The 109,270-nt window shown below is 45.2% G+C and overlaps 3 protein-coding genes across 4 annotated transcripts; 2 read left to right on the top strand and 1 right to left on the bottom strand.

Moving 5' to 3' along the window:
* Positions 1-7,955: 7,955 nt before the first annotated feature.
* Positions 7,956-18,744, top strand: PLEKHG4 (pleckstrin homology and RhoGEF domain containing G4). Of its 2 annotated transcripts, none has more exons than XM_074401932.1 (22): positions 7,956-8,078; positions 9,143-9,805; positions 9,971-10,066; positions 10,142-10,265; positions 10,351-10,444; positions 10,806-10,883; positions 10,964-11,080; positions 11,252-11,350; positions 11,444-11,592; positions 11,747-11,885; positions 11,990-12,106; positions 13,502-13,684; positions 13,941-14,443; positions 14,517-14,763; positions 15,495-15,584; positions 15,666-15,887; positions 15,977-16,147; positions 16,229-16,406; positions 17,188-17,304; positions 17,449-17,685; positions 17,772-17,887; positions 18,086-18,744. In XM_074401932.1, the coding sequence occupies exons 2-22, from the start codon at positions 9,304-9,306 to the stop codon at positions 18,089-18,091; spliced, it is 3,585 nt and encodes a 1,194-aa protein (XP_074258033.1). In that variant the 5' UTR covers positions 7,956-8,078; positions 9,143-9,303; the 3' UTR covers positions 18,092-18,744. The 2 variants fall into 2 exon arrangements, with proteins under 2 accessions (XP_074258033.1, XP_010345080.2); XM_010346778.3 differs by lacking the exon at positions 7,956-8,078 and adding an exon at positions 8,815-8,909.
* Positions 18,698-52,981, bottom strand: KCTD19 (potassium channel tetramerization domain containing 19). The gene is made up of 16 exons (XM_003936295.4): positions 52,949-52,981; positions 47,024-47,320; positions 33,515-33,665; positions 32,224-32,415; positions 30,872-31,003; positions 28,418-28,628; positions 27,137-27,297; positions 25,821-25,921; positions 24,579-24,721; positions 24,294-24,377; positions 23,901-24,015; positions 22,867-23,494; positions 20,604-20,795; positions 20,271-20,425; positions 19,843-19,944; positions 18,698-18,949 (listed from the first exon to the last, which is right to left on the bottom strand). Exons 1-16 carry the CDS (start codon positions 52,949-52,951, stop codon positions 18,836-18,838), a joined length of 2,781 nt encoding a protein of 926 aa, XP_003936344.1. The 5' UTR covers positions 52,952-52,981; the 3' UTR covers positions 18,698-18,835.
* Positions 52,982-53,077: 96 nt separating this feature from the next.
* On the top strand, positions 53,078-108,575 carry LRRC36 (leucine rich repeat containing 36). The gene is made up of 14 exons (XM_010346780.3): positions 53,078-53,147; positions 63,480-63,607; positions 68,775-68,967; positions 70,246-70,342; positions 73,685-73,773; positions 85,977-86,101; positions 87,683-87,734; positions 89,420-89,860; positions 94,874-95,172; positions 98,946-99,111; positions 101,072-101,217; positions 102,648-102,771; positions 105,950-106,064; positions 108,243-108,575. Exons 1-14 carry the CDS (start codon positions 53,078-53,080, stop codon positions 108,466-108,468), a joined length of 2,271 nt encoding a protein of 756 aa, XP_010345082.2. The 3' UTR covers positions 108,469-108,575.
* The last annotated feature ends 695 nt before the right edge of the window (positions 108,576-109,270 follow it).

Here is a 109,270-nt window from a genome sequence, read left to right as displayed (position 1 = left end):
CTTGGTCTCCCAAAGTGCTTGGATTACACGTGTGAGCCACTGCGCCTGGCCAACTTTCCTTATTTTCATTTGTTCGATAGGTATTTCTTGAGCAACTACTGTGTGCCCGGCCCTGTGCTAGGTGCTGGGGATACAGTGGAGAGCAAAACCAGCTATGGTACTTCCCCTCAGTAAGACATTCATCAGATAATCACACAAATGGATAGCATATGGAAACTGTCACATGAATTTATGAAAATGTGCTTATACTTGAGTTTTCCACTGTATTGGTAATGCGTTCATGTACACTCTTTGTCCCCAGGAAGCCTTGAGGTGTGCCCGAGCCCACGAATCATTCCCCCCTCCCCAACCTGTGCAGAGAAGGAGCTCCCCTGGAAGAGTGGGCAAGGGGACCTGGCAGTGTATGTGTCCTCGGAAACCACCAAGATTGTGCCTGTGGACATGCAGACAGGCTGGAACCAGAGCATGTCATCCCTGGAGAGCCTAGCATCTCCTCCCTGTAACCAGGCCCCAACTCTGACCTGCCTGCCTCTCCATCCACGGGGCGCTGAAGAGCCCCAGGCCCCTCTCTATCCGCCTTCTGATCCACGCCCTAGCTTTGCCTTCCCCCCAAGCCTGGCCAAGGCTGGCCGCTCCCACAGTGAGAGCAGTGCTGACCTCCCCCAGCAGCAGGAGCTGCAGCCTCTTATGGGCCACAAGGACCACACCCATCTCAGCCCAGGCACCGCTAACTCCCACTGGTGTATCCAGTTCAACAGAGGCAGCCGGCTGTAGCCCAGGGTCTTGGGGAGGAGCAGGTGGTAGAATCCCTGTGGGAAATGCTCCCTGGGCGATGGGTAGAATCCTTGCAACCTGACATGAGGCCAGAGGGGTCTGGGCTGAAGTAGCAATTGGGCTTCCTTGGGGCTGGTCACAGGGGTCACCTGAGCTGGTCCTCACAGGGGCCTTTCTCGCCACCTCCCTGCTCCTAATCCCTGCCACCTTCCATTTCAGTAAGGCCTCTACTCTGGCTCTGGATTCAGTCCAGGCCTTCTAGGGGCTAGGCCCAGAGACGTGGGTTGCTGGTCCCCCTTCCCTAGTGGGTTTTCCTGGAGACTCTATAGGCAGCTGCTCCTGCTCCGAAAGCTAGGACGTCATTCCTCAGTGAATGCCAGCCTTCCCTGTCCCCATTCCCTCCCCAGCACTGGGTCAGTGGTACCCTGGCAGTGAGGCTCCGTGAGGGGCTGGCCCTCAGAGGAACTGGAGTGGGAGGTGGGGCAGGCCTTAACCTTGGGCTTTGCTGCCCTGCTGGGTCAGCTACCCATAGTCCATTTTTTTTAGGGCAGTGGGAACCTCTGCTTCCAATTCTTGCTTTAACCTCTTCCCTTTGCTGTCAGGTATTGGGGTAATGGTTCCTCCTTTTCTAAGACCAAGGCTGGGGTGACTGGGCTACGCTTCAGTTCAAGACTGCTGCTGAGCTGGGGTCATTCTGGGATCTGCTGCTCTAGGTCCAAGTCTGGACCTTTCCGATCCTTGGGTCTGGGTTTTTTGAGAAGGGGACATAGTGGCCTCTGGGCTGTCATGTCACCACCTGAACATTCCCCAGAAAAGGAACCCAGTGTCTCAGGGCCACTGCTCCATTGCTCTGGGGGCTGGGACGTCTGGCTAAGCAGGGGCTGATTGGGTGGCAGGTGATTTTCCAGGGGTTAGCACCTGCCTTGTGTTTTGTACCTTGAACCTAAGATATATTAAACATCTCTCAGATGGATGAGTGTCTTGTGTCCATGTATCAGGCGGTTCTTAGGGTGGGGGCAACAGGGGCATCTGGTGAAGGAGATGAAAACCCAACTTCCTGCCCCAAGGATTGAGAATGGAGGGGAATCCTAGGCAGAACTGTTCATCCTCTGGTCCCCTGTCATGCATCCCCCATACCTTTCCAATATTGTCCTCTTAGCAGGGGGCCTGCAGTGGTGGTCAAGAGGATCACTATTTTGGCACGGAATCACAGAACTAGAAGTCTACAAAATAAGAAAGGCTAGCAGGGAAAGACCCCAGAGGTCCGGTGCCAAGCTGCCCTGATGCAGCCATCACACACCTAGGACCAGATGAGCATTTCTTGAAAACCTGGACTCAGGTATAGGACACATGAACAGAAGTGGCCTTTTGCACATGACAGGTGGGAGGGCAATCTCAAGGGCTCAAGGGATTTGGTTACCTGGAGTGTTTAATTATTTTTGGAGACAAGATTTTGTTCTATCACCCAGGCTGGAGTGCAGTGGCACAATCATAGATCACTGCATCCCTGGGCTCAAAGAATATTCTTAATGCAGTCTCCCAAGTAGCTAGGACTACAGGTGTGTACCACCATGCCCGGCTAATTTTTAAACTTTTGTTTTTACTTTATTTATTTATTTATTTATTTATTTATTTATTTTTATTTATTTATTTTTTTGAGACGGAGTTTTGCTCCTGTTACCCAGGCTGGAGTGCAATGGCGCGATCTCGGCTCACCGCAACCTCCGCCTCCTGGGTTCAGGCAATTCTCCTGCCTCAGCCTCCCGAGTAGCTGGGATTACAGGCACGTGCCACCATGCCCAGCTAATTTTTTTGTATTTTTAGTAGAGACGGGGTTTCACCATGTTGACCAGGATGGTCTCGATCTCTTGACCTCGTGATCCACCCGCCTCGGCCTCCCAAAGTGCTGGGATTACAGGCTTGAGCCACCGCGCCCGGCCCTTATATTTATTTATTTTTAGAAACAGGATCTCATTCTGTCACCCAGGCTAGAGCGCAGTGGCATGATCTCAGCTCACTGCAACCTCTGTCTCCTGGGTTCAAGCAATTGTCATGCCTCAGTCTCCTGAGTAGCTGGGACTACAGGCACATGCCACCATGCCTGGCTAATTTTTTGTATTTTCAGTAGAGATGGGATTTCACCATGTTGGCCAGGCTGGTCTCAAACTCCTGACCTCAAGTGATCTGCCTGCCTCAGCTTCCCAAAGTGCTGGGATTATAGGTGTGAGCCACCACACCTGGTATATATATTTTTTTTTTCTAGAGATAGGGTCTCACTATGTTGCCCAGGCTGTTTTTGAACTCCTGACCTCAAACAATCCTCATTCTTTGGCCACCTCAAGTGTTGGAATTACAGGTGTGAGCCACCTCACCTGGCCATGAGTGTTTATTATGTAAATCAGATAGTATGGGGTCCAGAAACAAGAATTGAAATCCCTAGATAACAGTAGTCCCCAAATCCAATTCCCCTGGTATCTGAAGGACTTAAAAAAAAAAACTGGGCTGGGCACAGGGGCTCTCACCTATAATCCCAGCACTTTGGGAGGCTGGAGGCGGGCAGATCATGAAATCAGAAGATTGAGACCATCCTGGCCAACATGGTGAAACCCCATCTCTACTAAAAATACAAAAAAAAAAAAAAAAAAAAATTAGCTCAGCATGGTGGCGCGCACTGGTAATCCCAGCTACTTGGGAGGCTGAGGCAGAAGAATCACTTGAACCTAGGAGTTGGAGGTTGCAGTGAGCTGAGATCACACCATTGCAGTCCAGCTGGGCAACAAGAGTAAAATTCTGTCTGAAAAAAAAAAAAAAAGAAATTTGGCCCAGGGATGTGGCTCATGCCTATAATCCCAGCACTATGGGCGGCCAAGGTGGGCAGATCACTTAAGGTCAGGAGTACAAAACCAGCCTTGCCAACATGGTGAAACCCCATCTCTACTAAAAATAACAAAAATTAGCTGGGCATGGTGGCACTCGCCTGTAATCCCAGTTACTCTGGTGGCTGAGGCAGGAGAATGGCTGGACCTGGGAGGTGGAGGTTGTAGTGAGCTGAGATCATGCCACTGCACTCCAGCCTGGGAAGCAGAGAGAGAGAGATTCCAACCCTCCACCAAAAAAAAAAAAAAAAAGATTTGAGAGCTGAGCACAATGGCTCATACCTGTAATCCCAGCAGTTTTAGAGGCCAAGGCAGGTGGTTCGATTGAGGCCAGGGGTTCAAGATTAGCCTGGGCAATATAGCAAGACCCTGTCTCTATCAAAAATCAAAAAAATTAGCTGGGTGTGGTAATGCACGGCTTTAGTCCCAGCTACTCAGGAGGCTGAGGCCTAAGAATCGCTTGAACCCGGGAGGCAGAGGCTGCAGTGAGCCGAGATCGCACCACTGCACTCTAGCCTGGGCGACAGAACAAGACTCCATCTCAAAATTAAAAAAAAAATTAAATTAAAAAATATTTATATATCTGAGATATAAGTCACATACCATAAAAATTCACCCATTGAAAGTGTACAGTTCAGTGTTTTTAATATAATTAGAGGATTGTGCAGCCCTTACCGCAATCTAAGTTTAGAACATTTTTATTATCTCCCCCAAAAACCCTGTACTCATTAGCAGTCAGTTCTCATCCCCGGCCCTCCTCAGCCCTAGGTAATAACTAACCTACTTTCTAGCTCTTTGGATCTGAAGGACTTTTGACACACTTGGAAGGTTATATGTTTAGCTAACTTACCTTTACTTTTTCCGCGTTATGGGCAGGTAAGGTGCGATGAGAAGGAAGAACGACTTGGGCTTTGCCCTCAGGTTGTTGATGGTCTACAGTGATAAGGCCTAGTAGTTAACCAGTAGTGAACAGCTTATTTATTTATTTATTTATTTTGAGACAGAGTCTCATTCTGTCACTCAGGCTGGAGTGCAATGGCATGATCTTAGCTCACTGTAACCTCTGCCTCCCAGGTTCAAGCAATTCACCTGCTTCAGCCTCCCAAGTAGCTGGGATTACAGGTGCCCGCCACCATGCCTGGATAATTTTTTTATTTTTTTTGAGACAGAGTTTTGCTCTTGTTACCCAGGCTGGAGTGCAATGGCACGATCTCGGCTTACTGAAACCTCCACCTCCTGGGTTCAAGCAATTCTCCTGCCTCAGCCTCCCGAGTAGCTAGGACTACAGGCGTACACCACCATGCCCAGCTAATTTTTTTGTATTTTCAGTAGAGACGGGGTTTCACCATGTTGACATGGACGGTCTCAATCTCTTGACCTAGTGATCCACCTGCCTGGGCCTCCCAAAGTGCTGGGATTATAGGTGTGAGCCACTGTGCCTGGCCGAAACTTTTTTATTTTTTATAGACAGGGTTTCACCATGTTGGTCAGGCTAGTCTTGAACTCCTGACTTTAGGTGATCCACCTGCCGTGGCCTCCAAAGTGCTTGGATTACAGGTGTGAGCCACCACGCCTGGACTCAATTTTTTATATTTTTAACTAGAGATGGAGGTTTTGCCATGTTGGCCAGGCTGGTCTCGAACTTCTGACCTCAGGCGATCTACCTCTTGGCCTCCCAAAGCACTGGGATTACAGGCATGAGCCACCATGCCCGGCCGTAGTCAACAGTTTAGAGTCAACAGCCCCAGCTGTCACTTACCAGTGTCATGCCGGGTGTGTTACATGCTCTCTCTGAGCCTCAGTGTCCTCATCTTTCAAATGAGATAATCATATTCACTTCGTAAGGCTGCTGTCAAGATTAAATGATAAAATTTAATGGGAAGAATCTACACAGGGCCTGGCTCAAGGTAAGGGATCATAAATGTCATCTGTCAGGCTGGTCACAGTGGCTCATGCCTGTAATACCAGCACTTTGGGAGGCTGAGGCAGATGGATCCCTTGAGGTCAGGAGCTTGAGATCAGCCTGGCCAACATGCTGAAACACCATCTCTACTAAAAATACAAAAATTAGCTAGGCATGATGGTGCACGCCTATAATCCCCGGTGCTTGGGAGACTGAGGCAGGAGAATCACTTGAACCTGGGAGGTGGAGGTTGCAGTGTGGGGATAGATGAACATGGTGGGTTTGACAGGGAGGCAGGCAGGTGTCTTGGACACAGGAGAGGAAGTGCATCAAGCATTCATCCATGGGTCCTTGCCATGTGACTGGGCAGGATGGCCTGAGCTGAGAGAATTTGGCTGGGGAAGGCTTCATGAAGGAGGTGCTGCGCCCAGGCCTCAAAGGAGGAAGGATTTTGATTAGGGAAGTTGGACATAGGCCTTCAGGAAGAGAAGCCTGTGTGAGACTAGAGTAGTAATCAGATTTGTTTTCCAGGCCAGTTTGGGAGGTAGATGGGAAGGCTGTGATGCCTCTAAATGGCCTTGAATGCCATACCAAGGAGTTTGGAGTTTATTTAGGCCAAAGGCAAGAGAGGTCTGGAAGTTCTGAGGTATTTGTTGCCCTGAGTATTTGGGGTCACACTGAAGAGGGATGTGTAAGGCGAATGACTGTGGGTCTGTTGTCACTAGGCCCACTGAGGCCCAGAACCCTCCCCCCATTTTTATTTATTTATTTATTTATTTATGAGACAGAGTCTCATTCTGTAGCTCAGGCTGGAGTGCAGTGGCATGATCTCAGCTCACTGCAACCTCCACCTCCTGGGTTCATGTAATTTTCTTGCTTCAGCCTCCTGAGTAGCTGGGATTACAGGTGTGTGCCACCATATCTGGCTAATTTTTGTATTTTTAGTAGAAATGGTGTTTTGCCATGTTGGCCAAGCTAGTCTGGAACTCCCAACCTCAGGTAATCTGCCCTCCTTGGCCTTCCAAAATGCTGGGATTTTGTGGCATGACCCACTGTGCCTGGCCCATTTTATTTTTGATTGAGTCATGTTGGCAAGAAATGGGAGGCTGAGGGAGAGTTGGGGAAGGGTCAGGGGAGGGAGGCCCATTCTCATTTTATGATCTCAGTGGAAAAGGCTGCTGTGAGTTAATTCTGCTGCCAGGAGAGCCACAGAGACGGGCCCCATGAATCACTGCTCAGTCCTGCAAGCTCAGCCCACAAAGCCTTCTGTGGTCAGCCACCCCAGGCTGGCTGCAGGCCCAGCTTCCCAATATTCCCCACTAGTCCTCAGTGTGTCCCCATTTCTATCTGTACCTTTGCCATCCTGGGCCATGCATCCTGTAGCTCTCTGCCTCTTCTGTCTCCTTTCAGGCTGAGTCTCTGAATCTGTCTCCATATGTGACTCTGGTTTCCATCTGATACACAGATGTGGAGCCTCAGGAAGGCAGGGGTAGTGTGACCAGTGTCAGATACCCCAAAGCATTTATTCTGTGCCAGGCCCTGTGCTGGATGCTGGAAGTACAGAAGTGGATAACACACAGTCTCTGTTTCCATGAAGCTTACAATGCACATTCTCTGCGGAGTGGAGAAACCAGGGCCTAGCCCTGCCTCTATCTCAGTGTGGCTATACCTCCCCTGAATCTGCCAGCTGTGCTCAGGGTGTCAGGGTCAGCTGTAGCCTGTAGCTTGAGGTTCTTGTTTGCCTCTGGCTTTCACAAGGGTATGTGTGCCTGCCAGCAGGCCCTCTCCCCGGGGCTCTTAGGGGGCCTGGCTGGTGGGTGCCAGTGGGCAGAAGGGGAGGGAAGGAGCAGAAGGCAGTGACTCAGTGGGGGTGGCCCTGGGACAGAGCTGGGGAGGGAGCCAAGGTTAGATGATGCTTCCTGAAGCCAGGAGGGTGGGAAGAGAGGTCTGGCTGGGAGTTAGGGATGGAGCAGGACAACTCCAAGCCTCTCCTCTGGCAGCCTGACCTGCTCATCAAGAAGGCTCCTTGGTAGCTGCCTGAAAGTCTAGACTCTGTGGGGTGGGCTGGGCTGGGGGAGATTGCTGTTGGTCCCAATTTGCCTGCTGTAATGCCCAGGTTCAAGAAAGAGGGCTTAGAACCAGGGAAGCCGTTACACCCAGTACCCCTTCTCCTCAGGGGCCATGGCCTGGGCACACTCTGGGTTTCAGGGCCTTCTGGTCACAGAGCTGACCTTCCCACAATCTTCCCACAAATTCTGGGGAGTGTCAGGCCAAGCCCACATGCCCCAAAGGGACCTCAAATCGCACAGCTACCCAAGTGACTTACATCAGTTCAGGATCCCCTGACTGGGGGTGAAATGGGGGGCAGGGCACCAACACAGCCTGAAAGCTGGCAGTGGGTGGACGTATAACACAGGGGGCCTTCCCTAGTCCGCATGGCAACCCCAGGAGAAAAATGACCTTTCGTTTTTACAGGTGAGGAGGGTGAGGCTCAACGAGCAGAGTTCCTGGAGTGCCCCCAGCAGGTAAGTGGAGAATCCAGGCCTGGGCTGGGGGCTCTGGCTCCAGGACCCCACCTCAGCACCGGTCTCCTGGACTGGTCTTTGTGGAGAAGGTGGTAAGGCGGTGCCAGGGATGACAAAGCGGGGGAGGGTCTGGTGGGCTCTCGCAGGCCTGGGTCAGCTCCACCCATTGGTCTCACTCCCACCCCGACGGCAGCCCCATCCTGCGTGGGATCAAGCGACCTGTCTCTGGGTGCCCAAGCTGAGGCAGCGCCCCGCTTCCCCACACAGAAGGCGTTCCCCTCTCCTGGGCTCTTTCAGCCGGCGGAAGCCTCTGGGAGCCCCCGCCCCGGCTCGCCCCACGGCGACCCCCGCGCACTCACCCGCACGCACCCCCGCGGCCTTCCCGGTGGGACAGCGCTTCCAGCGTCCTCGCCAGGCCGGGGGAGTGGGCACCGTGGAGCTGCCGGCCGTTGGTCGCTGCCCGGACCCGCGCACAGCGACGCCGTGGGTGGGGCGCGCGGTCTGCGGGGCCCAGGGGTGCGCCGGGGCGGGGCTGGAGGCCGTCCTGGCCCGTGGGGAAGACCGCGGCGGGCGGGGGTTGCTGCGGGGCCCGCACCTCGGCTTCGCGGCTCAGCGGGCTGTGCCCCGTCGGGACCTGCGCGGGCTGTGGCTCCGTCCTCCGGCCCCCAGGGGGCGGTGCGGCGTTGATTCCCGGCGGCCCTGCTTTCCCACCCCAGCGGCCGGGAGGCGGTGTCACGTGACGCCGCGCGGCAGTGCTGTACCCGCCGTCGAAGCCGCGGTCGGTTCGAAGTCTCCCCGGCTTCGCGGTGCCTCGCGGCGCGGCCCGGGGGCGTGAGTGTCGCCAGTGGGCGAGGGGGGGCGCGCGCCAGGGCCTCTTCGCGAGGCCAGCGGGAGCGCGAACGCGAGGCAGCGTGGTGCTGTGGTGGGGCCGCCCCGACGGGCGTGGGCCTGCATAGCGTGGCCGTGAGGACGCTGAGCGTGGGAACACACGGGGCAGAGACTCATGGGCGTGCGACGGAGGACCTGCTGAGAGGGACACCTCTAACGTTCTTCCCTCTCCTCAGGCCTGAACTGCAGTTTCTGTGCTCTGGCACCAAGACTGGCACCTCCTGCGGCCCAGTGCCTTTTGCCTGCAGAGTCCCACTCGACTGTCTTCAGCCCGGTTCACACCGAGGCCGACGCCTTTCCCACTTGCCCCCAGCAGGCCCACCTTTAGGAGGGCGTAATGCAAAGGTCCCTGGAGGATGGGGATGAGTCCCCAGACTCCCAGGGCCATGCCACCGACTGGAGGTTTGCTGTGTGCAGTTTGAGGGATGCCTGGGAAGAGGAGGAATCTGCTTCCCAGATGCACATTAAGGACCCAGGTCCTCCAAGACCATCAGCGGGGGCAGCCCAGGATGAGGGGCTACAGGGCAGCCGCTTGTCCAGGGAGCTTCAATTACCCCCGGCTGCAGATGGATCAGGGGATGCCCAGAGGGGCATAGTAGAAAGCTCCTCAGTCCTCTCAGAAGGGCCAGGCCCCTCTGGAGTGGAGAGCCTCCTATGCCCCATGTCCTCCCACCTCAGCTTGGCACAGGGTGAGAGTGACAGCCCAGGGGTAGGGTTGGTAGGGGACCCAGATCCAAGCAGGGCGATGCCATCTGGCTTGAGCCCTGGGGGATTGGACAGTGATCCTGTGGGTCTTGGAGACCCTTTATCAGAGACATCGTCAAAGCTGCTGGAGGCAGGTAAGGGAGGCTGGGCTAGGGAAGTCTGGGAAAGGAATGGGGATGCCTGGAGATGAGTGTCAAGACCTTGGAGGTCTCTGACTCTACTGAGGCTGAAGCCCAGGTCCAAGGAGGGGTCTTTAGATAGATGGCCCAAGGCAGAACCAAGTCATTTCCCTTCCCAAGCCCCTAGTGGATCCAGCCTCCCTAAGCCTGCTGACTGCCTCCTGGTCCAAGACCTCTGCTGGGAGCTGCTGGCCAGTGGCATGGCCACCTTGCCAGGTAGCCGGGAGGCCCTAGAGGCGGTGGAGGTGAGGTGGCCCAACAGCGCGGGAGTTCACTGCCTCCTCCCCACAGGGACTCGGGATGTGAAAGGTCGAGCAGTGCTGCTTCTGTGTGCCCACAGTCCAGCCTGGCTTCAGCCCGAGTGCAGCAGCCAGGAACTCATCCGTCTCCTACTCTACCTGCGAAGCATCCCCAGGTTTGAGGGAGGGGATTGGGAGACTGAGCCTGAGTCAGCTGTGAGGCCTGGGAGTCAGGTACTGAACTGAAGCTCACCCCTTTAGGCCTGAAGTCCAGGCCCTGGGACTGACGGTGCTAATAGATGCTCGAATTTGTTCCCCAAGTTCTTCCCTCTTCTTTGGGCTCAGCCAGCTGCAAGTGAGTACTGGATTATAGCTCCTCTCATTCCTTTTCTTTTCTTTTGTGACAGAATTTTGCTCTGTCGCCCAGGCTGGAGTGCAATGGCACAATCTCAGCTCACTGGAACCTCCACCTCCCAGGTTCAAGTGATCTTCCTGCCTCCCAAGTAGCTGGGATTACAGGCGCCCACCACCACACCTGGCTAATTTTTGTATTTTTGGTAGAGAAGGGGTTTCACCATGTTGGCCAGGCTGGTCTTGAACTCCTGAACTCAGGTGATCTGCCCACCTTGCCTCCCAAAGTGCTGGAATTACAGGCATGAGCCACCGCACCCTTTTCTGTAGAGGTGGGGATAGGGCTGAGCTCAGGTTCCTTGCAGGAAGCAGCCCCAGGGGCTGTGCACCAGGTGCTGCTAGTGGGAAGCATGCTGCTGGAGGAGGTGCCTTCTGGGCTGCAGGTACTGAGCCCAGTTGACTAGGGGTGGAGGTGGGGGTGCCTCCCCATAGGCCTGGGTCACAACACCTTCATCTTCAATAGCTGGAGCAGCTGCCTTGTCATCAGAGCCTGCTGACCCACATCCCAATGGCGGGGCTGCCCACTTGGCTAGGAGGAGACCTGCCTTACTGCCATCAGGCCTGGCTGGATTTCCGGAGGGTCAGTGCACTGGGCAGGGTGTGGGGGCAGTTATATTGGCAAATTGGGATTGTGGAGGAACCTCTCTGGGGTTAGCTTGAACAGGACAAAGCCGGTTGCAGTGACCTGGAACCCAGGAAGTCTGGGATCAACACTGCATGCTGCTCTGGTCATGCCTGCCCCTGCTTACAGCGGCTGGAAGCCCTACTGCAGAACTGTCAGGCAGCTTGTGTCCTGCTCCAGGGGGCCATTGAAAGTATGAAGGCTGTGCCCAAGCCCGTGGAACCTGGGGTGAGTGTCCCCTCCCAGTCCTTCCGTGAATGCTTTCTGTCTCCCTCATTCTCTCCCATGGCCACCTCCACTGCTTATTGCCCTCAATCACAGGAGGTCAGTCAGCTGCTACAGCAGACAGAGGTCCTGATGCAGCAGGTGCTAGACTCGCCACAGCTGGCATGGCTACAATGCCAGGGGGGCCGGGAGCTGACATGGCTGAAGCAGGAGGTCCCAGAGGTGACCCTGAGCCCAGACTACAGGTGTGTGCAAGCCCAGCCCCCAGATCCTGCCCCAGCCTACCATATTCTAGGCCAGGACTCATCTGGCTAGCTCGGAACCAGGCAGGACTGTGGTTGCCAGGACAGGGTGAAGCGGTGGAAGGTAGGGGGTCTAAGACAGTGTACCCTACTCCAGGATGGCAGTGGACAAGGCTGATGAGCTATATGACCATGTGGATGGATTGCTGCACCAACTGACCCTGCAGAGCAACCAGCGAATACAGGCCCTGGAGTTGGTCCAAACACTGGCGACCCAGGAGGGTGGACTGCACCAGGTTGGAACTACTTGCCCAGAGTGGGCCCTGTCCCTGATCTTAGATGTGTGCCACCCCACCCATAGCAGCTGTCTTCACCTTTCCCTGTTTGTGCCCCTCCACAGATTGAAGTGTGGCTTCAGCAGGTGGGCTGGCCAGCACTGGAGGAGCCTGGGGAACCCTCACTGGACATGATGCTCCAGGCCCAAGGCCCTTTTCGGGAGCTGTACCAGGTTGCCCAGGTATGTGTGGTCACTTGTTTATGCCACAGGTATTGGGACACAATGGCAGGAACTAGGAATGCAGAAATGCATGAAGGCAATTCAATCCCTTACTCTCTTGGACCTTATAGTCCCACAGAGGTTATCAGTTGGAATTAATCACAGTCATATATGTGACTGCAAACCCAGGCAAGATCTCTGGAGAGAATCAGTGCAAGTGATTCTGCCTGAGGTTATAACCAAGACTTTACCCGTAAAGGCTGTCAGGATAACTTTTTTGGGGGTGACTTTTGAGCTAGGAGTTGAAAGATAAGTTGGGGTCAACTAGGGAGAAGAGGGTTGAGGATTGGGACACATTCCAGACTGGGAGGACAGCATGTGCAAATGTCCTGTGGCAGGAGGGAAGGTGGTATGCCTGAGGAACCATAAGGCCAGTGAGGTTGAAATGCAGAGCAGAGAGGGAGGGAGAGTGGGTGGGGGAAGATGCAGTGCGACAAGCCTGGCCAGTGGTCACATCACTTGGCCCTGTAGCTGTCAGTGTAAAGTTTAGTCAGGAGGGCCACATAATCAGATCTGTATTCTAAGAAGATTGCCTTAGTTTCCGAGTAGACAGGGGGCATGGGGAGTGCAGTGAAGAGGCAATTGCAGTAGTCCAGGTGGGCAACAGTGCCTTCTTCAGCCAGGATAGTGGCAGGGAAGATGGGTTGGAGAAGTTGGTGGGATTTTCTGTGGACCCATATGGGAGGGTAAGGGACAGGGATGTTGCAAGGATGAATGGGTGTTGTTCCTGACAGACTAGGAGATGAGATCATTGGGGGAGGAGCATTCATGAGTCCAGTCTTGGGTGTGCTCCTGAGATGGCTGTGAGGGATGAGAGAAGGGCTCTTGGGTCTTGGGCCTGGAGCTCAGAGGAGAGGTCTGGATGGGGAGGATCACTTGGTATGGGGGTGTTTGGATGACGTTTGAAGTTGGTCACACAAGAGTGCCTGGGAGAGTGAGTGCACTGTCCCCAGGATCCCCAGTGTTTAGTGGCCTAGATGAGGGAAAAGGGGAGCAGGAGGAGCCACTGGAAAAGAGTGAGGAGAATCAGGAGCAACAGGAGTCTAGCAGAGAGAGGCTGAATAGCGCCAAGAGGTGGAGTCAGTGAGGCCAGGGAAGCACTGGGGATGGCAAAGTGGAGCTGGAGAGGGCTGGCATGGAGGGCAAGACGGGATGGTGAGGATAGACAATTTCTCTAGGGACTTTGGCTGTAGAGAAGGGGAGTGGATGTGGGTGGGGAGTGGGGAGATAAGGAGAGATCTTCCACCACAGGACAGACTTGATGGGGACATGTGGATATGTCAGCAGGAAGGATCTGGGTGGACTTGGCTGGACTGCCAGGCCTGAGCTGGCTGAGCCTAGTCTCTGTCTTTGCAGGAGCAGGTCAGGCAAGGAGAGAAGTTTCTGCAGCCACTGGCTGGCTGGGAGGCAGCTGAACTGGCCCCCCCTGGGGCACGCTTTCTGGCCCTGCGAGCCCAGCTGACTGAATTCTCTAGGGCTTTGGCCAGGCGGTGCCAGCGGCTGGCAGATGCTGAGAGGCTGTTTCAGCTCTTCAGGGAGGTGGGTGAGAGTCTCCCCGGCTCCAAGTGATACCTGTAGCTGGAGGGGTGGTAGCCCCAGCCTTAGCACAGCCTGAGTGTCTCCTGAGTATAGTGAGCAATCTCTTCCTTTGCCTTCAGTCTGACCCTAAAATCCAACTGCTGGGGCTGGGTCCTGGTCAGCATCCTGTGGGGATTGGGAGTGGGTAGAGGAGCAGAGTGCCCAGCTTGCTTGGCGGGAATCCCCCTCTAATGCTTGTCTGGCCCCGGTGTTGCAGGCCTTGACGTGGGCTGAGGAGGGGCAGCAGGTGTTGGCAGAGCTGGAGCAGGAGCGCCCAGGGGTAGTGTTGCAGCGGCTGCAGCTGCATTGGACCAGGCACCCTGACTTGCCTCCCTCCCATTTCCGAAAGATGTGGGCTCTGGCCACAGGGCTAGGCTCAGAGACCATCCGCCAGGAGTGCCGCTGGGCCTGGGCACGGTGCCAGGACACCTGGCTGGCCCTGGACCAAAAGCTCGAGGCTGCACTGAAGCTACCACTGGTGGGCAGCACCGCTAGCCTGGGTGTCAGCCAGGTCCCCAGTGCACCTGCCCACTCTCCCCTGAGGAAGGCCTACAGCTTTGATCGAAATCTGGGGCAGAGTCTCAGTGAACCTGCCCGCCACCGCCACCACGCAGCCGCTATTGGTGCCTGCCACAGACCAGAGGCTGGAGAAGGTGCCCAGTCCCAGGCATCCCCTACTGTGCCTCCACCAGGCAACTCTGACCCCAGGAACCCCAACAGGTGCGGGTAGTGGGCAGGGCAGGAGGGCAGTGGAGGGGAGATGTCTCGAGTCCTGACTCCCCATACCTGGTAGGCTGCAGTTGGTGCTGGCAGAGATGGTGGCCACAGAGCGAGAGTATGTCCGGGCCCTAGAGTACACAATGGAGCACTATTTCCCTGAGCTGGATCGCCCCGATGTGCCCCAGGGCCTCCGCGGCCAGCGTACCCACCTCTTTGGCAACCTGGAGAAGCTGCGGGACTTCCACTGCCACTTCTTCCTGCGTGAGCTGGAGGCTTGCACCCGGCACCCACCACGAGTGGCCTATGCCTTCCTGCGCCATGTAAGCCCGACAGGCCACGTGGTCCCAGCTTGTTTTGCCACACTCCCTAAGTTGTTTCTGGGCACATGCTTGGTGCCAGTCGCCATGCTGGGTACAGCTATGAGCAAGACTGGCAAGATCTTGCACCTGAGGGTGCCCTTGGTTCAGTAGAGGAGACATGGAAGTGAAAAAGACATTTGTAGATTATGGTTGGGGCTAAGAGGAAAATAAGCAGGATAGATGCTTACTGGCGGGGCAGGGGCTCCACTTTAGAGGGCCTGAGTACAATGCCAGGATACTTGGCACTAGAGGAAGCCTTTGAGGGGCTGATGTTTAAGCTGAGGAATCAGGGAGGAGCTGGAGTGAGTGTCCTACCCAAAGGAAAGAGCACAAATGCAAGGTTGTTTGGAGGAAGGGGGCTTGCCAAGGAAATGTCTGAGTGTAATAAGCAGGATGGTCCCAGGTGAAGTGAGCTCTTAGAGCCATGGGAGGAGCAGAGCTGAAGGCAGGGGCTCAGTCTGAGGGTGAGGGGCTTCTTCCTCGGGGGCCTGTGGGCACATCTCCTCTGCACAGTACTGTTCTTGCCAGATCACCCCTTTGTTCAAAGCAGGGCAGATCGGATCTGTAGGGAGAGGCCTCCCCAGGAGCCATCTACTGGCATCTTGGTCCTCTCAGGCTGAGGGTGGTGTAGCCTGTGCCAGCCTTAGGGAGCTGGCCCCTTTGCACTGGGGCTGAGCCACGTGTCCTTGTAGAGGGTGCAGTTTGGGATGTATGCGCTCTACAGCAAGAATAAGCCTCGCTCTGATGCCCTGATGTCCAGCTATGGGCACACCTTCTTCAAGGTAGGTGAGCCTGAGACTAGGAGGAGGAAGGGATGTGGGGAATGCTCCCAAACCACTCAGTGGCCTCCCACCTGGCCACAGGACAAGCAGCAAGCACTGGGGGACCACCTGGACCTGGCCTCCTACTTGCTAAAGCCCATCCAACGCATGGGCAAGTACGCCCTGCTGCTGCAGGAACTGGCACGGGCCTGTGGGGGTCCCACGCGGGAGCTCAGCGCACTGCAGGAGGCCCAGAGCCTCGTGCATTTCCAGCTGCGACACGGCAATGACCTGCTAGCCATGGACGCCATCCAGGGCTGTGATGTGAGTCATCCCAGGCCTTGGTGGGCAAGGTGGTGGGTGTGGAAAAAGAGCAAAAGAGGCCCGGCACCCACTGGCCCCCAACTCTGCAGGTTAACCTCAAGGAACAGGGTCAGTTGGTGCGACAGGATGAGTTTGTGGTGCGCACTGGGCGCCACAAGTCTGTTCGCCGCATCTTCCTCTTCGAGGAGCTGCTGCTCTTTAGCAAGCCTCGCCACGGGCCCACAGGCGTAGACACATTTGCCTACAAGTGCTCCTTCAAGGTAGGTCTGCCCACCCTGGGCCCCAGCACTTGTTTTCCTACCCCATGCCTTACCAAGCCCCTCTCTCCCTGCTGGCCACAGATGGCAGACCTTGGTCTCACTGAGTGCTGTGGGGACAGCAACCTGCGCTTCGAGATCTGGTTCCGCCGCCAGAAGGCCAGGGACACCTTTGTCCTACAGGCCTCCAGCTTGGCCATCAAGCAAGCCTGGACGGCTGACATCTCCTCCTTGCTCTGGAGGCAGGCTGTCCACAACAAGGGTGGGTCCCTGCCTTTCCTTCACCCCACACTCCCCTCGCTGGAGAGCTTACATTGACCCACAGGAGCCCAGGGACCTGGTAAAGCTTGGAAAGCTGGGAGGAGGCCCAGTTGCAGCCACCAGTGCAGGAGAAAGGAATTCAAAGCCAGGCAGCTTTGCTGTTACTGCCTCTGACTTTGGACACAACATGAACTTCTCTGAGTATCAGGGCTTTATGGCTCTCTCTCTGTCTCTCTGTCTCTGTCTCTGTCTCTGTCTCTCTCTCTCTCTCTCTCTGTCTTTTTTTATTTTTGGAGATGGTCTTGCTGTGTCACCCAGGCTGGAGTGCAGTGGCATAATCTCTCCTCATTGCAGCCTCTGCCTCCTGAGCACAAGCAATTCTCCCACCTAAGCCCCTCGAGTAGCTGAGACTGCAAGCATGCATCACTATGCCTAGCTAATTAAAAAAACATTTTCGTAGAGATGAGGTCTCACTCTATTGCTCAGACTGATCTCAAACTCCTGGGCTCAAACAGTCCTCCCATCTTGACCTCCCAAAGTGCCATGATTATAGGTGTGAGTCACTGTGCCCGGCCAGGGGCCTCATCTCTGAAAGGGGAATATGGCACCTGCCCCACAGGATTGTTGGGAGGAGCACCTGACATTAGAAAGGCTCAACTCACAGGACAGTTAATGTGTTGGATGTGGGTGTATAGGAAAGACCTATTTGGGAGGTGGTAGATAGAGGCCCAAGGACAGGCTTATGTCCAGAAGTGTCCCACTTATGCCCACTCTCCACCCAGAGGTGCGCATGGCTGAGATGGTGTCCATGGGTGTGGGGAACAAGGCCTTCCGAGACATTGCCCCCAGTGAGGAAGCTATCAATGACCGCACCATCAACTATGTCCTGAAGTGCCGAGGTAGCAGGCAGGCTACAGGGGGTGGGGGTGGGAGTGGGGATTGGAAAGCTGTGGCCCTCAAACAGTGCTGGCCCCTGCTTTCCTCAGGATCTGGGGCCAGGCTGGGCTCTGGCCTGTCCCAGCCTGACCCTCTCTCTTACTCAGAAGTTCGCTCTCGGGCCTCCATTGCTGTGGCCCCGTTTGACTCTGACAGCCTCTACCTGGGGGCCTCAAACTCCCTTCCTGGAGACCCTGCCTCTTGCTCTGTTCTGGGGTCCCTCAACCTGCACCTGCACAGAGACCCAGCTCTTCTGGGTCTCCGATGTCCTCTGTATCCCCCCAACTTCCCGGAGGAAGCACCACTGGAGGCCGAGGTGGAGCTGGGCAGCCTGCCCTCTTTGAGTATGTCTGGGCTTAGCCAGAGGCAGGAGGGCATGGCTTGGGATTTGGGGCCTCGTGCTGACAGCTCACCTAGTCTCTCTTCCTAGCTCCTGAGGACTCAGAGGTCTCATCCCAATGCCTGTCAGCCAGTGGCTCCAGTGGCTCTGACAGCAGCTGTGTGTCAGGGCAGGCCCTGGGTAGGGGCATCGAGGACTTATCCTATGTGAGTGCCATTTGCCCTATACCCACCAGCCCTCCCCTAGCCCAGGCAGGGCCTGTGACTGTGACCAGCTGCTCCCCAGCCCAGGCTAGGCCTTTACTTTGGGTAGAGCTGGGGGTGGGTGGGCCAGAGCCATTCCCCAGAGAGCCCCTGGGCTCAGAGCTAGGGAAGCAGGCATTCATGCCTGACCTGGTTTTGCAGGTCTGAGCCCAGGACTGGACAAGCAGTGGATCGAGCAGCCTGCAGCTCCAAGGAACATTACCTCTCTGGATCTGCTGTGACCAAGGTGTGGCTGACACCTGGGCTACCTCCAGCCTGTGTGCAGCCCTATTGACTACCCTTTCTGATGTCTGTGGCCATTGGACAAACTGGCATGAGGTCTCTCTAGGGTAGTCTGGTTGTAGAGCCTGAAGAGCTGGGGACAGATCCCTTCTGTCCCCAGCTTCCATCCCAGTTGTGGGTTAAGAATAGGTTAGAATAAGGTGTTTCCATGCTGCAGGCTGGTGGGGGACCATGTGCCTCTGGGCAGTAACTAGGCTACCCCCATCCCTCAGGAGGAACACAGGTGGGCTCCTAGCAGCTGCTCCCCAATCCCTGGCCTTCAGAACGAGCTCACCTCCCATAGGGGAAGATCCACCTCTACTGTGCCCTGATGCTTGTCCCTCTTGGCCGTCAGGCCCAGCCCTTTTTCCTGGGGCAGTTTCATTATTTTGACTTGATGCCTTTTGAATAACTTTGAATAGAGTTGTCTAAAATTATCTCACTGGTTGTTAGGCTTTTGGTGTCTCAGAGAATGAGTCTAGTTCTTTGACATGTGATTTACTCTTTTATTTCTTTATAATAAAAAGTAGACTGATATGCACCCTTTGGTGGGCACATGCATTCTGGGGCAATGTCCATTTAAAATGAGCCTTGGCGGGTGGGGCATGAGGACCTGCATCTCTGGGCACCCTAGTCCTCTTGTAGGTACTTTCCCAGGATGGAGTACGATACAGACCTAGAAAGGCCCCTCTGGATGAGCAGGTCCATGCAGCGGCTGTATTTCCTGGCGAAGGGCAGTGTAAGCTGGAAGGAAAAGCCAGTTTTACCTCTGATTTCCTGGCCAGTTGCTTACTCTAGCTCCATGTGGGTAGGTTCTCCTATGGGGCAGGGACAGGGCAAGCCTGGCTGTTGGGGACTTTTGTTGCTTTAGGGCTCAGCTCTGCCCAAGGGCATGTCACAGTGTAGAGGCAGAAATGGTTATCAGAGAACTGAGCGAATGACTGGGGGGTTGAAAACATGTTTCCTGCTACTGGTTTTCCACATTCTAGCCCTACATGCTGACCTCACCTTTACAAACCACATAAAAGCCGGATGCCTAATGGTAACTGGATACTAGTGTGCTTATGGTGAAAGGTGTTACAGTAATGCCCTTGATTATAGAAGTGTCAGATCAGTGAGAATCTGCCTAAATTGTTTCCACCTCAGTGTTAAAATTGGATTAAGGAATCAGAAAAGGGAAAAAAGAACCTTGATCATTGCTTTCCCTTACTAAACATTTTCTTTTTCTTGTAAAGAATGCTTAAAAGTAGTTTAAATATGGAAGTAATGTACACAAATGGTGACATCATGGCCAGATAGGTGAAGTTGGTATCACTGGTTGAAAACGTCTCACTCCCATATGAGTTAAGGCTTGGGCTCATATGATATGTGTCCCTAAGTGTGACCAGGGTTGTTAGTGATGAAGGCACAGTTGGTATCACTGGAGGAAAACTATAAAAACCAGTGGCCTGAATACTGGTTTTTGACTACTCTGGATTGGTTAATTTCATCCAGTTTCTCCCTCCCTTGGAGCAGTGGCCTAAGCTGCCTGTCTAGCCTTCTGAGAAGTGCTGGCCCAGCCCTGGTGCAGCAAGACACGCACATCTGAGGCATCCACAGGGTTGGTTGATTCTGTGGGGATTGCAAGTGGCCCTCACCTCCACCCAGCTGTACAGACGCTCCTGGGTGTGCCGGTCGTCCTTGAAGCCAGTGATGGCCAGCAAATCCACCACAAACTGCTTGGGGCTGATGTGCAGGGTCTGCCAGGAGAGCCCACAGTGAGGCAGGGCTGGGGCAGCTCCTAGCCTCTCAGAAGAGCAGAGCAGGGACTTCCTTGGGCCTACAGAGCCACAGGGGTGTGGGGCAAGCACTGTCACTGCAAATCTGCCTTTTGGCCAAGGCTTGGTCCAGGTGCAGCTGCTCTGCTTGCCCATCCCTGCCTGTCCCACCACTCTTCTGCCCCTGGCCTCTTCTCCTTACCCCCATCTTGGCTTACTTCCTCTTGCCTTGCATCACTTATTGTGGGGCAGGGGAAGAGGTGGAGAAGGTACAGGGTGCCCCAGGGGCTGGGGCCTATCACACATACCCACAGCCGGTTGGCCAGGGAGACCACCTTGGCTGTGATGGCTTTGGGGTCCTTTTGCCTGATGGAATCCAGGATGATGTCAGCCAGGAAGCAGTGACATTTCTGTGCATAAAACATCTCTTCCCAGGACAGAGAGAAACTCAGGAAAGTGACTTCTGTGGGGGAAGGAAAGTGGTTGTGGCTACATCTGTCAACCGCTAGGGCCTTAGAGACAGCATGAGGAGGGGAGAAGGGTAGGGCTTCCAGGGGACACTCTCTGCCTCAAGTACCCTGGGAGGGGCTCAGGCATCCTCATGAGGAGGCTCAGGGCTGGGCCTGGCTCCAGAGCCTTACCTTGGGGCTGGGGGCTGGCTGTGGGTGGTGTGTGTCTGAGGTTGTCCACCTGCGTGGTGTAGATGATGCTGTCCTCAAAGAACATGCAGAAGCCATCGCTGCCCACCACTGGGGGGTGAGTCACTTTGAGGATGACCCCTGGGCTGTCTCTCTCACTAGCATCAGTCAGAGGATGCTCAGGGGCAGGGCTTTCTGTGAAAACAATGTAGGGAGGGAGCTCTCCTTTTTTTTAAAAAAGTTTTTTTTTTTTTTTTTTTTTTTTTTTTGAGATGGAGTTTTGCTCTTATTGCCCAGGCTGGAGTGCAGTGGTATGATCTTGGCTCACTGCAACCTCTGCCTTCCAGGTTCAAGTGATTTACCTGCCTCAGCCTCCCAAGTAGCTGGGATTACAGGTGCTCGCCACCACACTCAGCTAACTTTTTGTGTTTTTAGTAGAGACGGGGTCTCTCCATGTTGGTCAGGCTGGTCACGAACTCCTGACCTCAGGTGATCTGCCTGCGTTGGCCTCAAGTGCTGGGATTACAGGTGTGAGTCACCACATCTAGGCTTTTTAAATTACTTTCTTCAATTACCATGAAATCTACATAAGCAGGGGCTCTCCTTAAGCCACCTCAGAGCCCAAGCAGGGAGGGGACCTCTGGTGACAGGCCAGTACAATTAGTCACCCCAGCCTTGCAACAACTGCCATCTCCAGTTTTTCAGAAGCGACACCCTGGGCTGGCAGGGACCTGTCCTGGCCTTTCCTCTCTTCATTGCCCTGGCATCACTGCAAGCCAAATCCTGAAAATTTTGGGACTCCAAAAAACTCCAAATTCCTCTGTTGAATGAAGTCTGGTATCAAATGGGGCTGACAGTAACCCAGCTGAGGGCTGGAAATGTTTATAAAAGTGTAAGTTCAGAGCTTTTGGGACCAGCCTTTGATGCATTTCCAAAGAGTGGACATTTTTCACCCCAAGCTTGACAGACCAACTTAGAGCTCACAGAGTCCAAGAAGGACCCTCCATGCAGGATTGTAGCCACTAATAGGGAAGGTGACAGAATACCACAGGCAGGGCTTTGAGGGAGCAGAGGCAACAGCCTGGTACAGCGGTTCTCAGCACCCTTCCCTGGCTACCTCTCCTTTGCTGGCCACACATGCTCTCTCTCCAGCTCAGTCCCTGTAGCCCCTGCTGTCTCCTGGGCTTCACGTGGATGTTCCTTGGCATTTCATGCTCAGTATGTGCCCTTCCCCAAGCTCTGCTCTTTCTCTTACCCCCACCTAAGTAAGGACCCACCAACCCCTTGCAGTCACACAAGCTAGAAACCTGGCTCCTCCTTGGCCCATCCCTCCTTCCCTCCCCTAGGTGCCTAACCTGCTTCCTCAGCCTAAAAAGAACTCCAGGTGGCTTCCAAACCTAGCTCCTGCTGCCTTTCTTTCTTTCTTTCTTTCTTTCTTTCTTTTTTTTTTTTTTGAGATGGAGTCTCACACTGTCACGCAAGCTGTAGTGCAGTGGCGTGATCTCAGCTCACTGCAATCTCCACCTCAGGGGTTCAAGCAATTCCCCTGCCTCAGCCACCCGAGTAGCTAGGACTACAGGTGTGCGTCACCATGCCCAGCTGATTTTTTTTTTTGCATTTTTAGTAGAGACAGGGTTTCACCATGTTGGCAAGGATGGTCTTGATCTCTTGATCTTGTGATCCGCCCACCTCGGCCTCCCAAAGTGCTGGGATTACAGGCTTAAGCCACCATGCCCGGCCTCCTGCTGCATTTCCTCTGCTCCTGGAGCAAACTTTCTGATTGGCACACCTGACCCTGTGCTCTTGTTTAAAATCTTTCAGAGGCTGCTCACTCCCATCCTGGGCAGAATGAAGTACCATGTCCTGAATCTGCCCACAAGGCCAGCCCTGAAGACTTCTGTCTTCAGCCTCATCTTTTATCATGTCTGCATGGGAAGCCCTGTCCTCCAGCTAGACCCATGCCCTGTGCTTCCAAACACCCTGGACTTCTTCCTTCCCCTGCTGACTCCCCAGCCCTCAGCCTTTTTTGTGCTTCTACTTCATAGGTGCCCCCTTCCCACAGCATTCATCCCTTCACCATATGTATTCTCCTGGCCCCTCCAACCATGCCAGTGTGCCAGTCATTTCTGTGCTGCCTGGCACAGAGATAGCATTGGTGAGTGGGGGGCTCTAGTCCTCCTTTGTCACTAACTTGCTCTGCCATCTTGGCCAACGAGTTTGCCTTCTCTTATGAATAAGACTTAGGTCAAGGTGGGACAGGACTCACCTCTCTCCTTGGGCCTCTGCTTGCTCCAGTCCTTCAGGGTACCAGCTCTTTTTGGGGGGAAGTATGACTTAAAGGTTGGCTCTGGCCTCTTGTCTTTCGTTCCAGCTCCAGCCCCTGCCTGTGGTCCTGGATCCCTCTCTGAGGCTGTGGAATGGGCTTTCCAGGCAGCTGAGGTGCTGGGCTGGGAAGTAGCCTTGCTTCCCAAGGGGAGCTGCAGGGTGGCCTCCTCCAAGGGGCTGCTCTGGGAGGCTGTCAGTGGCTGGAATTCCCACTGTTTGCAATTGACCATGTCCCATTCTCTCACCAGGGAGATGAGTTTTTGCATGGGAGTAGCGGGAGTGTCTTTGGTTTCAGATTTCTGTGTGAGGTTGATTGTGGTGCATTTCTTCTTGGTAGGGCTCTCAGGGTGTCTCCCCCAGTGTCCAGGATTGGTATACAAGCCAGGACAGTGTGAGTATGTGCTGGGGTTGCCTGCCCTCTTGGCATTTCGGCATAGGGACACCTGGATGGGCCGGGTGTACTGCTCAGCCTCCTCCATCTGGTTGGACCCAGCCAAGTTTTCCTTAGCCTTTTTCCATGGAGTCCTATCACTGCAGTCTTGGAAGTCCCCAGGCATGTAGGCTGTGGTCTGGGGAGGGAGGGGCACAGTAACTCTCGATATGTTGGGCATGGATATCAATGCCTTACCCAAGATCAAATAAGCTGGGCCTCTAAGACTCCACTTGCTCTCTCCGAATAATCTCATCCCCAACAGGGGTCACCCATTTGAACTTTGCTCAGGCTGAGTGGGGGTGGTGCCAGCTCAGTGGCCTGTCACTCCAACAAGAGATACAATTAGCATCCCAGGCCACAAGTGGCCAGTAAGTTCCTGTGCCTCCTTCAAGGTTCAGAAGCCACGTCCTGTCCTAAGAACCCATGTAGGCCCTGCTCTTGTTTTGCTGTACCCCTCAGTAGCTGAGCCTGCCCTGCTCCACCCTGAGCCCGGTGGTAGTGGTTTTTCAGGAAAACACCAACCAGAGGAGGCTGGGGCTTACTTCTTTAGTGTCTCTACTGAACTCCACCAGTGACCCTGGCCCTTCTGTCACCACGTGCAGCCTCCTGATGGGAAAAGCTTCTTCATTTTCAGATTCTTTCTCCTGAGTCCATGACCTGTAGAAACCCAGAGGGTTTGGTTAGTGAGCAGAGGCTTCCATCAGGCCATCAGCCAGTTGGTCAGGTCTGCCCTTTAGCTGGGAGTTAATGCTAGACAGCCGGGAAGGAGGTGATCTTAAAGGGTTTTGCTTAGGTCACTGGCCAATCATGGGCCTGCTTCACTCCCTCAACCTCAGGGAGAACAGAATCCTTTAGAAAGTGGGCTTAGGACAGGATTTTGAGAGGAATGTAAAGACCCAAATTCTAAACATGGAGTCGTGATAAAGTTTCCTTACTTGTATGCTTCACATTGTGCAAGGGCTTCTGAGAGGGATGGAATGTGGTATTCTTCCACCTCCTGGCAAAAGAGGGGCCATTCCCTGCAAACGACAAGGAGATATCCGGCTGGACAGCTAGAGTGAGAGTGCGGGAGCGGGCATGAGCTCCTGGAGCTGCCACCGCCAACAGCTCCCACGATGGAAATAATATAACCTCCTCCCTGAAGGCTGCGACTCAGGTCTCCTTTGTTGCTAAGGGAGAGCCTTCATGATTTCATCCTACCGTGTTCTTGCTTCACTTACTTAAATTCAGATGGTAAAAATAGTTTGCCAAGTCTCAGGAAGTTGAGAATGTGTCGGAACATCTGGCCGTCCCCGTGGATGAGCAGGGTTTGTCCATATGTGATCCAGTACACCCTCTGAGGGTTGGACAGCAGTTCTGGATACTGGAGGGGGTTGGACACCAGACTCAGTCTCAGAGGCTAGGTCTTTAGTAAGAGGCAGGTCAGTCTTCTCTCACTCCCTTTCCCAATTACACTAGACCAGAGGCTTTGGGATTTCCATCTCCCTGTCAGTCAGTCATAGGGAACCATGGTGGGGAGCAGAGCATCCAGGGAGAAGCACATCATCCCTGCTTCAACTTTTTATGGCCCCTAGACCATCCTCTCAATGTACCTCATTCTCAGTTCAGGCCTCTCAGAGCTGGCCCCCTCCCTACTCAGACTCCAGAGGGCCTTCCCAAACTCCGGAGGGGCTTCCCAGCAGGCTACTCGGTCCACTTGTGTTCTGTTTTTTTTTTTTTTTTTTTTTTTTTTTTTTTTTTTTTGAGACAGAGTTTCGCTCTTGTTACCCAGGCTGGAGTGCAATGGCGCGATCTCGGCTCACCGCAACCTCCGCCTCCTGGGTTCAGGCAATTCTCCTGCCTCAGCCTCCTGAGTAGCTGGGATTACAGGCATGTGCCACCATGCCCAGCTAATTTTTTTTTTTTATATTTTTAGTAGAGACGGGGTTTCACCATGTTGACCAGGATGGTCTCGATCTCTTGACCTTGTGATCCACCCGCCTCGGCCTCCCAAAGTGCTGGGATTACAGGCTTGAGCCACCGCGCCCGGCCGTCACACTCTGTCACCTAGGCTGGAGTGTAGTGGCGCGATCTCGGCTTTCTGCAACCTCCATCTCCTGGGTTCAACTACAGTAGAGTCTCAGTCTTCCATGTAGCTGGGATTACAGTCATGTGCCACCACACCCAGCTAATTTATGTATTTTTAGTAGAGACGGGGTTTCACCATGTTGACCAGGCTGGTCTTGAACTCCTGACCTCAAGTGATCCACCTGCCTCAGCCTCCCAAAGTGTTGGGATTACAGGCATGAGCTACCACACCTGGCTCACTTCTGCTCTGTTAAGAGCACTTTGGGCAATGGAGTCAGGAGAAAGCCCTTGTTCTAAGCAGGTGCTGGAAGCTGTGTAAGGGCCAGGTGATGGCCCCCAGAGCAGCTCAGGTGGTGAAGCCAGAGGGGGATCAGGGTGGCCGGGGCTAGCAATACCTTCAGCAGTGTCTGCAGGGTGGTTGCATACCAGTGGCTTCCAACATATACTTTGATGATCTGTTTTGGGGAATACACAGTGATCTCTGCTGTCGACTCATCTATGGGAATCAAGGAAATAGAACACACTGTCATGTGGCCAGAAGGGAAAGCAGGTAGGGCCCTTTGGTCAGTAGTGTATTTCAAGTTAACTCTCAATATCTTCCTTAGTTATATTGTGTTGCCTACTCTGAGAAGCATCAGAAATCCCTGACATTGACCTTGCCTGCTGCTCACCATATCGTTTTTTGGGTGGTGAGGCAGGCAAGGGCACTGCCCCTCTTTACCTAACCCTCCTCTCTCAGGAAAGCTGGGCTGATGACCCTGTCAATCTACAATGCCAACTGCCTCTGGTTTCGGCTGGGTGTGTGGCTTTTCATGGGGCCACTCAGACTGAAGCTAGGAGTCTCCCTTTGTATATTTGTGTTCATGGATTGGCAAATGTCCTGGAGCCAACTCTCATCAAACCCCTGTCATTTTTATGAGACCAAGCCTCTAGGCATGTGTGGAGAATGGGGGCTGTATGCTGGGAGGATGAAAACCATGACCCTTTTCCTGGGGATGACTGTATGTAGGCCTTGTTCTGATGTTTAGGAAGCAGTTCCTAATGAGCTCTAGAATGAATGAAGGGTATATAACTAGATTATACAACCAAGAGATAAGATGTATAGAACTAGACCGTGAACTCCAGGAAGACAGGGACTAAGTCTGTGTTGCTTACTTCTACACCACTAATGTCTACTCCTGTCCTGGTATATGGCCAGTACTCAATAAATGTTGAATGTTGCTAAGTGATAGTAATACAGCTTAAACTTTGCCCCCTAAATTTTTGCTAGTAAGAAATTACAGGCAGCTGGTGAAAACAACATTAGCTTGACCACTGTGTAACTTGAACGAGTTTTCTTTTCTGAAACTCTTCTTCGGATGTTAAATGGACCCAGGGACAGCTCCGTTTATCAGAAGAGCCTCCTCCCTGTGTGGTTGTGAGAAGCATAGCATGTCAACTCCCAGAGTCAAGGCAGGCCTGCCCTGAGGGTCCTGCATCGCCCCAGGCTGGGTAACAGCTCTGTCTGCGGCTCGAGATCAATTGTGGCCTTCGAGGTGAGGAGGGAGCACTTAACATGAAATTTTCCCTTTCGTACAAACTCAAAATATTGGCCTGGCTTTCCCCTCCTCTTCCATCTACACTTCTTCCTCTTGGCCACTTCATCTATTCCTTCCAACCCCCCTGACACTCCCCTGATGCTACATTCAAACCCAGAAGCTTTCTCATTTACTGAGCACATCCATGGGTGCCAAAGTCCTTGGCTCCAGATGAGTTTTCAAAGCCACTTTCATTGGCTCATAGGTGATGTCCCTCTTGTCCAGGAAGGCACAAAGCTCGTACACTTCAGAAATGGTCTCAGTCAGGGGCAGCCGGCAAGTCCCCAGCCAATTCCTGCCCAGAGGAAAGACCTGTTATGAAGAACATCAGCACTGCACCCAAAGAGAGTTAAGCCTGTAAACTTTCCATGCCTAGGATACCTTGCCACAACACTGGCTCAAACCAGGCATCATTAACATTGTTTCCTAGTTTTAACCGGAAATCTGGTTAACCTTGTAGGAAAGTAAGCCTGGTCACATTTTTGGAGCTGAGCTTGACTTATTTCAGCAACGCCCTCTAAATTGACTAATTTCATGTCTCCAGGTCCTGTTTCAGGTTCCAGGGTCAGGCCAGGGAAACAATCCCTTCTTGCCCCCATACACATCTGCCCAAGACATCTCAGTCACCATGCTGCAGCCTGCCATAGTCTTGGAAAAAGGCTGGGGTCTGAACATCAACCCCCTTCTTCAAACCCTCCCTCCCAAGGCACCTGTATTTGCCCTCTGTGACATCAGGGTGGACATCTCTGAGAGAAATGGACTTTATGGGCTAAAAGAGCCCAAAAACAATATGGGAAAAGACAGCATTAAGGGTCAGCGGACCCTCTCCCAGGGGCTCCAGAAATCCCACTTCTACCTTCGTTCTGCACCTCAGTTTGCCCTTCTACAAAACAGGATTGGATTCTTGCCCCTGCACTAATGAGGACACTTGAGCTCATCCCACAAAGCAAGGGCCAGGGATCACACCTCTGGGAAGCCTGCCCTGCCCTGCTTCTAAGGGGCTCACCCCTGGCTCTGGCCTTTCTGTGTGTCAAGTAAGCCTCCCAAGAGTGGAGGGAGGAGCTTTGCAGAGGGTCTACATGGGGAGGTACCCAGCTCCCTGAGGGTTTGACTGTGGCCTGGTCACCTCAGACCTAGCACAGGGCTAGAACCAGGGAAATGGACTGCAAAGGACAGAAATATGAAATGGTCTGAAGCCTTTGAACTTTAGCGACCCTTGTACCTTAGCACCAGCCCTCTCCTTTGAGGCCCTAACCTGGTGGTAGTGTGGTGGTGCTGGTGTGGGAGTGGCTAAAATGATGGGCTGGCCCCAAGGACACACTTGCCCTCTGGCTGGTGGGAAGGGCCCAGGTTATTCCTAGGGAAGGGCAGAGCTGAGTGTGATGGGACTCAGCATGTCCTGAGGAGGGCCTCACTTGACGTGCTGAAAGAGGACACCGTTTCCTGTGATGTACAGCCGGCTTCCATCCAGTGTGCTCTCGATGCGGAGCTGGCCCAGCGCGGAGTCTGGGTACTTGACCAGCAGACCCAGGGCCATTGTGTAGAGCGGCTTCACAGACTCCAAGCTGGCTGTGTGGGCCCCCTTCCCAGGGCTCAGGGGAGGACAGATGGTCCGGGAACAGCCACCTGTACCAGGGAGAAAGGGGTGACTTCTAGGCCCCCCATGGTCATAACTGGATTGGAGGCTGTGGGGCTCAGTTCCTACTGCTGCCTCCATTATACTGAGGAAGCTCAGAGGGATGATATTTCCTTGCACAGTCCAAATTGAGATCTTCTCAAAATCAGTACAATATTTTTTTGTATACTCAGGCTTAGAAGTCATAACTGTTTGGAGGTGAGTTGGGAATGGGGGGATTCATCTGCTGTATCACTAGCATCTGAATTTCAAAAGTTTCAGGAAAGCAGCCATCTGGCCCCAGCCTCTGCAGGAGTCTCCATTAGTTCCAAGCTCGGCTATAACCGTCCAAGGATAAAGAATGGCAACCATAGCCTGGAAACTCAATGAGTGCTACAGGCTTTCTGGATTCACAGCCACTATTACTGGCTCTCCTGGGCAGAATTTCCCCCAGAGACATACTGTGTGGTATTACTTTCAGGGTGGGTATTTGGGTTGCTGGCTTATGGGTGGGACCTTTTTGTCCTACAGTGGGCCCAGGGTACAGTCCAGAGAACACAGTTATCACAGCCTTCAGGACTCTCCTCCAGTGGCAACAGTGTGCCAATGGGCACACTGCTGGGGGATGTTCGTAGATCATCTCCAATCCTCAGAGCAACCCTATAAGAGGGGGTAGTGCTATCATCTTTTCACATTGAAGAAACTGCTGAGAGGCTAATGAAGTATCTTGCCCTAAACTGCAAAGCTAGGCAGGGGAAGGGCTAGGATTTGAGGCCAGCTCTGTTCATCTCCAAGGTTACCGCAGCTGTTTACCTTAGTTGTGATGCTTTGTAGAAGGCTAAAGCCACTCTTTGTGTTTGAGGAGTGCTGCCAGCTTCCAGGGCCTGGCTGTCAACACACTTTCTCAATCTTTGCATTGCTCTGTGGAGCAAGCACTGCGCTACCATTTCACAATGATCTATGTTCTCTGAGGCACAGAAGGCTTTGAGGGAAGGGACTGAACTCATACTGCCTTAAGTGGATTATAAGGCCCTGGGACAGGGTCTTGAGACCTGCTGCAGCATGCCACTCCCTACAAAGAGGATAGGTTTCTTTTTTCTTTTTTTTTTTTTGTTTTTTTGAGATGGACTCTTGCTCTGTTGCCCAGGCAGGAGTGCAGTGGCACGATCTAGGCTCACTGCAACCTCCGCCTCCTGGGTTCAAGCAATTCTCCTGCCTCCGCCTCCCAAGTAGCTGGGATTACAGGTGCATGCCACCACACCTGGCTAATTTTTGTATTTTAGTAGAGATGGGGTTTCACCATGTCAGCCAGGCTAGTCTCAAACTCCTGACCTCAAGTGATCCATTTGCCTTGGCCTCCCAAAGTCCTGGGATTACAGGCGTGAGCCACCATGCCCAGCAAAGAGGACAGGTTTCTATTTGTCTGGGAGAAGGCTGGGAAATCTATGCCTGAAGATAAGGAAAGGCCTGATTGCCATGGGAGAAATGTCTGGTGATGCCCAGGCGAAGCTTCCCATGTACAACAGAGTTCTACACATTCTCAAGATGCCGGCTGAAGCCACGCTCAGGTAGCTGGTACCCTACAATATGCACAGTAGCTTCCATGGTGGTGGAGTTGGGAAATGGAATGATGAACGGCCCCAGTGAAAACTCTGCAGGGAAGAACAAGCTGGAATGAGGTAGGGCTGGGAGCACGAACGAAGGCCTGGGCTAGATAGGGGTTAGCAAGTGTCAGGAATAAGCAGAAGCAAGCACAGCAGCCGGGGGTTTCGAGGTGAGGTGATGAGGGAATTTGGGGGAGGGTGAGATGACTGAAGCACTGAGCATTTCCCATACCTCCCACAGTGCCTGGAAGAGGAAGGATGGGCGTGGCTAGTGGGTGCTCCTAGTCTCCACCACTCTCACAAGCAGGGCAGACCTCCCCTACCCCTGGGAAGCCTGCTCTCAGGCCCAGGACATTCCAGCCTAGCTTCCCACCTGGGCTGGGCTCCTCCTGCTCCAGGATAGTCTGGGGTCTCTATACCCCTGGCTGGTTGCCAACTCCCCATCCTCAGTGGGAAGGCTGAGCCTGCAGAGCAGCACATAGGATTTCAGGTTGTGAATCCTCTTCTTGGATTCAAAGTCAGCCAGAAGAGACCCACTTCTATCACTAACCCCTAAAGCCCGAAGTGGTTGTGGAAGGGGAGATTGCGCTTGACATTTCCAGGTCAAACCAAAACTGTCAAGGGGAGGCCAAGGTTTCCTGGCAACATACCCATGTTCATCCGGTACAACCTTACAGCTTCTGTGAGTGCAGGGATTTCCAGAATTTCCACTTCTGCTTCTAATACATCAATATTAGAGAAATTATCTGGCAGTAACATCTTCTGTGAGCGAAGAAAATTCACTTGAAAAACAAAGGGGTACACTGAGTTAATGAGGCTATTTCTGGTTTAACTGGATGTCCTGGTTGTGACAGGTTTCTCGTGCTGTAACTTACCCTAGGCTCTCCTTGTTCTAAAATAACTTCTCAACATACCTGATTAGATTAGCTTTGAGTGTGTGGTTTTCAAGATGAAAGACCCCACATAACTTTGCTTTCCTGTGTCTGAGGCCATGGATATGGCCTCCTGTGGCTTGGCCTGGGGTCCCAAGCCAGGCCCTCCTGGTGAGCATGCTGGCCCTGAGACTTACCCTGCAAGTCTTGACCCAAGAGCAGGTCATTCCAAAAGAGGGAGTTGTCTTGCTGCTTAGAGAGGAGGGGCCCAGCTGAGCCTGGGCTGGCGGGTGGCACTTGCAGTTTGTCCCTGCCTGGACTGCAGTATGGGAGGCAGAGATGGAGCCAACGCTAATGTCCTGTATGAATCAACTTGGAGATATAGAAGCACATCACAGACAACTTTCTAGGTGACTATGAATCTATGAATATGAATGACTAGGGTTCCAGACATTTGGGTCCCTAGTGTGACTTGAGTGTTTACTGCCTTATCTATCTATACAGCAGTAGCATCTTGGAGTCAAAGAAGTCATTCAGTTCACATCCCAAACAGAGCTCATCCTGGGGCAGTAAGGGGAGAGAGGCTCTCTCTGCCCAAGATGGAAAATCTCACCCCTCCTTAGGCCATTAGCTCAAGTGGACAATTCTATGATTCTGGGAGAACCTGTCACCATCTACCCTCCTTCCCTCTTATTCTGAGTTTGGTGGTATTGAGAGCAGGTAGCACCATCCTTTGAAATAATCTGGATTCCTCATTTTATGGTAAGAGAACTGAGGCCTGGAGGCCAGTTGGATACATAAGGGCAGAGTAAGAAGAGAAACTGACTTTGGCGACCAGCTCAGCACCCTGCCCATCTCACCAACTCCTGTGGCCCCTGACACCTTCCTGTGCCCTTTTACAACCAGGCCATCCCAAAACAAATAGGGAATAAAATAGCCCTGAGTCTAGAGATTCTAATGCTGGAATCTGCTTGCCTCCTAGAAGGCTCTGTCATGCTTCCACCACCTCTGCCTAGGGCAGCTCCTGAGGCTCTGAGCACCAAGATAGGTCTCTGTGCGACATGGGATTGGGAGGGGTGGATGGGCCCTATCAACCCATCCCCTACCCCAGCCCTGGACAGAGCAATCACCGATGAAGCGGAACTCGCTGCACTCGCACTCGATGAGGGCCACCGTCTCAGCCAGCCACAGCAGGTTGTCTTCAGTCACTAGGCTGGGATACTTGGCCACCAGGTCTAGTGGCAGGAAGCAGTAGTGGACTTCCTCTTCTGTGTCTAACAGGGGTGTGTCCATGAGCCCCAGAGGCGCCTTATCATGTAGGCCTGGAAGAGAATATGCAGGCAGTGTTGCCACCTCCCAGAAGCCAGGGATCTTATTCCAGCAGAGTTTTCCCTGACCCAGTGGCCCCAGAGGATGCTAGAGAGACCACCTAGGAGATGGTCCTTGCCACTTGCCAGACACATCTTCCTTCTTTCTCTTTTCAGATGTACCCTAAGGCTCAGAAGTAGTGTGGTAGGGAGTGGGGCATGGAAGTCTATTTTTTTCTTTCCTTTTCTTTCTTTCTTATTTTTTAATTTTTTGAGATGGAGTCTCACTCTGTCACCCAAGCTGGAGTACAGTGGCACCAGCTTGGCTCACTGCAACCTCTGTCTCTCAGGTTCAAGTGGTTTCTTCTGCCTCAGCCTCCCAAGTAGCTGGGACTACAGGCACATGGCACCATGCTCAGCTAATTTTTCTATTTTTAGTAGAGACAGGGTTTCACCATGTTGCCAGGCTGGTCTTGAACTCCTGGCCTCAGATGATCCATTTGCCTCAGCTTCCCAAAGTGCTGGGATTATAGGCATGAGCCACCGTGCCTGGCTGGAAATCTTTTTTTTTTTCCATAAAGAGTAAAGGGCAGTGGCACATGTGACATTTTGACTTATGTACCCAAAGTCATTGAATTCATTTACCCATTTGATTCTTTCTAATTGATCAAACCAAACACAGTGATTTACAGACAAAATAGATGCTTTTGACACTCCTGGAAACTAAAACCCATCAGTAATCATAAATGCCCTGTACTCATGTGCTGTGAGGCACCAATCAGACAGTGATCATTTGGGGACATTGTGTGTGGTGGTTGGAGGAAACTTGAAAGAATGGTGGAGTTCCCTGACAAATAGGAGGGAGTGGAATGAAGCCTCGCCTTGCCCACATGAAACCAGAATGCAGAGGAGTGAGTGTGATGGAGGATGTTGGTTCCAGCAGGCAAGCAGTCATGGAGAGGGCCTGTGGCAGGGCAGAAGATCAAAGAGATGACAGAGACTGCCTTAGAAATCAGGTACTCTCTGCTCTCTGGATGGAACCCACTTCTGTTAGGGTGAAGGAAAGGGAAAGTTGGTGTGGGCTTCAGGGAGGGCCAGCCTATCCCAATTATACCTGTGAAGGCTGGGCTTTTGATTGGAAATTCTGAGGGTTTGCTAATACACTTCCATGTTCGCCAGTAGTTCAGAGATGCTCTCTCTGCAACAGGTATGTCTGCAGGCCGCACGCGTAGATGGTGTTTCCCTTCCTTCAGGTTATCTAGAGTCTGTTAGATAAAGAAGAGTACTATCTTGAGAATCTAAACCAAGTAACTACCAATTCTAGTGTGAAGATCAGGAGAAACAGTATGTGACTGTGACTTTATTTTGTTTTGTTTTTGAGAGGGTCTTGCTTTGTCGCCCAGGCTGGAGTGCAGTGGCACGATCTTGGCTCACTGCAACCTCCACCTCCCGGGTTTGAGCAATTCTCCTGCCTCATCCTCCCAAGTAGCTGGGATTACAGGTGTCTGCCACCATGCCCAGCTAATTTATTTTTATTTTTATTTTTAGTAGAGACAGGGTTTCACCATGTTGGCCAGGCAGGTCTTGAACTCCTTTCCTCAGGTCATCTGCCTGCTTCGGCCTCTGAAAGTGTTGGGATTACAGGTGTGAACCACCACATCCAGCGACTTAAGTGTTTTGAAATAAATTAGGCAATCACACAAAAATGTAAAAATGTAGGGCTATAGGATGACATGCTGATATTCAAAGTCCCAATGACTATTTCTCTTCTGATTTTTGAAACAGGTTTTATTAGAATTTTGTGTTGAATAATAGTAATTTATCTTACACAATCTAAAGAGAAATTTCTATTTAATCATTAAAAACTTGTTATTTTCTGCTGTCATTTTCCTTCAAGTGCTCAAAACCACTTTTGACCTGTTATGATTGTATTTGCTATTGTTTGTGTTCATCCTAACCCTGGATAGTGATCTAAGTGGTAAGATTGAGATAAACATGTCTTATATTTCCACAGGGCTCCACATTTTTTTTAACACTTTCACATACGTTTGCTCATTTACCATGATATGACTCTGAGACAGATGTGGTTGGTGAGTGTCTTACTGATGAGGCAGCTGAAGTCAAAGACTTTGCGGCTTGCTCAAGCAGTCTTCCAAGTCCAGAGCTTCTCAGCTTGAAGGATCAGGTTACCAGGGGTAGGCTGAGGCTGTATTGGAGCACCCCAACTAGGCAAGCCTGAAGCCCAGGGTGGTCTTTGTGCCACCTTTACCCAGGTACCTTTTCTCCCTCAAAAGTCCTTCCGGGGGCAGATTCTTGTAACATCAGCCTTTCCACTCCCACCATCCCCCTTCTTTACTCTAGAAGAAAATACATAGCATTTCCCAATAAATTTCCCACTATAGCAGGGCAAGTGGTATTTTAAAGGCGACATATGATCAGATCCTCATAATGGACAGGCGCCCAGATTCAGTCTGAAACTAACAAAAGAATCTGCCTCCAAATGCTGGCTATGTCAATGAAGCCTTGTGAAGTTGCTCTTGAAAATCCTGAGCATTGAGAATAGCCCTCTGGTGGCCAAGCTATAAACTGTGCCTGCATAATCACTTAAGGTCGATGCAAAAGAAGGCGGACCAGAGTAGGAGAATCTTCCCCACTTTGGATGGCTGGAGGGCTTGCAGAAGCACTGGGCAATGGCGGGATCGTGGGGAGTGCTTTCCTGCAGCAGTGAGCAATGAGGGAGACAGTGTGTGCATGGAACGCTGGGAGACAGTCTGTCATTCATTTGGAAAATGCTCATTGTGCATCACCAGGGCCACAGTCAGACTGTGCCTGCACTCAAGAAGCTCTCAGCTTGGGAGAGAAGAAAGATATGAAAGACCACAGTTTATGTATACTGAGATTAGAATCAGTGTCAGTTATGAAGTTTCTGGACCTCCAGGAACCCTGGGATTTCTTTCCATAACATTAGAAGGAAGCATTAGAGTCTTGCTCTGTTGCCCAGGCTGGAGTGCAGTGGTGCAATCTAGGCTCACTGCAACCTCTACCTCCTGGGTTCAAGCAATCAGTCCTGAGTAACTGGGATTATAGGTGCCCACCATCACGCCCAGCTAATTTTTGGATTTCTAGTAGAGACGAGGTTTCACCATGTTGGCCAGGCTGGTCCCGAACTTTTGGCCTCACATGATCCACCAGCCTCGGTCTCCCAGAGTGCTGGGATTATAGGCATAAGCTACTGCGCCCGGCCTGCCTCTCCATTTCTCTCCTTTCCTTTCACGGAGTCCTGGTCTCCTAGACCCCTCTCCACACAGTGATCTTGCAAATATATGCGGTGAGTCCAAGTTCTTAAAGAACTTTAGTGCTTCCTGTTTCTATGGGATAGATCCAGACTCTCCTTTGCATTGCGCATAAGGTCCTTCATAATCAATGGAAGCAGTAGGGTGTACATGAAGAGCACAAGGACTTTGAACTCAGGCATATCTGTGGTAAATCCTGACTCTGTCGCTTAAGAGCTAACATTTGGCTGGGCGTGGTGGCTCATGCCTGTAATCCCAGCACTTTGGGAGGATAAGGCAGGTAAATCATGAGGTAAAAATTTTGAGACCAACCTGGCCAATATGATGAAACCCTGTCTCTACTAAAACTACAAAAATTAGCTGGGTGTGGTGGTGCATGCTTGTATTCCCAGCTACTCTGAAGGCTGAGGCAGAATTGCTTGAACCCGGGAGGTGGAGGTTGCAGTGAGCCGAGATCCTCCCACTGCACTCCGACAGAGCAAGACTCCATCTCAAAAAAGAAAGAAAAGAGCTAACATTTATTACCCATGGACTTTTATTTTTATGTTTTTATTTTTTTCTCCTTTTCAAGGTAAGTTATCAAGATGCTTTGCATACCCATGGACTTTTAAAGTGAATCTTTCTAATCTTCCCCTAACAACAAATTAGGCTCTGGTATCATCACTCCCTTTTAGCAAACAGGAAACTAGGTCCAGGAAGAGATAGGGGACTAAGTGTACCAAGTAAGTAGAGATGCTGGGAATGAAACCCAGGACTCTGGAGCCCAAGCCCTTAGTGAGTGTTTTTATTTATATGTACTAGTTGTACATATTTTGGGGGTGCATGTGATATTTTGATACTTGGATACAATGTATAATAATTAATTTAGGGTAATGAAACTGTCCACCGTATCATTTTTAATTTTTTTTTTTTTTGAGACAGAATCTCACTCTGTCACCTCGGCTAGAGTGCAGTGGTGTGATCACAGCTCACTGCAGCATCGACCTACTGGGCTCAACTGATCCTCCCACCTCAGCCTCACAAGTAGCTGGGACCACAGTTGCATATCACCACACTCTGCTAATTTTTTTTTAGACAAGGTCTCACTCTGTTGCCCAGGTTGCAGTGTAGTGACACCATCTTGGCTCACTGCAGCCTCTGCCTCCCAGGCTCAGGTGATCCTCCTACCTCAGCTCCTGAATAGCTGGGACCACAGGCGTACACCACCACACCCGGCTAATTTTTTTGTATTTTTTGTAGAGATGGGGTTTTGCCACATTGCCCTGACCGGTCTCAAACTCCTGAACTCAAGTGATCTGCCTGCCTCAGCCTCCCAAAGTACTGGGATTATAGGCATGAGCCACTGTGCCCGGCCCACAGCTGACTGATTTTTAAGTTTTTTGTAAAGAGGCTTTGCCATGTTGCCTAAGCTGATCTTGAACTCCTGGACTCAAGCAATCCTCCCACATTGGCTTCCTGTGATTACAGGCATGAACCACTGGGCCAGGCCCACCACCTCAAACATTTATCTTTTCTTTGTTATGGAAACATTCCAATTATATTCTTCTAGCTAGTTTGAAATATACAATATATTATTGTGTGTGTGTGTGTGTGTGTGTGTGTGTGTGTGTGTGTGTTTTGAGACAGCGTCTTGCTCTGTCGCCAGGCTGGAGTGCAGTGGCACAATCTCAGCTCACTGCAACCTCCACCTCCTGGGTTCAAGCGATTCTTCCACCTCAGCCTCCCGAGTAGCTGGGACCACAGGCACGTGCCACCATGCCTGGCTATTTTTTTTTTTTTTTGTATTTTTAGTAGAGACAGGGTTTCACCATGTTGGCCAGGATGGTCTCAATCTCTTGACCTCATGATCCACCCGCCTTGGCCTCCCAAAGTGCTGGGATTACGTGTGAGCCACCGTGCCTGGCTATTATTGTTAAATATAGTCTTCCTAGCATACTACCAAGTTCAAGAACTTACTCCTTTTATCTGACTGTATTGTTGTACCCATTATCCAAAATCTCTTCATCCCTTTCCCTCCCCCTACTCTTCCCAGCCTCTGCTTCCTTCTACTTGTCATGTAACTTCTCCAGGCCTCAGGTTCCTCACAGGCAAAGCGGAGGCAGTAAAATCTGGAAAGTGTTGTAAGGATTAAATAAAATCATGTTAATTTCCTTCTTCTTGGAGGTCATATCCTAAATTGCCTTTCTCTTTCTCTCTTTCTCTCTCTCTCTCTCTCTCTCTCTCTCTCTCTCTTTTCTTTCTTTCTTTCCGGCCTTGCTGTGTCGCCCAGGCTGGAGTGCAGTGGTGCAATCATCATGGCTCATTGCAGCCTCAACCTCTTGGGCTTAAGCAATCCTCCTGCCTCAACCTCCCGAATAGCTGGACCAGAGGTGTGTGCTGCAACACCTGACTTTTTGATTCATTTTTATGTGGCCCAGGCTGGTCTCAAACTCCTTAGCTCAAATGATCCTTCCACCTCAGTTCCCAAAGTGTTGGGATTACAGGCATGAGCCACTGCGCCCAGCCTAAATTACCTTTCCAGCATCATCTCCCATCATTCTTTCTGTTTACATTCCATCATCAGTGACACTAAACTCCACAAAACTCCAAAAACACATCATGTTCTTTGACACCTCCTCCTCTGCGTAAACTATTCCATCTGCCCAGAATACTTCTCCCTATTCTCTTCCTGAAGAGCCCGGAGCCTCTCTGAGTCAGAATGGGTCATCCTTTCATTTTGTTCTCACAAATATTCAACACTTTCACCTCTCTCTGCAGGCCTCTGGCTCAGTTTCAGGCCAGTTCTTCCCTCTATACCAAGCCTCCTGGGGAGGGGCTGGTTTGATGCATACCCATTTTATATTACAGAACCTAGCATGCATATGAAAGAATGCATCAAAATGGAGGGCTAGCCCAGTGCAGTGGCTCACGCCTGTAATCCCAGCACTTTGGGAGGCTGAGGTGGAAGGATCACCTGAGGTCAGGAGTTTGACACCAGTCTGGCCAACACAGCAAAACCCCATCTCTACTTAATATACAAAAAATTAGCCAGGCTTGGTGGTGCATGCCTGTAGTCCCAGCTACCAGGAAGCTGAGGCAATCACTTTAACCCAGGAGGCAGAGGTTGCAGTTAGCCTCTGAGATTGTGCCACTGCACTCTAGCCCAAGACAGAGCAAGACTACATATCCAAAAAAGAAACAGAGAAAAAGAAAAAGGAGGGATGACTCTCTGGAAAGAAAAGTAAAGGAAACATGGGAGGTCTCCAAAGGAGTGAATAGAGAAGTAGACTGCACTCATAAAACTGAGAAAGATGGAAAGATGTTGAGTATCCAAAACCACAGGAAAAGCCAGCACAAGATTACAATGGGCAGAGCCCATGGAGTTCATAGGACAATGAAGACAGAGATTCCACCTTGGGATCTGGAGGGAAGACCTAAGTAGGAGAGACACAGGGATGAAGGAGGTGAGGGAGGGAGGATGGCAAGAAGAAAAGGGCTCAGCTTGGGCCTGATTGGTGATAGACTTTCTGTCCATCAGTAGGTGAAGTAGCAAGAAAAGAGTGAAACTACAGAGAGTCAGCTAGGGGAGCCCAGCACTCCAAGCCCATGCTCAGTGGACTGTATCACAGAAACTTGAACCTGCCACTTATTTCATGGGCAGACTCAAACCCTAAGATTCTGTTTCAGTGGAGAAAATAGTAGTGCCCTTGAACAATTCTAAATTGGCCATATGAGAGGAGGCCTGTGGTGGGAGAGGGAGAGAGAAATCCCTGCCCAGGATAACACCCCTATTTGGAGGTGTTTGATACCGGATGTGTCCTCTGGAATGGGTCAGTAGTGACAGTCTGCCTAGTTTGAGAGGAGATGTGTTAGTTAAAGAGAGAATGATCTATTTTGCAGAAATGAAATCTCCATTTCCTGCTATTTCTAAGCATGTGAAGTGTTAGCAACACCATTTTCCCCAAGAAAGGTATGCCTGAGAAATCTTAAAAAAGAGAAAAACTAAAATAAACAAGTCCGCAAAGATTGCCATCCTTGCCAGACAGGTCATGCTGCATGCCGGGCCCAGGCTTTGGCCTTGACCTAGACTTAGGAGCCTCAGCAAGGCTGTTTCCTGAACTCTCTCAACCAATCCTTGCTCTGGCTTCTAGAAATACAAGTCCTCTTTCCAAACGGAAAGCCATTCAGGTGATGTAAGAAACCACAGAAAGCATTCCCCAGCTCCTCACTTATTTATTTTTGGTCTGCCAGTTTTCCCTAATAGATATAACCTCCCCAAGACCTCAAGGACCTTGCCTGTTTTGTTCTCTGCTGTATTTGCAGCACCAAGAACAAGGCCTGTGGGGTCTCAATACCTTTTTTGTTCAATGAATGGCTAAATGAAGAACACTCTAGAGAGCCTGGGCTTCCAGCTGCTCTCTGGCTTTGCTGACTGAAGTTGCCACAGAGTGTGTGGCTGGTCTTCTATGGGCTGACTCCAGATCTGCTTTCATCTGCCTGAATATGACTTCTAGGAATTTTACACTTCACATGTTATGACCTGGAAAAAGTTATTGGAGAGAGGATTTCTGTAGGGAAATACAGACCTTAAATGAATTCAGATGTCTAATTTCTAGCACAAGGATAGCTGATGTTGCTTTTGGCCTAGATAGTGGTGAAAAAGATGTGTCCCACAGAAGCAACGCTAAACTGATGGTGTGGGGGTGTATGTGTATGTATGTGTGTGGTTGCCAAAAGATGGCTGACAAATGCACCCTGCTGGCAGAGCTTTGGGACTTATTGGAGGTTTTCCAAAGCAGCAGCAGTTCTCAGAGATGCCTTATGCTCTGATGTAGGCTGTTGGAAAGAATGTAATGGTAAAGAAGCTTAGGGGAACTTGCAAATCCCTGACTGCCTTGTAAAGACAAAGAGGGCCAGCACTGCTTTAAGGCTCAAGGAAAACAAGGCTGCTAGAACAAAAGGATGTGCAGAACAGCTGGTGTCAGTCCCCAAAGCCAAACAAGACCCAGCTCTCAGCATTTCAAACCTGCTCCTTCACTGCTGGCCCCAGTCCCCTCACTCTGCAGAAGTCATCTTAGGCATAGCATTGAATGTTCTCTCAGCAGGTATGTTAAACACATGCAAATGCCGGGTACTGTGAGAGGTGCTAGGTGTTTGTTTCATGAAAACACGAAAAGAGTACAGTCCAGTGAGGGAGAAAGACATATGAATACATGATCGCAACAGAATTAAGTCTGTTATGAGAGCAGAGAGACAAAAACTCAGGAAATGTAAGGATAGTTTTCCAGTGGGCCATATTTAGGCCAAATCCTTTTTTTTTTTTTTTTTTTTTTTTTTTTTCAGAGATGGAGCCTTGGTCTGTTCGCCAAGCTGGAGTGCAGTATGCAATCTCGGCTCACTGCAACCTCCGTCTCCCAGGTTCAAACAACCTCAGCCTCCCAAGTAGCTGGGACTAGAGGCACATGCTACCATACCTGGCTAATTTTTGTATTTTTAGTAGGTGGAGTTTCACCATGTTGGCCAGGTTGGTCTCAAACTTCTGACCTCAAGTGATCCACCTGCCTTAGCCTCTCAAAGTGCTGGGATTATAGGTGTGAGCCACCACACCTGGCCTAGGTCAAATCTTAAAAGGGGAGAAATCTAGGAAGAGGAAATAGCAAGTGAAAAGGTATAGAGAGAAAGCATGTGGGGTGCTTGGGACATGGCTGAACTTCAAAGTGTGTATGTGCCTCTGTGTGTGTGTGTGTGTGTGTGTGTGTGTGGCCTTGCCTGCATGTAGGTGTGTGTCTTTGTTGGGATATGAGCCAGCACAAGCAGATGGGCCAGTCCGTGAAGAGCCCTGATGCCATGTCAAGGGGTTTGCATTTGAGTCATCCACTTATCCACACCATAGACAAGCTACACAGTTGGGATGAATATCTGCTGTTTATGTCATCCCCTTCCTTTCCCAGATCACAGTCATAATCTCACATCATGAGTAATGGGAAATGTGAGACTGCAACTGGTCTATTTTCTTAAAAGTGTCATTTGTGTGATCAACATAAAAACTTCCTGGCTCTCTTGAGCACAAGGAATGAAGGTGTGTTTGGGTTGCTTGCTGGTAGCAGAATGCTCACAAGCGGAACAATTTAAAGTTCCAAACTGAGAAGTTCCTGGAATATGTGAAAAAGAAAACACAAGTAGCATGTCCTGTCAACATACTGTCCTCAGTGTGTACTTAAGGGGGAAAGTAAAAGAGAATCGATAATTTGCCATGAACCTTAAACCCTGGTGAATGACCCTGAAGGGAAATGCCACACCCTGCAGCTATGACTCCCTCTCAGGCTGATGGATGTGAAGGGCTCAGATCAGTTTACATGTAGGTAAAGTGGCCTTCCCAAATTATGCAGGAAGTTCTTGGAGGCCCTGTGATATTAATGTTTGGACCTATAATGACTACTTTGTATTTCCCCTATAAACAATATGCAGTATTCCAAAACATCCAGGTTTATAGATTTATGTATCAGCTTTGATGACTCCCAAATTTTTATCTCTATGCCTGTTTCCATGAATTCCAGACCTGTACATCCAGTGCTTCCCAACTACCTTCACTTGAATGGTTTTATTGCCATTTCATTGTCTCTCAAAATCAGCATGTTCAGATCCTAATTCCTGATTTTTCTCCCTAAACCTGTGTACACATCCTTCAAAATCCACCGTTCATCTAGTTGCTCAGGAGAGAAACAAGAGAGTTGTCCATTCTCTCTCACCCTACATTCGATTCGTCAGCAAACACTGTCAGTTCTAACAGCAAGACATATTCAGAGTTTGAACACCTCTAACACCACTATTACCACCATAGACCAAAACACCATTATCTTTCATCTGAATGCTGCAGGAGCCTCTTAACTGGTCTGTCTGCTTCCTCCCTTGCTCTGCTATAGTCCAGGCCAGGGGTCAGCAAGTTTTTTTCTATAAAAGGCCTGGCAGTAAATATTTTAGGCTTTGCTAGCCACATGGTCTCTGTCGACCCAACTGCTCAGCTCTGTAGCTTGAGAGCTACAGAGCTCTGTAGCTCTGTAGCTTGTAGCTTGAGAGCAGCCATAGACAACACATAAACAAATGAGCATAGCTGTGTTCCAATAAAACTTTATTAATGGCACTGAAATTTGATTTTTTTTTTTTTTTTTTGAGATGGAGTCTCACTCAGCCACTCAGGCTGGAGTGCAGTAGTGTGATCTCAGCTCACTGCAATCACGATCTCCCAGGTTCAAGTGATTCTCCCGTCTCAGCTTCCTGAGTAGCTGGAATTACAGGCACCTGCCATTATGCCCAGCTAATTTTTGTATTTTAGTAGAGGCAGGGTTTTACCATGTTGGCTAGGTTGGTCTTGAACTCCTGACCTCAGGCTATCCACCTGCCTTGGCCTCCCAAAGTGTTAGGATTACAGGTGTGAGCCATGGTGCTTGGTCTGAAATTTGAATTTCATATAATTTTTACATAGCACAAAATAATTTTGATGTTTCTTCAACCATCGAGCTTTACAAAAAAGATAGTGGCTGAATGTCATCCATGGACTGTAATTTGCAGATTCTTGATCTAAGGCAGGTATCCCCAAACTACGGTCCGCGGGCCGCATGCGGCCCCCTGAGGCCATTTATCCAGCCCCCCGCCACACTTTAGGAAGGGGCACCTCTTTCATTTCTCAATTTCTAAATATTGATTATGTGTGAAATAACATTGTGAATATATTGAATACTTTGAATATATAGTTAACATTTTGAATATAATAATATATTATTAAACTGATGTCACCTGTTTCTTTTTACTGTTTTAGATGCAGCTGAGAAAATTTAAAATTACATATGTGTCTCTGAATGGTTTACAGGAATGTTCAGGCAAAAAAAAATTACATATGTGGCTCACATACATGGCTCATATTATACTTTTATTGGATCATCCTATGTTTTCCCTTTCCAAAGCCCACAGGAATAATGTCTGGAACCCAGAATGATCTTTGTAAATACTGGGTGAATGCATTATGTTGGGCCACCTGAGTAGGGTCTAGAGACTAAGAATTGGCAAACTCCAGTTTCTCCAAGCAAAGCATTTGGTCATTTAGTCAAAAATCAGAGTATCTGATAGGCCTTAGCAGTGGAAAAGTGGTGGAAATGTGTGAAGCTGTTGATCAGCTTGAGGCAGCTGTTGATTCCCAGCTGTATTTACACTCTGCTTCAAGAAATAAACACCATTTCAGCTGGGCCAACTCAAATATTTATTTCTTTGAAAACACCATTCCCAGAGTGTAAGCATTTGTTTTACAGTCTTTTTTAGGGAGGCAGATTCACATGATTGTTCAAATACTTCTGCTTACACAACGCAGAACTTTGGAACTGGACCAACTCATTGGCTTCTGAAGTGCAGCCTCCCATTTAGAAGCTGCTTCTGGCTGGGTGCGGTGGCTCACGCCTGTAATCCCAGCACTTTGGGAGGCCAAGGTGGGCAGATCACGAGGTCAGAAGTTCAAGACCAGCCTGGCCAACATGGTGAAACACTGTCTCTACTAAAAATACAAAATTAGCCGGGTGTGGTGGTGCAAGCCTGTAATGCCAGTTACTTGGAAGGCGGAGGTAGGAGAATCACTTGAACCTAGGAGGTGGAGGTTGCAGTGAGCTGAGATCGTGCCACTGTACTCTAGCCTGGGACAGGGCTAGACTCCTTCTCAAAAAAAAAAAAAAGAAGCTGCTTCCTCAATATATTGGGAAGTGAAGACAGCAAAGGGGGTTAAAGGGCCTAATACACTGTATGATAGGCTTGTATTCCTTAAAATGGTTCTTTAAAAAATTGCCTTGATCTCTGATTTTCTGCAACATGCAAGTTATTCCCTCCCTTCTACCACAAAATGATGCCTTGGCATAGAGTCATCAGCAATCTTGTCATGCCAGGCCATTTAAGTGGTTTTGAAGCCACTTGTAAACAATTCTAATACTCCATTCCTGGGGCAGTAGAAAAAAAAGTTAAATTCAAGAGGGTAGCTTTGAAAAAGAAAAAGAAAAAAATACAACAATTTGCCTGAGAAAATATTAAGAGTTTTTAGGCCAGGCACAGTGACTCACGCCTGTAATCCCAGCACTTTGGGAGGCTGAGGCAGGTGGATCACCTGAGGTCAGGAGTTCGAGGCCAGCTTGGCCAACACAGTGAAACCCCATCTCTACTAAAAATACAAAAATTAGCTAGGTGTGATGGCAGGTGCCTGTAATCCCAGCTACTCAGGAGGCTAAGGCAGGAGAATCGCTTGAACCTGGGAGGCAGAGGTTGCAGTGAATGGAGATCACACCACTGCACTCCAGCCTGAGAAATAAGAGTAAAACTCAATCTCAAAAAAAAAAAAAAGAAGTTTTGATTTCTAAACATAGAATGACTTTTAAGAGAAAACACTGAATTATTTAGTAAGAAGCATCCATAAAAACATGCACTATGAAATGTTCTCATGGCCCAGATAAAATGGTTTATCTCAATTTTCTTCTACAATGTGTTAAATACAGTTGGTGGTACGCTGAGCTGCATTGCAGCTTGTTGGGTTAGTGCTGATACAGATGGAATAAACACCTTGTTCAGACAGTGAGATTAATATGGAGGATGGTCAATGGTCCTTCCCAGTCGTAATATTTAGTTTTTCCAGGTTAAAAAGAATTGTTAAAAAACTACAGAATAAACTACTTAAGATCAGCCACAGAAATCATTTCTGTGGCTTGGAGAAAAATTAGGAAAGAAAGGTAATATTTTTCGGTAGTACTTTAATGGTTTATAAGAAAAGGTATTTAGAGTTCTTATAATAATAATAAAAAAGTTTCTTGGAAAACAAAGAAGTGATGGCAAAGGAAAGATTCTGCAGAACTTTTTTTTTTTTTTTTTTTTTTTGAGACAGAAGTCTTACTGTGTCACTCAGGCTGGAGTGCAGTGGCGCAATCTCTGCTCACCGTGACCTCCGCTTCCTGAGTCCAAGCTATTCTCCTACCTCAGCCTCCTGAGTAGCTAGGACCACAGGTGTGTGTCACCATGCTCAGCTAATGTTTTGTATTTTTAGTAGAGGCAGGGTTTCACGGTGTTAGCCAGGATGGTCTCAATCTCCTGACCTCGTGATCTACCCGCCTCGGCCTCCCAAAGTGCTGAGATTACAGGCGTGAGCCACCACATCTGGCCCCCAAAACTTTTTTTCTCTCTCTCAACTTGTGGCCCAAGATGAGAACTTTTTGCTTTGCTGTAAATGCATGTTATGTACCTAATAGCCACAATGAGAGGTGATTTTTTTTTTTTTTTTTTTTTTTTTTTTTTGAGACAGAGTTTCGCTCTTGTTGCTCAGGCTGGAGTGCAATGGCGCGATCTCGGCTCACCACAACCTCTGCCTCCTGGGTTCAGGCAATTCTCCTGCCTCAGCCTCCTGAGTAGCTGGGATTACAGGCACACGCCACCATGCCCAGCTAATTTTTAGTATTTTTAGTAGAGACGGGGTTTCACCATGTTGACCAGGATGGTCTCGATCTCTTGACCTCGTGATCCACCCGCCTCGGCCTCCCAAAGTGCTGGGATTACAGGCTTGAGCCACCGCGCCCGGCGAGAGGTGATATTTTTGATAAATCTTTTAGATTTTAAATCTCAGACATGTACATAGCAATCCTAAAATGTCTAAAGTGTTCTCCTTTTAAGATTAAAAAAAAAAAACAAAAACAAAAACAAGAAGCAGCTTAATATAGGATTTTCAAGAGCCAAGGGCACCCTCTCAGTGGATAATAAATCCCATCCTGGATCCATGGTGGCTGCTAGTATAACTAAAGCACAGTTGGGATGAAATCCTTTATTAAGAACACGTAGGCTGGGTGTGGTGGCTCATGCCTGAATCTCAGCTCTTAGGGAGGCCAAGGGAGCACTTAGGGAGGCCAGTTAGAGAGGATCACTTGAGCCCAGGAGTTCAGTACCAATCTGGGCAACATAGGGAGACCCCTTCTCTACAAAAAATGGAAAGGATTGGCCAGGCCTGGTGGCATGCACCTGTGTTCCCAGCTCCTCAGAGGGACTGAGGTGAGAGGTGGGAGGATCATCGGGCTTGGGGGTGGAGGTTTCCGTGAGCTGTGATTGCAACAGACACCCTGTCTCAAAAAGACAAAAACAGGTAATTTCAGTGCATTGTTTATATTACTATTTTTCCTTCATACCCCTATACTAATGAGGAAATTATTTATTACTTTAACACACTTATTACATTTGCCTGTTAAGAGGGTCATCTCAGCAACCAATATATAAAAGGAAACAACATTTAGTAATGTAAAGTCATGTTACTGATCCACCACTCCCGGAAAACAAGAGCATCTTACCTGCAGCAAAGGCATCAGCTGCAAACCCAATGCTTGTTCATACAGCAAGTTCAGTTCTGCACAACTGGAGAAGGAGAGTTTGGAGGTATAGAGGTAATAATGCACGTGCCTAAATGTGGAACCATCTCTGTCGATAAATAGCCTCTGGCTTTCTGAAGAGGTCAAGGCTGAAGCCTCTTTCCACAGCAGGGAGTCTGGAAACTGAGAGAGTTTGCTTCTGGGAACTGAGAAATGCCAGCCCCCGACGTTAAAATGAAATAAATCCTCTGCTGATTCATGAGACATGCCAGACTCCTCCTAAAGGGGAATGAAAAAGAGATCTATGCAAGGAAAAGAAATTAAAAAGCATCCAGATTGATAAGGTAGAAATAAACTCTCTCTGTTTGCTGATGACATGATCTTATATATAAAAAAAATCCTAAGGAATTCACCAGAAAACTATTAGATATGAGTCCAGGCCAGGAATGGTGGTTCACGCCTGTAATCCAAGCACTTTAGGAGCCTGAGGTGGGAAGATGGCTTGAGACCAGGAGTTCAAGGCTGCAGTGAGCTATGATTGTGCCACTGTCCTCTGGCCTGACAGAGCAAGACCCTGTTTCAAAAGAAAAACAAAAACACCAAAGAAATGAGCCCAAGAAGGTTGCAAGATGCAGAGCAATATTTTAAAATGTATTTTTACATTTTAGCAGTGAACAATCTGAAAGTGAAATTAAGAACACAAGTCAATTCCACTTACAATAGCATCAAAAATAACATACTTGGTCAGGCACGGTGGCTCAGGCCTGTAATCCCAGCACTTTGGGAGGCCGAGGCGGGTGGATCACGAGGTCAAGAGATCGAGACCATCCCGGTCAACATAGTGAAACCCCGTCTCTACTAAAAATACAAAAAATTAGCTGGGCATGGTGTTGCGTGCCTGTAATCCCAGCTACTCAGGAGGCTGAGGCAGGAGAATTGCCTGAACCCAGGAGGCGGAGGTTGCGGTGAGCCGAGATCACGCCATTGCACTCCAACCTGGGTAACAAGAGCGAAACTCTGTCTCAAAAAAAAAAAAAAAAAAAAAAAGGAAAAAAAAAACATACTTAGGTATAAATTTAACAAAAGAATGAAATAATGTACACTGAAAACTTTGAAACATTGTTGCAAAGTTAAAAGACCTAAATAAATGAAAAAAATATCCATCCTCATGGACTGGAAGATTTAATATCATTAAGACGGCAATAGTCTCCCAATTGATTTACAAATTTGACACAATCTCTGTGAAAATCCTGACTTTTTGCAAAAATTGAAAAGCTGATGCTAAAATTCATATGAAAATACAAGGGACTCACAATAGCTAAAACAGTCTTGAAAAAAGGAGAACAATGTTTAAGAAGTCACATTTCCCACTTTTTTTTTTAAAGGCAGATTGCCACATGCAGCGCCTCATTTGCATGTGTCTGAAATCTTGGAAGTTTGACTACTCTACATTCTCCTACAATGGGCCTTGAGAGTTTGTTTGGAGATTCTAGCTAGAAAGAGCAGCTATTCATATACCCTTGACTGAAGACTGGTCCTGCTTTATCAGGATGGTTGTCCTCTTTGACTAGCTTCAGGAAGGATGCATGTGGAGCAGTGTGGGAAGAAGGGGATACCTGCCTAGCCAGCCAGATCAGCCAAATCAATGCTGGCAATCAATGGAGTGACAGATGTCACAGCCAGATTGCCCTCACATCACCCATTTTTAAAACTTATTGTAAAGCTAGAACAATCAAGACAGTATGCTACTGGCATAAGGATAAATATAAAGATAAGTGGAATAGAATTGAGAGTACAGAATAAAACCCTTACATTTATGATCAATTGAATTTTGATAGGGGATCCAAGATTATTCAATGGATAAAGAATAGTCCTTATAAAAAATGGTGCTGGGATAACTGCTCATCCATATATATAAAAGATAATAATAACAATAATAATTAAGTTGGACCCCTACCTCACCCCATACACAAAAATTTCTTCAAGCGAATCACAGACCTAAAATTATAAAATCGTTAGAAGAAACTAGAAAATCTTTATGACCTTGGAGTAGGCAAAACTTTCTTAGATGTGACACTAAAAGCAAAAGTGACCGAAAAACTAGATACATGGAACTTCATCAAAATTTAAAAACCTCTGCGCTTTAGAGGGCATCATCAAGAAGGTGAAAAGATAACTCACAGAATGGAACAAAATATTTGCAAATCATTTTTCTGATAAAGAACTTATTTCTAGAATATATAAAGAACTCTGAATTTATACAAATGACCAATAGCACAAAAAAGGATGCTCAACATCCTTAGTCATCAGAGAAATGCAAATCAAAACCCACAATGAAATACTACTTCACACCCATTAGTATGGCTAGAATGAAAACAATAGATAGTAACAAGTGTCGACAAAGAAACTGGAACACCCATGCACTACTGATGGAGATGTAAAATGGTTGTAGGTGCTTTGAAAACAGTTTGATGAGTCCTGAAAACGTTAATCATGGAGTTATTCTACTATGAGCCAGCAATTCCACTCCTAGGTGTATACTTAAGAGAAATAAAGATGTGTCCTCACTAAAATTTCTAGACAATTTCATAGAACATAATAGCCGAAAGTGGAAATAAACCTAAAGTTCATCAACTGACAGATGAGTAAACAAAATGTAGTATATCCATACTCTGGGATATTGTTTGTCAATAAGAAGGAATGGGATGAACATGGTAGCTCGAGTTTGTAATCCCAGCACTTTGGGAGGCTGAAGCAGGAGATTCACTTGAGCCCAGGAGTTTGAGGCTGCAGTGAGCTATGATTGTACCATTGCACTTCAGCCTGGGTAACAGAGTGAAGCATGTCTCTAAAAAAATAAAAAATAGGCTGGGAGTGGTGGCTCACACCTGTAATCCCAGCACTTTGGGAGGCTGAGGTGGATAGATCATGACGTCAGGAGTTTGAGACCAGCCTGGCCAACAGAGTGAAACCCCGGCTCTACTAAAAATGCAAAAATTAGCTGGGCATGGTGGCAGGCGCCTGTAGTCCCAGCTGGTTGGAAGGCTGAGGTAGGAGAATTGCTTGAACCTGGGAGGAGGAGGTTGCGGTGAGTGGAGAGTGTGCCATTTCACTCCAGTCTGGGCAACAAGAGCAAAACTCAATCTCAAAGGAAAAATAAAAATAAACAATAAAAAGGAATGAAGTACTGACACATGATAACAACATGGATGAACTTTGAAACATTATGCCAAAGAAAGGAAGCCAAACACAAAAAAATCACATATGATTCCATCCATATGCAATATGCAGACAAAGCAAATTTCTAGAGATAGAAAATAGATTAGTGGTTGCCTAGGGCTGGAGAGGCTATGGGGAGATGGGGTGCGACTACTAATGGGTATGGGATTTCTTCTGGAGATGGTGAAAATGTTCTAAAATTGATTGTGGTAATAGTTACACAACTCTGAACATAATAAAACCTACTGAATTGTACACATTAAAATGTGTGAATTGTATGGTATGTGAATTATATCTCAATAAATCTGTAACAAAAATAGATGAGGTACTGTCCATTCCATGGAGCACATGCAGAACTCTCTTGGGATCTTACTTGCAGAGACATTACATTATTGGGGGATGAATGCTATAGATAACTTTTCATATACACAAAGGCAGCAAAGATCATTAACCTTCCTCAGCTCATTGTTAAAAGTTTAAGGTCATCTGTTCATCTACTGGACAAGAGGTTGTTAGAAAAATAAAATTTAAGGTCATCTATTTATAAGTGAATTGTCTACTTTGCTTCAAGATGACCTAGTTTACTAATAAAATGGAAAAGTAGAGAGCCATCAAACATATAAACTATCCATCTCAAATTTTAAAATATAAAGGGCATTACCTTGTAAAAGCATTTTTTAAAGGATAGTAAACAGTAAAGTTTTACCTAAGAACCATAAGACAATATCAAATTCTGATAAAAATTATGTATGCTGAAGTGATTAGACTCAATGTACTGACAGCTGTAACTTATTTTGAAATAAAAAAATAAGAGATTGATGAACAGAAGGATTGCTAAATGGACATGTGATAAAACAAATATATGCAAAATGTTGATTGTAGAATGTAGGTGGTGGATATGTGGTGCTCACTGTACAATTCTTTCAGTCTTTCTGAATGTTTATAAAATTGCGTGAAGACTTTCATGGGGGAAAAGAGTGTTAAAGCAAAAGATGATTACTTAAGAGAGGAAAAGCTCCCTGTTCCAAAAAGAACCTGCATTTCCTATTCTGACAGCTAAGGAAGGAAAATAAATGCATGCAAGAAAGAATGGGATGGGGTCCATCTCTCCCACAGCAAGCCTAGTCTAAATATCCAGACATAAAGAAGAGCAATTACATATGCCACATTTGAGAGTAGAAGACTTAAAGGAAGTATTAAGAGAAAGATGACAAATTTTGAAATGATTACATAACTGACAGAAGCAGAGCCAGAAAAGCCAATCTAATGAGCTGATCTAGGATTCTAAGTCCCAGCCCTTCTAAAAGTCCTTCTAAAAGTTCATGTTCAGGCTAAGGCTGAATGTGACAAAGTGACTAAGGGTCCCACCTAGATTAGAAAGCATAGATATACAAGGAAGAACTCTTAATTCTGCTTTCTGTTCTTAAAGGTGGCTGAGAGCTCAGTGGGGGCACTCAGAGTGTACAGATGTTGGATGCCAAAGAAAACCTACTTCTCGAAGGTGAGCCCCAGTTCTGGTCTCAGTTCCTCTTTTCTTGTTAAGGGTGTGACAAGAGGGTCCTGGCTCAAGAGTTCACACCCCTTTCTTACACACGTCCCATCCACAGGTGGGCCCTTAAGAGGTGACTGCTGGAGTGAGGGTAAGGATTAGGGATGTGACTGTTCTTTCCCAAAGACTGCTCAGGGGTTGGTTAGTGCATAGCTATCCCAGCCTGGGGACAGTCCTCAGTCACAGGCAAGTTTAAGGGGACTTGTGGTGCTTAAAAGACAAAAGGCCTCTTGCCAAACTGACTTCAGGGAACAGGGTAGTCCTAAAGCAGTCATCCCCACCCTATTCCAAAGAGCTTCTCTTTTTCCCATGCCACACTGATCCCTCTCTCCCAAAGAAGCTCTGTCCAAGTCAATTTCTTTTCTTTTCTTTTTTTTTTTTTTTTTTTTTTTTTTTTCTCTGTCACTCAGGTCGCCCAGGCTGGAGTTCAGCGATGTGATCTTGGCTCACGCAACCTCCACCTCCCGAGTTCAAGCAATTCTCCTGCCTCAGCCTCCCAAGTAGCTGGGACTACAGGCCGTGCCACCACGCTCAGCTCACTTCTGTATTTTTAGTAGAGACAGTTCCCCATGTTGGCCAGGCTGGTCTCGAATTGGGTGGTCCGCCCACCTCAGCTTCCCAAAGTGCTGGGATTACAGGTGTGAGCCACTGAGCCCAGCCTGTCCAAGTCAATTTCTAGAGCTAGAACAGCTCATGCTCTAAAGACAGGACTCCAACTCTTCAGAGCCAAGACTGCCAACCTTTCATATCTGGAGCTCCCCATCATGCCTTAGAGATCTGTCCTTACACTCCAATCCTTCAGATCTGGATTCCCCCCAACACACACCCTCGCCTTGACCCAGAGTCAGCATCTCCCAGCGCTGAGCTATGAAGAACTTCACCCGGTTAAAGGAGCACCCCCCGGCCAGTTCTCAGACAGGGAGTCCCCCACATCCTCAGAGCCAGAACACTTCATCTCTCAAGACAGCGCGTTTTTCTAACTCCTCAGAGCAAGCCCCCCAAATCCTTCCCAGCTGGGGACCCCTCTATCTCCCCCATGCCCCAGAGCAAGGTCTCGAACACCATAGCCCTAATCATGGACCACAACGGCGACCCCCATTCGCCGCTTTGGTGCTTTTGGCGCCCCCGCCAGTCCGTACCATGGTCGCGGCTCCAGCTGCGGGCGGGCGGGCGCGTGACCCGCCCAATAACGGCTCCCAGGGTCGCGGCGGCGCGTGCGGGGGGCGGGGCCCTGGGCGGGGCCGTGGGCAGGCGAGCGGCTGCCGGGTATGGCGGAACAGTGGGAGCTGGACGAGGAAGGCATCCGCCGCCTGGGGGCGCTGACCTTGGAGCAACCGGGTAGGGTCTGGCCGGGAGGGTCTGGACCGGGAACATAGGGTCAGAAGCTGTGGGAAGAAAAAGTGGAAGCAGGGGAACCTGAAACAGAGGCGAGGGAACCACAGAGGAGCGGTACCTGAGGCTGAGGAGGGGGTAACTTGAGGCAGAAGGTTACAGGGAGGTGGAGGTGGAGGAACTGAAGTAACGGGGGAGTCTGGGGCAGAGCCCGAGGAATTGAGAGAGAAGAGGGGAGTGAGAAGTAGAGTAGGAGAAACAAGGTGAACAGGAGATCCTGCGGCAGGTGACAGAACTGCCGGGCGCGGTGGCTCACGCCTGTAATTCCAGCACCTTGGGAGGCCGAGACGGGTGGGTCACCTGAGGTCAGGAATTCGAAACCAGCCTGGCCAACATGGTGAAATCCCCGTCTCTACTAAAAATACAAAAATTAGCCGGGCTTGGTGGCACATGTCTGTAATCCCAGCTACTCAGGAGGCTGAGGCAGGAAAATCGTTTGAACACGGGAGGCGGTGGTTGCAGTGAGCCGAGATTGTGCTACTGCACTCCAGCCTGGGCTACAGAGCGAGACTCTGTCTCAAAACATAAAATAAAATAAGCCTATTAGACATCCAAGAGTAAGGTACTAAGTAGGCAGTTGGGTATATGGGTCTGGATCTCAGAGGAGAGGTCAGGATTAGAGATGTAAGTTTTGGAGACATTAGCAATAGATGGCATTCAAAGCCACGGGAGTGAATGAACTCAGCTAAAGAGAGAATGTCGATGGAGAAGAGAAAGAAAACTTAAGACTCAATTTTGGAATAGTTCAATGTTTAGAGGTTGAATAGAGGAAGAATGTGGTATCTTGGAATTTGAGAAGGGGTAGTGTATGGACAGAGCAATGGTCAACTCTTCCAAATGCTATTCACAGGCTGAGCAAATTAAATGCAGAGTGTCTGTTAGATTTAGCAACGTGGAATTCACTGGTGACTTTGACAGGGGGAGTTTTGGGAGAGTGGGGAAGAGGGAAACTAGATTGGAGTGGCATGAAAAATATATGAAGGGAGGAGAAAGTGAAAATAAGAACTTTTGCTGAAATGTTTGGCTGTAAAGGAGACTACAGAAATGGATGGTAGCTGAAGCAAGCATATGTTGTGCAGTCAAGAGTTATACCAGAACAGGATATACTAGAGCATGTCAGCAGTCTAGTGATTAATTATTTGGTAGAGAGGAGAAAATATATAATTATTTACTCATTTTGACTCTTAAAATAATGCAATTTATTCTATGGGTAATAATTGTACAGTGAGAAGTAAGTCTTGACTCCCCTGTCCCTGTCTTATAGGCCTAGTTCTGCTCCCTAAAGGCAACTACTGTTATCAGTATCTTGGATAGCTTTCAAGAAATATTCTCTACATATATAAGCATATATCACTTATTTTACAATTTTATATTGTGGCAATTTTCAAATATATACAAGAGTAGAGATAACAGAATAATGAACTCCATTACCCTACCTCAACATTTATCATCAATTCATGGCCAAGCTTCTTTCATGTATACCTCACCTATCCTCCACCCACGCCCAACCCCCTATACTATTTTGAAGCAAATCCCAAGTATATGATTTCCTCTAGTAATATTTCAGTGTGTATGTTATTTATTTATTATTTTTCAGATAGAGTTTTGCTCTGTCACCCAGGCTGGAGTGCAGTGGCACGATCTCAGCTTACTGCAACCTCTGCCTCCCCATTTCAAGTGATTATCCTGCCTCAGCCTCCCAAGTAGTTGGAACTACAGGTGCCTGCCACTACACCCGGCTAATTTTGTATATTTATAGTAGAGACGGGATTTTGCCATTTTGGCCAGGCTGGTCTCAAACTCCTGACCTCAAGTGATCCACCCGACTCAGTCTCCCTAAAAGCTTGGATTACAGGCGCAAGCCACAGCACCTGGCCAGTATGTATTTTTAAAAGATAAGAACACTTTTTAAAAAATCACATACTAGGCCGGGCGCGGTGGCTCAAGCTTGTAATCCCAGCACTTTGGGAGGCCGAGGCGGGTGGATCACAAGGTCGAGAGATCGAGACCATCCTGGTCAACATGGTGAAACCCCGTCTCTACTAAAAATACAAAAAATTAGCTGGGCGTGGTGGCGTGTGCCTGTAATCCCAGCTACTCAGGAGGCTGAGAAAGGAGAATTGCCTGAACCCAGGAGGCGGAGGTTGCGATGAGCCGAGATCGCGCCATTGCACTCCAGCCTGGGTAACAAGAGCGACACTCTGTCTCAAAAAAATAAATAAATAAATAAATAAATAAATAAATAAATAAATAAAATCACATACTATTAAAAAATTTAATAGTAATTTCTTTTTTTTTGTTTTGTTTTGTTTTTGAGGAGTCTGGCTCTGTTGCTCAGGTTGGAATTGCAGTGGTGTGATATTGGCTCACTGCAGCCTCTGCCTCTCGGGTTCAAGCAATTCTTCCTCAGCTTCCCGAGTAGCTGAGATTTAAGGTGTGTGCCACCACACCAGGCTAATTTTTTTTGTATTTTTAGTAGAGACGGGGTTTCACCATGTTGGCCAGGCTGGTTTTGAACTCCTGACCCCAAGTGACCCACCTGACTCAACCTCCCAAACTGAACAGTAATTTCTTGATATCACGAACTATCCAACTAGTGTTCTTATTTCTCCAATTGTCCTATAATTTTTAAAATTAGAATCCATATATGGTCCATATATTGCAATTGGTTGATGTATGTCTTAAATCTTATTTAATCTGTAGGCTCTCCCTTTTTTCTCTCACAGTTTCAATTGTTTTTGAAGAAAGAGTTTACTATAACCTGAATTTTGCTCATTGCATTCCTAACATGTCTAACATTTTCCCATGTTCCCTGTACTTCCTATGAATTGGTAGTTAGGTGAGGCTTAATCAGATTTGGGTTGGATTTTTTTTTTTTTTGCAAGATGATTTTATACATAATGGTGTATGTTTATATTAGAAAGTATATAGTTCTTAGTGTTCTTTTTGTGATATCAGCCACTGAATATGATTATCTAAGTTAATTCATTAGGGATTGCAAAATGGTAATTGTCTATTTCTTTAATTCTTCTTCATTAACTGTAATACTTCTGTAAAGAGAAATTTCCTCACATCAACTATTTGCTTATCCTGAGGTACAGTTTGTGTAGAAAAGGCAGCATAAAACTTGATTTTTTTCACCTGATGTTCCAGCTTGCAGAATAATGAGTTATTTTCTTAGCATTCTCCAAAGGTGACCAGTGAGGACTGTTTTGCTTTCTCACTATCACTATAAACTCATCGATTTAAATATATGTCATAGAGCTGGGCACAGTGGCTCACACCTGCAATCCCAGTCACTTTGGGAGGCTGACACGGGCGGATCACCTGAGATCAGGAGTTCAAGACCAGCCTGGCCAACATGGCAGAACCTCATCTCTACTAAAAATACAAAAAAAAATTAGCCAGGCATGATGATGGGTGCCAGTAATCTCAGCTACTCAGGAGTCTGAGGCAGGAGAATCACTTGAGCCAAGGAAGCAGAGGTTGCAGTGAGCCGAAATCGCACCACTGCACTCTGTGCTGGATGAAAGAGTGAGACTCAGTCTCACAAAACAAATAAGTAAATAATTATATATATATATATATATATATATATATATATATATATATATCTTAGCCTCTTTTCTCTTGTCATAACAGAATGCCTGGGTAATTTATAAAGAACAAAGTTGATTTGGCTCATGGTTCTGGAGGCTAGGAAGTCCAAGAGCATGGTACCAGCATCCTGGTGAGGGTCATTCATGGTGGAAGGGCAGAAGGTGCATGCATGAGATGAGAGGGAGAGAGAGGGAGAGGGAGAGAGAGAGGGATAGGGAGAGGGAGGGGGGAAGAGAGAGAGAGAGAGAGAGTGAGAGAGAGGACTGAATTCATTCCTTTATTAGGATAACTAACTCCCATAACTAACTCCACAATAACAGCATGAAGCCACTATGAGCTGATCACCTCTTAAAGGCCCCACCTCCCAATACTGTTACATTGGCAATTACGTTTCAACATGAAGGCTGGGCATGGTGGCTTACACACTTTGGGAGGCCAGGGAAAAGGATGAGGCCAGGAATTTGAGACCAGCCTGGGCAACATAGCAAGACCCTGTCTCTACAGAAAATTTAAAAATTAACTGGGTGTGATGGTGTGTACCTGTAGTCCCATCTACTCAGGAGGCTGAAATGAAGGATCCCCTGAGCCCAGGAGTTTGAGGCTGCAGTGCACTGTGATAGTGCCACTGCACTCCAGGCTGAGTGACAAAGCAAGACCCTGTCTCTGAATAAATTAATACACTTCATCATGAGTTTTGGAGGGAACATCCAAACCATAGCAATATATTTCAATGTGTGTTTTAATCCATTATAATTATCATAATAGATGTTCAATTTATCCTAAATTTAATTAATAGGCAATCTTTCAAGTTGACTCCTGAGGTCTTTTTTAAAAAGTTTTATTAAGATTAGAGGAAGATGGCTGATCACTAACAGCTTGGGATTGTAGCTCTCACTGAAAGCGCAAAGAATGAGAGGACGCCACACCTTCACATGAATTCTTGTTGCTCACGCACCAGGAGATTCCCAGCGGAGGAGCCCCACGAGTCGCCAGCGCGACTCTTGTGACCGGCGAGGCGGTTTTGCCAGCGCCTTGGAGCGACGGTTCTTGGTGCAGAGTCGGAAAAGCACCATCAATCTTAACACCGCTAATTTGGTCGATGCAGTGGGTTGTTCAGATTTCGGCGCTGAGAATCAGTAAGTTGGACGTCCACTCAGAAACCTAATTACAAAGACGGTGAATTCAAAGACCACAGATGGATAAATTTATAACGAAGGGAGGAAAACGGCCAAAAAAAGGCTGAGAATGCCCAAGATCAGAACGCCTCTCCCTCAGCGGGGGATCACAGTTCCTCATCAGCAACGGAACAAGGCTTGATGGAGAACGAGTGTGTTCCAATTACAGAAGCAGGCTTCAAAATGTGGATAATGAGAAACTTCTGTGAATTAAAAGAACTTGTTTTAACCCAATCTAAAGCAACTAAGAACTTTGAAAAAAGATTTGACGAAATGTTAACAAGAATACACAATTTAGAGAGGAATATAAGTGAATTGATGGAGCTGAAAAACACAATAGGAGAACTTCGTGAAGTATGCACAAGTTTTAACAGCCGAATTGATCAAGCAGAAGAAAGGATATCAGAGGTCAAAGACCAACTCAATGAAATAAAACAAGAAGACAAGATTAGAGAAAAAAGGATACAAAGGGACGAGCAAAGTCTCCAAGAAATATGGGACTATGTGAAAAGACCTAATCTACGCTTGATAGGTGTACCTGAATGTGACGAAGAGAATGAATCCAAGCTGGAAAATACGCTTCAGGACATTATTCAGGAAAATTTTCCCAGCCTAGTAAGGCAGGATAATATTCAACTCCAGGTAATACAGCGAACACCACAGAGATATTCCTCAAGAAGAGCAACTCCAAGGCACATAATCGTCAGATTCACCAGGGTTGAAATGAAGGAGAAAATACTAAGGGCAGCCAGAGAGAAAGGTCAGGTTACCCACAAAGGGAAGCCTATCAGACTTACAGCAGATCTCTCAGCAGAAACCCTACAAGCCAGAAGAGAGTGGGGGCCAATATTCAACATCCTTAAAGAAAAGAACTTTCAACCCAGAATTTCACATCCAGCCAAACTAAGCTTCACAAGTGAAGGAAAAATAAAGTTTTTTGTGAATAAGCAAGCACTCAGAGATTTCATCACCACCAGGCCTGCTTTACAAGAGCTTCTGAAAGAACCACTACACATATGAAAGGAACAAACAGTATCAGCCTTTCTAAAAAAATCATCAAAAAGAGCATCAATATAATGAAGAATTTACATCAACTAATGGACAAAATAGCCAGCTAATGGCAGTATTAAACTCACATATATTATTATTAATTCTAAATTTAAATTGACTAAATCCCCCAATCCAAAGACAGGCAATTTGAATAAAAAACTAAAACCCATCAGTATGCTGCATCCAGATCCATCTCACATTCGAGGATACACAAAGACTCCAAACAAGGGATGGAGAAAGATTTACCAACCAAACAGAGAGCTAAAATAAATAAATAAAAAGCAGAAGTTACAATTAAGCAACAAAGATCAAAAGAAGCAAAGAAGGACATTATATAATGATAAAAGGATCAATGCAACAACAAGAAGAGCTAAAGATCCTAAATACATACGCACCCAATACAGGAATACGCAGACATACAAGACTTATAAAGAGACTTAGACTCCCACATAATAATAGTGGGAGACTTCAACATTAATATTAGACAGATCAATGAGACAGAAAATTAACAACGATATTCAGGACTTGAACTCAGATCTGGAACAAGTAAATGTAATTAACATTTATAGAACTCTCCACTTTAAATATACAAAATATACACTCTTATCAGTACCACATCAAATCAACTTAGAAGTTTAAAAGAAATCTTGGTTGGCTCCTTGTTTGCTATTCTCTTCCCTCATTTTCTTTCATGTCTCCATTATTAAGGACAATTATAGGCATACCCATATTTAGACTGCATTCTAGCCCGGGCAATAAAGCAATACCCCCATCCTCTCTCCCTCTTCCTCTTTCTCTTTCTTCCTCTTCTTTATTCTTTAAAAAAAAAAAAAAAAAAAAAAAAAAGAGAGAAAACAGGTCCCACCTTGAGGAGAAGAAATAGACTTGCTTTGAACTGTTCTATCTAAAATAGAACTATTCTGCTTCTTTTCTCTTACAATATTTGCACTGTTATTTCCCAGCTTTGTAGAAAAAAAAAAGTTTTATTTATTAGAAACATTCCTTGTCATTATAAACAAGCTTTGTTAAAGGTTGTTAATTCAATTTCTAAATGAGCTGTAAATGGTTTTCATTAGAGAGACTACTTGATTTGTTGTTTTCAAAGGGAAAATTTTTGCCCATTGGGGTTATGTAACCCATATATTAAAATTGGAAGATCATTCTATTGTTCTTGGCATTTATACTATGCAGTGTTTGATTTGTTCTCTGATTTATTTGTCTTCACTCTTTATAAAAAACACTGAAACCAAATGCATGACCTCTTAAGACATGCATTCATGTGAATCATTAAAGAATGTTTGTCTTTGTGGCAGTTTATCATTTTAATGATAATTCGGGCTCCTTCTTAAAATGTCTGCTCTTCAAAACAGACTGCAGTGAAAGGCATGAGAAATGCTGTGGGTCATTGGTGGAACCATAATTGTCCTTAGCTTTTGTCACATTGTAACAGACTCACAAGGTGCTAGATCATTACATACCACAGAATTACCAATACACTGCCCTCAAAGTCAGGAAAATTTTATTTATTTATTTTCTTTTTCCTTTTTTTCTTATTCTGTTGCCCAAGCTGGAGTGCAGTGGCATGATCATGGCTCAGTGCATCCCTAACCTCCTGGGCTCAAGCAATCCTCCTGACTCTGCCTTCTGAATAGCTGGGACTACAGGTTCATACCACCATGCCCGGCTAATTTTTTCTTTTTCTTTTTTTTTTTTGTAGAGATAGGTGCATTTTAAAAAGATATAATTCACATACTATAAAGATCAACATTTTATTTTATTTTATTTTAATTTTTTTGAGTCAAGAGTCTTGCCCTGTTGCCCAGGCTGGAGTGCAGTAGTCCGACCTCAGCTCACTGCAACCCCTGCCTCCCAGGTTCAAGCAATTCTCCTGCCTCAGCCTCTTGAGTAGCTGGTATCACAGGCATGCTCTACCATGCCTGGCTAATTTTTGGTAGAGACATAGTTTTATCGTGTTGACCAGGCTGGTCTTGAACTCCTGACTTCAAGTAATCCACCTGTCTTGGCCTCCAAAGTGCTGGGATTACAGATGTGAGCCACCGAACTCAGCCATGATTCATTCTTAAGGTGCCAGTAGTTTTTGCTCTTACACCATAAATGTAAATGTTAATACTGTAAAAAAGGCAATTAATTTCTTTTCTTCTTTTTTTTTTTGTTTTTTGCCCTCTGAAGTGAATGAATTGAACCAAATAATTAAATTCTTTATATTATTATGAAATTACTTTTTTAAAAGTAGTGTTATCTTTGTGGACCCCTGTACATGTCTCAGGGACCTCCAGGGGCTTAGAGACCACACTTTGAGAGCTGCTACATTGCTATGATGTTTTTAAGCTTGTCTTGAAACATTAAGTTACAGTTTTCATTTGTGGATGCATCTTTCTGGAGTGATTTTAATTTTACAACTACCATTCTACTCCTTTAAAAAAATAATAACCTCATTTAAGATTTGACTATAATCCTTTTCTGTGGCTCTTTAAGTACAGTTAAGTTTTTGTAAACTTTTAGGTGGGAAAGGTGGGTCAGAATAGCTTTTCTAGTTTCAAGGTTTTGGAGCTCCCTCTTCTGTTGTGTTCACAAGGTACTATAAAATATGACGTGCTTCCTGAGATCCATCCACTCTGCTTCCCTCCCCTATTCATATCTGGACCTTTTCTTTCCTTTTCATCTATGTCCCTCCTCCATTCAATGTAGATTCTACTCCCACTAATTTTTCACTGCTATGGGTCTTGTTCTGAAAGGGGTCTTTGGTTTATGATTTTTTAAAGCTTATGGGAGCTGGGGGGGGTGGCTCATGCCTATAATCCCAACACTTTGGGAGGCCAAGGCAGGTGGATCACCTGAGGTCAGGAGTTTGAGACCAGCCTGGCCAACATGGTGAAACCCCGTCTCTACTAAAAATAAAAAAATTAGCCAGGCGTGGTGGCCCACACCTTAATCCCACCTACTTGGGAGGATGAGGCAGGAGAATTGCTTAACCCCAGGAGGTGGAGGTTGCAGTGAGTCAAGATTGCATCACTGCACTCCAGCCTGGGCAACAAGAGTGAGATTCCATCTCGATAATTATAAATAATTAAGTTTATGGGGCCTGGACTACTCTAGCACCATAAATCCTTACTTCAGTGCAGTCCCCTGGCACTTATCTGCAAATTGGATTCTGTAGAACTCTCTTCCAGTTTTGGTTGCTATTCTCAGTTTGGCCTACCACACTTGCCAGTGAGTTCGTACTGGTAATTTTGAGATTCTCCTCTCTTCAGTGCTGTTAGTAGTCTAGTTGACGGCCAGGCTCAGTGGCTCATGCCTGTAGTCCCAGCACTTTGGGAGGCCAAGACTGGTAGATCACCTGAGGTCAGGAGTTGGAGACCAGCCTGCTGAAACCCCATCTCTACCTAAAATACAAAAATTAGCCGGATGTGGTGGTACACGCCTGTATTCACAGCTACTTGGAAGGCTGAGGCAGGAGAATTGCTTGAATTCGGGAGGCAGAGATTGCCGTGAGCTGAGATCACGCCACTGCACTCCAGCCTGGGTGGAAGAGCAAACAGAATAAAGAAGTCTAGTTGACTTTCCTCTACTTCTTCGTGTGTTTGTGTGTGTGTGTGTGTGTGTGTGTGTGTAGAATACACACACACATACTCTCACTTTCTTGCTCTCTTTAAAAACAGTTATACATGCAAAAAATATTTTTCCCTCACTTAATGTCTTAGAGATCTTTCCATATGAGCATCTACAAATCGACCTCATTCTTTTTAATGGCTGTATTATGGTAATTAACACTTGTGTAGCACTTACCCTGTGGCCAGGCACTCACTGTTCTATGTTTTGTATACACATAGTAATTTAATTCTTATTGCATCTTAAGAATTAAGTACCATTGTTACCCCCATTTTACAGATGAGGCAACAGATGCACAGAGAGGTTAAGTGACTTCAACAAGGTCACAAATGTAGTATATTGTCTTTTGTATCAATGTACTATTATTTAGGCTGTCTAGTTGTATTTTTCTACTGATGGACCTTAGACAGTTTTCTATTTCTTTCTTTTTAATTTTTTTTATTGTCTTAAAACCTCTCTGAAATTGACATCCTTGTGCTATATTTTATATAACCTGGCAAAATTTTGTGGGCTATTATCCATAGGGCTAAATCCTCGCAGTGGGGTTGCTGAATATCTTTTGAAATTTTGTTCTGAGAACTTTTGGAGACTTTTAGTACATCCTTCAGGGAAATTAGAAAAACCCAAGGGCTCTATAAAACTAAGGTTCAATGTCACTGTTTTAGATCATATTGCTGCTTTTAAAAAGAAGATCTGATCTTATGAGGCTTGGATGTAGGACCTTTCACAGTTGGGATATGGGAGAAAGAAAGGCCTACTTTCACTGACTCTGCTGTTTATCCAACCAGAGATCATAATATATCTACTGATGATCTCTTTTCAGAACTGGTGGAGTCTCTTTCATTGCAGGGATCTTATGCTGGAAAAATCCATTCCATTGGTGATGCCTTCAGAAATTTTAAAAATCTCCGATCCTTAGATTTGTCAAGGAATCTGATCACTAGCCTTAAGGTAAGTTCTATATTCGATGACCAGCCTGATCTACCCAATTTTTTTTTTTTTTGGATGGGAAGAAATAGAAGATAGACCATGTCTGCTGTAAGAGCCTACCTGAGGAAAAAAAAGAAGAGATAGATCATGTCATCATGGGGAATATAGGATCTTCCCTTTAAATGATTCCCAACTAAATTTAATTATTTACTATAAAATTCTTTCAACTTTGCAGTATATTTTAAATTGTTTGTTATAAAATATTGGGAGGGGAATTTCTTTTATACTCTGAGAAAACTATATCAAGATATCACTGCCAGCTGGGCTCAGTGGCTCACGCCTGTAATCCCAGCATTTTGGAAGGCTGAGGCGGGTGGATCACAAGGTCAAGAGATTGAGAGCATCCTGGCCAACATGGTGAAACCCCACCTCTACTAAAAATACAAAAATTTGCTGGGCATGGTGGCACATGCCTGTAATCCCAGATGCTCAGGAGGCTGAGGTAGGAGAATCACTTGAACCAGGGAGTCAGAGGTTGCAGTGAGCTGAGATTGTGCCACTACACTCCAGCCTGGTGACAAAGCAAGACTCTATCTCACATAAAATAAAATTAAATAAAATTAAATTAAAAGATATAACTGCCTAGGGCAACAGTGTAAATTTTAATGTATATAAAAATTATGAAGAACACTTGCAAAAATACAGATTCTCAGTCCCTACTGTGAGAATAGGTCTGATTTAGTAGGTCTAGGGTAAGCTCAGGACATAATCAGGGAATTCTGTTGATGTTGGTATATAAAGCATACATGGAGAAACACTGGCATGTGTTGTTATTGTGGATTTTTTCTAGGAGGAGGAGGAAGGTGTAGTCTTAGAAAAATTTAGGTCAGGGGATGGTGGAGTAGAGGGTAGTACAGGATGACAGGAGGGACCAAGCATGAACAGTATGCGTGTGGATTAGCAAACACCCACAAAGAACTCTACAAACGTGAGTGTGCACACACAGAGATGCAAGTTTTGTTTTCTGTGGTTAGACCCCCCAAATACTCCTTCCACATGTTCCCCATTTTGCCTAAGCTCTGTACCTGTTTTGGCAAAGCCCTTTTTTTTTTTTTTTTTTTGAGATGAAGTTTTGCTCTTGTTGCCCAGGCTGGAGTGCAATGGTGTGATCTCAGCTCACTGCAACCTCTGCCTCCTGGGTTTAAGTGATTTTTCTGCCTCAGCCTCCTGGGAAGCTGGGATTATAGGCATGCACCACCATGCATGGCTAATTTTGTATTTTTAGTAGAGACAGGGTTTCTCCATGTTGGTCAGGCTGATCTTGAACTCCCGACCTCAGGTGATCTGCCTGCCTCAACCTCCCAAAGTGCTGGTATTACAGGCATGAGCCACCGTGCCTGGCAGCAAAGCCCTTCTATGCAAAACCGAGGGTGACAAAGACTCACAGATGCTATCCAGGATTAGTTACCAATCTCCTGGGTCATCTACCAGTTTTATACTTCCTAGGAATATTTGTTCAACAACACATCCAGACCCAAATCCCAAGGTTTAGCTAAGGGCCTAAAAGATCAAAAGCCCCAGCAAGATCAAATTTCCATCTAGGACTCTGAAATCAGCAACTCCAAGTTCAACCAGGTCTTTAGACTATTTTTTAACAGCCGTTTATATTTGGCCTATCAGTTTCAGAAATAATTGGTTCTTTCAGAGGTGATAGGATCCAATTTAAAAAATGAAAAGATAAAATGTAAAAAGAAAGTATTAATTCAGAGTTGCTTAGGTCTCCTCTTTTGTTTATTCTTTTTCAGGCTAAAAAATTAAGTGAACATTGTTGTAATCTGTTTTTATACTTCTTTTCTTTCCACTTCTGTAAATTGGGTGAAAAAATTATAATGATTAATCAAATCAGGACTGGGCATGGTGACTCATGCCTGTAATCCCAGAGCTTTGGAAGGCTGAGGCAGGCAGATTGCTTGAGCCCAGGAGTTCAAGACCAGCCTGTGCAATATAGTGAGACCCCATCTCTATTTTAAAAAATCAAGTTAACACATGTAATCAAATAGAACATATTATAAGACCATCAGTACAGTGCTTGGCATATAGGGAGCACTCAGTAATATTAGTTTTCTATATTTTTTCATCTATTATTTTATTTTATATATTTATTTTTCTGAGGCAGAGTCTCACTCTGTTGTCCAGGTTGGAGTGCAGTGGTGTGATCTTGGCTCACTGCAACCTCCACCTCCCAAGTTCAAGAGATTCTCCTGACTCAGCCTCCTGAGTAGCTGGGATTACAGGGGCCTGCCACAACACCTAGCTAATTTTTGTATTTTTAGTAAAGATGGGGTTTTGGCCGGGTGCAGCAGTGGCTCACGCCTGTAATCCCAGCACTTTGGGAGGCTGAGGTAGGTGAATCACATGGTTAGGAGTTCGAGACCAGCCTGGCCAACATTGTGAAACCCTGTCTCCACTAAAAATACAAAAATTAGCTGGGTGTGGTGGTGCATGCCTGTAATCTCAGCTACTCGGGAGGCTGAGACAAGAGAATCGTTGGAACCAACGAGGTGAAGATTGCAGTGAGCCAAGATTGCACCACTGCACTCCAGCCTGGGAGACAAAGCAAGACTCTGTGTCATAAAAAAAGAAAAACAAAAAGTTTCACTGTGTTGACCAGGCTGGTCTTGAACTCCTGACCTCAGGTGATCCACCTGCCTTGGCCTCCCAAAGTGCTAGGATTACAGGTGTGAGCCACTGTGCCCAGCTGCATCTATGATTTTATATTAATCTTTAACAGTTCTGAATCCTTTTGTTTAATTTTCCTCGGAGAGAATGTTTTGTGATTATTTGTAGTGTAACTTTGGGCAGTACATAAATTCATGCCAACTGGGAAAAGTGAGAGGAGGATAGAAAATGTTTCCTTAATTTTTATACTGAGAGACATTAAAGATTACTTGAGCCAGGTGTGGTGGTTCATGTCTATAATCCCAGCACTTTGGGAAGCTGAGGCAGGAGGATTACTTGAAGCCAGGAGTTTGAGATTAGTCTGGGTAACAAAGCAAGACCCCATCTCTGCAAAACAAAAACAAAAACAAAAAACAAAAAGTCAGGTCAGCGTAGTGGCTCACGCCTGTAATCCCAGCACTTTGGGAGGCCGAGGCAGGCGGATCACAAAGTCAAGAGATCAAGACCATCCTGACCAACATGGTGAAACCCCATCTCTACTAAAAATAGAAAAAGTAGTTGGGTATGGTGGCACGTGCCTCTAGTCCCAGCTACCTGGGAGGCTGAGGCAGAAGAATCGCTTGAACCTGGGAGGTGGAGGTTGCGTGAGCTGAGATTGCACCACTGCACTGCAGCCTGGTGACAGAGTGAGACTCAGTCTCAAAAAAAAAAAAAAAAAAAAAAAAGCCATAGCTGGTGGAATGTGCCTGTAATCCCAGCTATTTGGGAGGCTGAAGCAGGAGGATCCCTTGCCCCAGAAGTTCAAGGCTGCAGTGAGCCGTGTTCGTGCCACTGCACTCCAACCTGGATGACAGAGCAAAAGTCTTTCTCGGAAAAAACCAAAAAACCAAAAAACTTGAGCTGGACCATTAGACCATGAAAGATAGTCCTAATGGTGTACTGCCCTGAGAGTGAGGCCAAGGGCACTGATAGCTATTTCTAACTACTGACCCATTAACAATATAGAAGTTAATGGACTTGGAGAAAAAAAAAAAAAGAAATGCATCAAAGTATATACAGTGTTCTATTTGGGAATGTTTTGTATCTATCTTTGAGTTTTCTAAATTTCTTGCAATGAGAAAATGATAACTTTAAATGAGAGGAGAATAAAAACATTATTTTATAAATAATAATGGAAAATAATTTTACCTTTCTGAAATAATTTTCAATGACAGAATTCCTTTTATGGCAAGCATTTTTACTATTGAAAGTACATGATTAACCAGGCACCGTGGCTCATGCCTGTAATCCCAACACTTTGGGAGGCCAAGCAGGAAAATTGCTTGAGCTCAGGAGTTCAAGACCAGCCTGGGCAGCATAGTGAGACCTTGTCTCCAGTAAAAATAAAAAAAATAGCCAGATGTGGTAGCACGTGCCTGTATTCCCAGCTACTCAGGGGCTGAGGTAAGAGGATCACTTGAGCCCAGGAGGTTGGGGCTGCAGTGAGCTCTGATTGTGCCACTATACTCCAGCCTGGGTGATAGAGTGATACCATGTCTTTAAAAAAAAAAAAAGTATGTGATTATACATAAATGTACATGTTTTGAAATTGTCCTGAAACTTAGTGTTGGGCAAAAGCAGCTAACTAGCTAAATACATAAGGTTGAAATAAATCTTTTCAATAGCAGGTTTCAGCAGAGGAAGAAAATTGTAGCGTTTCCTCTTGAGTTTGCCAGACTTGATTGTACTGTTGCCAGTTAAGTAGCAGGTGAGGTTGCTAAATCCACAGAAAGAGTACTGAATAAGGAAGAACATTTCTGCAAAGAACTGACTGATTGATTAAATGGGAAGCTTGTATGGTAGCAGGAACTCTGAAGAGGAAAACAAAGACAAAAAGAGCCCTAAACTGGTCCAGGAGGGAGGACTTGGAGGCATCATTGTTTTGTTTCCCTAAATAGACCTTTGACCATATATGCGAGGCACTGAGCTATAAGAACACAACACAACACAACACAACACACACACACACACACGCACGCACACACACTTTTTTTTTTAACCATGCCCCTTTCCCCCAGAACCAGCTCTTTTGCTTACCTCCCTTCTTCTTGTAAATTAAGGTGCTTATGGGATCAGGAGAGGGGTTGGGACCAGAGTGAGAGAACGCTAATGTGGCTTGGCCACTGGGAAACGACTGGCAAGGACTGAATTGGGTTGGGAGAATAATTGGAGAGCCAACAGAAGTGGAGAATTGACTCTAGATATTTGAATGTCAGATTTTGTAAAGAAGGAAATGTATTATATATATGAATTATTTAAAGTATAGAACACCTAATGCTCATGGACTGCAGTGGTCTCATTCCCAGACAAGTAAGTGGGAGTTCCAGTCCTGCCTTTCTCACAGGGGACTCAGATAACATCCTTTTTTTTTTTTTTTAAGCATGGAAAGTAATATATATCTCCTTCTTTTTCTATGAGGTTCCTAGCCTTTACCAATATGCTGTTTCATAATGTGGTGTTTTCCTTGCAGGGAATCCAGTATTTATGTTCACTCCAAGACCTGAATTTATATTATAACAACATTCCTTCATTAGTGGAAGTGTCCCGTCTGCAACCTTTACCCTTCCTCAAAGAACTGGATTTGAGACTTAATCCTGTTGTAAGGAAAGATACAGATTATAGGCTCTTTGCTGTATACACACTACAAACTCTGGAGAAACTAGGTAAGACCTTCTTTCTCTGTTCCTTTCCCCAGAATCTTACTTTAAATCAGCTGCCCCTTAACCTTTTGGATGTTGGCCCAAAGTGTACGCTGGCAGGATATATTTGTTTATTAGTCAATATTTATGTAACTCTTTTGTGTTGGCAGGATGTATGACGAGTTCTTTTATTGTTTATTCAATGACAGTCTATGATTTTATCAGTTACTTCCAGCTTTAGTTTTCTTCAGTTGATGGTTTCACCACCCCTTCCTCCTCAACACAAAATTTCCAGGTTGAGAATTGTTTTTCCAGGTGCCCCAACTTTGCAACTGTATTAGCAATAGAAAGCTAATACAATAATTCTTTGGGGCTTAGTTGGCAAGAAACAAGAAATATTCCTTCAAATGAGCTGGTCTGTATTTTCTTATTATTTTACTTTATTTATTTATTTATGAGGCAGGGTCAAGTGATCCTCCCATCTTAGTCTCCCAAGTAGCTGAGACTATAGGCACGCACCACCACAGCCAGCTAATTTTTGTATTTTTTGTAGAGATGGGGTTTTACCATGTTGCCCAGGCTGGACTTAAAATTTTATTGTTGGCCGGGCGCGGTGGCTCAAGCCTGTAATCCCAGCACTTTGGGAGGCCGAGGCGGGTGGATCACAAGGTCAAGAGATCGAGACCATCCTGGTCAACATGGTGAAACCCCGTCTCTACTAAAAATACAAAAAATTAGCTGGGCATGGTGGCGCGTGCCTGTAATCCCAGCTACTCAGGAGGCTGAGGCAGGAGAATTGCTTGAACCCAGGAGGCGGAGGTTGCGGTGAGCAGAGATCGCGCCATTGCACTCCAGTCTGGGTAACAAGAGTGAAACTCCGTCTCAAAAAAAAAAAAAAAAAAAAAAAAATTTATTGTTGAGTATACGTTTCTTATTGATACAAAATTGGATTTCACATGGCCCTGGGAAAGTCATTGTAGGGAAACTAAGTAAACTCTTTCAGACAATGGTATGACTTTCAGTCCTAACTTTAGGTCTTTGAATTGTTTGCTGCTGCAAGCTCTGCTTTCCTGAAGGGTAGCTACAACTGTGAGGGAGTGGTCGCTATGGCTCCCTGTAGTCTCCCTGAGTTACTGCCTGCTCCAGTGACAACATAATAGCATTATTGTGTGACCTGTCTCTAACACTGTCAAGATGAGACTGGTCTTAATTTTTCCTCTCTGAATATGGTTTTCTGATTAACTACTAGTTATGGTTACACCAAAAAAAGAAACATGCTCAGACCATGGTTTTTGCCTCCAGATGACCGAGCTGTACGTGAAGGTGAGAGAAAAGCTGCCAAGCTACATTTTAGTCAGTTGGGCAACAGTGGAAATTTTCTTTTAGAGGTGGAAAAAAGGTAAGAAGATTCTTTACAAGATTCTTAAGTTTGGTTCTGGATATAGGACATAGTGAATTCCTGCTTAGCTTTCTTCATTTTCCAGCAGAAATTTCCCACAAATTATAAGAATCCTCAGAACAGGAATAAAAGTATCTATTCTGCAAACTGAGATTTATCTGGGATGATCATCTGGTCCTTAGTGGTTACATTCTTGTTTTCTTGAACTATTGAGTCTGCTTTGGGTATAATTGTAAATTCTCTAAAGTTGTTGCTCACAGGTAGGATACTATGAGATTACTTATCCCCATAAATGCTTACCAACTCTTTCTTGGTAGAGTTATCAATCAGTTTGTGATCTTTTCCTATTGAATTAGGATTACATTATCATGGGCAAGATCGTTAGAGATAAATTTGTTAAAGGAAGGGAAGAGAAGCATTTCTCTTCAAAATAAGAAGTGAACAAACCTTGAGGCTCTAAAATTTCTGAATGGTAGCTTTGTCCATTTTTTGTTACTAAAATCCTATCAAAAGAAGGAAACATTGTCTTCTATCCTCAGACCTATACTTTTTAAAAAGTAGCTTTATTATTTTAAAAAAATAGATAGCAGTCCATTACAATTTTAATAATACAGTAAAGTACGCTGAAAAAAGTCAAAATTACTTCATATCCTGCAATTGAGAGTTCACTATTAGTAATGTTTGGTATACATCCTTCCAAATATCCTTGTACTATAGTCACATATAGATGTATCTATTAGTATTTTTTTCTGATGACAAAGTTAATACATGGTTATTGTTGAGAATTTGGAAAGTACAGAAAAAAACACAAGAGATAAAATAATTCATAATCCTACTATTCAGAAAGAAACATTATATTCTGATAAATATCTTTTTTTTTTTTTTGAGACAGAGTCTCACTTTGTCACCCAGGCTGGAGTACAGTGGCACAATCTTGGCTCACTACAGCCTCCACCTCCTGGATTCAAGTGATTCTCCTGCCTCAGCCTCCTGTGTAGCTGGGATTATAGGTGCACACCACTACCTAGCTTCCCATTTTTAAGTTAACGAGATATCATGAACATGTCCCCACAACATTATTCTTATATTCTTCTCAAGAATAATTCTTTTGTTTGTTTATTGCTTTTACCTCTACTACTAGAACATAAACTCCATGAGAACAAGGATCTGTTGGTCTTGCTTATTACAGTATTCCTAGTTGCTAGAACCATGTCTGGAATACAGATGTTGCTAAGAAATAATATGATGAATGATGAATGAATGAAGTCAATGCCTGTTGGTCTGAGATCCTTTCCTTTTCCAGTGACTTTGCTGTCTCTGCTCTGATCCATTATATATTTTATAGTGTAGCCTTCAGTGAACATTCTTAGTTTCCTATTTTTTAAAATCAGATTTATTGAGGTTACTTTGCATAAAATATTCACTCTTTAGAGAAAAAATGAATGCTTCTAAAACATTGTGTTTTATATATATATATATATATATATATATATATATATATATATTTTTTTTTTTTTTTTTTTTTTTTTTTTTTTTTTAGCACAGAGTCTTGCTCTGTCACCAGGCGCCAGGCTGGAGTGCAGTGGCGCGATCCTGGCTCACTGCAACCTCCCAGTTTCAAGCAATTCTCCTGCCTCAGCCTCCCGAGTAGCTGGGACTACAGGCAAACGCCACCATGTCTGCTCATTTTTGTATTTTTTTATTTTTTAGTAGAGACAGGGTTTCACCATGTTGGCCATGATGGTCTCGATCTCTTGACCTTGTGCTTTGTCTGCTTTGGATTCCCAAAGTGCTGGGATTACAGGTGTGAGCCACCGCACCCGGCCTATGTTATATATTTTATGGATTAATTCCTATTTTAAATGCATTGGGTATTATTTACTACAAAAATACAGATATTAATTAATGTATAACAGAATAAACTTTCTAATATAGCAAATAATTAATTCCATCATTTATCTGTTTAGTTACCATAAAAAGATTGTAAAACTGGAAGCAAAATGTTACTCAAATACCCTGTGTTACTATTAATATCTTATAAGTTCTCTAACCTTGGGTGAAGTTTTTTTTGTAAACCTTTCTGAGTCCCAGTTCCCCCACCTATAAATGGAGATAATAACCAGCAGGGGGCCTTTTATGATTAAATGAAATGGTGATTGTAAAGCATCTGGTACATAGAGTCTAGGCTTCGTGTACTTACTGTACTACCCAACGTACCTACCTGCCTTTCTTGGCTGTTTTTCTAACTAATGGCTATAGTTGTCTCCTCTATAATTCTTGCTAACAGAACCTTCCCTTCTGTGTCCTAACTATGAGTGTTTTAATTCAAAAGAAATTATTCTACTCCCTCAATTCAGATCTAAGTTTGTATCAAGAAAACAGAGTATCTAAGTTTTAAATCTTCTGGGTTTCACACTTTACAAGCTGAACTATGTAGTGTCCTCTCATATTTCCCAGTATAAATATTACTTTTTAAAAAAACAAAGTATGGCTTTAACAGAATTATTTGTGAAAGATAATTTTTTTTATTTCTCCTGAGATGGGAGTCTCGTTCTGTCATCCAGGCTGGAGTACAGTGGTGCAGTCTTGGCTCACTGCCATCTCCACCTCCCGGGTTCAAGGAATTCTCCTGCCTCAGCCTCCCGAGTAGCTGGGACTACAGGTGCATGCCACCACGCCTGGCTAATTTTTGTATTTTTAGTAGAGACTAAAATTGTATTTGTTTTTTTTTTTTTTTGGTTGTTTTTTTTTTTTGTATTTGTATTTTTATCAGAGACTAAAATTTTTAGTTTCGCCATGTTGGCCAGGCTGGTCTTAAACTCCTGACCTCATGATCTGCCCGCCTTGACCTCCCAAAGTTCTGGGATTAGAGGTATGAGCCACTGCACCCACCTGAAACAATTAAATTAATATATTCTAGAGCATTTGAGAAAAATCTGGGCTGGGTGCAGTGGCTCATGCCTGTAATCCCAGCACTTTGGGAGGCCGAAGTGGGCAGATCATGAGGTCAGGAGTTTGAGACCAGCCTGGCCAACACGGTGAAACTTCATCTCTACTAAAATTATAAAAAATTACCTGGATGTGGTGGTACGCGCCTGTAATCCCAGCTACTGGGGGGCTGAGACAGAAAAATCGCTTAAACCCAGGAGGCGGAGGTTTCAGTGAGCTGAGATTGCATCACTGCACTCCAGCCTGGGTGACGGAGGGAGACTTTGCTTCAAAAAAAAGAAAAAGAAAAAGAGAAATCTTAACACCATAAACTGTTTTCTAAACAGCATTTACTGGTGATCTCAGAACCCTTTTTTTAAAAAAAATTTTAAATAAATTATTCTATGTGGGCAGCTCTAGGGAGAAGACAATGAAAAACTGTGTAACAGATGAATGCTGTGTATCAAAAGTCAGTGCTAATGTTGACAGCAGGATTGAAATTGGTAAGTTTTCTCTCTGTGATTATAATATGATTAAAACATCAGTTATCTCAGCTGTCATAGCCAATATAAGATGAAGACACATAGTTGAGAAAGAACAGATTTGAAGCAAGCACAGGTTTACTGGCTGTGTTTTTCTTCCACCCTCTCATTGCCAGAAGAACCTTACAGAGCAGGTCTAACCCAGAGCCCATCAAAGCACAAGCTATACTTGGAAAGTTCAATTTCATTTACATCACTTTACATCGTTAGTATACCCAGAAAATTACATTACATCAGTGATTGATTTCATTAGTCAGAGACTGGCAACTCATTTGCATACATGCAGCTTACCCTGGGCTTCCTGGGCTACCCACCCAAGAACCTTTGCAGCTGTGGAATCTCTTGTGTTTGGGATACATTCCTGGGGAATGTTTACTATACTGTAAATACAATTGATAAGCCAGTATGATTAAAGTGGTTATGCCAGGCTGAGTGTAGTGGCTCATGCCTGTAATCCCAGCACTTTGGGAGGCCGAGGCGGGCAGATTACCTGAAATCGGGAGTTTGAGACCAGTCTGACCAACAGGGAAAAACCCTGTCTCTCTACTAAAAATACAAAATTAGCCAGGCATGGTGGTGCATGTCTTGCAATCCCAGCTACTTGGGAGGTTGAGGCATGAGAATCGCTTGAACCCAGGAGGTGGAGGTTGCAGGGAACTGAAATTGCACCATTGCAGTCCAGCCTGGGCAACAAGAGTGAAACTCCATCTCAAAAATAAATAAATAAATAAATAATAAAGTGGTTATGCCACAGGCTGGAAGAAAGCTTTCCACTAGAGAAGTTGCATCCAGTGAATCATTGTGGATTAGCTTGGCACTGTCAGATAAATCAAGTGACCTGCCAGGCGCGGTGGCTCAAGCCTGTAATCCCAGCACTTTGGGAGGCCGAGGCGGGTGGATCACGAGGTCGAGAGTTCGAGACCATCCTGGTCGACATGGTGAAACCCCGTCTCTACTAAAAATACAAAAAATCAGCTGGGCATGGTGGCGTGTGCCTGTAATCCCAGCTACTTAGGAGGCTGAGGCAGGAGAATTGCCTGAACCCAGGAGGCGGAGGTTGCGGTGAGCCGAGATTGCGCCATTGCACTCCAGCCTGGGTAACAAGAGCGAAACTCCGTCTCAAAAAAAAAAAAAAAAAAAAAAAAAAATCAAGTGACCTTTTACTTGAGAAAATGTTCTTTGGTCTCAGTGCTTCTTCCCTTGGAAAGATCTAGTGAATTATACACTAACTCTGAAAATCAATTCCTAAAAGCTCAGCAATAACTTTAGTAGATTGACTCTACACTGTAGTTTAGACATTAGGATTTTCAGTTTATAACATAGATTTTATTTTCCTGATTTCTTATCATTTATTGACAAATCATTTTTACTGTGTTTTGTGAAAAAAATAAGACACAGGCCAGGCACAGTGGCTCACACCTGTAATCCCAGCACTTTGGGAGGCTGAGATGGGTGGATCATTTGTGGCCAGGAATTCAAGACCTTCCTGGCCAACATGGTAAAACCCCCTCTCTACTAAAAATATAAAAAGTAGCCAGGCGTGGTGGCACACACTTGTAATCCCAGCTACTTGGGTGGTTGAGGCACAAGACTTGATTGATCCTGGGAGATGGAGGTTGCAGTGAACCAAGATCATGCCACCGCACTCCAGCTTGGTTGACAGAGTGAGACTCTGTCTCAAAAAACAAATAAAAAGACATAATGAGGTGTGATTTTAATGTTCATTTCTTGGATATCCCAGTACATATAAATATTGGAAGTATGGATTATTTCATTTTAAATAGCATTTTTAATATTTTAAAATTGACACAATTTTATTTTAATAATTTTGGAAAAGACTGAAAAGCATGAAAAACAACAGTTTAGTCACTCATAAGCCCATCCCCTAAAAAGAATCCTTTTGTATGCAGGGTTCCTTGGTATACTGCCTTTGGTATACAGCCTAGTCTTTTTTTCTAGGTACAGGCATTTATATATCCATTTCCAGTCAGAGAAAAATACACTAAGGCATAATTTGACAGCATCTTTTTGTATGAGCTGAATTAGACTTCATTTATGCCTTATTACTTCATTAACACATTTAAAAAGTCTGAAAGTGCACTGTCTCTTCTAAGAACAAACTGTTTTGCTAGAGGGCCCATTTCTAAAGGTTCTTAGAAGCTCCAGCTGTTCCCTGGATTTTTTTTTTAATATAAAATTTATTTTGCTGCTTTGAAACGTTAAGGAGCTTTTTTTTTCACCAAAAATTATGTTTGTGCTAGATTCCCTGGAGAGTGTTGCCAGTAAGCACTGTTGGTAATCCAATATGATCAAAGTGGTTATGCCATGTTAATGGCCATGCCACAGGCTAGGAGAAAACTTTCTGGAGAACATCTCCCACTAGCTCAGTTGTTCACAGTGGTGTTTTCCTACCAATCATTTCAAATGGGCAAATGAGCCTCCACTATGTTGGATCTTCCTCTTAGTCTCCTAACCACATAATCTGACTCTTTGAAAGGTTCCTCTCTAGGCCGGGCGCAGTGGCTCAAGCCTGTAATCCCAGCACTTTGGGAGGCCGAGGCGGGTGGATCACGAGGTCAAGAGATCGAGACCATCCTGGTCAACATGGTGAAATCCCGTCTCTACTAAAAATACAAAACATTAGCTGGGCATGGTGACACATGCCTGTAATCCCAGCTACTCAGGAGGCTGAGGCAGGAGAATTGCCGGAACCCAGGAGGCGGAGGTTGCGGTGAGCCGAGATCGCGCCATTGCACTCCAGCCTGGGTAACAAGAGCGAAACTCCGTCTCAAAAAAAAAAAAAAAAAAAAAAAAAGAAAGGTTCCTCTCTCTCTTCCCATATCCCCAGAATAGGCATACCTAGGCTATATCTTCAGACTCCCCTATTTTTTTTTTTTTTTTTTTTTTTTTTTTTTTTTTTTTTTTGAGACAGAGTTTCGCTCTTGTTACCCAGGCTGGAGTGCAATGGCGTGATCTCGGCTCACCGCAACCTCCGCCTCCTGGGTTCAGGCAATTCTCCTGCCTCCGCCTTCTGAGTAGCTGGGATTACAGGCACGCACCACCATGCCCAGCTAATTTTTTGTATTTTTAGTAGAGACGGGGTTTCACCATGTTGACCAGGATGGTCTCGATCTCTTGACCTCGTGATCCACCCGCCTCGGCCTCCCAAAGTGCTGGGATTACAGGCTTGAGCCACCGCGCCCGGCCAGACTCCCCTATTTTTTATCTACTCTTTGCCCCTATTGATCTCATGTATTTTAAGGCTTTATTTATAAATACATCAATTTTTATTTTATTTTATTTTTTGAGGCAGATCTCATTCTGTTGCCCAGGCGAGAGTACAGTGGTGCAATCTCAGCTCACTGCAACCTCTGCCTCCTGGGCTCAAGCCATCCTCCCACTTCAACCTCCCGAGTAGGTGGGACTATGGATGTGTGCCACCATGCCCAGCTAAGTTTTGTATTTTTTTGTAGAGAGGGGTTTTGTCATGTTGCCCAGGCTGATTTTGAACTCCTGAGCTCAAGCTATTTGCTCTCCTCAGCCTCCCAAAGTGCTAGGATTATAGGTGTGAGCCACTGTGCCCAGCCTGTTTTATTTATTTATATTTATTTTATATTATTTCCTCATATCTTAAATATATTGGTCTAGCTTTGACAACTGGCACCAGTCTCTCTGCACCAGGCTCATATTTCTGTTGACCAACTAGTAATATATACTTGGAATCAATACTGTTTAACTTTCTGAACATGTCCAAAGCTAAACATGTCCAAAATAACCCCCAAAACAAACAAACAAATGAGCCCCTCTCCCCCAGATCTAAACAGCTCTTAGGGTTTCATCAATGTTACCACAACTTACCCATCACCCTGACCCAGAATCATGTTGGGATTTGATGCTGCTACTCCTCTGGGCTGAATGTTCCTGCCCTATACTATGATCCAAATTGACGAACCATCCTTTCCTTTTTTTTTTTTTTTTTTTCTGAGACAGGGTCTCACTCTGTCACCCAGGCTGTAGTGCAGTGGCGGGATCTCAGCTCACTGCCACCTCCACTTCCCTAGGTGGCAGAGCTGGGAGTCAAACTCTGGTCCATCTGTCATCAAAGTCCTCTTAACTGTTACATGATACTGCTTCCCAGTCTCTTCCTCCTTCAATTCATTTTGAACTTTGCTGCCAGATTAATTCTTTTAAAACACAGCTGTGATAATTCATTATGCTTGCCTGCTCAAAAACTTTTCTGGCTCCCACTCCCCTACTAAATTAAGCCTAAATTCCTTTACTTGTCATATAAGACTCTCCTAAGGTCTTTGCTAAAGACCTTTGCTAAAAATATAAAAAGTAGCCAGGTGTGGTGGCACACACTTGTAATTCCAGCTACTTGGGTGATTGAGGGGTTTTTGAGGGTTCTTGAGTAGAGAGGGGGTTTTACCATGTTGACCAGGAAGGTTTATCTGTAATTTGTCTCTTCAGCCTAAACTGAAATCCTGTCTTTTGTTTATCAGCTACAATGTCCAATACTCAATCACACCACTCCTTCCTCCCTAAATAGTCTTTCTTTCTCCCTCCTCTGCCCCATACTGCTGCTATCCCTCTGCTCGTAATGCTTTACTCAAATCCTACCCAAAGCCCATCCATTTTAGTGAAACTTTTGTTTTGTTTTGTTTTGTTTTTTGAGATGGAGTCTTGCTCTGTTGCCCAGGCTGGAGTTCAATGGTGCGATCTCGGCTCACTGCAACCTCCGCCTCCCAGGTGCAAGCAATTCTCATGCCTCAGCCTCCCAAGCAGCTGGGATTACAGATGTGCACCACCGCATCTAGCCAATTTTTGTATTTGTAGTAGAAATGGGGTTTCACCATGTTGGCCAGGCTGGTCTCAAATTCCTGACCTTAGGTAATCCACTCACCTTGGCTTCCCAAAGTGTTGGGATTACAGGTGTGAGCCACCACGGCCAGCTGAAATTTTTTTTTTTTTTTTTTTTTTTTTTTAGACAGAGTCTCACTCAGTTGCTCAGGCTGGAGTGCAGTGGTGCCGTCTCGGCTTATTGCAACCTCCGCTTCCCAGATTCAAGCAATTGTCATGCCTCAGCCTCTGAGTACCTGGGATTACAGGTGTGCACTGCCAGGCCCAGCTAATTTTTGTGTTTTTAGTAGAGACGGGTTTTTACCATGTTGGCCAGGCTGGTCTGGAACTCCCGACATCAAGTGATCCACCCACCTGGGCCTCCCAAAGTGCTGGGATTACAGATGTGAGCCACTGCATCTGGCCAATAATCTGATTTTTAAAACATACTTTATTTTTTAGAACAGTTTTAGACTCAAAGAAAAACTGAGCAGACAGTAGAGTTCCCATATACCCTACTAGCACACAGGTACAGCCTCCCCGACTATGAACATCCTGCCCCAGAGTGATACATTTGTTACAATCAGGTAAACCTGTACTGAAACACTGAAGTCCATAGTTTACATTAGGTTTCACTCTTGGTGGTACATTCTATGGGTTTGATGAACGTATAATGACATGTATCTACCATTGTAGTATCATACAAAAATAGCTTCACTGCCCTGTGAATTCTCTGTGCTCGCCTATTCATTCTTTCATCCTCTGTAATCCCTGGCAACCACTGATCTTTTTACTGTCTCCATAGTATTGCTTTTTCCAGAATGTCATGTAGTTGGAATCATTCAGTATGTGGACTTTCAGATTGTCTTCTTTCACTTAGCAATATACACTTAAGTTTCTTCCATGCCTTTTCATGGCTTGACAGTACACTTCTTCTTAGTGCTGAATAATATTTTATTGTCTGGATGTACCACAGTTTATTTTTTTTTTTCTTTTTTTTCTTTTTTTTTGTAGACTAGGGTAAAAATCATTCGGGATGATGAGCTGGTGATCAGTAGTAGTATATAGGGTAGGTAGGCAGGCCTCTTGGGGCCACAAGGTTGTGCCACTCAGCTCTCCTTTCTTTTTTTTTTAAAAAAAAAAAAAGAATAAAGAAGAGGAAGAAAGAGAAAGAGGAAGAAGGAGAGAGGATGGGGGTATTGCTTTATTGCCCGGGCTAGAATGCAGTCCAAATATGGGTATGCCTATAATTGTCCTTAATAATGGAGACATGAAAGAAAATGAGGGAAGAGAATAGCAAACAAGGAGCCAACCAAAATTTCTTTTAAACTTCTAAGTTGATATGATGTGGTACTGATAAGAGTGTATATTTTGTATATTTAAAGTGCAGAGTTCTATAAATGTTAATTACATTTACTTGTTCCAGATCTGAGTTCAAGTCCTGAATATCATTGTTAATTTTCTGTCTCATTGATCTGTCTAATATTAATGTTGAAGTCTCCCACTATTATTATGTGGGAGTCTAAGTCTCTTTATAAGTCTTGTATGTCTGCGTATTCCTGTATTGGGTGCGTATGTATTTAGGATCTTTAGCTCTTCTTGTTGTTGCATTGATCCTTTTATCATTATATAATGTCCTTCTTTGCTTCTTTTGATCTTTGTTGCTTAATTGTAACTTCTGCTTTTTATTTATTTATTTTAGCTCTCTGTTTGGTTGGTAAATCTTTCTCCATCCCTTGTTTGGAGTCTTTGTGTATCCTCGAATGTGAGATGGATCTGGATGCAGCATACTGATGGGTTTTAGTTTTTTATTCAAATTGCCTGTCTTTGGATTGGGGGATTTAGTCAATTTAAATTTAGAATTAATAATAATATATGTGAGTTTAATACTGCCATTAGCTGGCTATTTTGTCCATTAGTTGATGTAAATTCTTCATTATATTGATGCTCTTTTTGATGATTTTTTTAGAAAGGCTGATACTGTTTGTTCCTTTCATATGTGTAGTGGTTCTTTCAGAAGCTCTTGTAAAGCAGGCCTGGTGGTGATGAAATCTCTGAGTGCTTGCTTATTCACAAAAAACTTTATTTTTCCTTCACATGTGAAGCTTAGTTTGGCTGGATGTGAAATTCTGGGTTGAAAGTTCATTTCTTTAAGGATGTTGAATATTGGCCCCCACTCTCTTCTGGCTTGTAGGGTTTCTGCTGAGAGATCTGCTGTAAGTCTGATAGGCTTCCCTTTGTGGGTAACCTGACCTTTCTCTCTGGCTGCCCTTAGTATTTTCTCCTTCATTTCAACCCTGGTGAATCTGACAATTATGTGCCTTGGAGTTGCTCTTCTTGAGGAATATCTCTGTGGTGTTCGCTGTATTACCTGGAGTTGAATATTATCCTGTCTTACTAGGCTGGGAAAATTTTCCTGAATAATGTCCTGAAGCGTATTTTCCAGCTTGGATTCATTCTCTTCGTCACATTCAGGTACACCTATCAAGCGTAGATTAGGTCTTTTCACATAGTCCCATATTTCTTGGAGACTTTGCTCGTTCCTTTGTATCCTTTTTTCTCTAATCTTGTCTTCTTGTTTTATTTCATTGAGTTGGTCTTCGACCTCTGATATCCTTTCTTCTACTTGATCAATTCGGCTGTTAAAACTTGTGCATACTTCACGAAGTTCTCCTATTGTGTTTTTCAGCTCCATCAATTCACTTATATTCCTCTCTAAATTGTGTATTCTTGTTAACATTTCGTCAAATCTTTTTTCAAAGTTCTTAGTTGCTTTAGATTGGGTTAAAACAAGTTCTTTTAATTCACAGAAGTTTCTCATTATCCACATTTTGAAGCCTGCTTCTGTAATTGGAACACACTCGTTCTCCATCAAGCCTTGTTCCGTTGCTGATGAGGAACTGTGATCCCCCGCTGAGGGAGAGGCGTTCTGATCTTGGGCATTCTCAGCCTTTTTTGGCCGTTTTCCTCCCTTCGTTATAAATTTATCCATCTGTGGTCTTTGAATTCACCGTCTTTGTAATTAGGTTTCTGAGTGGACGTCCAACTTACTGATTCTCAGCGCTGAAATCTGAGCAACCCACTGCACCGACCAAATCAGCGGCGTTAAGATTAATGGTGCTTTTCCGACTCTGCACCAAGAACCGTCGCTCCAAGGCGCCGGCAAAACCGCCTCGCCGGTCACAAGAGTCGCGCTGGCGACCCGTGGGGCTCCTCCGCTGGGAATCTCCTGGTGCGTGAGCAACAAGAATTCATGTGAAGGTGTGGCGTCCTCTCATTCTTTGCGCTTTCAGTGGGAGCTACAATCCCGAGCTGCTAGTGATCAGCCATCTTGGATCCGTACCACAGTTTATTTATCTACTCACCCACTGAAAGACATCTTGGTTGCTTCCAAGTTTTGCCAATTATGACTAGAGCTGTTATAAACAACCTTGTGCAGGTTTTTGTGTGGGCATAAGTTTTCAACTCATTTGGGTAATTACCAAAGAACATGATTGCTGGATCATATAACAGTATGTTGAGCTTTGTAAGAAACTGCCAAATTGTTCCAATATAATCTTTTAAAGATGTCTTTATATACTGAGTTTAGTTTCTTAAATTGTAGTTTCTCAAACTGGACTACTATTCTCAGAGTTTATTAGAACATTGAGCTTAAGAAACACTGATGTGCCTGGTGACATGCTATAGAAGCCCAGTGTGTGGTGGGGCAGTGGAGAAAGGTTTTATGGCAGATAGGGAAACAAAGCCATCAGACCTTACAGGCTGGAGAGCAATGGGATGGCCTGATAAGAGGAGCAGCACATATTTGTTGGTGAGGTTGGTGTGAATTACTGTGAAGAAGTGGTAAGGAGCATGGTAAGTTGTGAAGAAAGCCATGTGTCGGTGTGGTTTGGTTGGAAGGTTTATGTTGGGTAAAAGGTCGATTCTGGAGAACAATTAATACCTTACTAAGAATAATTTACATTTGTCCTTTAGGTACTAGTTGAAAAGGACCTAATTCACTCATTTAGCCAGTTCTCCTTACATTTAAATAGAGCCCTACCTAAAATATACTGATCTTATTCTAAAATAACAAGGAAAAATTCACCACAGCCAACCTCAGTGGCTCATTCCTGTGTCTAGCAGATGTGTCAAGATCTTTATAACTCATTGAAATCCATCCTATTTCAACATGTTGATCCATGTCATCTCTTCCTTTAGTCATAATGGAGTTTTGGCTGAATAAAAATTAGCTTGGAAGACCAAAGCCTTCTCAAAATAGTCACGTAAAACAAGATAGTTCATTTCTCTCTCATACAGAAAACTAGATGTTGACAATCTAGAACTGTCATGGGGAAAGTTCTAAGAGGAGAATAATGAATATGGGAGTAGGGCAGTTAGCAATCTCTGCCAGTGGAAATGAGAGCAATTTAGCAAAGAAGTGCATGTCTACTGGGCAAATCCTATGTTAGGGGCTAAGCAGACAAGGAAATGATTAAAATAGTGTCACATCTTTACATAGTCTGGAGAGTATTTATTACAGCTAATTAAGTCACAAGCAGGCTTCACTGTGGGACAAGAGCTCCACTGTGGCAGAGATACAGAGGGATGTTCGAGGAAAGGTGGTTGCAGTTAGTACTCATTGCAGGCCTGGGAAAAGGCTACACAAGAGCAGAAACACTTCAGTTGGGCATTCAAATAGAATTCAGCGGGCATAGTTGAGGGAAAAATGCATTCAATGTAGAGGGAAAAGCAACAGATCAGGAAATTGACTCAGCTTTTGGCTGGAGATAAGGCCAAGTTACGAAAGGCCTCTTTACTAATTATGTTCATTTTCTTCTCTTGAAAATAGGTAATAATTAAATATTTCTTAGAGGTGAGGCAGGCTTAAATGTGTGATTTTGAGAGGTAAGCTAGATTTTGTTAGTGGGAGGTAATGAGGACCTGTCCTAGGAGGGCAATGGTAAAATAAATGCAGATGAGGAAGCACAGATTAAGTCCTACAAATTAACTCCTGGAGGATATGAAAAGAAAGCCTGGATACAAAACATGAAGTATTTTCACTTGCAGTGTTTTGCTATATAGTTCAAACTTCAGAAGAATAGAATTTCTGAATAAAAGACGTAACTATTATTTAAAGGGGGAGAGAACATAAGGTTACTAAGAGTACACACAGTTTGTGCATGATGGGAAAAAAATCACCTCACTAATTTCCTTTAATAATTATCATATCTGCAATAGTTATTACATATTAATATTTTAAAAGTCAGGGATTGTGTTGTTTTTATTGGTGATTAGCAATTTGAGACTGGGTACAGTGGCACATGCCTGTGATCCCAGCACTTTGGGAGGCCAAGGTGGGCGGATCACAAGGTCAGGAGATCGAGACCATCCTGGCTAACACGGTGAAATCTTGTCTCTACTAAAAATACAAAAAATTAGCTGGCCGTGGTGGTGGCACGCCTGCAGTCCCAGCTACTCAGGAGGCTGAAGCAGAAGAATCCTAGAGGTTGCAGTGAGCCGAAATCACGCTACTGCACTCCAGCCTGGGCAACAGAGCGAGACTCTGTCTCAAAAAAAATAAAAAAGTAAAATTATAAAACAGGAAGAAACATTAAAATTTATTTGTCGCTTTTTTGTGAATATATGTATTAAACTAACATCAAAATTTGAAAGGTGAACTGCAAACTACTAACGGGATTTTCTTCTTTCAGAGATAGAGTCTTGCTCTGTCACCCGGGCTAGAGTGCAGTGGTGTGATCTCAGCTCACTGCAACATCCGCCTCCTGGGTTCAAGCAATTCTCTTGCCTCAGACTCTCAAGTAGCTGGGATTACAGGCATCCACCACCATGCCCGGCTAATTTTTGTATTTTTAGTAGAGATGGGATTTCACAATGTTGTCCAGGGTGCTCTCAAACTCCTGACCTCAGGTGATCCACCCACCTCAGCCTCCTAAAGTGCTGGGATTACAGGTGTGAGGCACAGTGCCTGGCTCTAACAGGATTTTTTAAAATGAAAATGGAACACTATTTCCTTTACTTTTTAAAAATTATTTTTCTTTCATTAGAAAATAAATCTTGCCAGGCATGGTGGCTAATGCCTGTAATCCTAACATTTTCAGCGCCGAGGCTAGCAGATCGCTTGAGCCTAGGGGTTTTAGACCCACCTGGGTACCATAGAGAGACCCTGTCTCTATTTTTTAAAAATTGTTTTTAATGTAAAAATAAAAATATAGAAAACAAATATTATTCAAAGTAATATACAGAGTATTCTAATTTTTTTTTCCTTCTTCTCCAGAGACAGAGTTGCTCTGTTGCCCCGGCTGGAGTGCAGTGGCGCGATCTCAGCTCACTGCAACTCCCACCTCCTGGTTTCAAGCAGTTTTCCTGTCTCAGCCTCCCGAGTAGCTGGGTTTACAGGTGCGGGCCACCATGCCTGGCTAATTTTTATATTTTTAGTAGAGACAGGGTTTCACCATGTTGGCCAGGCTGGTCTCAAATTCCTGACTTCATGATGCACCCGCCTCAGTTTCCTAAAGTCCTGGGGTTACAGGCGTGAGCCACCATGCCTGGCCATAAATTTGAATTTATATACAGATCCTAAAGTACTGCTAATAAATATATTTAAGCTCATGGTGAATATTTCTAGCCCCATCACTAAGTTGATTAATAATTTTACCAGGATTTTATAAATAACAGGGAATGATATTTCCACATTCTCTGTGTGGTAACCAGTAAAACAAGAACCTCTCTGATAGCATTAGAGAGGAATAAAACAAAATAACCTGTAAAAAATATATTGGGAGACCTAAAGATTTAGCATTCTTCTCCATGAAATAGGTCCTGACTACTTTCTCTCTTTTTACAAAAGAGAGAAAGCAAGGCAGAAAAAGGCTGGTTTGAAATAGTCAATCAGTGCTGACTGCTGATTAGTATCCTGGAGATGTGTAATGCCAGGAGTCTATTCCCAGCATCTCCCTCTTTAGTTGGAGATTATTGAATTGGTATTAACGTTAATTATTTATTCGCTTAGGAAATGTGTGAAATACTTGCCTTCCACTCAGTTTCTGTTGAGCACTTCATAATTTATGAAGTCATTTCATATCCATTTTTTTAACCTGGCTCAACCCTAAGAGATAGGCAGTTTAGATTTTATCATCTCTGTTTTCCAAATGAAGTGAGAGATATAGAGAGGTTAAGTGATTTGCCCAAGTTCACGTGGTCTCCAAGTGGTGGCACCAGAACTAGCACGCAATCTGTGACTTTCCTTCTAGTATCTTTCCATTAGACATGCTGCCTTTGAAGTCTGATCAGTGCTTCATTGTATGCCTTTTCTTTTAACACAGACTCAAACAAAGGACTTTTTATTCCCTTCCCCAACCGGGAAATAAAGGATTCCCTAAGTACTTCTGCAACCCAGGGCAATGGTACACCTGATCAGAAATTAGACACCTTCCCACTGGGGACACAGGTAATGTATTCACTCTCTTGCAGATATGTTGACTAGTCAATGATTAATACTGATAATTCAATGGGTTCTCAATTATTTATGAAGGTTTCAGAGGACTTGTTGAATGAAGGCACTTTAGACCCTTTTAAAGGAAAGGGCAGGACAGAATGCAGAGTACCGTCTCCGTTAATTTCAATCTCCCATTTCCCTCTCTCCCACTAACCTGTTATCTAATGTCATGCATTTATACATATAACTTTAGCATATCTATGACAGGTGTTTGGGTCCTCAAACAAGAATGCAACTGTTAACAGTTTTTGACTGGTTTTAAATTTTCTCCTCTGTATCCAAAATCTCCATCTCCTGCTGTCTTGCTTCTTACATTTTCTACCTCTACCTTTTAATACTGGGTCTTAAATTTCAGGGATGGCTTTCCCAAAGCTGCCTCTGCAGTATAACAAAAAAAGCAAAGTTTAAGGGGTAGAGATGGCATGGAAGTTGTGGGCAATGGGAAGATAGAGATTATACAAGATAGGGGAGGAGTGAAAAATAAGTTTTTAGTGAAAAAATTGGTGAGAGAATGGTTATAACCATTATATAAGACTTGTTTGTGTGAGCAAATATGATACAAGGAGCAGAACTGACTACTTTATATTGACTTGCTCCTTTTCTGTGCCCTTTCTTTGATACAGTTATGAGCAATAAAATTGTAGGAAATAGCCAGGAAGAGAAAGAAAAGCAGCAAAGCCTCTGATTAATCCATAATTTGGATAATCAAGACTGAATTAGTAAAGTTAGTACTGTTCAGTTTGGATATATAATAACTTCATCTTTTAAAAAGATAAGCACTTAACCAGTTTCTTTGTTTTTGGAGATTCTACTTGAGTGACTTAGAAACAACCTCAGTTACCATTTTTAAAACCATACTGACTTAAGGAAATGGAGACAAAGAGTATTGCAATCTCCAGTTAAATAGCACTTCTTAGATAAAAAAGCAAACAAAAAACTTCTCTGAAATTACTTCTTAAAGTGAGAAAAAAGGAAATTGAATAGCTTGCTATATGTTTTTAGTTTAAGTAATAAGGAAGTGGGATTTCTTTCTCTCCATGACTACCAAAAAGATACTTAATACTTTTAAGATAATTTTTTTAAAAGCAAACCCTAGATGGCTTTCCATTTCGCTTTAATCCTTGCCTAGTTATGCTTCTGATTAATTTTCAGCCTATTAAAACCCCCTTAGCTACTGTGGTTCATAGCTTTACCAGCCAGTAAAATAAGTCTGAGAGTGCTTTAAACAGAAAAAGCGGTTGGAAAGTAGCCGTTGTCTAACTTCTATGCTGAGCTATCTAAAGCAGAGAAAATACAGTCATTGTTTGCTATGTCCTTTACCTCCTAAGGATATTCAAGCAACTCTGGAATCTCCTTGTATTGTGACTGTTTTAAAATAGACTTAAACTGGACCTTTGCTTAAAGGTCCGTTTCCCTAGCTTGCAAGGATAGTCTTTCCCATTAATAGGAAAGTATTCTGAACCCCTGATCTAATAAGCTCACATTTGAATGCACATGGACTTCCTTCTACCTAAACTTTCTAACTTTTTTTAGACACAGGAAGTGGCAAGAAGGGAGATGCCAAGTGACAATCACCAGGAAGATGGTAAATATTTTGCTCACTGAGTTTTTCCCCCAACACTAATCAGAAAAGTCTGGATGTGATGGGACTTGGGAGATGAAGATGTCTCAATATGGGGGCCCTATTTAGCCAACTAATTTCTGCTTTCATGAAAGACTGTCCTGGATGACTAGTAACCTGTGGGACTTTTCTGCTTAAAGAGTGAATATTCTGACCTCCTTTGTTCTTGATTTTTTTGCATTGACCAACTATTCTTTTTCTTACTTTTCTTGTCTTCTTTTATATTATTTTTTATTCATCTATTTGCTTCTACTAGTTTGTAAGTTATGTACTTTTTCTATGCTTTCAGTATTATTCCCCAAATGATAATATATGTCCTTAACTTACATAATTTTTAAATGTTAATACCTTAAGTCTTTTGGATAATTCAAAAACCTTAGAGTACTTTATTCCATTTACTCTTTCCTGACTTATAGTTTTTTTTCTTTTACTATAATAATCTTTGGAAGACTTACATGTTATTATTATTGATTTTTAAATTTCTCTATATTTTTAAAGACTTCACAAGACATTATTTTTTATGTAATGTTTATTTAAATCTATCCATTTATTTACTACTGTTTGCTCACTTCCTTTTTCTTCCCAGACTTCCCTTCTGATATCATTTTCCCTTGCCTTATAGTAGTATATACTTTAGTGTAGGTCTATTAGTGATGAGCTCTTTCAGCTTTTCTTTGTGTGATAATGACTCTATTTCACCATCATTCTTGAAAGGTATTTTTTTTGGGGGGTATAGATTTTTAGGTTGGCAGTTCATTCTCTCTCTCTTCCCACTTTTTTTTTTTTTTTTTTTTGAGACAGGGTCTCAATCTGTTGTCCAGGCTGGACAGTACAGTGGCACAATCATAGCTCATTATAACCTCAAACTTCCGAGCTCAAGCAATCCTCCCAGCTCAGTCTCCCAAGTAGTTAGGACTACCACCACACCTGGCTAATGAAAAAAAAATTTGGGGGGCCAGGTGCAGTGGCTCATGTCTATAATCCCAGCACTTTGGGAGGCCGAGGCAGGTGGATCACCTGAGGTCAGGTGTTCAAGACCAGGCTGGCCAACATGGTGAAAGCCCATCTATACAAAAAATACAAAAATTAGGTGGGCATGGTATCACATGCCTATAATCCCAGCACTTTGGGAGGCCGAGGTAGGTGGATCACTTGAGGTCAGGAGTTGGAGATGAGCCTGGCCAACATGGCAAAACCCATCTCCACTCAAAATACAAAAATTAGCTTGGCATGGTGGCACGTACCTGTAATCCCAGTTGCTTGGGAGGCTGAGACATGAGAATTGCTTGAACCTGGGAAGCGGAGGTTGCAGTGAGCCAAGATTGTGCCACTGCACTCCAGCCTGGGCAACAAAGTGAGACTCTTGTCTCAAAAAAAAATAAAGAAAAGAAAAAGAAAAGAAATTTGTCTCCAGAATGTTACAGATTCTTTCCTGTTTACACAAAAGTCCCACGTATTATTGGTGGTGGTGGTGGTGTTCCATGTGGAAGTCCTTTCCTCACTATGCGCCATTGATCAGAATTATAAACCACTTCTTCCTGAGAAGTGTCTCTGGCAGACAGAGAGTATGTTCAGTGAACAGAGGTACTCCCAGCTGGGCTACAAAGAATTCTTACCATGTTTTGTTTTTTTCCCTTGGTGGAGATTAGAGTTCAGACACTACTTGCCTCTTCAGTCCACAGTCCGATCCCCAGAGAAGATGACTAGAGAAGGGTACCGACTATCTTTTTTGGACAGTAAATCTTCAGGTTCTTTTCCAGAGAAGGAATTGATACCAAAACCTGATACTTTTTATCTTACTCATGATGCCTCATTGAGTAAACGCCTGGATGTGGGTGATTCTAGCCAGATCCATCCCTATCAGTTACCTTCAGATGTTGGTCTGGAAAATTATGACAGTCGTTATTCTCAAACTCTATCCCTGCATGGAAGTCTTGGTAAAAGACCTCAGAGAAGCAAGAACTATCAAGAGTATAGCATAAAGCCTTCAAATGACATAAAGGCCACCACTTCGCACTCCTGTGGAGACTTATTGACTTCTCTGTCAAACCCTGACTCCAGCGCTGGGAGGCTTTTGAAGCTTAGTTCAGGTAACAGCTTCTTGTCAGTTTACAGGTCTTCTTCATAGGCATGAAGATAGAAGGTGTAACTGAAAATTTTGGAATTAACCCTTCTGGAATTGCATTGGCATTTCTTAAGTTGTATTTCAAGGTCACCAGTGGTTCTCAGAACCCCCAGAAATCTGTAGGGTATGAGTTTAACATGATGTGTATAATAGGGAAAATTTGTAGGAGAGTAAGCATCACAGCTACTTGCTATTTTAGTTAAGTAGCATCTCAGGACATCTAGTCTTTACTCACAGTCACTTCTATCCTGAGTTACTTTCAGAAAAAGTTAGTTTCAGGCCGAGTGCAGTGGCTCACGCCTGCATTTCCAGCACTTTGGGAGGCCAAGATGGGCAGATCACAAGGTCAGGAGTTCAAGATCAGCCTGGTAGACATGGTGAACCCCATCTCTACCAAAAATACAAAAAAAAAAGAAAAGGAAGAAAAGAAAATTAGCCAGGCATGGTGGTGCGTGCCTGTAATCCCAGCTACTCCGGAGGCTGAGACACGAGAATTGCTTAAACCCAGGAGGCGGAGGTTTTAGTGAGCCAGGATTGGGCCACTCCACTCCAGCCTGAGTGACAGAGCAAGACTCTGTCTCAAAAACAATAACAAAAACAGAAGAAGTTAGTTTCAGAGTTAGTGATAGAGATCACTTTTCTGTTATTTATTTATTTAACCAAACTCATTGAACTTCTACCATGTCCCAGACACTGTTCTAGCTCTGCAAATAAAGTAGCAAACAAACTAAAGTTCTGTGTATATCTTACCATAATAAAAAGACAGCCCCTACTTTCATGGAGTTTACATTCTCATGGGGTAAGACATGTGACAAACATTTTTTTTTTTTTGAGGCGGAGTTTCACTCTTGTTACCCAGGCTGGAGTGCAATGGCGTGATCTCGGCTCACTGCAACCTCCGCCTCCTGGGTTCAGGCAATTCTCCTGTCTCAGCCTCCTGAGTAGCTGGGATTACAGGCATGCGCCACCATGCCCAGCTAATTTTTTGTACTTTCAGTAGAAGCGGGGTTTCACCATATTGACCAGGATGGTCTCAATCTCTTGACCTCGTGATCAACCCGCCTCGGCCTCCCAAAGTGCTGGGATTACAGGCGTGAGCCACCGTGCCTGGCTGACAAACATTTTAACATGTAAATATATGTCAGGTTATGGTAAGTTCTATGGAAAAATTATGTAAGGGCATAGAGAGTGGTAAGGAGGAGGGGATGCTTTGGATAGAATGGTCAAGAAAGCTTCTCTGATGAGGCACCATAAAAGTAGAGACTTGAATGAAGTGAGAGTGTAAGCCATGTGGGTCTGGGAGGAGAACTTTCTAGACAGTGGGAATAAATGCAAAGGTCCTGAGGCTGGAACATACTTGTCATGTTCAAGGAACCTCAGGGAAGCCAGTGTACCTCCAGCAAAGTAAGTAGAGTGTATAGATGAAGTAAGAAAGGTGCCACACTTTTATTCTGGGTGAGATCAGAAGTAGTTGGAGGGTTTACAGCAAGGGAGTGACGTGATCTCACTTAATAATTACTGTGGGCCAGGTGCAGTGGCTCACACCTGTAATCTCAACACTTTGGGAGGCCGAGGCAGGTGGATCATGTAGTCAGGAGTTCGAAACCAGCCTGGCCAACATGGTGAAACCCTGTCTCTACTAAAAATACAAAAATTAGCTGGATGTGGTGGCACATGCCTGTAATCCCAGCTACTCAGGGGGCTGAGGCAGGAGAATCACTTGAATCCAGGAAGCAGAGGTTACAGTGAGCCAAGATCACACCACTACACTTCAGCCTGGGTGACAGAGCAAGACACTGTCTAGAAAAAAAAAAAAAAAAAAAAAAAAAGAATTACTGTGGATATTGGGTTGAGAATAGACTATGGGGAGCAAGGACAGAAATTTTTTTTTTTTAATGCTTTAAGAGATTGGAACTGACATAACAGATGATAATGGCTTGGGTTAGACAGATAGCAGTGGAGGTGGTCAGAAGTAGTCAGATTCTGGATATATTCTGAAGAGGACACCCAATAGTTTGCTGATGGATCCAGAATGAAGTGTGGGAGAAAGAGGGTCAATGATGATTCCATGGTGGTTGTTTTGTTTTGTTTTTTTTTTTTGAGACGGAGTTTCACTCTTGTTACCCAGGCTGGAGTGCAATGGCGCAATCTCCGCTCACCGCAACCTCCGCCTCCTGGGTTCAGGCAATTCTCCTGCCTCAGCCTCCTGAGTAGCTGGGATTACAGGCACGCGCCACCATGCCCAGCTGATTTTTTGTATTTTTAGTAGAGACGGGGTTTCACCATGTTGACCAGGATGGTCTCGATCTCTTGACCTCGTGATCCACCCGCCTCGGCCTCCCAAAGTGCTGGGATTACAGGCTTGAGCCACCGCGCCTGGCCGATTCCATGGTTTTTACTCTGAATAATGGAAAAATGGAGCTTTCATCTACTCAGATGGAAAAGAATAGGAGGTACAGATTTATCAAGAGTAATTTGGTAATTGGACAAACTAGTCCAGAGTTTAGGGAAGAAGGTATGGCTGGAAATATAAATTTGGAGATTATAAATGTATGAGGTGGCAGTACAACTGTGAGACTGGATGAAATCTCACTGAAGGAGTGAATATAGATAGAAAAGAGATCTGAGGACTGATCCTGAGCCCTCCAACAATTAGAAGTACATAAAGAGAAACCATCATAGGGAGTGAGAAAACAGCATCCAGTAAGATACAGGGGAAAAAGCCAAGAGGAAGTGATATCCTGGAAGCCAAGTGAAGAATGTGTTTCAAGAAAGAGGGAGTGATCAGTGCTAGGTCAAATGCTGCTCCTGATAGGGAGGGAGGGAACCTGAGACTGAGATTATGGTATTTGCCAATGAAGAAGACATTAGTGAACAGTTTCAGGAGATGCATGAGAATGAAAGCCTCACTGAGGTGAAGTTAAGAAAAAATTGGGCCAGGTGTGGTGGCTCATGCTTATAATCCCAACACTTTGGGAGGCTGAGGCGGGCAGATCATGAGGAGTTTGAGACTAGCCTGGCCAACATAGTGAAACTCCGTCTCTACTAAAAATACAAAAATGTGCCAGGCATGGTTGCACAAGCCTGTGGTCCCAGCTACTTGGGAGGCTCAGGCAGGAGAATCGCTTGAACCCAGGAGGTGGAGGTTGCAGTGAGCTAAGATCATGCCACTGTTCTCCAGCTTGGGCAACAGAGCTAGACTTCATCTCCAAAGGAAAAAAAAAAGAAAAGAAAATATTGGAAGCAAGGCAGTAGAGTTACTGAATACAGACAACTCTTAGTCTGTTCTCACACTGCTAATAAAGTCATACCCAAGACGGGGTAATTTATAAAGCAAAGAGGTTTAATTGACTCACAGTTTCACATGGCTAGGGAGGCCCCACAACCATGGCAGAAGGCAAATGAGGAGCAAAGACACATCTTATATGACAGCAGGCAAGAGAGCTTGTATAGGGGAACTCCCCTTTATAAACCATCAGATCTTGTGAAACTTACTGTCACGAGAACAGCATGGGAAAGACCCACCCCCATGATTCAGTTACCTCACACCAGGTCCTTCCCATGTCATGTGGGAATACAGGAGCTATAATTCAAGATGAGATTTGGATGGGGACACAGCCAACCCATATCAGCCCCTTCAAGGAGTTTTGTAGTAAATGGAGGCAGAGAAATGGAACTGTAGCTGGAGAGGGGACGGAGTCAAGGAGATCCTGGTAGAAATGATCTAGTAGAGGAAAAACTGATGATGCCAGGGAGAAAAGGGACCATTATAAGAAAATGGAATCCAGTCCACCAGTGGAGAGTCTGGCTTTAGATAAAAGTACAGATAGTTCATCTATTGTAAGAAGAAGCCATGCAGATAATTTATTAATACAAATACAGGTGAGTTGGTAGATTTGATGGTGTAATCACTCAGATGTTTTCTTTGATTGCCTCTCAGTGAAATAAAGGAGGCTGGGGCCTGGGAGTAAGGAGGGAAGAGAAGGTGTTGGAAGTTTGAAGAGAGATGTGAAGTATTTGTCTCAAAGAATAGAAGAGTAAATTGGCCAGAGTCTATTGGGAGAGACTGGGCACGGTGGCTCACGCCTGTAATCCTAGCACTTTGGGAGACCAAGGCTGGTGGGTCACTTGAGGCCAGGAGTTCAAGACCAGCCTGGCTGACATGGTGAAAACCTATCTCTACTAAAAATACAAAAATTAGCTGGGCATGGTGGAGCATGCCTATAGAACCTGCTACTTGGGAGGCTGGGGCAGGAGAATATCTTGAACCCAGGAGGCAGAGGTTGCAGTGAGCTGAGATTGTACCACTGCACTCCAGCATGAGCAACAGAGCAAGACTCTCTCTCAAAAAAAAAAAAAAAAAAAAAAAATAGAAGAACTAGGCACCATTAAGAGTGCAGTTACAATAGTGGTCATGAGTTTAAAGTGAGAAAGGTCAGAACAGATGCATTTTGTTCTCCGGCTATGTTCCCCTGCTCTGATGTAGGCTTGGAACATGTGGACGATTGGATTTAACCAGAGTTGGAGGTTTGGGTTTTGTTGGGGTGTTTTTTTTTTTTGAGATAAAGTCTTGCTCTGTTGCCCAGGCTGGAGTGCAGTGGTGCTGTCTCTGCTCACTTCAACCCCACCTCCCAAGTTCAAGCGATTCTCTGCCTCGGCCTCCGGAGTAGCTGAGATTACAGGCACCTGCCACCATGCCCAGCTAATTTTTGTATTTTTAGTAGAGGCGGGGTTTCACCATCTTGGCCAGGCTGGTCTTGAACTCCTGACCTTGTGATCCACCCACCTCAGCCTCCCAAAGTGCTGGAATTACTAACATTAGCCACCACGCCATCAGAGTTGGAGTTTTGTCAGAGAGTTGATGGTGTATGCTAGGGAGTGGTTATTATGACCCTTGGAGTACAGGCCAGGTATGGGTAGAAGTGAGACATGAGGGAGTCAAAGGGCTGGTTCATCTCTCAGCCTGTTTCCTCCACAGATCTGTATGCCACAACCCATTTTAATAGTGACCCTGCTTTACTCGTCAATGTAGAGCAACAATTATCCACCAGCCTCGGCGATTTAACACCAGCACATGGTTCTGTCTCAAACAACGCGGTCCTAGGAAACAGGGCAACTCCTCTGCAGACACTGCTGTTGTCTCCTGGGACTTCAGAAGACAGAGAGATTTTTACCAAGAGGTCATTAAGCCCATCGAAGAGAGGATTCAAATGGAAGGACAATATTCTTGCCAACCTGAATCCAAAGCATGGTTTCCGAGATGCTACAGGCAGCGAGGCAAGTGTTGGCTTGTTTGTGTTTGTGCAAGAAACAAGTCAGGTTCAAGACCAGAATGAGGGTTCTGTTAGGAGTGGAGGTGGTTCTGACCAACAGGGCTAAAAGTTCAAAGAGATTTTCAGAGGCTGGTGGCTAATACTTCCAGGTTAATGCTTTTGAGTCTTCTGCCCTTGGGAAAGTCATTCCTCCACTCCTGCCATTTTCTCACTTCTTTCACAGGGAGAACTGTCCCTGATCTACTTCCAGCTGAAGACTGATCTTTGTAGCATCTATGTTTACAGTCTCATCATATTTACACATTTGCTTCTGCCACACATGACTAACTTGAAATAGTTCATATAAAAGCATTGCTTCAGGCTGGGTGCAGTAGTGTGTGCCTGTAATCCCAGCACTTTGGGAGGCCGAGTGGGTAGATCACCTGAGGTTAAGAGTTCAAGACCAGCCAGGTCAACATGGCAAAACCCCGTCTCTACTAAAAAAATACAAAAATTAGCTGGGTGTGGTGGCGTGCGCCTGTAGTCCCAGCTACTCTGCTCAGGAGGCTGAGGCAGGAGACTCACTTGAACCTGGAAGGCAGAGGTTGTAGTGAGCCGAGATTGTGCTACTGCACTCCAGCCTGGGTGCCAGAGTGACTCAATTTCATAAAAAATAATAATAATAATAATAAAAGCATTGCTTTGCTTTTCTGTCTAGAAGTTAAAATGATTTAAAATTTTTTTTCCCCAATGTAACAGCAAGCAGAAGATGAATTAGATTATCCAAGGGATTTTTAGCTGAAAGTAGTTCACAGAATGAATGAAAAATCAAGAACCTGTCCCACATAAACAATATACATATAATTCATTTTACAAAATCTCATAGTATGATAGTGTCATACAGTAAAACTTTATCATTATCAGTTCTTAACAAGTTTTGCTCCAGCCTTTGCATACATCCCTCATGGAGTATGCCTTCCACTCTCCTCTCTTGTCTGTTTGAATGTTCATTTTTCTCCAGGCTCTACTTCCATCATGAGGAAGATCCATCCATGTGGTTAGAGGAACCCCAGCTCTGAGGGTCCTCTCTTCCCTTGGACCCAAGAACCTTTGCCATAGAAACCATTTGTCAATTAATCATTTACTGCCCTGTAAGGAAGCAGTAGATTTGGTCAAAAACAGCCATTTCTAGTTACTTATTTTTCAGTTGTTGGAAATCTTACACATTGGGGTGGGTTTACAGGGTTTTTGTTTTTTTATTCTTTGAAGACTTTCTATTCAGTTTTCAGAACTTTGGAAGTAGCTATAATTTTTGTGCACCAAAGGGGGCAGTCTTGAAATGTTTTTTTTTTTTTTTTTGAGACGTAGTTTCGCTCTTGTTACCCAGGCTGGAGTGCAATGGCACGATCTCGGCTCACTGCAACCTCCGCCTCCTGGGTTCAGGCAATTCTCCTGCCTCAGCCTCCTGAGTAGCTCGGATTACAGGCATGTGCCACCATGCCCAGCTACTTTTTTTGTATTTTTAGTAGAGACAGGGTTTCACCATGTTGACCAGGATGGTCTCGATCTCTTGACCTCGTGATCCACCTGCCTCGGCTTCCCAAAGTGCTGGGATTACAGGCTTGAGCCACTGCACCCGGCCACGAAATGTTTTGTTTAGTTTTTTGGCCTCAGTCCCTCACGCCTATTTTACCAGACAAATAAAATAGAATATGTATTTAGAATAAAGATCCAGAAACAGCATATTTAGGATGTTATATTAGTAAGACATGCTCTAGGAAATTTTTTAAACCTCTATTTCATGTTCTATTAAAATCTGGCTAGATACTGTGGCTAACACCTGTAATCCCAATGCTTTGGGAGGCTGAGGTGGAGGATTACTTGAAGCCAGGAGTTTAAGACCAGCCCGGGCAACATAGGAGACCCTCTCTCTACAAAAAAATAATCATAAATAAGTAAATGTTAAAATTTCAATGTGCTGTTCTAGACCTTAAAAACTCCTATTTCTTTTTTTTCTGTTAGACATTATTTTTCTCTTTATGGAAAGCTTTAGGAGAGCTGCTGAGTATAAAAGAAATATACTTTTTAATTTCTGAAAGGTGTAAGTCAGAAAATTTCCAAAAAGAGGATTTTTTAAGTTTTTTTATTTGTTTGTTTTGTTTTGTTTTGTTTTGTTTAAGGCAGGCCTGGGCCTGGCACAGTGGTTCATACCTGTAATCCCAGCACTTTGGAAGGCCAAGGCAGGCAGATCACCTGAGGTCAGGAGTTTGAGACCAGCCTGGCCAACATGGTAAAACCATGTCTCTACTCAAAATACAAAAACTTAGCCAGATGTGGTGTCACGTACCTGTAGTCCCAGCCACTCAGGAGGCCGAGGCAGGAGAATCACTTTAACCCGGGAGGCAGAGGTTGCAGTGAGCCAACATCGGGCCACTGCACTCCAGCCTGAGTGACAGAGCAAGACTCTATCTCAAACACACACACACATACACACACACACACACACACACACACACACACACCCCAAAAAAATAACCAGGCATGGTGGCTCATGCCTGTAATCCCAGCACTTTGGAAGGCCTAGGTACGCAGATCACTCCAGGCAGCCCAGGAGTTTTTGACCAGCCTGGCCAACATGGCAAAACCCTATCTCCACTAAAAATACAAAAATTAGCTGGGCATGGTGGTGCACACCTGTAATCCCAGCTACTTTGGGGACTGAGTCACGAGAATTGCTTCAACCTGGGAGGCCGAGGTTGCAGTGAACAGAGATCATGCTACTGCAGTCTAGCCTGGGCAATAGAGTGAGACTCTATCTCAATAAATAAATAAATTAAATATAGAATTTGTCAGGCATGGTGGTGCACACCTGTAGTCCCAGCTATTTGGGAAGCTGAGGTAGGAGGATCACTTGAGCCAGGAGTTCAAGGCTGCAGTGTGCCAAGATCACACCACTGTACTCTAGCCTGGGTACAGAGCGAGACCCTGTCTTAAATAAATATTATAGAATATTTATGTTTATTATATATTAATATATTGAATATAAGCTTACTTTGAGTTATAATTTATTATATTACTCCTCCATTTATTTTATAAAATACTATTTTTTAAATGTTCTGCAATTTAATCTTTCTGTTATATAATATCGAACCATAGATGTAGGTGTCCAATAACAAATTTTTAATTTTCTTCTGAAAATTTCTATTATTATTGTGTGTGTATGTGTGTGAGTGTGTGTGTGTGTGTGTGTGTGTGTGTGTGTGTGTGTGTTTATGACATAGTCTTGCTCTGTCACCCAGGCTTAAGAGCAGTGGCACAAGCTTGGCTGACTGCAACCTCCCCCTCCCGGGTTCAAGCAATTCTCCTGCCTCAGCCTCCTGAGAAGCTGGAATTACAGGCGCCCACTACCATGCCTGGCTAATTTTTGTATTTTTAGTAGAGACAGGGATTCAGCATGTTGGCCAGGCTGATGTCAAACTCCTGAGCCCAAGTGATCTGTCCGCCTCGGCCTCCCAAAGTGCTTAGATTACAGGCATGAGCCACTGTGCCTGGCCTGAAAATTTCTATTAAAAATTGTGATAGAAGATACTGTTACCTTGAAATTATCCTTGAATATCTTATGTTTTTTTCTTGGGCATAAATGCCATTCCAATCCAAACTGAAAGATGAAATCATCTTTTTTACTTTTTAAAAAGTCTAACTGTCTAAATTCTTACTTCCCTTATTGTGTAAGAATGACAAATGGTTGGGGTTTTGTATTTCTTATTGTTGTTGTTGTTGTTTTTTTTTTCTCTTGAGCCTCTCTCTAGTGACCTGGGTAGTTTGCATGGTTTGCCTGGAAACCACAGTCCCCCCATCTCTGCCAGAACCCCCCATGTGGCCACTGTCCTCAGACAGCTCCTGGAGCTTGTGGATAAGCACTGGAATGGCTCCGGCTCCCTCCTCCTCAACAAGAAATTTCTCGGTGAGTGAATGCATTCTCTGTCCCTGGAGAGGAGCTGGACTTCGCTTCTGCTCTATGTTCTGCTAAAAGCCACTTAGCCCGCTTCAGTTGCAAGGAAAGTTGTTCTCATGATTGCATCCTGAAACATCTCAAAGACATCATAGTTAACAAATCTGCATTTTTCTCATATTCTTCTTCATTATTTTAAAAAAGCATCACCTTTTCCAGTTGTTTTATGATTGTTTTGTTCCTTCTGTGAATTTTTGGTAGTCTTTGGTAATATATAGAGTAACCAGATGTGTAAATTAGTGAGTATATTAATTTTTTCTAAGATTTTATGATCCTTGGGAAAGTGCCAATAATGAATACAACAGAAATTGGGTTTGATCATCAGAGTTTTGAGATGAGTGTTAGAATGTTATGATTTGAAAAACTCAAATGAGTAAATGACCTGGACTCTCTTTAGTGGTTCTTTTTTAGAAACATGGTGGAAAACAGTTTTGCAAATGCCGGCTTCATGCATTTATTTGTTGTTGTTTTCTTTTTGAGCCTTAACATGTTTACTGGCTATTTACTAGAAGAATAAGGAACTTTTGGTGGTGGTAAAAGTTTAAGTAAAAACTAGAAACTTGGCCGGGCACGGTGGCTCATGCCTATAATCTCAACACTTTGGGAGGCTTAGGTGGGTGGATCACAAGGTCAGGAGCTCGAGACCAGCCTGGCCAAGATGGTGAAACCCCGTCTCTACTAAAAATACAAAAATTAGCTGGGCATGGTGGTGTGCACCTGTAATCCCAGCTACTCGGGAGGCTGAGGCAGGAGAATTGCTTGAACCCAGGAGGCAGAGGTTGCGGTGAGCCAAGATCATGCCATAGCACTCCAGCCTGGCCAACAAAGCAAGACTGTCTCGGGGGTGGGGGTGGAAACTAGAAACTTGAAAGTTTCTTGGGCTTGAAAAAAACCTTTTAAAAAATGTTAGGGGGAAAAGAATTAAGGAGAGTTAGCATTTTTTGGTGGGGGGAAAAAAAAACACTAAAAATGTCTAGGCCAGGTGCTGTGGCTCACACCTGTAATCCCAACACTTTGGGAGGCCGAGGTGAGCAGATCACAAGGTCAGGAGATCAAGACCATCCTGGCCAACATGGTGAAACCCTGTCTCTGCTAAAAATACAAAAATTAGCTGGGTGTGATGGTGCTTACCTGTAATTTCAGCTACTTGGAGGCTGAGGCAGAAGAATGGCTTGAACCCAGAAGGTAGAGATTGCAGTGAGCTGAGATTGCAGCCTGGTGACAGGGCAAGACTCCACCTTAGAAAAAAAAAAAGTCTAAAGGGACATACAGAAGATGAAATCCTAACACAGTTATTTTCCTTCCCATGTTGACCTATTGCTTCCATTTTGTAGGCAATTATCCCCAGGGCCACGAATCAATGACTAAGAAATCATGCACTCACAAGGGGCTGCTGATATTTCTCCATAGGATATAATTTCTATCTTTTTTTCTTTCTTTTTGAGACAGTTTCATTCTTGTTGCCCAGGCTGGAGTGCAGTGGTACGATCTCAGCTCACTGCAACTTCCACCTCCCAGATTCAAGTAATTCTCCTGCCTCAGCCTCTCAAGTAGCTGGGATTACAGGCGCCCACCTGTAAAAAAAAATTAGCCCACGAATAGCTAATTTTTTTTTTCTTCTAGTAGAGACAGGTTTCTCCATATTGGTCAGGCTGGTCTCAAACTCCCGACCTCAGGTGATCCCCGCTCACTTTGGCCTCCCAAAGTGCTGGGATTATAGGCGTGAGCCACTGTGCCCGGCCTATAATTTCTTGTCCTCTTAAAAACACCTGTCTCAGTCACTTACTAAATTCTGGTAAAAAGGAGATATTAGATTACCCTACTTGATCCAGAGAGCTGGTAGTTACTCACTGGGAATGCTGTGCTTTAGCTTTTAAGATTGGCCCATGTGCCCATCCTGAATTTTTGGCAGGTCCTGCCCGAGATTTGCTTCTGTCTTTGGTAGTCCCGGCTCCTTCTCAGCCGAGGTATCGCTCACGTCCTGAAGACACGACGAAAGCCTTCTGCAGGAGGGAGGCTGAACTGAAGGAGGCTGGGCAGCTGGTCCCTAATGACATGGTATGCCCCCTCTCATATTCCTTTAGAAAAAAACAGAGCAGCAGGACAAGAATATCTCTGTGCTCTAATGATCAACATCACCACGAACATCTAACCAAAACATGGCAAAAGGCCACCCACCTTGGCCTCCCAAACTGCTAGAGGAATACAAAACTTGCTAGGACAGGGACAACTTGGCGATTCTGCATGGATGACGCCCTCATTCTAACCCTAATCCAAAAATTCTAAAGAAAGACTCAAAATGAGAAGAAACAAACAAACAAAAATTCCAAAACACCCTAGAGTGGAAATGTTTAGCATCATATTCTTGAAGGTTCTGGTTTGATCCCAGCAAATGTATCTGGGATTATTTTTCCTCCCTTCTAATGAAGACGAGAGCCCTGAACCAGGGGCCAGGGCCCATTCTAGAGCATCAGCCTACTGACTCTAGGAGAGGAAGAAGGACTTATCCCCATGCTTTGTTCTCTTTTTTTCCTTTTTTTTTTTTTTTTTTTTTTTTGACGAGGTGGTGAAGCGGAGTCTTACTCTGTCACCCAGGCTGGAGTGCAGTGGTGCCATCTTGGCTCACTGTAACCTCTGCCTCTCGGGTTCAAACCATTCTCCCTGCCTCAGCCTCCTGAGTAGCTGGGACTACAGGTGCCTGCCACCACACCTGCTAACTTTTGTATTTTTAGTGGGGACGGTGTTTCACCATGTTGGGCAGGGTGGTCTCAAACTCCTGCCTTAGGTGATCCACCCACCTTGGCCTCCCAAACTGCTGAGATTACAGGCATGAGCCACTGCACCCAGCTGCTTTTCTTAACATTAAAGGATTTTCAGACACCAAGTTCAGTTCTAGAAACTTTAGATAGTTGACTAAGAATGCTGGCTACTTGTCAAAATGACCATTTGTTCTGCCATAGTAGTAGATAACTCATAAGAAAGATTGCTAGTCCATGTGATAAATTTGTTTACTGCATTTGAGTTGTATTTACCAATAAATTAAAATTTTAGTGAGAAAGAGATGCTGACTTCCATTCAGTCTATCACTAAATAGAGGTAAAGAGCTTTCAGTTCTATAAACATGCCTTAGAATGTCAGATTTTTTTTTTTTTTCCTGAGATGGAATCTCACTCTGTCACCCAGGCTGGAGTACAGTGGCACTATCTTGGCTCACTGCAACCTTCGCCTCCCGGGTTCAAGCTATTCTCCTGTCTCAGCCTCCTAAGTAGCTGGGATTACAGGCACACACTGCCATACTTGGCTAATTTTTTCATATTTTAGTAGAGACTGGGTTTCACCCTGTTGCCCAGGCTGATCTTGAATTCCTGAGCTCAGGTAATCCACCAGCCTTGGCCTCCCAAAGTGCTAGGATGACAGGGATGAGCCACCACACCCAGCCTAGAATGTCAGATTCTTAATGTACTTGTATTTTGTTTTCTGATCTAAAGGAAAGTTTGAAGCAAAAACTGGTCAGAGTGCTGGAGGAAAACCTCATTTTGTCAGAAAAAATTCAACAGTTGGAGGAAGGTGCTGCCATCTCAATTGTGAGTGGGCAACAGTCACATACTTATGGTAAGTTGAGGAAAGCCATGATAGATGGGACCTCTCAAGACAACGGTTTGTTTATAGATGACCCATTTAGTAACCTTCATCATGCTAGCTCATGTGGCTGCCTTTGGCCTACTTGGTCATCAGTTTTCCTGGCAGTTAACGGAAACAATCATCTTGCCTCAGAGAATTGTAATGCAGGTGGCTTGAGTTACCAGAGGAAGCTCTTGTCAGTGGAAATCATGTACAAATGTTGTTACTATTGCCATTAATTTTGAGAATGACACGTTTTTATGATTATAGCAGTAAGAACATATTCTTTGTAAAAGTTTGGAAAATATAACCCCATGATCCAGCAATAACGTCCATTAGTGTCTTCGGTATATTTTCTTCTACCTTACCTCTCTATATACTTTTAACTCCAAATTTAAAATTGTGGCTAGGCAGGTGCAGTGACTCACACCTGCAATCCCAGCACTTTGGGAGGACAAGGCGGGAGGATTGCTTGAGTCCAGGAGCTCAAGACCAATCTGGGAAACATAGTGAGATCCCATCCCTATAAAAAATAAGAAATTAGCCAGGCACTGGTGTGCACCTATAGAGCCAAAGAGGCTGAGGCAGAAGGATCACTTGAGCCCAGCAGTTCAAGGTTAGAGTAAGTCTTGACCACACCACTGCAGTCTGGCCTGGGCGAAAGAGAGACCCTGTCTCAAGAAAATAAAAATAAAAATAGGCCAGGTGCGGTGGCTCACGCCTGTAATCTCAGCATGTTGGGAGGCCAAGGCAGACAGATCACTTGAACTCAGGCCAAGACCAGCCTGGCCAACATGGTGAAATCCTGTCTCTACTAAAAATACAAAACTTAGCCAGGCATAGTGACAGGTGCCTGTAATCCCAGCTACTCATGAGGCTGAGGTAGGAGAATTGCTTTGACCCGGGAGGCAGAGGTTGCAGTGAGCCAAGCACTCCAGCCTGGACAACAGAACAGGACTCCCTCTCAAAAAATGATAATAAATAATAAAACTGTGTCCTGGTTTTAAAAAACCATTTACATACAATTAGATGCACACATTTTAAGTTTGATCTCAATCAAAATATAGAACATTGCTAGAAAATTTTTCATACCTTGGTGCAGTCAGTTTCGCCTGCTATTGACCCAAGTAATCACAGACCTGATTTCTACATCTTAATGTTATTAATTTCATAGTATAGGCATTTCTACAATATCACAGCAATATACCATATCTATTTAGTCTCTATAGAGTTGTTTTTAATGTTTGCTGTTATAAAGCTACCATTAATTATAATGGTTATATAATATTTAGAATATAAATGATTTTAAATAATTTCTATTCCTTCACTAGCTCTTGTAGAGAATGAAAGAACAAATTAAAATAATAAAATAATTTCTAAACATTCAAAAGAAAGACCTGAAGTGAAGGAAAAGACCCTAGAATCAAAATGCTTTTCTGAGATTAACGTTATTCCCTTTTGATGGAGCTGAGAGTCCTAATATCTAATATTTATACTATTATAAATAATGCTGTATTAATGTCTATATACAGAAATCTTTGGTACATTTCAGACTATTTTCCTAAGAGACAGTCCTAGAAGTAGAATTAGTGGGTCAAAGAATGGAATATTTTTGAGGCTTTTGTTACATAAATAACTCCCAAGAAAGTTGTTTCAATTTACACTCACCTCAGCAGTGTACTTGAATACCCCTTCACTCCACACTGCCAACAACACTGGGCATTTTTTCAAAATTTGCCATTGTGATAAGTGAAAAATAGTATCCTATTTAAGTCTTGATTGTACTACTTTATTATCAGTATAGTTTAGGCCAGTATTTTAGATAAAGTTTTCCCTTGACAGACTAGCTCAGCACCCCTAAGCAAATTATGGTATATGGACATATATGAAGAACTTGATTTTGAAGTCCTGATATGGAAGCACTGAATTTCCATTGTTAAATCTCAGCACTAAATAAATAAATAAATCTCAGCAGTATCTGATACTCACGAGCTCAAATAATCAAGATATCAGTCTCCACTTACCTACTTTGAAATTAAAAGTAGGTATTTATCTACTAGATTCTTACTTTCATTCAGCCAGGAGGCCCAGTATAGTATTTTGGCTTACTGGTGATAAACAAGCTTTTGCAGCCTTGTTTTCCACCTTCTGGAACCCTCCTACTCAAGATGTGATCCACATTAGTATCACCTGGGAGCTTGCTAAACAAGTGGGGCTTCACCTCAGACCTACTGAATTAAAACCTATTTTTGGCAAGATCCCCAGGTGACTTGTAAGCAAAATAAAGTTTAAGGCCGGGCGAGGTGGTTCATGTTTGTAATCTCAGCACTTTGGGAGGCCAAGGTGGGCAGATCCCCTGAGGTCTCAAGACCAGCCTGGCCAACATGATGAAACCCTGTCTCTACTAAAAATACAAAATTAGGTGGGTGTGGTGGCACACGCCTATAATCCCGGCTTCTTGGGAGGCTGAGGCAGGAGAATCACTTGAACCTGGGAGGCAGAGATTATAGTGAGTGGAGATCACGCTATTGCACTCCAGCCTGGGCATCAAGAGAAAAATTCCATCTCAGAAGAAAAAAAAAAGTTTAAGAAGCACTATTATAGAAGACTGACATCATTACAACCAGAGTCCCTGTTCTCTTACCTACCTTATTATTGCAGGTAATGGTAGCATATTGGGGAAGTTAGGTATGAGTGTCTTAGACACAATTTAAGTTTCTACAAGTATTAATTGAGTTATTACTGTGTGTCTGACACTATTCTAGATGTTTTCATATACTACATAGGAAGAGAAGGATGTACAAAACAAACTAAAATGGAGAATAGAGTGAGACTTAGTATCTATTGACTGCTTATGCTAAGTGAGGGTAGATGTCTCATTTAATCCTCATAACAGTGCTAAGTGGCAAGGTTTTTAGCTCTAATGAAAGTCAGAAAAATGAACTAACATGTGCAATATTAAGTGGCTGAATTTTAATTCAGATCTGTTGCTAAACCCCGTATTCTTGCTACCGATCTCCTGTCTCCAAGTAAGAGAATGGTGAATGGAGTGTGAAGTTTGATGCCATGGGGCCCCCAATTCTCAAGATGTCCATCTCAATACTTATATTCTGCTCAAAGACTAGCAGCTTGGAATCCTGTTCACCCCTGGCTACTGTGCCCTTTGTAGATGATCTTCTGCACAAAAACCAACAGCTGACCATGCAGGTGGCTTGCCTGAACCAGGAGCTTGCCCAGCTGAAAAAGCTGGAGGAGACAGTTGCCGTTCTCCATGAAAGTCAAAGGTAGGAGAGTGTCTATATAGCTTGCTTCTAGAAGCAGATATTCACTCCTTCTGTCTCCTTTGTTTTACCTGGAAAGTTAATATCTATGCACTTTGCAAATTAACTCCATTCTGTGTATAAACCTCCTGTATCTGGTCTATTAGCTCAGGGATTATAAAAATTACTGCTTCCCAGGACACACCAGGGACTAATTGTCTTTGCTAGTGTTGGTGGGTTACAACACCTCGATAATTAGCTTCTCACTGGATCTGATGGGACCTTTGTTTGGGTCAGTTAACTTTTTTGGGAGGTCAGTATATACCCCTAAAATCAGCCATCTGGCTCCTCTGGAAAATGCCTGCTATCGGTAACAGAAGACTTCAAGAGCACTCGGCAGGGAGTGATAGGCAAAGAACCCGAAGTATGCGTTTCCTTCAGAGGAGCTCAACAGCATCAGCCCTTAAAGAACATCACCCCCAGGATACAAGCCAGGCAAAAAAATCAGATGACACCTCAAGACTATGGCTACATTTACAGAAGCCCTTGAGATTTTGGCTTGCCAATAATTTATGAGGACTTTCACTGCACTTCATCCCCAAACCTTCAACCTCCAATTTCACTGCCTGATTTTCATTTGGTTAGCTTTATATTCAGAGGATTAGACCCAGAACCATTCTGGATTGTCCTGAAAAGCTTTTCATTATAATTATTTCAAACATTACAAAAGTAAACAGAATAGCATAATATGGTGCTCAAACTTGGATATGCCTCCGAATTAACTCGAAGTATGTGTTGAAATGCAGATTGCTGGGCCTCACCCCACAGTTTCTGAGTTAGCAGGTCTGGGTTGGGAACTGAACATTTGCATTTCTAATTAGCTTCTGGGTGATGCTGTTGCTGCTGGTCTGGAGACCACACTTTCAAAACATTAGGATATATTGCTTTAGTGATGTACAGTCAAAATACTCTCTTTTAAATTAAATGGAAATAATCCTTATGTGCGTTAAACCATACAGGTTCCTTTGTTTTATTTTGCTTCTGATTCTTATGGATTTTTTTTTTTTTAATTCTGATTTAATCTTATTTTCAAAATTATGTAAAACATTTACACAGTCCCAATGTCAACTCTATAAGATAAATCCAGAAAAATCCAGCTTCCTTACCTGTCTTTGCTATCCTTTCCTTCCCTCCCACTGTCCTTGTATTGTAGGTGTGTATATTTGTATCCTTCTATTTTAGGAGTGTATATTTGTATTTCCCCATTATTACATAAGAACACACAGTGTTGCTTTAACATTTTATGAAAATCCATTTATAGTGGTGTGTAGAGTTAGTTCTCATTCCTTTTTCTAGTTGCATAGTGCTCAGTTGTGTGGATGATATACCATTCATTTAATTAGTCCTCTATAAATGGACATTTAGGTTAACATATTTTGCTGTTAAAAATGGTACTATAGTGTGTGGATGGCTTTTAACATTAGATGATAATACAGACTGGGTGTGGTGGCTCACACCTGTAATCTCACACTTTGGGAGGCCAAGGCGGGTCGATCACTTGAGGTCCGGAGTTTGAGACCAACCTGACCAACATGGTGTAGCCCTGTCTTTACTAAAAATACAAAATTAGCTGGGCATGGTGGCACATGCCTGTAATCCCAGCTACTTGGGAGGCTGAGGCAGGAGAATTGCTTGAATCCAGGAGGCAGAGGTTGCAGTGAGCTGAGATCTGCATTGTACTCCAGCCTGGGCAACAAAAGCGAAACTTGTCTCAAAAAAAAAAATTAGATGGTAATGCAGAGTTCAATACACTCATGACTGGCACCATTAGTGAACTGCAGTGGCAGGATAGATTAGAAATAGGTGTTACAATTGGGGTAGAAATTGGAGGTCTGATCAGGTGCCAGTGACCCAGGGCTTCTACTTACCTCATCATCAAAGTGCTTTGGAGAGAACTGAACAACCATTAGCTATATATAAAATGGGAAATGTATTATTGCTTCAGTAAGTCTGGAACATAATCAAACAGAATTGTAATGAAGAAACTGTAGGTCTGCTTTTAAAATAATCATAAATTGGACAGTTCTTTCTATTTAAAGATATGATTTCATTTCACATTTGTCTTTGGGAAACATTTTGGGTCTGCATGGTATCTCTCTTGCTTTTATGATTTCATGACTGCCTTTTTCCCTCGGACCTCAGATCCCTGGTGGTAACTAATGAGTATCTGCTGCAGCAGCTGAATAAGGAGCCAAAAGGTTATTCCGGGAAAGCGCTTCTGCCTCCTGAGAAGGGTCATCATCTGGGGAGATCATCGCCCTTTGGGAAAAGCACGTTGTCTTCCTCCTCACCAGTGGCACATGACACCGGTCAGTATCTAATACAGAGCGTCTCGGATGCTACCCCAGAGCCTGGCTTATGGAGCTAGCATGAAACTCACACCACAGCTTCCCTGGTCCACACACAGGCTCTCACCACCATTGCCACCAGTATGATGTATGTACTCACAAAGATTAAGAAAGAAATGTATTCTAATTAGATTGTGTCAGTCCCACTTTTTATTTATCTCCTCCTATTAAGTCATTCTTTCCTTCTGCCCACAGAAATAGTTGGCACTTGGTCCCAGCTATTGTACAGACATTGCATAGAGATATTTGGCTGAAAATGTTGAAAGGGAAAAAAACGCTAGACATTTTTCCCCTGTGTCATTTGCAACTGTGTGGTAGAAAATTTAAAAAGAACATTCGCCAGATTCATCAAACAGGGTTTGATTACCTCCTGCCATGGTGAAAAGCTGACAACATCTGGTGTCTGCCCTGGAGCAGCCAACTATTTAGTTAAGGAAAAAAGCAAAAACTAATGTGATGGGGCCCAAAGCTTGGGATTGGTACCAAATAGGTCTAAACAAAAGCCCAGAGATGCCCTGAAGAGGGAGAAAGAGCGAATAATGCCCACTGTAGGATTGGAGAGGGCGTCAATAAGGCTTGTTTGAATGGAAGCTGAAGAATGAATAAGAACGGTAGCAGGTACAGGGGATGCAGAGCCTCCTAGGCCAAGAGTACATAGAAGAGTCTGGAACCCCCCCCCCCCACAGTGGGATAGTGGGGCAGGGACAGAAATGTGGGACATGGAAGAGGTATAATGTCATGAGAATGTCCCCAGAGCAAGTGATCTTTCATGAAGGGGGGAGACATGAAGAGGTTACCAGGCAAAGCATGTGGCTGAGAGCG

This window comes from Saimiri boliviensis, chromosome 1 (genome assembly GCF_048565385.1).
Source record: "Saimiri boliviensis isolate mSaiBol1 chromosome 1, mSaiBol1.pri, whole genome shotgun sequence".
Classification (NCBI taxonomy): Eukaryota; Metazoa; Chordata; class Mammalia; order Primates; family Cebidae; genus Saimiri; species Saimiri boliviensis.
Note: the sequence above shows the minus strand (reverse complement) of the source record. Positions and strands in the feature narration are given on the sequence as shown.

Coding starts and splice junctions, on each gene's coding strand:
- PLEKHG4 (XM_074401932.1), top strand. CDS start 9,304: ATGCAAAGGTCCCTGGAGGATGGGGATGAGTCCCCAGACTCCCAGGGC. Junction 13,685..13,940: donor TGTTTCAGCTCTTCAGGGAG/GTGGGTGAGAGT, acceptor CCGGTGTTGCAG/GCCTTGACGTGGGCTGAGGA. Junction 14,764..15,494: donor CCTATGCCTTCCTGCGCCAT/GTAAGCCCGACA, acceptor GTGTCCTTGTAG/AGGGTGCAGTTTGGGATGTA.
- KCTD19 (XM_003936295.4), bottom strand. Junction 24,378..24,578: donor TTTTTACCATCTGAATTTAA/GTAAGTGAAGCA, acceptor TGTCGTTTGCAG/GGAATGGCCCCTCTTTTGCC. Junction 18,950..19,842: donor GTCTGTACAGCTGGGTGGAG/GTGAGGGCCACT, acceptor TTTTCCTTCCAG/CTTACACTGCCCTTCGCCAG.
- LRRC36 (XM_010346780.3), top strand. CDS start 53,078: ATGGCGGAACAGTGGGAGCTGGACGAGGAAGGCATCCGCCGCCTGGGG. Junction 70,343..73,684: donor CTTTTAGAGGTGGAAAAAAG/GTAAGAAGATTC, acceptor CTATGTGGGCAG/CTCTAGGGAGAAGACAATGA. Junction 99,112..101,071: donor CCTCAACAAGAAATTTCTCG/GTGAGTGAATGC, acceptor AATTTTTGGCAG/GTCCTGCCCGAGATTTGCTT.